General features: G+C 46.3%; 4 protein-coding genes across 11 annotated transcripts; 2 read left to right on the top strand and 2 right to left on the bottom strand.

Annotated features, from left to right (window-relative positions):
- Window positions 1-8,527: 8,527 nt before the first annotated feature.
- On the bottom strand, window positions 8,528-55,566 carry LOC110508263 (casein kinase I). 2 transcript variants are annotated; one of them, XM_036966118.2, is made up of 12 exons: window positions 55,357-55,566; window positions 50,518-51,368; window positions 39,081-39,150; window positions 31,810-31,958; window positions 28,136-28,370; window positions 19,551-19,636; window positions 18,247-18,331; window positions 17,928-18,073; window positions 17,453-17,536; window positions 16,422-16,523; window positions 12,306-12,412; window positions 8,528-10,816 (listed from the first exon to the last, which is right to left on the bottom strand). In XM_036966118.2, exons 2-12 carry the CDS (start codon window positions 50,752-50,754, stop codon window positions 10,765-10,767), a joined length of 1,353 nt encoding a protein of 450 aa, XP_036822013.2. In that variant the 5' UTR covers window positions 50,755-51,368; window positions 55,357-55,566; the 3' UTR covers window positions 8,528-10,764. The 2 variants fall into 2 exon arrangements, with proteins under 2 accessions (XP_036822013.2, XP_036822015.2); XM_036966120.2 differs by lacking the exon at window positions 16,422-16,523.
- A 7,094-nt stretch (window positions 55,567-62,660) lies between these two features.
- Window positions 62,661-70,562, top strand: LOC110509166 (uncharacterized). The gene is made up of 6 exons (XM_036966905.2): window positions 62,661-63,027; window positions 64,695-64,720; window positions 64,949-65,689; window positions 66,707-67,049; window positions 69,135-69,342; window positions 69,494-70,562. The coding sequence occupies exons 1-6, from the start codon at window positions 62,854-62,856 to the stop codon at window positions 70,474-70,476; spliced, it is 2,475 nt and encodes an 824-aa protein (XP_036822800.2). The 5' UTR covers window positions 62,661-62,853; the 3' UTR covers window positions 70,477-70,562.
- Window positions 70,563-74,067: 3,505 nt separating this feature from the next.
- Window positions 74,068-91,772, top strand: znf414 (zinc finger protein 414). Of its 6 annotated transcripts, none has more exons than XM_036967117.2 (8): window positions 74,068-74,804; window positions 75,047-75,170; window positions 79,705-79,818; window positions 85,299-85,404; window positions 85,512-86,086; window positions 88,235-88,311; window positions 91,350-91,490; window positions 91,589-91,772. In XM_036967117.2, the coding sequence occupies exons 1-7, from the start codon at window positions 74,604-74,606 to the stop codon at window positions 91,443-91,445; spliced, it is 1,293 nt and encodes a 430-aa protein (XP_036823012.2). In that variant the 5' UTR covers window positions 74,068-74,603; the 3' UTR covers window positions 91,446-91,490; window positions 91,589-91,772. The 6 variants fall into 6 exon arrangements, with proteins under 6 accessions (XP_036823012.2, XP_036823011.2, XP_090082166.1 ...); XM_090226040.1 differs by having other exon boundaries at window positions 74,488-74,804; window positions 75,043-75,170; XM_090226041.1 differs by having other exon boundaries at window positions 74,672-74,761; window positions 75,043-75,170.
- Window positions 91,712-103,766, bottom strand: LOC110509163 (uncharacterized). 2 transcript variants are annotated; one of them, XM_036967114.2, is made up of 9 exons: window positions 103,588-103,766; window positions 101,213-101,418; window positions 97,430-97,522; window positions 97,158-97,253; window positions 96,563-96,673; window positions 95,398-95,521; window positions 93,318-94,053; window positions 92,899-93,016; window positions 91,712-92,747 (listed from the first exon to the last, which is right to left on the bottom strand). In XM_036967114.2, the coding sequence occupies exons 1-9, from the start codon at window positions 103,589-103,591 to the stop codon at window positions 92,163-92,165; spliced, it is 2,073 nt and encodes a 690-aa protein (XP_036823009.2). In that variant the 5' UTR covers window positions 103,592-103,766; the 3' UTR covers window positions 91,712-92,162. The 2 variants fall into 2 exon arrangements, with proteins under 2 accessions (XP_036823009.2, XP_036823010.2); XM_036967115.2 differs by having other exon boundaries at window positions 101,213-101,415.
- Between the last annotated feature and the right edge of the window lie 8,927 nt (window positions 103,767-112,693).

The raw sequence follows: 112,693 nt of genomic DNA, 5'->3' as shown, positions 1-112,693 counted from the left end.
CCATTCAGACCCAGAGTCTGTTTTACAAGGGAGACCTGGCCAAGGCAGCAGCAATAATCAATACATTAAATCATTAAAACATGATCCACCTAGCAGACCGGGTATGGTAACTGCTGGTGGGGAAGGAGACCAGACTACAGTGGTAAAGAGGGAGTTTACCTGCTGGTGGTGAAGGAGACCAGACTACAGAGGTAAAGAGGGAGTTTACCTGCTGGTGGTGAAGGAGACCAGACTACAGAGGTAAAGAGGGAGTTTACCTGCTGGTGGTGAAGGAGACCAGACTACAGAGGTAAAGAGGGAGTTTACCTGCTGGTGGTGAAGGAGACCAGACTACAGAGGTAAAGAGGGAGTTTACCTGCTGGTGGGGAAGGAGACCAGACTACAGAGGTAAAGAGGGAGTTTACCTGCTGGTGGTGAAGGAGACCAGACTACAGAGGTAAAGAGGGAGTTTACCTGCTGGTGGTGAAGGAGACCAGACTACAGAGGGAGTTTACCTGCTGGTGGTGAAGGAGACCAGACTACAGAGGTAAAGAGGGAGTTTACCTGCTGGTGGTGAAGGAGACCAGACTACAGAGGGAGTTTACCTGCTGGTGGTGAAGGAGACCAGACTACAGAGGTAAAGAGGGAGTTTACCTGCTGGTGGTGAAGGAGACCAGACTACAGAGGGAGTTTACCTGCTGGTGGTGAAGGAGACCAGACTACAGAGGTAAAGAGGGAGTTTACCTGCTGGTGGTGAAGGAGACCAGACTACAGAGGTAAAGAGGGAGTTTACCTGCTGGTGGGGAAGGAGACCAGACTACAGAGGTAAAGAGGGAGTTTCCCTGCTGGTGGGGAAGGAGACCAGACTACAGAGGTAAAGAGGGAGTTTACCTAAAGGGCTTTGTAGTTGAACACATACAAATGCATCTTTCTGAGCATATAATGTGAGGTCCAACCTACCATTTGGTACAAGGTGCAATGGTGGGTGAGTGACATGGCATTTGTAATAAGGCGCAAGAATGCACTCGTTTGTTTACCGCCCAATAGGTCCACTGACGACGCAATCGCCATCACACTGCCCTATCCCATCTGGACAAGAGGAATACCTATGTAAGAATGCTGTTCATTGACTACAGCTCAGCATTTAACACCATAGTACCCTCCAAACTCGTCATTAAGCTTGAGAACCTGGGTCACGACCCCGCCCTGTGCCACTGGGTCCCGGACATTGACGGGCCGCCCCCAGGTGGTGAAGGTAGGAAACAACATCTCCACCCCTCTGATCCTCAACACTAGGGCCCCACAGGGTGCATTCTCAGCCCTCTCCTGTACTCCATGTTCACCTATGACTGCGTGGCCATGCACGCCTCCAACTCAATCGTCAAGTTTGCAGACGACACAACAGTAGTGGGCCTGATTACCAACAACGACGAGACGGCCTACAGGGAGGAGGTGAGGGCCCTCGGAGTGTGGTGTCAGGAAAATAACCTCTCACTCAACATCAACAAAACAAAGGAGATGATCGTGGACTTCAGGAAACAGCAGACAGAGGAGCCCCCTATCCACATCGACGGGACAGTCGTGGAGAAGGTGGAAAGTTAAGTTCCTCGGCGTACACATGGACAAACTGAAATGGTCCACCCACACAGACAGCGTGGTGAAGGAGAAATGGGGAGGCTTGGGCAAAATGCTTATTGAAATCCTCAATTATCGTGGATTTATCGGTGGTGACAGTGTTTCCTAGCCTCAGTGCAGTGGGAAGCTGTGAGGACAATTAGCATATTCTTATAAAATGTGTCAATTTAATATCACTCTTTTGAGTTGCTTTGCCTATGGGAGAAGTTGGGTGAAGTTTAGCTTTGCCAGGCCTCAGGAGTGGCACAGCGGTCTAAGGCACTGCGCAGTGCTAGCTGTGTTACTACAGACCCTGGTTCGAAACCAGGCGGTGTCGCAGCCGGCCGTGACCGGGAGACCCATGAGCCAACACACAATTGGCCCAGCGTCATCCGGGTTAGAGGAGGGTTTGGTCGGCTGGGATGTCCTTGTCTCATCGCCCTCTAGCACGGTCGCCAGGTATACGGCGTTTCCTCCGACATATTGGCTGGCTTCCGGGTTAAGTGGGCATTGTGTCAAGAAGCAGTGCGGCTTGGCGGCTTGGCGGGGTTGTGTTTCGGAGGACGCATGGCTCTCGACCTTTGCATATTTGCATCTGCATATAAATGGATGAGATAGCTTCCTACTGCCTGAGCTATGTTGTTGATGTAAATTGAGAAAAGCATGGGGCTTAGGATCGAGCCTTGGGGTACTCCCGTGGCGACAGGCAGTGTTTGAGGCAGCATATGTTCTGACTTTATACACTGCACTCTCTGAGGTAGTTAGCAAACCAGGCCAAAGACCCTTCAGAGACACCAATACTCCTTAGCCGGCCCACAGGAATGGAATGGTCTACCGTATCAAAAGCTTTGGCCAAGTCAATAAAAATAGCATCACAATATTGCTTAGAATCAAGGGCGATGGTGACATCATTGAGGACCTTTAACGTTGCAGTGACACATCCATAACCTGAGCGGAAAACCTGACTGCATATCAGAGAAAACGAGACATCAACAAAGCCAGTCAGTTGATTATTGACAAGTTTTTCCAACACTTTTGATAAACTGGGCAAAATAGAAATAGGCCTATAACAGTTAGGATCAGCTTGATCTGACCCTTTAAATAAAGGATGAACCGTGGCTGCCTTCCAAGCAATGGGAACCTCTCCAGAAAGGAGAGACTAAAAGGTCAGAAAGGAGAGGTTAAAAAGGTCAGAGATAGGCTTGGCGATGTTAGGGGCAACAACCTTAAAGAAGAAAGGGTCTAAACCATCTGACCCAGTTTAAGGAGCTCCTTTAGGACCTTAGACTCAGTGACCGCCTGCAGGGAGAAACTTTGTAGCAGGGCAGGGGAAAAAGAGAGAGAAGCATCAGGGACAGTCACATTAGAAGGGGTGGGAGATTAGGAAATGTTGGATGGGCAAGGAGGCATGGATGAGTCAAATAGGAATCCTGACTAAATGAAGTGGTGATTAAAGAGCTCAGCCATGTGCTCCTTGTCAGTAACAACCACATCACCAACATTAATGGACATGGGCAGCTGTGGAGGAGGGTTGATTCTCCAGGTCTTTAACCGTTTTCCAGAACTTCTTGTGATTAGACCCACAGAGAGAGAACTGCTCCTTAAAGTAACTAACTTTGGCCCTCCGGATAGCCCGAGTGCACTTATTTCTAATTTGCCTGAACGATAGCCAGTCAGCCTGAGTATGCGTTTGCCGAGCCTGTCGCCAAATGCAATTCTTGAGGTGGAGTAACTCTGCCAGATCACGGTCAAACCAGGGGCTGAACCTGTTTTGAATTCACATTTTCTTTATGGGAGCGTGTTTGTTAACAATACCACTGAAAACATTAAAAAAAGAAGGTCCAAGCGTCTTCGAAAGAGGTGATCAAGCTGATTCTATACCATTCTATAGAGGTTAGTTGATGAAGGAAGACTTGCTCATTAAGGTTTTTTTTTAGCAAGCGTCTATGACAAATCAGGACAGGTCGTTTGACTGAGCAGCACTTCCGTGCTGCGTCGACTACACCGGCTGTCCTAGCTTCACTGCTTATCGGTTGAGAGCCACGCTTTTCTTCGCCGCAAGACCAACATAGTGCTAGCTTCCTTTGGCTAACTTTGTGCTAACCAGCTAGGCTACTAGCCCAAGTGGCGAACGCTACCTACGTTTCACTTTTCTTTTTTTTTTAGGAGCAATGGCGCCTGCTAGCTCAGCCCATGGGGTACCGAGCAAGGCCCCAGCAAGGCCTCAGCAAGGCCCCAGAACCCAGCAAGGCCTCAACAAGGCCCCAGAACCCAGCAAGGCCTCAACAAGGCCCCAGCTCCAGCAAGGCCCCGCCCCAGCAAGGCCCCGGCTCAGCAAGGCCCCGGCTCAGCAAGGCTCCGGCTCCAGCCCCAGCGAGGCCCCGGCCCCAGCGAGGCCCCGGCCCCAGCGAGGCTCCGGCCCCAGCGAGGCCCCGGCCCCAGCGAGGCTCCGGCCCCAGCAAGGCCCCAGAACCCAGCAAGGCCCCAGCAAGGCCCCAGAACCCAGCAAGGCTTCAGCAAGGCCCCAGAACCCATTAAGGCCTCGCCCCAGCAAGGCCCCGGCTCCAGCAAGGCCCCGGCCCCAGCCCCAGCAAGGCCCCAGCCCCAGCAAGGCTGGTCCACCATAACCTACATCTCAGCATGTTTATGTTATAAACATTTTACATTATCATTATAATTACACACGCATTGATGTCAGACATGCACCTACCCCAATGCTCTGTTTCTGATGACTGGGAGGAATGCAGGAGTAGATTTCAGGAGCAGGACCAGACACCTTTTTGACAGATGACTGATTTAAGGGCATGTACGTGATAGGCCTATCTGGTTTATATGATTATGATGGTCATAATGCTTCTTGAAAGTGTCATGAAGTGCGTTTCCTTCGTCCAAGTGAAGTGACACAGGATGTTCTTACTGTTTCATGACAACTTCATAAAGTGTATTTAAAAGTTAAAAGATTTAAAAAAATGTTTAAAGAACTCAAAACAAAGGGTTAACTAACTTAACGTTCAAACGAAAAGAAACGTCTTGGTCCGGAATTTTGGTTGTTGTTGAATAAATGTGGGTTAACACATCATAGACAGCCATAAAATGCATGACAGTGTAATTGACCATATTAAAAGATCATCAAGGACAACAACCACCCGAGCCACTGCCCCATATCATCCAGAAGGAGAGGTCAGTACAGGTGCATCAAAGCTGGGACCGAGAGACTGAAGAACAGCTTCTATCTCAAGGCCATCAGACTGTTAAACAGCCACCAGTAACTCAGAGAGGCTGCTGCCAACATTGAGACCTGATCACTGGACACTTTAATAAATGGATCACTAGTCACTTTAAATAATGCCACTTTAATAATGTTTACATATCTTATATTACATGTATATACTGTATTTTATACCATCTATTGCACCTTTGCCATCGCTCATCCATATACTTATATGTATATATTCTCATTCACCCCTTTAGATGTGTGTACACGGTAGTTGTTGTGAATTTGTTAGATCACTTGTTAGATATTACTGCATTGTCGGAACCAGAAGCACAAAGCATTTCGCTACACTCGCACTAACATCTGCTAACCCATGTGTATGTGACCAATCAAATTTGATTTGACCACAGGTTATGACAGGTAATGTTAGCCGTTCTCATCATCACGATGATAGCCGTGGCACAAATGGCACCCTTACTGTGACAGTGGGTCTCAACTATACATTTAAAATAAATTTAAAAAATACACTTTTCATGTCTGTGAGTCCACCAGAGATTTTAACAGGTTGAGAATGCTCATCAATTAAGAACATTTACAAAAACATATGCAAGCCTAAAACATGTTTCACATTTCAAAATGAGACAATCGTTAAACATTTTTTTTTTTAAATGGCACAAATGATCACTTCCAAGTGACTGACTTGGACCAGCAACATTAAAACCCATTGACACTTGGGGCTTGTCCCAAAACAGCACCCATTTACCTTTTAGTGAACTACTTTTGACCAGGACCTGTGTGATTTAGGTCATTAGTGCAAAATATTGGCAGTAGGGTGCCATTTGGGTCACACAGGTTTTATAGAGGCTACCTGTAGTTATACAACCGTACTGGTTCACTACTTTCAGACATCGGCCGGGTGTAGAAATGATCCTACATCTGCCTTTATTTCTGTTTGTCGATGTTAAACTTTAATCCCAGAATTCCATGTACTTTTTTTCCCCTCTAAAGTGCAATTTTAAAGAGATTAAATATTTGTTTATCTTCATTCTGCTATCTCTCCCGCCCGCCACAGTACCTGAGAGCAGCCACTGTCCGTCACCAGCCATCCATCCATGTGCATCCATCCAGCCATGTCCATCCATCCATCCATCCATCCATCCCCATCCATGTCCATCCCCATCCATCCATCCATGTCCATCCATCCATCCATCCATGTCCATCCACCCCCATCCATCCATCCATGTCCATCCATCCATGTCCATCCATGTCCATCCAGCCATGTCCATCCATCCATGTCCATCCAGCCATGTCCATCTATCCATCCATGTCCATCCATCCATCCAGCCATGTCCATCCATCCAGCCATGTCCATCCATCCATGTCCATCCATCCATGTCCAAGTGCATCCATCCAGCCATCCCCATCCATCCCCATCCACCATCCAGCCATGTCCATCCATCTCCATCCATCCATCCATCCATCCATCCATGTCCATCCATCCATCCATGTCCATCCATCCATCCATCCATGTCCATCCATCCCCATCCATCCATCCATCCATCCATCCATCCATCCATCCATGTCCAGCCATCCATGTCCATCCATCCATGTCCGTCCATCCATCCAGCCATGTCCATCCATCCATGTCCATCCAGCCATGTCCATCCATCCATCCATGTCCATCCATCCATCCAGCCATGTCCATCCATCCAGCCATGTCCAGCCATCCATGTCCATCCATCCATGTCCATCCATCCATCCAGCCATGTGCATCCATCCAGCCATGTCCAGCCATCCATGTCCATCCATCCATGTCCATCCATCCATCCAGCCATGTGCATCCATCCAGCCATGTCCAGCCATCCATGTCCATCCATCCATGTCCAGCCATCCATCCAGCCATGTCCATCCATCCATCCATGTCCATCCATCCATCCAGCCATGTCCATCCATCCAGCCATGTCCAGCCATCCATGTCCATCCATCCATGTCCATGTGCATCCATCCAGCCATCCATCCATCCATCCCCATCCACCATCCAGCCATGTCCATCCATCCCCATCCATCCATCCATCCATCCATGTCCATCCATCCATCCATGTCCATCCATCCATCCATCCATGTCCATCCATCCCCATCCATCCATCCATCCATCCATCCATGTCCAGCCATCCATGTCCATCCATCCATGTCCATCCATCCATGTCCATCCATCCATCCAGCCATGTCCATCCATCCAGCCATGTCCAGCCATCCATGTCCATCCAGCCATGTCCATCCATCCATCCATGTCCATCCATCCATCCAGCCATGTCCATCCATCCAGCCATGTCCAGCCATCCATGTCCATCCATCCATGTCCATCCAGCCATGTGCATCCATCCAGCCATGTCCAGCCATCCATGTCCATCCATCCATCCAGCCATGTGCATCCATCCAGCCATGTCCAGCCATCCATGTCCATCCATCCATGTCCACCCATCCATCCAGCCATGTCCATCCATCCAGCCATGTCCATCCATCCAGCCATGTCCAGCCATCCATGTCCATCCGGCCATGTCCATCCATCCATCCATGTCCATCCATCCATCCAGCCACGTCCATCCATCCAGCCATGTCCATCCATCCAGCCATGTCCAGCCATCCATGTCCATTCGGCCATGTCCAGCCATCCATCCCCATCCGGCCATGTCCAGCCATCCATGTCCATCCATCCATCCATCCATGTCCATCCATCCATCCATCCATGTCCATCCATCCATCCATCCATGTCCATCCATCCATGTCCATCCATGTCCATCCATCCATGTCCATCCATCCATCCATGTCCATCCATCCATCCATGTCCATCCATCCATGTCCATGTCCATCCATGTCCATCCATCCATCCATGTCCATCCATCCATCCATGTCCATCCATCCATCCATCCATGTCCATCCATCCATCCATGTCCATCCATCCATCCATGTCCATCCATCCATCCATGTCCATCCATCCATCCATGTCCATCCATCCATCCATGTCCATCCATCCATCCATGTCCATGTCCATCCATGTCCATCCATCCATCCATGTCCATCCATCCATCCATGTCCATCCATCCATCCATCCATGTCCATCCATCCATCCATGTCCATCCATCCATCCATGTCCATCCATCCATCCATGTCCATCCATCCATCCATGTCCATCCATCCATCCATGTCCATCCATCCATCCATGTCCATCCATGTCCATCCATCCATCCATGTCCATCCATCCATCCATCCATGTCCATCCATCCATCCATGTCCATCCATCCATCCATGTCCATCCATCCATCCATGTCCATCCATCCATCCATGTCCATCCATCCATCCATGTCCATCCATCCATCCATGTCCATCCATCCATCCATGTCCATCCATCCATCCATCCATCCATCCATCCATAGGAAATAAGAGAAAACAGAATGAAATAAAGAAAAATATGTGTTTCCTGAAGACGCTCTAATGAAGTTCCAGTGTTCAACAACTGGGTGTGTTTCAAAACGTCATTTTAAAAAACAAAAAGGAAGCAGTATTCATGGTAATGTTTCTTCTGGTTCTGGTGTACACGCATTTCCCTATTTCTGTTATACTGGAGCTGTGATCAGAAACGACTTGGTGAATGGAGCATGTATCACTCACTCTTCATGTGTTACAGTCGTCTGTTTCTCTGTCCTACAGTTTCCAACAGTCTTTCTGTCCTCCAATAATATCGCAGGTCTTTTCTGGCTCTCTCTCTATCCATCCGTCCATTTTTTCATTCATCAGTCCGTTATGAGGGTTATCTTTCCGCCAAGCACACAGACAATCATGGTTCTGGCCCGTTGGGTCCTGCCTGCCTGTCTGTCTGCACAAGGCAGGTCATCACAGCAGGCGTTAGTCTGTGTTGTAGTACTGCAGGAGGGTCAACAGGGAGCGCTCTAACTGTACAAAGAGAGCGATAGCAGGGTGTAGAGCACACAGCTCAATTTGCTGTTCCCTTGTTCCTCTCCCCTTCACCAGTGTCTCTGGAGGCCTCTCCTCTTCACCAGTGTCGCCTGGAGGCCTCTCCCCTTCACTAGTGTCTCTGGAGGCCTCTCCCCTTCACTAGTGTCTCTGGAGGCCTCTCCCCTTCACCAGTGTCTCTGGAGGCCTCTCCCCTTCACCAGTGTCTCTGGAGGCCTCTCCCCTTCACTAGTGTCTCTGGAGGCCTCTCCCCTTCACTAGTGTCTCTGGAGGCCTCTCCCCTTCACCAGTGTCGCCTGGAGGCCTCTCCTCTTCACCAGTGTCGCCTGGAGGCCTCTCCTCTTCACTAGTGTCCCTGGAGGCCTCTCCCCTTCACTAGTGTCCCTGGAGGCCTCTCCCCTTCACTAGTGTCCCTGGAGGCCTCTCCTCTTCACTAGTGTCTCTGGAGGCCTCTCCCCTTCACCAGTGTCGCCTGGAGGCCTCTCCCCTTCACTAGTGTCTCTGGAGGCCTCTCCTCTTCACTAGTGTCTCTGGAGGCCTCTCCCCTTCACCAGTGTCGCCTGGAGGCCTCTCCCCTTCACCAGTGTCGCCTGGAGGCCTCTCCCCTTCACTAGTGTCTCTGGAGGCCTCTCCCCTTCACTAGTGTCTCTGGAGGCCTCTCCCCTTCACTAGTGTCTCTGGAGGCCTCTCCCCTTCACCAGTGTCGCCTGGAGGCCTCTCCCCTTCACTAGTGTCTCTGGAGGCCTCTCCCCTTCACTAGTGTCTCTGGAGGCCTCTCCCCTTCACCAGTGTCTCTGGAGGCCTCTCCTCTTCACCAGTGTCGCCTGGAGGCCTCTCCCCTTCACTAGTGTCTCTGGAGGCCTCTCCCCTTCACTAGTGTCTCTGGAGGCCTCTCCCCTTCACTAGTGTCTCTGGAGGCCTCTCCCCTTCACTAGTGTCTCTGGAGGCTTCTCCCCTTCACCAGTGTCTCTGGAGGCCTCTCCCCTTCACTAGTGTCTCTGGAGGCCTCTCCCCTTCACCAGTGTCTCTGGAGGCCTCTCCCCTTCACTAGTGTCTCTGGAGGCCTCTCCCCTTCACTAGTGTCTCTGGAGGCTTCTCCCCTTCACCAGTGTCTCTGGAGGCCTCTCCCCTTCACCAGTGTCTCTGGAGGCCTCTCCCCTTCACCAGTGTCGCCTGGAGGCCTCTCCCCTTCACCAGTGTCGCCTGGAGGCCTCTCCCCTTCACCAGTGTCGCCTGGAGGCCTCTCCCCTTCACCAGTGTCTCTGGAGGCCTCTCCCCTTCACTAGTGTCGCCTGGAGGCCTCTCCCCTTCACTAGTGTCTCTGGAGGCCTCTCCCCTTCACTAGTGTCTCTGGAGGCCTCTCCTCTTCACCAGTGTCGCCTGGAGGCCTCTCCCCTTCACTAGTGTCTCTGGAGGCCTCTCCCCTTCACTAGTGTCTCTGGAGGCCTCTCCTCTTCACCAGTGTCGCCTGGAGGCCTCTCCCCTTCACTAGTGTCTCTGGAGGCCTCTCCCCTTCACCAGTGTCGCCTGGAGGCCTCTCCCCTTCACTAGTGTCTCTGGAGGCCTCTCCCCTTCACTAGTGTCTCTGGAGGCCTCTCCTCTTCACCAGTGTCTCTGGAGGCCTCTCCCCTTCACCAGTGTCGCCTGGAGGCCTCTCCCCTTCACTAGTGTCTCTGGAGGCCTCTCCCCTTCACTAGTGTTTCTGGAGGCCTCTCCCCTTCACTAGTGTCGCCTGGAGGCCTCTCCTCTTCACTAGTGTCTCTGGAGGCCTCTCCCCTTCACCAGTGTCGCCTGGAGGCCTCTCCTCTTCACTAGTGTCTCTGGAGGCCTCTCCTCTTCACTAGTGTCTCTGGAGGCCTCTCCTCTTCACTAGTGTCTCTGGAGGCCTCTCCTCTTCACTAGTGTCTCTGGAGGCCTCTCCTCTTCACTAGTGTCTCTGGAGGCCTCTCCTCTTCACTAGTGTCTCTGGAGGCCTCTCCTCTTCACTAGTGTCTCTGGAGGCCTTGCCTCGTCCTCCTCTTAAAGAAACAGCAGCACCTGAAACAGAACACAAATGAACAATAGGATTAGATTCTTTATTGTTCTCAGACACTGACTATACAAAACATTAAGAACACCTGCTCTTTCCATGACCAGGTGAATACCGATGAAAGATGAGACCCCTTATCGATGTCACTTGTTCAATCCACTTCAATCAGTGAAGATGAGGGGGAGGAGACAGGTTAAAGGATGATTTTTAAGCCTTGAGACATGGATTGTGTATGTGTGCCATTCAGAGGGTGAATGGGCAGGACAAATCATTTGGGTGCCTTTGAACAGGGTATGGTAGTAGGTACCAGGCGCACCGGTTTGATTCAAGAACTGCAACGCTGCTGGGTTTTTCACGCTCAACAGTTTCCTGTGTGTGTCAAGAAAGGTCAACCACCCAAAAGGAAATCCAGCCAACTTGACAACTGTGGGAAGCATTGGAGTCAACATGGGCCAGCATCCCTGTGGAACGATTTCAACACCTTGTACAGGGAACATGGGCCAGCATCCCTGTGGAATGCTTTCAACACCTTGTAGAGGAAACATGGGCCAGCATCCCTGTGGAACGATTTCAACACCTTGTACAGGGAACATGGGCCAGCATCCCTGTGGAATGCTTTCAACACCTTGTAGAGGAAACATGGGCCAGCATCCCTGTGGAACGATTTCAACACCTTGTAGAGGGAACATGGGCCAGCATCCCTGTGGAACGATTTCAACACCTTGTAGAGGGAACATGGGCCAGCATCCCTGTGGAACGATTTCAACACCTTGTAGAGGGAACATGGGCCAGCATCCCTGTGGAACGATTTCAACACCTTGTAGAGTCAACGCCCCGACAAATTGAGGCTGTTCTGAGGGCAAAAACAGGTGCAACTCAATAATTATATACATTTACATGCCAAACAAGATAGCCAACCTGGCTCAGATCCTAGTATGTGTTTTTTGCAGTGTTTATTCATCGACATTCCAGACTAATACATGTCTCTTAGCCAGAGGATGGACATGTTGGCCAGCTGGCCTAGAAGACCCGGTAACATTCAGGTCAACAAGCTGTTCCATTGAGATGTTTGAAAAGTCTACCTCTCACTGGTCTTTCGGGCTAGCTGGACATATCAATTAGCACCGTCTGAAAAGTACTAGCCCTGGGCTTATTTTCATCTTCATTCTTAGAGCAGTGAGTGTTGGGGAAGAAGGCATGGGGGACGGAGGACGGTGGAAGGAGAGGGTGGGATGGAGGATAGGGATCGGAGGAGACGGAGGGCAGAGGAAGGGGGGGGGCGGGGGAAGTGGGGGCTGAGGAAGGACGAGGGACAGAGGAAGGACGAGGGACAGAGGAAGGACGAGGGACAGAGGAAGGACGAGGGACAGAGGAAGGACGAGGGACAGAGGAAGGACGAGGGACAGAGGAAGGACGAGGGGACGGAGGAAGGAGGGACAGAGGAAGAACGAGGGGACGGCGGAAGGAGGGACGGAGGGTGGGGGGCGTCCATCTTACTTTGTGTCGTCGGCCACCTCCACCTCGGCCGGGGCGGTGATGGGGGCGTTGGAGTGGCCCGCAGTCGGATCGTCTGTATTCAGCTCCCCATTGGTCGAACTCATCACCTGCAGGGGAGCATCATGGAAAGTTAGATGTTAGAAAATGGTGGCTTACTGTGGTCATAAATATATGTCATGTCACTAACACTAAACTACATGACCAAAAGTATGTAAATACCTGCTCCTCCAACATCTAATTAAAAAACCATGGGCATTAATATGGACTTGTTCTCTCGGTTGCTACTATAACAGCCTCCATTCTTCTGGGAAGGCTTTCCACTAGATGTTAGAATATTGCTGCAGGAACTTGCTTCCATTGAGGTACTGATGTTGGGCGACTAGGCCTGGCTCGCAGTCAGCATTCTAACTAATCCCAAAGGTGTTCAATGGGGTTGAAGTCAGGGCTCTGTGCAGGCCATTCAAGTTCTTCCACACTAATCTCGACAAACCATTTCTGTATGGACCTCGCTTAGTGCACGGGGGCATGGTCATGTGGAAACAGGAAAGGGCCTCCCCCCAAACTGTTGCCACAAAGTAGGAAGCACAGAACCGTCTAGAACGTCATTGTATGCTGTAGCGTTAAGATTTCCCTTCACTGGAACTAAGGGCCTATTCCGAACCATGAAACTACAGTTGGCATTGGGGCAGGTAGCGTTCTCCTGGCACCCGCCAAACCCAGATTTGTCCGTCGGACTGCCAGATGGTGAAGCGTGATTCATCACTCCAGAGAACGTGTTTCCACTGCTCCACAGTCCAATTGCGACGAGCTTTACGCCACTCCAGACGATACTTGGCGTTGAACATGGTGATCTGGGGCCATGGAAACCCATTTCACAAGAACAGTTCTTGTGCTGACGTTGCTTCCAGAAGCAGGTTGGAAGTCAGTAGTGAGTGTTGCAAACGAGGACAGACAATTTTTTTTTACACTGTTCAGAACTCAGCGGTCCCGATCTGTGAGGTTGTGTGGCCTCCCACTTTGTGGCTGAGTTGTTGTTTTGGCTCCTAGACGTTTCCACTTCACAATAACAGCACTTCGTTTTTTGAGGAAATTTGAGGAACCGACTTGTTGGAAAGGAGGCATCCTATGACGTTGCCCATTGAAAGTCACTGAGCTCTTCAGTAAAGCCCATTCTACTGCCAATGTTTGTCTGTAGAGATTGCCTGGCTGTGTGCTTGATTTGATACACCTGTCTATGATGGTGCCGTAACCCCGGACGGGGCGGGCCGTAACCCCGGACGGGGCGGGCCGTAACCCCGGACGGGGCGGGTGTTAAACTGGTCAGAGGCAGTAGGACCACTGGAACATTGGGAGCATTTTGTAACTGAACTAAATGACTACCGCCCCGTAGCACTCACTTCTGTCATGAAGTGCTTTGAGGCTAGTTAAGGATCATATCACCTCCACCTTACTGGCCACCCTAAACCCACTTCAGTTTCCATACCGCCCCAACAGGTCCACAGACCATCACACTGCCCTATCCCATCTGGACAAGAGAAATACCTATGTAAGAATGCACTTCATTGATTATAGCCTTCAACAAAATAGTACCCTTCAAGCTCATCATCAAGCTCGAGGCCCTGGGTCTCAACCCCGCACTGTGCAACTGGGTCCTGGACTTTCCACTTCGCTGACCCTCAACACTGGGGTCCCACAAGGGTGCGTTCTCAGCCCCTTCCTGTACTCCCTGTTCACCCATGACTGCGTGGCCATGCACGCCTCCAACTCAATCATCAAGTTTGCAGACGGCACAACAGTAGTGGGCTTGATTACCAACAACGACGAGACAGGAAGGAGGTGAGGGCCCTCGGAGTGTGGTGCCAGGAAAACAACCTCTCACTCAACGTCAAACAAAGGATATGATCGTGGACTTCAGGAAACAGCAGAGAGATCACCCACCCCCCCCCCCCCAATCCACATCGACGGGACAGTAGTGGAGAAGGTGGAAAGTTAAGTTCCTCGGCGTACACATCACAGACAAACTGAAATGGTCCACCCACACAGACAGTGTGGTGAAGAAGGAGCAGCAGCACCTCTTCAACCTCAGGAGGCTGAAGAAATGTGTCTTGTCACCCAAAACCCTCCAGGACACCTACACCACCCGATGTCACAGGAAGGCCAAAAAGATTGTCAAGGACAACAACCACCCGAGCCACTGCCTGTTCACCCCGCTATCATCCAGAAGGAGAGGTCAGTACAGGTGCATCAAAGCAGGGACCGAGAGACTGAAGAACAGCTTCTATCTCAAGGGCATTAGACTGTTAAACAGCCACCACTAACTCAGAGAGGCTGCTGCCTACATTGAGACCCAATCACTGGACACTTTAAACCATGCCACTTTAATAATGTTTACATATCTTTCATTACTCAATATATATATACTCATATCACACAATATATATATTTTTGTTGCTCTTTTGCACCCCAGTATCTCTACTTGCACATCTGCACATCTGTCACTCCAGTGTTTAATTGCTAAATTATAATTATTTTGCCACTATGGCCTATTTATTGCCTTTACCTCCCTAATCTCACCTCATTTGCACACACTGTATATATACTTTTCTATTGTGTTATTGACTTTACGTTATTCAAGATGCATGTAAACAACATTCTAAAGATTGATTCAGTTTGACATGTTTCTACTGACTGTTACGGAACTTTTGGACATTTCGTCATGTTATAGTGGACGCGCTTTGTGACTTTGGAATTGTTTACCAAACCCGCTAACCAAAGTAGCTAATTGGACATAAATAACAGACATTTTCGAACAAATCAAGCATTTAGTGTGGACCTGGGATTCCTAGGACTGCATTCTGATGAAGTACATCAAAGGTAAGGAAACATTTATCATGTATTTTCTGGTTTCTGTTGACTCCAACATGGAGGCTAATTTGGCTACTGTTCTGAGCGCCGTCTCAGATTATTGCATGGGTTGCTTTTTCCTGAAACTTTTTTTGAAATCTGACACAGCGGTTGCATTAAGGAGAGGTATATCTATAATTCCATGTGTATAACTTGTATTATCATCTACATTTATGATGAGTATTTCTGTTGAAACGATGTGGCTATGCAAAATCACTGGACGTTTTTGGAACTAGTGAATCTAACGCGCCAATGTAAACTCAGATTTTTTTTATATAAATATGAACTTTATCAAACAAAACATGCATGTATTGTGTAACATGAAGTCCTATGAGTGTCATCTGATGAAGATAATTTAAGGTTAGTGATTAATTTTATCTTTATTTATGCTTTTTGTGAATGCTATATTTTGCTGGAAAATGGCTGTGCTTATTGTGGTTTGGTGGAGACCTAACATAATCGTTTGTAGTGCTTTCGCTGAAAAGCCTATTTGAAATCGGACACTTTGGTGGGATTAACAACGAGAATAGCCTTAAAATGATATAAGACACATGTATGTTTTAGGAATTGTAATTATGAGATTTCTGTGGTTTAAATTCAGCGCCCTCTATTTTCACTGGTAGTTGTCATTTCAATCCCGGTATCGGAATTGCAGCCATAACAGGTGACACTTGGCCGTTCAGCTAACTCCAAACGGTGGGGACCGACGGCGAGCCAGACACCAGACACCAGGGTATTAGTGGGACAACAGCACTAATTGTGTGCAAACTAGACTACAGGAACTGTATAACGTTAGCTAGTTGATGACAAAAATAGCACTCTGTAAAGTGAAGCAGAAGTTAACAGAGTTCCTGTCAATAGAAGAGAAGCCACTTAATAACACCGTGTGATGGATTGGTAACAGTTAAACACTACGTTTTCTGAGGAGAGCTGCTAAAAATACTAGACACGTGAAGAAGAAACCAGAGCATTGTGGGTACTATACAGATACGTTGGGCTAACGGCCACAAAGATTTGATTGGCCGGTTAGGTGTGATTGAATAAGGTTTCAGCCTATAGTGAACCGACTGAAATAGAGACCTTGTGCAAAAGAAACAATAGCAAAAGGAGCGAGGAAAGAACAGAGCAAAGAGAAAATGGAAAAGAAAGACATACAGTAGAAAGAATGAAGACAGTGTTTATCATCGAGGGACTACAACCACTGCCCAGTACCTGGACGGAGCCCCCCAGCCTATCAGCTGTTAGATGAGACCCCAGCAGCTCCCTATTGGTCACTGGAGTGGGCTGGGACTCACTTCCTTTGGGTTCTGGCGACTGGTGCGACAGCAAGGGAAGAGAGTACAGGACAAAGAGGGAGAGATGGAGGGAGGACAGGACAAAGAGGGAGAGATGGAGGGAGGGCAGGACAAAGAGGGAGAGATGGAGGGAGGGCAGGACAAAGAGGGAGAGATGGAGGGAGGGCAGGACAAAGAGGGAGAGATGGAGGGAGGGCAGGACAAAGAGGGAGAGATGGAGGGAGGACAGGACAAAGAGGGAGAGATGGAGGGAGGGCAGGACGAAGAGGGAGAGATGGAGGGAGGACAGGACAAAGAGGGAGAGATGGAGGGAGGGCAGGACGAAGGGGGAGAAATAAAGGGAGGAAGAAGAGAGATGAAGGAGGAGATGGTAAAGGAGGAAGGAGATGGAGGAGTGTAAAAGGAAAGAAAAAAAACAATTAAGTTTAAAGAGGTTGTGTCTTTTCCCTCTTGTGCAGAAGCAGTTAGACAGCTACTTAGACAGTGCTCAACCAGAGGACACAGACAGACAGACCTGAGGGGCAGTGTGGTGACGTGGGGGGGGGGCATGCACGTGACATGCAGAAGCACAAACGTCTGAACAAGTTGACGGTCGGAGACTGAAACCAGTCTGTTTCTGGTCTCTTTAATATAGCCTGGGTACCAGTCTGTTTCTGGTCTCTTTAATATAGCCTGGGTACCAGTCTGTTTGGCTTGACAATGATGATTGAGTTGGCAGAAGTACCAGTGCATGTGGACCAGGCTACAGTTATGTTAGTAACACTAAAATGTCAAATTCAGCTAATGCAGAGAATGACGTGTGAAATTTGAATTAAAAAATGTTGAGCTTTTTCCTCAGAAAATTCTTCTGTCAGTTTTGCTGTAAGTCAGTCTATCAAGAGAAACTGAAGTTGCTGTTCTTCATCAAGGACTGGGTCTTCAGTGTGTGTGTGTGTGTGTGTGTCCTACCTGGTTTTTGGTCTGCTGCGTTGCCTTGTCTCTACTGCTGGACTGTAGGAGGGTCTCACTGGGGACTGGACCAATGGGAGTAGGCTGAGGAGAGGGGTTAAAGGTCATGATTAAAACTAAACAGCCAATAGGACTGTACTGAGGAGAGGGGTTAAAGGTCATGATTAAAACTAAACAGCCAATAGGAGTGTACTGAGGGGTTAAAGGTCATCAATAGGACTGTACTGAGGAGAGGGGTTAAAGGTCATGATTAAAACTAAACAGCTAATATGACTGTACTGAGGAGAGGGGTTAAAGGGCATGGTTAAAACTAAACAGTAATTGTTGTTACCTTTCTGATAAACTCATCCATCTAACTTAGTAAGAATCCAAACTATAGCGTGAATCCCATGTATATCAATGATATGCATGCTGATACATGAGGCCCGTTGTCCTGCAGAGAGACAGAGCATTAATAGTAGAGATATGGACTGACCAGTGGCTTGCCGACCCAGTCGTACTCGTAATCAAAGACGTAGCCGTTGCTATCGAAGAGGTCGGTGAAGAGTTTCCGTAAGTAGTCGTAGTCCGGCTTCTCCAAGAAGTCCAGAGAACCCACATAACGCAGGTAGGTGGCCATCTCTTCAACAAGGAGAAAAAAACACATTAAATACAGGTAGGAAAAACACAATGAAATACCTTTCCAATATTTCAGGTGTTACGTAGTTATTTACTCCTAACCAGCAGGATAACCTAAAGTACTGAAAGGAACTAGAAGTTGGACAGAAAGAAGGACAAAGAGAAGAGACCCGGACCTGGGAAGCTCTCACACAGCACCTCGATGGGCGTGGTTCTCTTGGTGTCACCTATCTTCTGATAGCGCTCCTTCAGAGTGTCTGCCTGGGAGGGAGAGTGGAAGGAGGGAGGGAGAGAGAGTGGAAGGAGGGAGGGAGAGAGAGTGGAAGGAGGGAGGGAGAGAGAGTGGAAGGAGGGAGGGAGAGAGAGTGGAAGGAGGGAGGGAGAGAGAGTGGAAGGAGGGAGGGAGGGAGAGAGAGTGGAAGGAGGGAGGGAGAGAGAGAGAGTGGAAGGAGGGAGGGAGAGAGTGGAAAGAGGGAGAGAGTGGAAAGAGGGAGAGAGTGGAAAGAGGGAGAGAGTGGGAGGGAGGGAGGGAGGGAGGGAGGGAGGGAGGGAGGGAGGGAGGGAGGGAGGGAGGGAGGGAGGGAGGGAGGGAGGGAGGGAGGGAGGGAGGGAGGGTGGAAGGAAGGAGGGAGGGAGGGAGGGAGGGAGAGTGGAAGGAGGGAGGGAGGGAGAGTGGAAGGAGGGAGGGAGGGAGAGTGGAAGGAGGGAGGGAGGGAGGGAGGGAGAGTGGAAAGAGGGAGGGAGGGTGGAAGGGAAAGAGGGAGGGAGGGTAGAAGGGAGGGAGGGAGGTGGTGTAAGAGATAATGAAGGTTCATTTGGATGATTAAGAGAGTCAGTACTTAGTCACGAGAAAGGTTCTGCTGCACACGGAAACAACGCCCTGGCACACGGAAACAACGCCCTGGCACACGGAAACAACGCCCTGGCACACGGAAACAACGCCCTGGCACACGGAAACAACGCCCTGGCACACGGAAACAACGATGTGAGATGGAGATCTGTGCCTGAAGGCTGTGTGTCTGTCTGGACTGATAAAGTAGTGAGGTCTAGTCGACAGACAGTCTGACAGTAGCGGTCCTAACATGGACCTTTGAGCAACATAGACCACATTATCAGAAGGCTGTGCCAATGCTCCGTGTGCTTTGTTTTTGCTTTGTCATTATGGGGAATTGTGTGTAGATTGATGAGGGAAAACAATATGTATTTAATTAATGCATTTTAGAATAACACTCCAACTGTAAAGGTCAAGGGGTCTGAATACTTTCCACATTTACTGGATATATAGTGTATAGACAGAGGGGACTCTGTTAGTGTGGTCTTGTTCCTGTATCCTCATGGGGGAACTGAAATTCCCCCAAAAAAGACGAGTAAAACAAAGAAAAATGTCCTTGGTGGGGACATTTCACATCTGCATGAGGCTTCCTTAACCTTAGCGGTTAGGTGTTAATAAGGTTAGTAAAACGGGTGTGTTTGTTCCTACCTTCAGGCCTTGCCAGGGCAGACTGCCTCGCAGGAAGTACATGAACATGTGACCTAGAGCTTCCAGGTCATCTCTCCTGCTTTGTTCTGCAGAGATACAGGAAACACACACACACAGACAGAAACATCTTCAAACACAGGAACAAATTGAGTTCCTGATAATACACACTGTTGACCCAGATAAACCGAACAAACATTATTAACCCTGATTGAAAGATGGTCATAGAAAATGTAATATGTAAGAGCTCGTTTCTCAGATCCAGGTTAAACCTACTCCTGGACTTTCAACTAGCCCTGTGAAACTAACCCTAAAATACCTCAAGTTGGACAACAGAGGCAGTGTAAAGTTTGAGAATTTTCAACAACAAAACATTTTTTGGGATCAGAATTGATTAAACATGAGATTCCTCAGGCTTAACGTAAACACACACACGGCTTGATGCAGTCCAACGCCTTGAACTGATACTAACCATAGAGACTTCCACTGCTAATAAGGGATAGGTTAGAATGTCCTAAAACTCAGGAAGTAGATGAAGGTATCAAGGCATTGGCCGTATCCAGACTGTCAGACCTTGGGCCATAGCGGGACATTCAGTAATGCCGGCAATGAACACAAGGGGTGCTGTTTTCAAACCCCACTGATAGTGTAATCTGTAGGTTAGCAATGCTAACAAGTTCATGTACTGCATTAGAGAACGCTAACGAGGCCATTTTAGATTTATTTTACCTTCATATAACTAGGCAAGTCAGTCCTTATTTTCAGTGACGGCCTGGGAACAGGGGGTTAACTGCCTTGTTCAGGGCCAGAACGACAGATTTGTACCTTGTCGGCTCAGGGATTCGATCTTGCAACCTCTCGGTTACTAGTCCAACGTTCTAACCACTAGGCTACCTGCAATTGCAACACAGTTTCACGCACACACACACACACACACACCCCAGTCAAAAGTTTGGACACACCTACTCATTCAAGGGATTATTTAGAAAATGTTACACATTGTAGAATAATAGTGAAGACATCAAATAACACATAAGGTATCATGTAGTAACCAAAAAAATACATTATAAATATATTTTATATTCGAAATTCTTCAAATAGCCACCCTTTGCCTTGACAGCTTTGCATACTTTTGGCATTCTCTCAACCAGCTTCATCAAGGCATTCTCTCAACCAGCTTCGTCAAGGCATTCTCTCAACCAGCTTCATCAAGGCATTCTCTCAACCAGCTTCATCAAGGCATTCTCTCAACCAGCTTCGTCAAGGCATTCTCTCAACCAGCTTCATCAAGGCATTCTCTCAACCAGCTTCGTCAAGGCATTCTCTCAACTAGCTTCGTCAAGGCATTCTCTCAACCAGCTTCGTCAAGGCATTCTCTCAACCAGCTTCGTCAAGGCATTCTCTCAACCAGCTTCGTCAAGGCATTCTCTCAACCAGCTTCGTCAAGGCATTCTCTCAACCAGCTTCGTCAAGGCATTCTCTCAACCAGCTTCATCAAGGCATTCTCTCAACCAGCTTCGTCAAGGCATTCTCTCAACCAGCTTCATCAAGGCATTCTCTCAACCAGCTTCGTCAAGGCATTCTCTCAACCAGCTTCATCAAGGCATTCTCTCAACCAGCTTCATCAAGGCATTCTCTCAACCAGCTTCATCAAGGCATTCTCTCAACCAGCTTCATCAAGGCATTCTCTCAACCAGCTTCATCAAGGCATTCTCTCAACCAGCTTCATCAAGGCATTCTCTCAACCAGCTTCGTCAAGGCATTCTCTCAACCAGCTTCGTCAAGGCATTCTCTCAACCAGCTGCATCAAGGCAAAGGGTGGCTATTTTGAAGAATCTCAAATATAAAATATATTTTTATTTGTTTAATACTTTTTTGGTTACAACATGATTCCATACGTGTTATTTCATAGTTTTGATGTCTTCACTACTTTTCTACAATGTAGAAAATAGTCAAAATAAAGAAAAACCCTTGAATGAGTAGGTCTGTCCAAACTTTTGACTGGTACTGTACGTATACTAGTAACTCAAAGACTAGTCACAGTTTGCTGCACCAAATGAATCATAACCAGGAGGATTCTCAGCTGTTACCAAGCGAATGCTTAATTTTGGAATAAGCAAACCACTTACGGGGCATTTCAAAAAGTATTCATACCCCTTGACTTTATCCACATTTTGTTCCGTTACAGCCTTATTCTACAAATGTATAAATAAAAACAGAAATATCACATTTACATAAGTATTCAGACCCTTTACTATAAGACTCGAAATTGAGCTCAGGTATATCCTGTTTCCATTGATCACCCTTGATGTTTCTACAACATGGAGTCCACCTGTGGTAAATTAGATTGATTGGACATGATTAGGAAAGGCTTCTATTCCAATATAATCCATCCACCTGTCAGGTGTGGCATATCAAGAAGCTGATTAAACAGCATTATCATTACACAGGTGCACCTTGTGCTGGGGACAATAAAAGTCCCCTATGTCCAGTTGTCAAACAACAATGCCACAGATGTCTCAAGTTGAGGGTGCGTGGCATGCCGACTGCAGGAAAGTCCACCAGAGCTTATTTTTTAAAGAATTTGGCAGAACATCCAACCAGCCTCACAACCGCAGACCCAAGGCGAGCGGTTTGCTGACGTCAACATTGTGAACAGAGGGCACCACGGTGGAGGTTGGCAGGAATAAGTTATGGACAACGAACACAATTTTTTTTTTTTTAAATCGATGGCAATTTGAATGCACAGAAATACTGTGACGAGATCCTGAGGCCCATTTTCTTTAGGGTATCTGTGACCAACAGATTTATATCTCTATTCCCAGTCATGTGAAGTCCATTCATTGAATTAAATTGACTGATTTCATTATATGAACTATAACACTCTGCCTGCTGCTGAAATGTCTCTCTAGGCTATGTAGGCCAGCCTGCTGCTGAAATGTCTCTCTAGGCTATGTAGGCCAGCCTGCTGCTGAAATGTCTCTCTAGGCTATGTAGGCCAGCCTGCTGCTGAAATGTCTCTCTAGGCTATGTAGGCCAGCCTGCTGCTGAAATGTCTCTCTAGGCTATGTAGGCCAGCCTGCTGCTGAAATGTCTCTCTAGGCTATGTAGGCCAGCCTGCTGCTGAAATGTCTCTCTAGGCTATGTAGGACAGCCTGCTGCTGAAATGTCTCTCTAGGCCAGCCTGCTGATGAAATGTCTCTCTAGGCTATGTAGGCCAGCCTGCTGGTGAAATGTCTCTCTAGGCTATGTAGGCCAGCCTGCTGCTGAAATGTCTCTCTAGGCTATGTAGGCCAGCCTGCTGCTGAAATGTCTCTCTAGGCTATGTAGGACAGCCTGCTGCTGAAATGTCTCTCTAGGCCAGCCTGCTGATGAAATGTCTCTCTAGGCTATGTAGGCCAGCCTGCTGGTGAAATGTCTCTCTAGGCTATGTAGGCCAGCCTGCTGCTGAAATGTCTCTCTAGGCTATGTAGGCCAGCCTGCTGCTGAAATGTCTCTCTAGGCTATGTAGGCCAGCCTGCTGCTGAAATGTCTCTCTAGGCCAGCCTGCTGCTGAAATGTCTCTAGGCTATGTAGGCCAGCCTGCTGCTGAAATGTCTCTAGGCTATGCAGGCCAGCCTGCTGCTGAAATGTCTCTCTAGGCTATGTAGGCCAGCCTGCTGATGAAATGTCTCTCTAGGCTATGTAGGCCAGCCTGCTGATGAAATGTCTCTCTAGGTCAGCCTGCTGATGAAATATCTCTCTAGGCTATGTAGGCCAGCCTGCTGCTGAAATGTCTCTAGGCTATGCAGGCCAGCCTGCTGCTGAAATGTCTCTCTAGGCTATGTAGGCCAGCCTGCTGATGAAATGTCTCTCTAGGCTATGTAGGCCAGCCTGCTGATGAAATGTCTCTCTAGGCAAGCCTGCTGATGAAATGTCTCTAGGCTATGCAGGCCAGCCTGCTGCTGAAATGTCTCTCTAGGCTATGTAGGCCAGCCTGCTGATGAAATGTCTCTAGGCTATGTAGGCCAGCCTGATGATGAAATGTCTATCTAGGCTATGTAGGCCAGCCTGCTGATGAAATGTCTCTCTAGGCACCCCTGCTGATGAAATGTCTCTAGGCTATGTAGGCCAGCCTGCTGATGAAATGTCTCTCTAGGCCAGCCTGCTGATGAAATGTCTCTCTAGGCTATGTAGGCCAGCCTGCTGCTGAAATGTCTCTCTAGGCTATGTAGGCCAGCCTGCTGCTGAAATGTCTCTCTAGGCTATGTAGGCCAGCCTGCTGCTGAAATGTCTCTCTAGGCCTGCCTGCTGCTGAAATGTCTCTGTAGGTTATGTAGGCCAGCCTGCGGCTGAAATGTCTCTCTAGGTTATGTAGGCCAGCCTGCTGATGAAATGTCTCTCTAGGCTATGTAGGCCAGCCTGCTGCTGAAATGTCTCTAGGCTATGTAGGCCAGCCTGCTGCTGAAATGTCTCTAGGCTATGCAGGCCAGCCTGCTGCTGAAATGTCTCTCTAGGCTATGTAGGCCAGCCTGCTGATGAAATGTCTCTCTAGGCTATGTAGGCCAGCCTGCTGATGAAATGTCTCTCTAGGCCAGCCTGCTGATGAAATGTCTCTCTAGGCTATGTAGGCCAGCCTGCTGATGAAATGTCTCTAGGCTATGTAGGCCAGCCTGATGATGAAATGTCTCTAGGCTATGTAGGCCAGCCTGCTGATGAAATGTCTCTCTAGGCCAGCCTGCTGATGAAATGTCTCTCTAGGCTATGTAGGCCAGCCTGCTGCTGAAATGTCTCTAGGCTATGCAGGCCAGCCTGCTGCTGAAATGTCTCTCTAGGCTATGTAGGCCAGCCTGCTGATGAAATGTCTCTCTAGGCTATGTAGGCCAGCCTGCTGCTGAAATGTCTCTCTAGGCTATGTAGGCCAGCCTGCTGCTGAAATGTCTCTCTAGGCCAGCCTGCTGCTGAAATGTCTCTGTAGGTTATGTAGGCCAGCCTGCAGCTGAAATGTCTCTCTAGGTTATGTAGACCAGCCTGCTGCTGAAATGTCTCTCTAGGCTATGTAGGCCAGCCTGCTGCTGAAATGTCTCTAGGCTATGTAGGCCAGCCTGCTGCTGAAATGTCTCTAGGCTATGCAGGCCAGCCTGCTGCTGAAATGTCTCTCTAGGCTATGTAGGCCAGCCTGCTGCTGAAATGTCTCTCTAGGCCAGCCTGCTGCTGAAATGTCTCTGTAGGTTATGTAGGCCAGCCTGCAGCTGAAATGTCTCTCTAGGTTATGTAGACCAGCCTGCTGCTGAAATGTCTCTCTAGGCTATGTAGGCCAGCCTGCTGCTGAAATGTCTCTAGGCTATGTAGGCCAGCCTGCTGCTGAAATGTCTCTAGGCTATGCAGGCCAGCCTGCTGCTGAAATGTCTCTCTAGGCTATGTAGGCCAGCCTGCTGATGAAATGTCTCTCTAGGCCAGCCTGCTGATGAAATGTCTCTCTAGGCTATGTAGGCCAGCCTGCTGATGAAATGTCTCTAGGCTATGTAGGCCAGCCTGATGATGAAATGTCTCTCTAGGCTATGTAGGCCAGCCTGCTGATGAAATGTCTCTCTAGGCCAGCCTGCTGATGAAATGTCTCTAGGCTATGTAGGCCAGCCTGCTGATGAAATGTCTCTCTAGGCCAGCCTGCTGATGAAATGTCTCTCTAGGCTATGTAGGCCAGCCTGCTGATGAAATGTCTCTCTAGGCCAGCCTGCTGCTGAAATGTCTCTCTAGGCTATGTAGGCCAGCCTGCTGATGAAATGTCTCTCTAGGCCAGCCTGCTGATGAAATGTCTCTCTAGGCTATGTAGGCCAGCCTGCTGATGAAATGTCTCTCTAGGCTATGTAGGCCAGCCTGCTGATGAAATGTCTCTCTAGGCTATGTAGGCCAGCCTGCTGATGAAATGTCTCTAGGCTATGCAGGCCAGCCTGCTGATGAAATGTCTCTAGGCTATGTAGGCCAGCCTGCTGATGAAATGTCTCTACCTGGCTGATGTAAATTGTTTGTTTTAGGTCGAGAGCCGTGCTGCTTCTTGACACAACGCCTACTTAACCCGGAAGCCAGCCGCACCAATGTGTCGGAGGGAAAGACCGTACACCTGACCCTTGTCAGCGGTCAGCCCGCCACAGGAGTCGCTAGTGCACAATGGGACAAGGACATCCCTGCCGGCCCTCCACTTTGACATTGTGGTATTGTGTGTAGGCAAATGACAAAAACAATCTAAATTTAATCAATTTTCAATTCAGGCTATAACACAACAAAATGTGGAAAAAGTCAAGGTGAGTATTGACGCTCATGTAGGGTGTGGTGCCCGTCAGGCTGTTTACCTTTGCCCAGGTGAGTATTGATGGTCATGTAGGGTGTGGTGCCCGTCAGGCTGTTTACCTTTGCCCAGGTGAGTATTGACACTCATGTAGGGTGTGGTGTCCGTCAGGCTGTTTACCTTTACCCAGGTGAGTATTGATGCTCATGTAGGGTGTGGTGCCCGTCAGGCTGTTTACCTTTACCCAGGTGAGTATTGATGCTCATGTAGGGTGTGGTGCCCGTCAGGCTGTTTACCTTTGCCCAGGTGAGTATTGATGGTCATGTAGGGTGTGGTGCCCGTCAGGCTGTTTACCTTTGCCCAGGTGAGTATTGACACTCATGTAGGGTGTGGTGTCCGTCAGGCTGTTTACCTTTGCCCAGGTGAGTATTGACACTCATGTAGTGTGTGGTGCCATCAGGCTGTTTACCTTTACCCAGGTGAGTATTGATGCTCATGTAGGGTGTGGTGCCCGTCAGGCTGTTTACCTTTGCCCAGGTGAGTATTGATGCTCATGTAGGGTGTGGTGCCCATCAGGCTGTTTACCTTTGCCCAGGTGAGTATTGACGCTCATGTAGGGTGTGGTGCCTGTCAGGCTGTTTACCTTTGCCCAGGTGAGTATTGACGCTCATGTAGGGTGTGGTGCCCATCAGGCTGTTTACCTTTGCCCAGGTGAGTATTGACACTCATGTAGGGTGTGGTGCCCATCAGGCTGTTTACCTTTGCCCAGGTGAGTATTGATGCTCATGTAGGGTGTGGTGCCTGTCAGGCTGTTTACCTTTGCCCAGGTGAGTATTGACGCTCATGTAGGGTGTGGTGCCCGTCAGGCTGTTTACCTTTACCCAGGTGAGTATTGATGCTCATGTAGGGTGTGGTGCCTGTCAGGCTGTTTACCTTTACCCAGGTGAGTATTGATGCTCATGTAGTGTGTGGTGCCCGTCAGGCTGTTTACCTTTGCCCAGGTGAGTATTGATGCTCATGTAACATGTGGTGCATGTCAGGCTGTTTACCTTTACCCAGGTGAGTATTGATGCTCATGTAGGGTGTGGTGCCGTCAGGCTGTTTACCTTTGCCCAGGTGAGTATTGACACTCATGTAGGGTGTGGTGCCTGTCAGGCTGTTTACCTTTGCCCAGGTGAGTATTGACACTCATGTAGGGTGTGGTGCCCGTCAGGCTGTTTACCTTTACCCAGGTGAGTATTGACGCTCATGTAGGGTGTGAAGCCCGTCAGGCTGTTTACCTTTGCCCAGGTGAGTATTGACACTCATGTAGGGTGTGGTGCCCGTCAGGCTGTTTACCTTTGCCCAGGTGAGTATTGACGCTCATGTAGGGTGTGGTGCCTGTCAGGCTGTTTACCTTTGCCCAGGTGAGTATTGACACTCATGTAGGGTGTGGTGCCTGTCAGGCTGTTTACCTTTGCCCAGGTGAGTATTGATGGTCATGTAGGGTGTGGTGCCTGTCAGGCTGTTTACCTTTGCCCAGGTGAGTATTGATGCTCATGTAACGTGTGGTGCCCGTCAGGCTGTTTACCTTTGCCCAGGTGAGTATTGATGCTCATGTAACGTGTGGTGCCCGTCAGGCTGTTTACCTTTGCCCAGGTGAGTATTGATGCTCATGTAGGGTGTGGTGCCCGTCAGGCTGTTTACCTTTGCCCAGGTGAGTATTGACACTCATGTAGGGTGTGGTGCCCATCAGGCTGTTTACCTTTGCCCAGGTGAGTATTGATGGTCATGTAGGGTGTGGTGCCCGTCAGGCTGTTTACCTTTGCCCAGGTGAGTATTGATGGTCATGTAGGGTGTGGTGCCCATCAGGCTGTTTACCTTTGCCCAGGTGAGTATTGATGCTCATGTAGGGTGTGGTGCCCGTCAGGCTGTTTACCTTTGCCCAGGTGAGTATTGATGCTCATGTAGTGTGTGGTGCCATCAGGCTGTTTACCTTTACCCAGGTGAGTATTGATGCTCATGTAGGGTGTGGTGCCTGTCAGGCTGTTTACCTTTACCCAGGTGAGTATTGACACTCATGTAGGGTGTGGTGCCCGTCAGGCTGTTTACCTTTGCCCAGGTGAGTATTGACACTCATGTAGGGTGTGGTGCCCATCAGGCTGTTTACCTTTGCCCAGGTGAGTATTGATGCTCATGTAGGGTGTGGTGCCTGTCAGGCTGTTTACCTTTACCCAGGTGAGTATTGACACTCATGTAGGGTGTGAAGCCCGTCAGGCTGTTTACCTTTGCCCAGGTGAGTATTGACGCTCATGTAGGGTGTGGTGCCTGTCAGGCTGTTTACCTTTGCCCAGGTGAGTATTGACGCTCATGTAACGTGCGGTGCCCGTCAGGCTCTTGTGCTCCCTGTAAGGGATGTGTTTCTTGGTCTCAGGGTCGATGTACTCTTTGGCCAGGCCGAAGTCGATGATGTGGATGGTGTGCTGCCGCTTGCTGCCGGGCCGGCCAACCAGGAAGTTCTCTGGCTTCACGTCCCGGTAGATCAGACTCCTGGTGTGGACGAACTCCATCCGCGTGATCTGGGGGAGGGAGGCAGGAGAGGGATGAGAGGAAGGAGGAAGACGAGACAGACCGGGTGATAGAGATCAAGTGAGAGAGAAGCTTTTTTAAAGCGAAGAAGAATAATTATATTACGACGATATGTTTTACTTTATAAAGGACTGAATGCTACGTTAAGGATTCCTAGAACAGATACATCTTCAATTAGCATGGAGGTGTGAAGTGAGTGGTGTCAAAGCCCTTGAGCCCAACAGCAGGAGAGACTCAAAGCCCCCTCCAGTAGTCCAGAGGTCATTACAACACAGTACCCTCTGGGTGTAAAAAATGATAAGGCACGAAGAGGACAAAAAGAAAGTGCTTATGGGAAAATTAACTGACACTTTTTGCTGACTGTTATAAAAATAAGAACAGAAGCAACTTAATCTTCCACACAGACCATCCCCTGGTACAGTGCTATATTAACCAGACCATCCCCTGGTACAGTGCTATATTAACCAGACCATTCCCTGGCACAGTGCTATATTAACCAGACCATCCCCTGGCACAGTGCTATATTAACCAGACCATCCCCTGGTACAGTGTTATATTAACCAGACCATCCCCTGGCACAGTGCTACATTAACCAGACCATCCCCTGGTACAGTGCTACATTAACCAGACCATCCCCTGGCACAGTGCTATATTAACCAGACCATCCCCTGGCACAGTGCTATATTAACCAGACCATCCCCTGGTACAGTGCTATATTAACCAGACCATCCCCTGGTACAGTGCTATATTAACCAGACCATCCCCTGGCATGGTGCTATATTAACCAGACCATCCCCTCTACTGGGGGGGGGGGGGGGGGGGGGGGGTAGCGATGGGGGATAACTCAGGATACAGTCAGCTAATATAAATCTGGAACAGTAATGGTACAGGGCAACCCCAAACAGTTTCAGCTGGACTTTCACCTAATCAAAGAATTAGCCCAGCAGGAGAAGCGCTCTCTTGAGAATGATACCCCCACCCCAAGCGGGTCAGACCAGACATCATTATATAACCCCACAGACAAGCAACCCAAAGCGGGAAAGTCAACCTCCCAGCACAGAGTACTCCTCCCTCATTGAAATGAAGGGTAAATTCACCCAGCTGGAGGTAAGGCAGGTGGAGCTGGAACACACTCCAGTCAGCACAAATAACAGTCCAGCTCAACATCACCCCCTCAACCAGACCCGGACAACACCACCCCCTCAACCAGACCCGGACAACACCACCCCCTCAACCAGACCCGGACAACACCACCCCCTCAACCAGACCCCCTCAACCAACATCAACAGGAGAAGGAGCAGAACAGAGCAGTAGAGGAGAGGATCAGACTGCTGGCGGAGAGGGTGAGGGGGATGGAGAGGGTGAGGGGGATGGAGAGGGTGAGGGGGATGGAGAGGGTGAGGGGGATGGAGAGGGTGAGGGGGATGGAGAGGGTGAGGGGGAAGGAGAGGTTGAGGGGGATGGAGAGGGTGAGGGGGATGGAGAGGGTGAGGGGGATGGAGAGGGTGTGGGGGATGGAGGAGAGGTTGAGGGGGATGGAGAGGGTGAGGGGGATGGAGAGGGTGTGGGGGATGGAGGAGAGGTTGAGGGGGATGGCGTGTGACAGAACAACCCACAAGACAGCCGGCCACAGCTGTACCCCCTCTAGCACCAGGGTCAGCGCACTCTCAAATGTTGTTTTTTGCCATGATTGTAAACCTGCCACACACACACTATACGATACATTTATTAAACATAAGAATGAGTGTGAGTTTGTCACAAAACCTTTGGATAGTGGGAAGTGACAGAGCTCTTATAGGACCAGACCACAAAATATAATAATCAATAATTTTGCTCTTTATTTAACCATCTTACATATAAAACCTTACTTGTTCATCAAAATTGTGAATAACTCACCACGGGTTAATTAGAAGGGTGGGCTTGAAAGGACGCACATAACTCTGCAATGTAACTTCTTATGGCTGGGGGCAGTATTGAGTAGCTTGGATGAATAAGGTGCCCAGAGTAAACTGCCTGCTCCTCAGTCCCAGTTGCTAATATATGCATATTATTAGTAGTATTGGATAGAAAACACTCTGAAGTTTCTAAAACTGTTTGAATGATGTCTGTGAGTATAACAGAACTCATATGGCAGGCAAAAACCTGAGAAAAAAATCCAACCAGGAAGTGGGAAATCTGAGGTTGGTCGATTTTCAACTCAGCCCCTATTGAAAATACAGTGGGAAATTGGTCATTTTGCACTTCCTAAGGCTTCCACTAGATGTCGACCGTCTTTAGAAACTTGTTTGAGACTTCTACTGTGAAGGGGGGCTGAATGAGAGGGGAATGAGTCAGAGGTCTGCCAGCAGCCATGAGCTGGTCACGTGCATTCACATGAGAGGTAGCTCCCATTCCATTTGCTTTTCTCAAGACAAAGGAATTCTCCGGTTGGAACATTGAAGATTTATGTTAAAAACATCCTAAAGATTGATTCTATACTTCGTTTGACATGTTTCTACGGACTGTAACGGAACTTTTTGACATTGTCTGCAACTAGTGAACGCGCTTCGTGAGTTTTGATTTATTTACCAAACGTGCTAACAAAAGTAGCTATTTGGACATAAATGATGGACATTATCGAACAAATCAAACATTTATTGTGGAACTGGGATTCCTGGGAGTGCATTCTGATGAAGATCAAAGGTAAGTGAATATTTATAATGTTATTTCTGACTTCTGTTGACTGCACAATATGGCGGATATCTTTTTGGCTTGTTGGGTCTCTGAGCGCCGTACTCAGATGATTGCATGGTTTGCTTTTTCCGTAAAGCTTTTTTGAAATCTGACACGGTGGTTGCATTAAGGAGAAGATTATCTATATTTCCATGTATAACACTTGTATTTTCATCAACATTTATGATGAGTATTAATGTAAATTAATGTGTGCTTTTTGTGACTCCACTCTTTGGCTGGAAAAATGGCTGTGTTTTTCTGTGACTTGGCTCTGACCTAACAATCGTTTGTGGTGCTTTCGCTGTAAAGCCTATTTGAAATCGGACACTTTGGTGGGTTGACCAACAAGATTACCTTTAAAATGGTATAAGATACTTGTATGTTTGAGGAATTTTAATTATGAGATTTCTGTTGTTTTGAATTTGGCGCCCTGCACTTTCACTGGCTGTTGTCATATTGATCCCGTTAACGGGATTTCAGCCGTAAGAAGAGAGAGAGAGAGCGAGTGAGCGAGAGAGAGAGAGAGCGAGAGAGCGAGCGAGCCAGAGGAAGTGAGAGAGAGGAAGTGAGAGAGAGGAAGTGAGAGAGAGAGAGAGGAAGTGAGAGAGAGAGAGAGAGGAAGTGAGAGAGAGAGAGAGGAAGTGAGAGAGAGAGAGAGGAAGTGAGAGAGAGAGAGGAAGTGAGAGAGAGAGAGAGGAAGTGAGAGAGTGTTCCTACCAGCTGAATGGCGATCATGAGGACGGTCTTGAGGGAGAAGGTTCTGTCACACAGATCAAACAGGTCTTCCAGACTGGGTCCCAGCAGCTCCAGAACCATGGCATTATACTTCCCACAGGGTCCGAAGTAGAATACCTGGGGGACGCCCTCTGGAGATGGAGAGAGACACAGACGGTGAGTAAAACTGAACTGATTTAAAGAAAACAAGATGGTAGGGTTTGGCTAGATAGGTTGTTAGGAAAAAATATTTTGGGGGCAAAATAATGACAATTTCTTCAGCAGGTGAAGAACCAGCTAAAATAAAAAAATGATCTTTTTCAGAACCCTGTCTTTCAAAGATAATTCGTAAAAATCCAAATAACTTCACAGATCTTCATTGTAAAGGGTTTAAACACTAGTTCCCATGCTTGGTCAATGGTCACCATAAACAATTAATGACAGAAGGCAATTAAGGTCACAGTTATGAAAACTTAGGACACTAAAGAGGCCTTTCTACTGACTCTGAAAAACGCCAAAAGAAAGATGCCCAGGGTCCCTGCTCATCTGCGTAAACGTGCCTTATGCATGCTGCTAGGAGGCATGAGGACTGCAGATGTGGCCAGGGCAATAAACTGCAATGATTGTACTGTGAGATGCCTAAGACAGCGCTACAGGGAGACAGGACCGACAGCTGATCGTCCTCGCAGTGGCAGACCACGTGTAACAACACCTGCACAGGATCGGTACATCCGAACATCACACCTGCGGGACAGGTACAGGATGGCAACAACAACTGCCCGAGTTCCACCAGGAACACACAATCCCTCCATCAGTGCTCAGACTGTCATGGTCTGGGGCGGTGTGTCACAGCATCATCGGACTGAGCTTGTTGTCATTGTAGGCAATCTCAACACTGTGCGTTACAGGGAAGACATCCTCCTCCCTCATGTGGTACCCTTCCTGCAGGCTCCTCCTGACATGACCCTCCAGCATGACAATGCCACCAGCCATACTGCTCGTTCTGTGCGTGATTTCCTGCAAGACAAGAATATCAGTGTTCTGCCAGCGAAGAGCCCGGATCTCAATCCCATTGAGCACGTTCGGGACCTGTTGCATCGGAGGGTGAGGGATAAGGCCATTACCCCCAGAAATGTCCGGGAACTAGCAGGTGCCTTGGTGGAAGAGTTGGGTAACATCTCACATCAAGAACTGGCAAATCTGGTGCAGTCCATGGGAAGGAGATGCACTGCAGTACTTAATGCAGCTGGTGGCCACACCAGATACTGACTGTTACTTTTGATTTTGACCCCCCTTTGTTCAGGGACACATTACTCCATTTCTGTTAGTCACATGTCTGTGGAACTTGTTCAGTTTATCTCTCAGTGGTTGAATCCTACGTTCATAAAAATATTTACACATGTTAAGTTTGCTGAAAATAAACGCAGTTGACAGTGAGAAGACGTTTCGTTTTTTTGCTGAGTTAAGAGTGCTAGGAGTCCATTCTTACACCAGGTGAAAAGACCTTGATCTGGGACAACATCAGTAACAAGACAAAGGGACACACACATAAATACACATTTACAAACACTGTTTAGTCACCAGAATGGGTAAGAACTGGACCAACAGTTTCAGTGGAAAGAATGAGGATCTACAACTGTAGCAGTGAAACGAAAATAACATCAGAAAAATCACCTTCAGTCTGCAGTTCTGACAGTCAGACCACCTTTAGACTGCAGCTCTGACAGTCAGACCACCTTTAGACTGCAGCTCTGACAGTCAGACCACCTTTAGACTGCAGCTCTGACAGTCAGACCACCTTTAGACTGCAGCTCTGACAGTCAGACCACCTTTAGACTGCAGCTCTGACAGTCAGACCACCTTTAGACTGCAGCTCTGACAGTCAGACCACCTTTAGACTGCAGCTCTGACAGTCAGACCACCTTTAGACTGCAGCTCTGACAGTCAGACCACCTTTAGACTGCAGCTCTGACAGTCAGACCACCTTTAGACTGCAGCTCTGACAGTCAGACCACCTTTAGACTGCAGCTCTGACAGTCAGACCACCTTTAGACTGCAGCTCTGACAGTCAGACCACCTTTAGACTGCAGCTCTGACAGTCAGTCAGACCACCTTTAGACTGCAGCTCTAACAGTCAGTCAGACCACCTTTAGACTGCAGCTCTAACAGTCATACCACCTTTAGACTGCAGCTCTGACAGTCAGACCACCTTTAGACTGCAGCTCTGACAGTCAGTCAGACCACCTTTAGACTGCAGCTCTAACAGTCAGTCAGACCACCTTTAGACTGCAGCTCTAACAGTCAGACCACCTTTAGACTGCAGCTCTAACAGTCAGACCACCTTTAGACTGCAGCTCTGACAGTCAGACCACCTTTAGACTGCAGCTCTGACAGTCAGACCACCTTTAGACTGCAGCTCTGACAGTCAGACCACCTTTAGACTGCAGCTCTGACAGTCAGACCACCTTTAGACTGCAGCTCTGACAGTCAGACCACCTTTAGACTGCAGCTCTGACAGTCAGACCACCTTTAGACTGCAGCTCTGACAGTCAGACCACCTTTAGACTGCAGCTCTGACAGTCAGACCACCTTTAGACTGCAGCTCTGACAGTCAGACCACCTTTAGACTGCAGCTCTGACAGTCAGTCAGACCACCTTTAGACTGCAGCTCTAACAGTCAGTCAGACCACCTTTAGACTGCAGCTCTAACAGTCATACCACCTTTAGACTGCAGCTCTGACAGTCAGACCACCTTTAGACTGCAGCTCTGACAGTCAGTCAGACCACCTTTAGACTGCAGCTCTAACAGTCAGTCAGACCACCTTTAGACTGCAGCTCTAACAGTCAGACCACCTTTAGACTGCAGCTCTAACAGTCAGACCACCTTTAGACTGCAGCTCTGACAGTCAGACCACCTTTAGACTGCAGCTCTGACAGTCAGACCACCTTTAGACTGCAGCTCTGACAGTCAGACCACCTTTAGACTGCAGCTCTGACAGTCAGACCACCTTTAGACTGCAGCTCTGACAGTCAGACCACCTTTAGACTGCAGCTCTGACAGTCAGACCACCTTTAGACTGCAGCTCTGACAGTCAGACCACCTTTAGACTGCAGCTCTGACAGTCAGACCACCTTTAGACTGCAGCTCTGACAGTCAGACCACCTTTAGACTGCAGCTCTGACAGTCAGTCAGACCACCTTTAGACTGCAGCTCTAACAGTCAGTCAGACCACCTTTAGACTGCAGCTCTAACAGTCATACCACCTTTAGACTGCAGCTCTGACAGTCAGACCACCTTTAGACTGCAGCTCTGACAGTCAGTCAGACCACCTTTAGACTGCAGCTCTAACAGTCAGTCAGACCACCTTTAGACTGCAGCTCTAACAGTCAGACCACCTTTAGACTGCAGCTCTGACAGTCAGACCACCTTTAGACTGCAGCTCTGACAGTCAGACCACCTTTAGACTGCAGCTCTGACAGTCAGACCACCTTTAGACTGCAGCTCTGACAGTCAGACCACCTTTAGACTGCAGCTCTGACAGTCAGACCACCTTTAGACTGCAGCTCTGACAGTCAGACCACCTTTAGACTGCAGCTCTGACAGTCAGACCACCTTTAGACTGCAGCTCTGACAGTCAGACCACCTTTAGACTGCAGCTCTGACAGTCAGACCACCTTTAGACTGCAGCTCTGACAGTCAGACCACCTTTAGACTGCAGCTCTGACAGTCAGACCACCTTTAGACTGCAGCTCTGACAGTCAGACCACCTTTAGACTGCAGCTCTGACAGTCAGACCACCTTTAGACTGCAGCTCTGACAGTCAGTCAGACCACCTTTAGACTGCAGCTCTAACAGTCAGTCAGACCACCTTTAGACTGCAGCTCTAACAGTCATACCACCTTTAGACTGCAGCTCTGACAGTCAGACCACCTTTAGACTGCAGCTCTGACAGTCAGTCAGACCACCTTTAGACTGCAGCTCTAACAGTCAGTCAGACCACCTTTAGACTGCAGCTCTAACAGTCAGACCACCTTTAGACTGCAGCTCTGACAGTCAGACCACCTTTAGACTGCAGCTCTGACAGTCAGACCACCTTTAGACTGCAGCTCTGACAGTCAGACCACCTTTAGACTGCAGCTCTGACAGTCAGACCACCTTTAGACTGCAGCTCTGACAGTCAGACCACCTTTAGACTGCAGCTCTGACAGTCAGACCACCTTTAGACTGCAACTCTGACAGTCAGACCACCTTTAGACTGCAGCTCTGACAGTCAGACCACCTTTAGACTGCAGCTCTGACAGTCAGACCACCTTTAGACTGCAGCTCTGACAGTCAGACCACCTTTAGACTGCAGCTCTGACAGTCAGACCACCTTTAGACTGCAGCTCTGACAGTCAGACCACCTTTAGACTGCAGCTCTGACAGTCAGACCACCTTTAGACTGCAGCTCTAACAGTCATACCACCTTTAGACTGCAGCTCTGACAGTCAGACCACCTTTAGACTGCAGCTCTGACAGTCAGTCCACCTTTAGACAGCAGCTCTAACAGTCAGTCAGACCACCTTTAGACTGCAGCTCTAACAGACAGTCAGACCACCTTTAGACTGCAGCTCTAACAGTCAGTCAGACCACCTTTAGACTGCAGCTCTAACAGTCAGACCACCTTTAGACTGCAGCTCTAACAGTCAGACCACCTTTAGACTGCAGCTCTAACAGTCAGTCAGACCACCTTTAGACTGCAGCTCTAACAGTCAGTCAGACCACCTTTAGACTGCAGCTCTAACAGACAGTCAGACCACCTTTAGACTGCAGCTCTAACAGTCAGTCAGACCACCTTTAGACTGCAGCTCTAACAGTCAGACCACCCATAGACTGCAGCTCTAACAGTCAGACCACCTTTAGACTGCAGCTCTAACAGTCAGTCAGACCACCTTTAGACTGCAGCTCTAACAGTCAGACCACCCATAGACTGCAGCTCTAACGACCACCCATAGACTGCAGCTCTAACAGTCAGACCACCTTTAGACTGCAGCTCTGACAGTCAGACCACCTTTAGACTGCAGCTCTGACAGTCAGACCACCTTTAGACTGCAGCTCTGACAGTCAGACCACCTTTAGACTGCAGCTCTGACAGTCAGACCACCTTTAGACTGCAGCTCTGACAGTCAGACCACCTTTAGACTGCAGCTCTGACAGTCAGACCACCTTTAGACTGCAGCTCTGACAGTCAGTCAGACCACCTTTAGACTGCAGCTCTAACAGTCAGTCAGACCACCTTTAGACTGCAGCTCTGACAGTCAGACCACCTTTAGACTGCAGCTCTGACAGTCAGTCAGACCACCTTTAGACTGCAGCTCTAACAGTCAGTCAGACCACCTTTAGACTGCAGCTCTAACAGTCAGACCACCTTTAGACTGCAGCTCTGACAGTCAGACCACCTTTAGACTGCAGCTCTGACAGTCAGACCACCTTTAGACTGCAGCTCTGACAGTCAGACCACCTTTAGACTGCAGCTCTGACAGTCAGACCACCTTTAGACTGCAGCTCTGACAGTCAGACCACCTTTAGACTGCAGCTCTGACAGTCAGACCACCTTTAGACTGCAGCTCTGACAGTCAGACCACCTTTAGACTGCAGCTCTGACAGTCAGACCACCTTTAGACTGCAGCTCTGACAGTCAGACCACCTTTAGACTGCAGCTCTGACAGTCAGACCACCTTTAGACTGCAGCTCTGACAGTCAGACCACCTTTAGACTGCAGCTCTGACAGTCAGACCACCTTTAGACTGCAGCTCTGACAGTCAGTCAGACCACCTTTAGACTGCAGCTCTGACAGTCAGACCACCTTTAGACTGCAGCTCTGACAGTCAGACCACCTTTAGACTGCAGCTCTGACAGTCATACCACCTTTAGACTGCAGCTCTAACAGACAGTCAGACCACCTTTAGACTGCAGCTCTAACAGTCAGTCAGACCACCTTTAGACTGCAGCTCTAACAGTCAGTCAGACCACCTTTAGACTGCAGCTCTAACAGTCAGACCACCCATAGACTGCAGCTCTAACAGTCAGACCACCTTTAGACTGCAGCTCTAACAGTCAGTCAGACCACCTTTAGACTGCAGCTCTAACAGTCAGACCACCCATAGACTGCAGCTCTAACGACCACCCATAGACTGCAGCTCTAACAGTCAGACCACCTTTAGACTGCAGCTCTGACAGTCAGACCACCTTTAGACTGCAGCTCTGACAGTCAGACCACCTATTCCTTTTACAGTACAGGACTAAAGGGCTGGTGTTCCTGGGCTGATCCAGCCAGCCTGGTTCATTATGATGATAGAAATACAGGCAATATGATGTCACTGCTGGTGATTCTCTGATCCACCTCTACACAGACGACACCATTCTGTATACATCTGGCCCTTCTTTGAACACTGTGTTAACTAACCCCCGGACGAGCTTCAATGCCATACAACACTCCTTCCTGCTTTTATATGCTAGTAAAACTAAGTGCTTGCTTTTCAACCGACTATCACAGTGCAGGTGCATTTATACGGAGACTTGATTACACACAGGTGGATTGTATTTATCATCATTAGTCATTTAGGTCAACATTGGATCATTCAGAGATCCTCACTGAAAGTAAAGGGGCTGAATAATTTTGTACACCCAATTTTTCAGTTTTTGATTTGTTAAAAAAGTTTGAAATATCCAATAAATGTCGTTCCACTTCATGATTGTGTCCCACTTGTTGTTGATTCTTCACAAAAAAATACAGTTTTATATCTTTATGTTTGAAGCCTGAAATGTGGCAAAAGGTCGCAAAGTTCAAGGGGGCCGAATACTTTCGCAAGGCACTGTAAGGAATAGGGCTCTGGTCTAAAGTAGTGCACTACATAAGGAATAACGCTCTGGTCTATAGTAGTGCACTACATAAGGAATAGGGCTCTGGTCTATAGTAGTGCACTACATAAGGAATAGGGCTATGGTCTATAGTAGTGCACTACATAAGGAATAGGGCTCTGGTCTATAGTAGTGCACTACATAAGGAATAGGGCTATGGTCTATAGTAGTGCACTACATAAGGAATAGGGCTCTGGTCTATAGTAGTACACTACATAAGGAATAGGGCTCTGGTCTATAGTAGTGCACTATATAGGGAATAGGGCCCTGGTCTATAGTAGTACCACTATATAGGGAATAGTGTGTCATTTTAGATGCATCCTAGGATTCAATACCATATTCTTACAACCTTCTATTGTCATAATTCACTGACCTGAACTCCCCAGCTGTTTATAGAACCTGTACTCCAGGTGGAGCTGTGGGGCCCGGGACTTGATGGGCTCCTGGAAATGAGAAAAACAACATGAGGGTTTAGGGGATAAGTTTAACCACACAGGATGTTGTGAACAGCTAGCAGAGAGTAGGCAGGGAGCATCTTTAGGTCTACGTACAGCTAGCAGAGAGTAGGCAGGGAGCATCTTTAGGTCTACGTACAGCTAGCAGAGAGGAGACAGGGAGCATCTTTAGGTCTACGTACAGCTAGCAGAGAGTCAACAGGGAGCATCTTTAGGTCTACGTACAGCTAGCAGAGAGTAAGCAGAGAGCATCTTTAGGTCTACGTACAGCTAGCAGAGAGTAAGCAGAGAGCACCTTTAGGTCTACGTACAGCTAGCAGAGAGTAAGCAGAGAGCACCTTTAGGTCTACGTACAGCTAGCAGAGAGTAAGCAGAGAACATCTTTAGGTCTACGTACAGCTAGCAGAGAGTCGACAGGGAGCATCTTTAGGTCTACATACAGCTAGCAGAGAGTCGATAGGGAGCATCTTTAGGTCTACGTACAGCTAGCAGAGTTGACAGGGAGCATCTTTAGGTCTACGTACAGCTAGCAGAGAGTAGGCAGAGAACATCTTTAGGTCTACGTACAGCTAGCAGAGAGTAGGCAGAGAGCATCTTTAGGTCTACGTACAGCTAGCAGAGAGTAAGCAGAGAGCATCTTTAGGTCTACGTACAGCTAGCAGAGAGTAAGCAGAGAGCACCTTTAGGTTTACGTACAGCTAGCAGAGAGTAAGCAGAGAACATCTTTAGGTCTACGTACAGCTAGCAGAGAGTCGACAGGGAGCATCTTTAGGTCTACGTACAGCTAGCAGAGAGTAGGCAGAGAGCATCTTTAAGTCTATGTACAGCTAGCAGAGAGTAAGCAGAGAACATCTTTAGGTCTACGTACAGCTAGCAGAGAGTAAGCAGAGAGCATCTTTAGGTCTACGTACAGCTAGCAGAGAGTAAGCAGAGAGCACCTTTAGGTCTACGTACAGCTAGCAGAGTTGACAGGGAGCATCTTTAGGTCTACGTACAGCTAGCAGAGTTGACAGGGAGCATCTTTAGGTCTACGTACAGCTAGCAGAGTTGACAGGGAGCATCTTTAGGTCTACGTACAGCTTGCAGAGAGCATCTTTAGGTCTACGTACAGCTAGCAGAGAGTCGACAGGGAGCATCTTTAGGTCTACGTACAGCTAGCAGAGAGTCGACAGGGAGCATCTTTAGGTCTACGTACAGCTAGCAGAGAGTAGGCAGAGAGCATCTTTAGGTCTACGTACAGCTAGCAGAGAGTCGACAGGGAGCATCTTTAGGTCTACGTACAGCTAGCAGAGTTGACAGGGAGCACCTTTAGGTCTACGTACAGCTAGCAGAGAGTAGGCAGAGAGCATCTTTAGGTCTACGTACAGCTAGCAGAGAGTCGACAGAGAGCACCTTTAGGTCTACGTACAGCTAGCAGAGAGTAGGCAGAGAGCATCTTTAGGTCTACGTACAGCTAGCAGAGAGTAGGCAGAGAGCATCTTTAGGTCTACGTACAGCTAGCAGAGAGCATCTTTAGGTCTACGTACAGCTAGCAGAGAGGAGACAGGGAGCATCTAGGTCTACGTACAGCTAGCAGAGAGTCGGCAGGGAGCATCTTTAGGTCTACGTACAGCTAGCAGAGAGTAGGCAGAGAGCATCTTTAGGTCTACGTACAGCTAGCAGAGAGGAGACAGGGAGCATCTTTAGGTCTACGTACAGCTAGCAGAGTCGACAGGGAGCATCTTTAGGTCTACGTACAGCTAGCAGAGTAGGCAGGGAGCATCTTTAGGTCTACGTACAGCTAGCAGAGTTGACAGGGAGCATCTTTAGGTCTACGTACAGCTAGCAGAGTCGACAGGGAGCATATTTAGGTCTACGTACAGCTAGCAGAGTAGGCGGGGAGCATCTTTAGGTCTACGTACAGCTAGCAGAGTTGACAGGGAGCATCTTTAGGTCTACGTACAGCTTGCAGAGAGCATCTTTAGGTCTACGTACAGCTAGCAGAGAGTCGACAGGGAGCATCTTTAGGTCTACGTACAGCTAGCAGAGAGTCGACAGGGAGCATCTTTAGGTCTACGTACAGCTAGCAGAGAGTAGGCAGAGAGCATCTTTAGGTCTACGTACAGCTAGCAGAGAGTCGACAGGGAGCATCTTTAGGTCTACGTACAGCTAGCAGAGTTGACAGGGAGCACCTTTAGGTCTACGTACAGCTAGCAGAGAGTAGGCAGAGAGCATCTTTAGGTCTACGTACAGCTAGCAGAGAGTCGACAGAGAGCACCTTTAGGTCTACGTACAGCTAGCAGAGAGTAGGCAGAGAGCATCTTTAGGTCTACGTACAGCTAGCAGAGAGTAGGCAGAGAGCATCTTTAGGTCTACGTACAGCTAGCAGAGAGCATCTTTAGGTCTACGTACAGCTAGCAGAGAGGAGACAGGGAGCATCTAGGTCTACGTACAGCTAGCAGAGAGTCGGCAGGGAGCATCTTTAGGTCTACGTACAGCTAGCAGAGAGTAGGCAGAGAGCATCTTTAGGTCTACGTACAGCTAGCAGAGAGGAGACAGGGAGCATCTTTAGGTCTACGTACAGCTAGCAGAGTCGACAGGGAGCATCTTTAGGTCTACGTACAGCTAGCAGAGTAGGCAGGGAGCATCTTTAGGTCTACGTACAGCTAGCAGAGTTGACAGGGAGCATCTTTAGGTCTACGTACAGCTAGCAGAGTCGACAGGGAGCATATTTAGGTCTACGTACAGCTAGCAGAGTAGGCGGGGAGCATCTTTAGGTCTACGTACAGCTAGCAGAGTTGACAGGGAGCATCTTTAGGTCTACGTACAGCTAGCAGAGTTGACAGGGAGCATCTTTAGGTCTACGTACAGCTAGCAGAGTAGGCAGGGAGCATCTTTAGGTCTACGTACAGCTAGCAGAGAGCATCTTTAGGTCTACGTACAGCTAGCAGAGAGCATCTTTAGGTCTACGTACAGCTAGCAGAGAGGAGACAGGGAGCACCTTTAGGTCTACATACAGCTAGCAGAGAGTAGGCAGAGAGCATCTTTAGGTCTACGTACAGCTAGCAGAGAGTCGACAGAGAGCACCTTTAGGTCTACGTACAGCTAGCAGAGAGTAGGCAGAGAGCATCTTTAGGTCTATGTACAGCTAGCAGAGAGTAGGCAGAGAGCATCTTTAGGTCTACGTACAGCTAGCAGAGAGCATCTTTAGGTCTACGTACAGCTAGCAGAGAGGAGACAGGGAGCATCTAGGTCTACGTACAGCTAGCAGAGAGTCGGCAGGGAGCATCTTTAGGTCTACGTACAGCTAGCAGAGAGTAAGAGAGTAGGCAGAGAGCATCTTTAGGTCTACGTACAGCTAGCAGAGAGCATCTTTAGGTCTACGTACAGCTAGCAGAGAGGAGACAGGGAGCATCTTTAGGTCTACGTACAGCTAGCAGAGTCGACAGGGAGCATCTTTAGGTCTACGTACAGCTAGCAGAGTAGGCAGGGAGCAACTTTAGGTCTACGTACAGCTAGCAGAGTTGACAGGGAGCATCTTTAGGTCTACGTACAGCTAGCAGAGTCGACAGGGAGCATCTTTAGGTCTACGTACAGCTAGCAGAGTAGGCAGGGAGCATCTTTAGGTCTACGTACAGCTAGCAGAGTTGACAGGGAGCATCTTTAGGTCTACGTACAGCTAGCAGAGTCGACAGGGAGCATCTTTAGGTCTACGTACAGCTAGCAGAGTAGGCAGGGAGCATCTTTAGGTCTACGTACAGCTAGCAGAGTAGGCAGGGAGCATCTTTAGGTCTACGTACAGCTAGCAGAGAGGAGACAGGGAGCATCTTTAGGTCTACGTACAGCTAGCAGAGTAGGCAGGGAGCATCTTTAGGTCTACGTACAGCTAGCAGAGAGGAGACAGGGAGCATATGTAGTAGTATCAGGGGATGGGCGATTTTACGATGGCATCATCTATCGTCGATGGTGAATCACGATGTCACAAAGGATGGTTCAGCATACCGTAAAACGTCAATTAAACACTGAGTCTCAAATAGCAGAATGTCCCTTTAAATAGCCGGGCAACGAGACACATTTCAGCAAACAAACGCCTGTTTTAACCAAATGCTGGGGTCTAAATGAATAGCTTACGAGGCTTGATGTTTGATTTGTTACATTACTCAGTAATGGCTTGAAATTTTTTTGGGGCAATCATCCATTTTTTGTTGCCAGAAAGAAAATTCTAGCCATCTGGCTGGATCTCTAAGCTGGAGCTGCCTGAGCTGACCTCTCTCTCGGTGTCTGTGTGCGTCATGCATGTCTATGGTGTACTATGTATGCGACCTGAGCCACTTTGGTTCTGAAATCACCGTCACACACTTATGAATCAAGATTTAACTTTACATTTTGTTTGCAGATTGTTTGAGCTCATAATGTATCAATGTTTATAGTTTACAAAATAGCTATGACATAAACAATGAATATATATATATATATATATATATATATATATATAGCACAACTGTGGATTTCACACCTTCACACCTCAAAGTCAAAAAGGTTTTGACCGCTTGGAAGTTAATGAGCTGCTTTTCTCCGTACGCCTCGTGACCATGCAGTACGCCTCGTGACCATGCAGTACGCCTCGTGACCATGCAGTACGCCTCGTGACCATGCAGTACGCCTCGTGACCATGCAGTACGCCTCGTGACCATGCAGTACGCCTCGTGACCATGCAGTACGCCTCGTGACCATGCAGTACGCCTCGTGAAAGTGCAATGATCAACCCAGTACATCTAAAGCAAAACAAATCACAATATACACTGATTGTTTAAAGCAAAACTATAAAAACTATTGCCAACGGTAAACCTGAACAAGTTACTAAATAAATAAAGCCTAAAGAAAATGAGAATGAAAATAACCTAAATTAGTGCAAATGTCAAGTTAGACAGAATCTTTTATATCCTACAAGTCCCTCAAACTCCACTCTTGACCTCTTAGTCAGTTCCAGTGTTGTCACTCTTCCCCTCTAATCTGGGACTGATTTAGACCTGGGAAACCAGGTGGGTGATTCCCCTCTAATCAGGGACTGATTTAAACCTGGGACAACAGATCAACCCCCCTCCTGTCTCTGCCAGCTCCTGTCTTGTACAACAGATCAACCTGTCTCTCCCAGGTCCTGTGTCATACAACAGATCAACCCCCCTCCTGTCTCTGCCAGTTCCTGTCTTGTACAACAGATCAACCTGTCTCTCCCAGGTCCTGTCTCGTACAACAGATCAACCCCCCTCCTGTCTCTGCCAGCTCCTGTCTTGTACAACAGATCAACCCCCCTCCTGTCTCTGCCAGCTCCTGTCTTGTACAACAGATCAACCCCCCTCCTGTCTCTGCCAGCTCCTGTCTCATACAACAGATCAACCCCCCTCCTGTCTCTGCCAGCTCCTGTCTCATACAACAGATCAACCACCCTCCTGTCTCTGCCAGCTCCTGTCTCGTACAACAGATCAACCTGTCTCTCCCAAGTCCTGTTTCGTACAACAGATCAACCCCCCTCCTGCCTCTCCCAGGTCCTGTCTCGTACAACAGATCAACCCGAATACCCGAGCAGACAAGGTGAAAGATCTGCCTGTGCGCCCTTGAGCAAGACACTGAACCCTAATTTGCTCCAGGGGTTCCATACTATAGCTGACCCTGTGAAACAACACACTTCACTGCACTTATCTGCAGTGTGACAGAACATTTTTTATAATCAGGTAGAACAGAAAACCAGCTGTACTCCAGACCTCATAGGGTATTAAGTCAGCTATCCTCCCAACCCCCGCCCCCTTGACCCCCCCTGGCCCCGCCCCCTTGACCCGCCCTGGCCCCGCCCCCTTGACCCACCCTGGCCCCGCCCCCTTGACCCACCCTGGCCCCGCCCCCTTGACCCACCCTGGCACCGACCTGTCCTGGCCCCGACCCCTTGACCCGCCCTGGCACCGACCTCTTGACCCGCCCTGGCCCCACTCTCTCATTCACAAACCCATGTTAAGTAATGGGTATTAAGGCACTGGAAGCTGTAATGCATGCATGTTCTTTTTCATAATGAATTATATAACTATAATCTGTTTGAGGTAAATCCAACCCTCAGATCACACTCATGAGAGAGAGAACAGATAGAGAGCTAGAGATGAGCCAGAACTATTCCTAAAAACAGTCCCTCAAAATCGGTTTTCCGATTAATCATTTCTTTATTTCATTATTAATTTATTAACAAAATCAATTTCAATCACGGTGTACCTCATTCTCAATATAGGCTAGGTGCAGTAGGTCAGATTGTCATCACCTGCCCTGGACCAATAGCTGACAGGCCCTGTCAATACTTCATTTAAACCAACAATATTTATCATTGTTGGTTTCCAGATACATGTAGTGACTTACGAGGTAGAATTTAAAAAGAAAATGTCATGCAGCTTGACGACATGAACAATGAAAGACGACACAACTCTACGAGGATCTAGCACAGACGACCCCGTCTGACCTGGCCCACGGGGCCACAGACGACCCCGTCTGACCTGGCCCACGGGGCCACAGACGAACCCGTCTGACCTGGCCCACGGGGCCACAGACGAACCCGTCTGACCTGGCCCACGGGGCCACAGACGAACCCGTCTGACCTGGCCCACGGGGCCACAGACGAACCCGTCTGACCTGGCCCACGGGGCCACAGACGAACCCGTCTGACCTAGCCCACGGGGCCACAGACGAACCCGTCTGACGTAGCCCACGGGGCCACAGACGAACCCGTCTGACCTAGCCCACGGGGCCACAGACGAACCCGTCTGACCTGGCCCACAGTCAGAATAATGGTGCATTATTTAAGGAGCAGGGTGATATTTGAGGCAGACATGCTCTGGGGCCATACTGAAGGAAGCTCTGGGGCCATACTGAAGGAAGCTCTGGGGCCATACTGAAGGAAGCTCTGGGGCCATACTGAAGAAAGCTCTGGGGCCATACTGAAGAAAGCTCTGGGGCCATACTGAAGAAAGCTCTGGGGCCATACTGAAGAAAGCTCTGGGGCCATACTGAAGAAAGCTCTGGGGCCATACTGAAGGAAGCACTGGGGCCATACTGAAGGAAGCTCTGGGGCCATACTGAAGGAAGCTCTGGGGCCATACTGAAGGAAGCTCTGGGGCCATACTGAAGGAAGCTCTGGGGCCATACTGAAGGAAGCTCTGGGGCCATACTGAAGGAAGCTCTGGGCCATACTGAAGGAAGCTCTGGGGCCATACTGAAGGAAGCTCTGGGGCCATACTGAAGAAAGCTCTGGGGCCATACTGAAGAAAGCTCTGGGGCCATACTGAAGGAAGCTCTGGGGCCATACTGAAGGAAGCTCTGGGGCCATACTGAAGGAAGCTCTGGGGCCATACTGAAGGAAGCTCTGGGGCCATACTGAAGGAAGCTCTGGGCCATACTGAAGGAAGCTCTGGGCCATACTGAAGGAAGCTCTGGGGCCATACTGAAGGAAGCTCTGGGGCCATACTGAAGGAAGCTCTGGGGCAGACATGCTCCTGGGCCATACTGAAGGAAGCTCTGGGGCCATACTGAAGGAAGCTCTGGGGCAGACACGCTCCGGGGCCATACTGAAGGAAGCTCTGGGGCCATACTGAAGGAAGCTCTGGGGCAGACACGCTCTGGGGCCATACTGAAGGAAGCTCCGGGGCCATACTGAAGGAAGCTCTGGGGCAGACACGCTCCTGGGCCATACTGAAGGAAGCTCTGGGGCCATACTAAAGGAAGCTCTGGGGCCATACTGAAGGAAGCTCTGGGGCCATACTGAAGGAAGCTCTGGGGCAGACACGCTCCGGGGCCATACTGAAGGAAGCTCTGGGGCCATACTGAAGGAAGCTCTGGGGCAGACACGCTCCGGGGCCATACTGAAGGAAGCTCTGGGGCCATACTGAAGGAAGCTCTGGGGCAGACACGCTCTGGGGCCATACTGAAGGAAGCTCCGGGGCCATACTGAAGGAAGCTCTGGGGCCATACTGAAGGAAGCTCTGGGGCAGACACGCTCCTGGGCCATACCGAAGGAAGCTCTGGGGCAGACACGCTCCTGGGCCATACTGAAGGAAGCTCTGGGGCCATACTAAAGGAAGCTCTGGGGCCATACTAAAGGAAGCTCTGGGGCCATACTGAAGGAAGCTCTGGGGCAGACACGCTCCGGGGCCATACTGAAGGAAGCTCCGGGGCCATACTGAAGGAAGCTCTGGGGCAGACACGCTCTGGGGCCATACTGAAGGAAGTGTTATATAATAACAAGCAGGGATTATTAGAGCTAGATGACATAATGGCAGATTAGATGATTAATCTAATGACATCAGTCAGTCAGTACATGCTGCTGGAATATGAACCAGAGCATTACTCATCTGGGAAGCATTACCAGTGAAACAAAACGTTGAATCACAGTCTAAGGTAGGACCTGTGTACCACTTTTAAAATGTAACTGGTAAGATTTAATGGAGGGGAACAATATGTTCTGACGTGCAATCGCAAAGGTTCCAACCTCACTATTCACTAAGTAATAAAACTGTGTGTGTGTGTGTGTGTATATACATATTTTCCTACATTATCAGGACCAGAATGTCCCGACAAGACACCAGAATGTCCCGACAAGACACCAGAATGTCCCGACAAGACACCAGAATGTCCCGACAAGACACCAAAATGTCCCGACAAGACACCAAAATGTCCCAGCAAGACACCAGAATGTCCTGACAAGACACCAGAATGTCCCGACAAGAGACTCAGTGGTCTAGCACACTGCATCGCAGCACTAGCTGTGCCACCAGAGACTCAGTGATCTAGGGCACTGCATCGCAGCGCTAGCTGTGCCACCAGAGACTCAGTGGTCTAGGGCACTGCATCGCAGCGCTAGCTGTGCCACCAGAGAGTCAGTGGTCTAGGGCACTGCATCGCAGCGCTAGCTGGGCCACCAGGCACTCTGGGTTCGCACCCAGGCTGTCGCAGCCAGCTGCGACCGGGAGGCTCTCGACCTTTGTCTCTCCCGAGCCCGTACAGGAGTTGTAGCGATGAGACAAGATAGTAACTACTAACAATTGGATACCACGAAATTGGGGAGAAAAAGGGGGTAAAATTCAACAAAAATAGGGCTTTCCTCACCATCTTAAATAAGCATGCCCCATTCAAAAAATGGAGAACCAGGAACAGATATAGCCCTTGGGTTCACTCCAGACCTGACAGCTCTTGACCAGCACAAAAACATCCTGTGGCGTTCTGCATTAGCATCGAATATCCCCGTGATATGTCTCTTTTCAGGGAATTTAGGAAAGCAAAGGCTGGCTTTCTCTTTCTCAAACAGAAATGTGCATCCTGTAGCAAACTTCAAAAGGTTCTGGGATACTGTAAAGTCCATGGAGAATAAGAGCACCTGCCACTGCACTGAGGCTAGGAAACACTGTCACCACCGATAAATCTACGATAAACGAGTATTTCAATAAGCATTTTTTCTACAGCTGGCCATGCTTTCCACCTGGCTACCCCGATCAACAGCTCTGCACCCCCCACAGCAACTTACCCAAGCCTCCCCACTTCTCCTTCACCCAAATCCAGATAGCTGATGTTCTGAAAGAGCTGCAAAATATGAACCACTACAAATCAGCTGGGCTAGATAATCTGGACCCTCTCTTTCTAAATTTATCTGCCGCAATTTTTGCAGCCCCTATTACCAGTCTGTTCCAACCTTTCGTATTGTATGAGATCCCTAAAGATTGGAAAGCTGCCGCGGTCATCCCCCTCTTCAAAGGGGGAGACACTCTAGACCCAAACTGTTACAGACCTATATCCATCCTACCCTGCCTTTCTAAAGTCTTCGAAAGCCAAGTGAACAAACAGATCACTGACCATTTTGAATCCCTCCGTACCTTCTCCGCTATTCAATCTGGTTTCCGAGCTGGTCATGGATGTACCTCAGCCACGCTCAAGGTCCTAAACGATATCATAACCGCCATCGATAAGAAACAATACTGTGCAGCTGTATTCATTGACCTGGCCAAGGCTTTCAACTCTGTCAATCACCGCATTCTTATCGGCAGACTCAACAGCCTTGGTATCTCAAATGACTGCCTCGCCTGGTTCACCAACTACTTCTCAGCCATAGTTCAGTGTGTCAAATCGGAGGGCCTGTTGTCCGGACCTCTGGCAGTCTCTATGGGGGTGCCACAGGGTTCAATTCTCAGGCCAACTCTTTTCTCTGTATACATCAATGATGTCGCTCTTGCTGCTGGTGATTCTCTGATCCACCTCTACGCAGACGACACCATTCTGTATACTTCTGGCCCTTCTTTGGATGCTGTGTTAACTAACCTCCAGACAAGCTTCAATGCAATACACCTCTCCTTCCATGGCCGCCAACTGCTCTTAAATGCAAGTAGAACTAAATGCATGCTCTTCAACCAATCGCTGCACGCACCCGTTCGCCCGTCACTATTCTGGACGGTTCTGACTTAGAATATGTGGACAATTACAAATTCCTAGGTGTCTGGTTAGACTGTAAACTCTCCTTCCAGACTCACATTAAGCATCTCCAATCCAGAATTAAATATAGAATAGGCTTCCTATTTCGCAACAAAGCATCCTTCACTCATGCTGCCAAATATACCCTCGTAAAACTGACCATCCTACCGATTCTTGACTTCGGCGATGTCATTTATAAAATAGCTTCCAACACTCTACTCAGCAAATTGGATGCAGTCTATCACAGTGCCATCCGTTTTGTCACCAAAGCCCCATATACTGCCCACCACTACGACCTGTATGCTCTCGTTGGCTGGCCCTTGCTACATATTTGTCGCCAGACCCACTGGCTCCAGGTCATCTATAAGTCTTTGCTTGGTAAAGCCCAGCCTTATCTCAGCTCACTGGTCACCATAGCAACACCCACACTCCAGCAGGTTTTTCTCTCTGGTCACTGATCTTCCCAATTTCGTTTGCAATTAGCATATTTCTAACAAATTCACTATTACTTGTTTAATTTTATTACCCAAATGGCTTTTTTTATTTTATTTTGGTGCCCACTTCTGTACGAAACTGTAATAGCTTAAATCCCGGAGTGAGAGAAGGACGGTATGAACATATGGATACCACCACACAGGCTTTTACTGTTCGTTACTCGTCTTGTTGGCTGAGGAAAAGTACGTGTGGACATTTATTCTAACATGGGCAAAGTGTGAGGTAAGGACACACGTCACCTAAATCAGGTTACGCAGTCATGCATATGGGTCCAGTAAATTTCTGAAATGTCCGGGAAATTAAAATGCTGCCGGTCAAATGTCCGACATCACATGGTCCTAATAGAAACCCTGGCGTGTGTGTGTGTGTATCTGTTAGTGTTAGTCTCACCAGTTTGATGGCCACATATTCATTAGTGTACAGGTTCTTCCCAAGGCGAAGCTCTCCAAAGTTCCCACAGCCGATCTTCTTCCCAACCCGGAAGTTAGGGCCCACCATGAGCACCCCAGAGTTGCTCCCCGAGCTGCGACTGCTATGCCCCGACCGGCTCCCTCCAGACTTTGACATCCTCTTCCCTTCCTCTGCCTCCCCCTTTCCTCCTCCTCCTCCTCTCTTGTCAAAGTCCATAAGTTTGTGGTACACTGGTCTCTCCACGATCACTCCACTGCCATGCAGTCCTCAGAGCCGCCAAAACATCCACCAGACCGGCAGGGGGCGTGGAGGGGAACAGAGCACCTCACACTGAGCAGGGGGAAGTCCTGAAAGTGTGTCTGCATATCATTTATATTTAGCCTATGGACCTCAACGGTTGAGCTGATAACTACTAATTAAGCCAGCAATAGTGAGAGTAAAGATCTGGTGAACTGATCCGGATCGGGCAGCCGTCTTCACGGTCTCTCCGCTCCTGGTGGTCTGGATTTGGGAATCTCACCCTCTCTTCTCCAACCACCAACAACAAAGCTGTATCTCAACCCAGGACTGGACTCACAGGCTCACACAAACAAAGTAGACTATCCTAGCTAAAAGGTAGGAAGAAAGGCTCTCCTAGCTAAAGGTAGAAAGATGCTCCTGGCTGTGTGGTTGATGTGGGCGTCGTCCTCCAGCGCCCACTCCTGGTGAGGTTGTGAATGTGCAGTCATTCCCAGTGGTCTGATTGTTCCCAGACCACTTCTCCACCAGGTCTCTGATTGGACCGAGACAGACAGGCTAACAAAGCAGCTCTACCTCTCACTGAAGAACACCTGGGGAAAGAGACAACGAGACAGAACGTTAACCAACCATTTCAAATCTGGGGATACTGAATTAATCTACGGGTTGGCATGCACACATAAAAGGCTAAGAATGCTATAGTAAAGGCCTAACAATGCTATAGTAATAGGCTAACAATGCTATAATTCTTCAACCATGTGACAACATAGTTCTAGTAAATAAATGCATTATTGGTTTAGTTTTGTTGGTGAATTAACTTTCAGAAGAAGGGTATTCGTTTGTTATCCTAAGTACCGTGTTGTCCTCAGGAATCATTCCAGGAAGGAACTTCTTGTGAAACTGAACGATAAACTAAATCTGCTGAGAACTACAATAACAAACAGTGCTGTATTAATCCAGGCTAACAAACCCACATTCATCTGAATCAGGCCTAACTTCTAACACATCCAGTCAACAGGCATGGCTACGTCCTCAATCGGCCCCTATTCCCTACGAGCCCTGGTCTAAAGTAGTGCACTATGTAGGGAATAGGGTGCCATAAGGCTCTGGTCTAAAGTAATGCTCTATGTAGGGGATAGGGTACCATAAGGCTCTGGTGTAAAGTAATGCTCTATGTAGGGGATAGGGTGCCGGAGGTCTCTGGTCTAAAGTAGTGCACTATGTAGGGGATAGGGTACCATAAGGCTCTGGTCTAAAGTAGTGCACTATGTAGGGAATAGGGTGCCATAAGGCTCTGGTCTAAAGTAATGCTCTATGTAGGTGATAGGGTGACATAGGTCTCTGGTCTAAAGTAGTGCACTATGTAGGGAATAGGGTGCCAGCCCTGATCTAAAGTAGTGCACTATATAGGGGAATAGGGTGCCACCCTGGTCTAAAGTAGTGCACTAGGGTGCGAGCCCTGGTCTAAAGTAGTGCACTATGTAGGGAATAGGATGCCATAAGGCTCAGGTCTAAAGTAGTGCACTATGTCGGGGATAGGGTGCCATGTGGGAAACCTCCCTCCCACGACAGATCTGTCTTCCAGATATAGGTCCTACACACAGACATGTGATTTCTACTAACTGTTGTTTGAGCACAAGCTTGAACTAAACCCAGCAACTAGAGAGTCTGAGTCAGGTGAACAAATGACCAAAGAACAGAAATCACTAGAATAGGTCTAGTTGTCTCTTAATAATACCAAGCACAGCAGTAAAATACCAATGCCAACACAAACCTTTCACTGGGAAGTTAAAACAAATTTAAAAAAACAACACAGCAAAACTTTAACCAAAATCTACATTTTCCTGATTGGTTAGCTAATTCTTTAAAAAAAATAGATAAGAACTCTTGCATGTCGAAAGACCCCAGAGCATCTAAAGTCTGATGTTTAGAAACGAGAGCCCATCCTGCAGTTACACCTGTATCAATTTAGCAGTGGTGGACAGAGAGGAACAAGGCCTCCATATAACCTCTTGACAGACAGACAGACAGAGACAGAGAGGAACAAGGCCTTCATTTAACCTCGACAGACAGACAGACAGAGACAGAGAGGAACAAAGCCGTCATATAACCTCTTGACAGACAGAGGAACAAGGCCTCCATATAACATCTTGACAGACAGAGAGGAACAAGGCCTTAATTTAACCTCGACAGACAGACAGAGACAGAGAGGAACAAGGCCTCCATATAACCTCTTGCTTCTGACATAATACATCTGATCGGTTGAGACAGATTGAGTAGCAGGGTAGGAGTCAATTCCATTTCAATTCCAGGCAATTAAGGAAGTACACTGAAATTCCTGTTCAGCAGGAACATTTGAAATTGGGTTAACTTTCTGAATTGACTGGAATTGAAATGGAATTGACCCCAACCCTGCAGAGTAGAATCATCACAACACCACAGTATGACTCAAATGCAGACCTTCCTCCATGTGCATCGGATTTCTGTGGCGTGCAGCAAAGCCACTAATTGTGCCATCCACATCCAGCCGAGTAGGCCTTACGCCAGAGAGAAGTATGGGGTTACTTCATATACCACATTTCAGACTGTTTAGGACCCCTAGGGCTGGGAAGACACCAGTATCGTGATACTCATTAGTATAGTGGCAAGGAAACAAAACAGAAAGTGGCATTACCTTCGTTGGGAAAACAGCCCTAATGTTGGAAACAAACATCATTATGTTGCCATCCAGAATCACATTTATTTCCCAAGCTATCACACCCAATATTTTACATACAGCGGTTTCCAAAAGGAACATAAAGTTAATTTTTGCCATGGGGGGGGGGAAATAGTGTTTCACTGGTATGTCACAGCCCTACATGACTCTGTTGGTTTCACATCAGCATAAACAAGAGCACTGCCAGGGGAATCCACAGTCTTCATTAAGCCTCTAAAATGTAATATCTATGTGGTTTAGGAATAAGACTGCTTAGTAATCAGACTTCAGTGCTACTGCCAGTGGGGTATCAGCCTAAATAAGGCTTTAGACAAGAGAGTGGCATGGGCAAAGACTGGGGAGCAGACCGGGGAGCAGACCGGGGAGCAGACTGGGGAGCAGACTCGGGAGCAGACTCTAGGAGAATATTACAGTTCTTGCTAAAATATTGTGATATGTTTACAAGCCTACCTACAGTCTAGCTACCTACAGATTTGAAACTACAGTAGCTAGCTAGTTTGAAAGTATGAATATACTAACACAGACAGCAACCAAACAAGTAACTATTAAGCTCAAGACTAACTAGATTAGCTTGATTATCAGTAGATTGCATCTAGGTAGCTGGAAAACACTCTTACTGTAAAGGTTTTGGTCATAATAGGCGAGTTAGCAATCGACTTATGTCCAAGATAACTAACTAGCACCTGGCTTGCCTAGTTAGTCAAAATTATTGTGTGATCTGTGCGTGTCTGTTTGGCATTACCGATACACCATTGTATTAAACAAGTTATTAAAACCTGACTTGATTCATTTTTTTTTTTAATTACCCAGGTAATGTATCGTTTAGGGCTGTGTTTACACAGCTTCAACAAGTTAACCACGGCTAGATAAGCTAGCTAGGCCTGAAAACACTTCACCTGCTCTCCTAGTTACATATTGTAATGTTACCTAACGACAGCCAGCTAAGTTAGCAAGCTGCCTTCCCGTCCTGGCATTGTTGTCGTAGTTGACAATGGATTATATAACAGCTATAACGTTACAATTATAAAAAGCAAAAATATAAGATTTAGCTAGGGGGTTTTGGCAAAGAATGTTCACGTTAGGGTTAGCAGTAACTGGTTGTCGCGGCTAAAGTTAGTTAGCCACCAAGCTAAAGTTAGCTATGAAAAGGCAGATTCATTTGCACTCACTCACTGTTTACTCGCTGTAAATAGACTTTTTGTTTTCTTTTGTTCTACTGTACGTTTTGTTTATTCCATGCGTAACTCTGTGTTGTTGTATGTGTCGAATTGCTATGCTTTATCTTGACCAGGTCGCAGTTGCAAATGAGAACTTGTTCTCAACTAGCCTACCTGGTTAAATAAAGGTAAAATAAATCACCTTTTGGTTAACTAAATGTTATCAAGCTGTTGCTACGTCCAAACCAATTAACGTTAACTTAGTTAGCAAGTAACCTGCAATGGGATGTCTAGTTAGTTAACCAACCTATCAAAAAATGCAATTACAGTAATATGTACATTTGTCTTTTGCTAACTAGCCTAGCCTGCGGTAGATAATCACAAGTCAGGAAGTTAGTTGGAAATAGCAGGTGATTTGTTGTCGCTGTGGCCCCAGAGAGGCAACTTTTATACGGTGAGTTTTTCGATGGTAAATAAAATATTTTAAAAAGGTGTAAAAAAAATAAAAATTAAAAACTTTTTATGTTTAAAAATGAGCAACAACATGAATATTTCCCCCAAGTACAAAAAAATAATAATTAATAATAATAACACGGCAACTCCTTAATCCGTAACTTTACCGTGGAGAACGATATGCACATTTCCTTCAACACATCAACATATTTTTTTGGGGGGGGACAAAACAAACGAAGAGACTAAATCGTTTACCTTCTCCTGTTCTGTTTTGTTTTAAGACACGGAAAATTCCAAATGTATAGTTTATGTGATTTTCTTCAATTTACTCCTCTCTCTCTCTCTCTCTCTCCCTCCTTGCCTGTCGTCTCTTTGGCTAAATCTCGCCACTGCCGGTAAAAAAGAAGGCAACAAACCGAGCAGGACATTTTGCTGCAGCGCCGCTGTTCATCACCGGTCCAATGTGGTGCCACAATAAGGATTAGCAACAAAAATAGTGGAATTTGCGGTTCGTCTTCAAAATAAAAGTCTCACATTGAAACTGATCTACACAGATACTGTACAAAAATGGTGGAATAATGTCCTGAATAAACCCCTAACCCCTCCTCCCCAGTATAGTTAGGCCCTGTCCAGAATAAACCCCTAACCCCTCCTCCCCAGTATAGTTAGGCCCTGTCCTGAATAAACCCCTAGTCCCTCCTCCCCAGTATAGTTAGGCCCTGTCCTGAATAAACCCCTAACCCCTCCTCCCCAGTATAGTTAGGCCCTGTCCAGAATAAACCCCTAACCCCTCCTCCCCAGTATATTTAGGCCCAGTCCTGAATAACCCCTAACCCCTCCTCCCCAGTATAGTTAGGTCCTGTCCAGAATAAACACCTAACCCCTCCTCCCCAGTATAGTTAGGCCCTGTCCTGAATAAACCCCTAACCCCTCCTCCCCAGTATATTTAGGCCCAGTCCTGAATAACCCCTAACCCCTCCTCCCCAGTATAGTTAGGTCCTGTCCAGAATAAACCCCTAGCCCCTCCTCCCCAGTATAGTTAGGCCCTGTCCTGAATAAACCCCTAGCCCCTCCTCCCCAGTATAGTTAGGCCCTGTCCTGAATAAACCCCTAACCCCTCCTCCCCAGTATAGTTAGGCCCAGTCCTGAATAACCCCTAACCCCTCCTCCCCAGTATAGTTAGGTCCTGTCCTGAATAAACCCCTAACCCCTCCTCCCCAGTATAGTTAGGCCCTGTCCTGAATAAACCCCTAACCCCTCCTCCCCAGTATAGTTAGGCCCTGTCCTGAATAAACCCCTAACCCCTCCTCGCTAGGCATTGTGTCGATCAGGAACAACGTGATAGGTGTGAGGAGCGTCATTAAAACAGGTTAATATGCCCCACGAACATTAGACAACTATACAGAAAACCCTTAAATTGCTGAAATAACTTAATAAAATCAATGATGAGAGAATAGTCAGATGAATTGATACCTGACACGGACACGGCAGCGTAGCAGGAAGATCGGACGTGCACAATAAAATCATGTATGTCAAATATTTAAATTGAAAGCACTATGTTAAAAAGCACTCTGTGTTTGTGTGTATCCCTAACTCTGCCAACAGACAAAGAACTACGAATGGATCAGTGGTTCACCAATCAGAACCTTGATTGTCTCAGCAACAGTAACAAGACGTGATGTGTCAATTATTCTTCAAGCAACGTTCCCATGAAAAAGATGTCTAAAAACATCAATATCGTATATATTCGGAGAACGTGGGTAGCGTTGGCATGGAGGAGGAGCGTGTGGGAGTCGAGCTGGAGCGCTGGATGATCAGTTCAAACGCCGACACCCTTGACGACACAGCGCCCCGCCGGGGAATGTTCCCCCCTGCCTCGTCCCCCTCCCCATCAGTTTCATTGATCATTGACCTTTTCAAACAGGTTCTGTGTATGTTTGGTGGGACGTTGATGGAATATTCTCTTATTTTGAGGGTGAAAGGGAACATTTCACTATTGTGGCTAATTCTATTGTGGCTTCTCACAGATTTAATAAACTAGCAATTTTTTAAATTTTATTTCTATTTTATTTTTCATATTTATTTCACCTTTATTTAAACCAGGTAGGCAAGTTGAGAACAAGTTCTCATTTACAATTGTGACCTGGCCAAGAATAAAGCAAACAGTTCAACACTTACAACAACACAGAGTTACACATGGGATAAACAAACATACAGTAGAAAAATAAGTCTATATACAATGTGAGCAAATGAGGTGAGATAAGGGAGGTAAAGGCAACAAAAAAAGGCCATGGTGGCGAAGTAAATACAGTATAGCAAGTAAAACACTGGAATGCTATCCTAACTTGGTTTGGGGAATAGTTAGTCATAAACTCACTGGGGAAAACCCTGTGCGGTAGCTCAGCAGCTGAGGAAGTGGATATTTCATGACTATCCACGTTTGAACCTGATATGCAGCCTACTGCATGATAGGCCTCTCTAGGCCACTATACACCAGCCCTATGTGCTTTATAAGTGAAGAATAGTATCAATTGTAAGAGGATGTGAACTGTTGGTCAGTGTTATCGAACCATCGGCTAGTATATCATGAGAGCTACTCAGAACCTGTTTTTCCTATAGAGGTGTGAAGTCTCAAACCCTGTAGGTAGTTTCCACACTGCCCTTCTGTGTCTGAAGGGACTCAGTGCACACATGAAACTGTGAACAGACAGCTGGACATCACAGGAGGCTACTGGGGAGAGAACGGCTCATAATAATGCCCGGCAACGGAGCAAATGGAATGGCATCAAACACATAGAAACCATGTGTTTGATGTATTTGATACGACTAATTCCGCTCCAGCCATTAACACAAGCCTGTCCTCCCCAATTAAGGTAACACCAACCTCCTGTGGTGGATAGACAGTATATTACCAGCAGGACTGAGTAGAGCTGTGATGATAAACCAGAAATGACCGACCAAACCAACCACCTATCATGGACATTTTGCTGATATTGTTCATTACGATAAATAACCCATAGGGCCCAACTAGAGATATGTGATGTTTGAAATAACATAGGTTTGTTAATATGGGTGATTGTTAATGTGACAATTGATGGCTACAACATTCAAAGTAGTAGTAGTAGTAGTTTAAATTGTAATAAAAATGTAATGAATTAATACTGTGATGTAAATTAATGTTATAAATGTATCTTTCTATTCATCGTTATCGTGATCATTCAGTACATTGATCGTGATTTGGATTGTGGTCCGTATCATCCAGCCGTACACTCTGACAACAACAAACGACGTATTCAAAGGGTTCTCCTATGGGGACAGCCAAATAACCTCTTTTTTGGTTCTAGAGAGCACCTTTTCTTCTAAGAATGTAGGACTGACTGACAGAACGTTCCCGATCTTGTGGAAAAGCCTTTGTTCTGGTCAAAGTCACGGGTACGTCTGAGCCAACTGTTTTCCTTTAGTTGAGTAAGGAGCGTCTTTCTCTGGGTAACTCTCTCAGTTTTTTTTCCTAATGGATTCATACAGAGCATTTAACTTTGTCCGTTTCATTTATAACGTGTTGTTGCTTTATAAGAAGTGTTTGTTTCTGTGGAATCATTTTTGGCTGTGTTACATATTCATTAAAAAAGGCCAGACATGCTGGGCAGTGGTGGAAAGATGGCCATGTATTCCTGAACGCTAGCTCCAGCCTACGCAACATCACCTTCTCTCTGTGAGCGGAGCTGGGGAGAAGGACAGTGGGAATTACACCTGTATATGATAATATGGGACGCCGTTTGGGTCTTTGCATGCGTCAAAAAAAAGATACACGTCAAATAACACTATTTGACTTGTCAAATAAGCTTGTTGACCAATCAGGACCTGAATATGACTGCACGTCACATAATAATTTAACGCGTTCGTGGTTTTTTTCCCCCGTAGTTATTACATATTGATTACACTATCACTCGTATTTCATGTCTCAACGATTCATCGATACGTATGCTATAATGCTGGTAAAGTTGTCTCTAGCACATACGGTGCTGGTCATAATAAAAAGCTAGCTAGCTCATGGATGTAAAACAATGTTCATCCCCAAAAACATAGCAAAACGACATCATCTGTTTCAGTATAACTAGCTAACTATATAACTAGGTGTCATCATCTAAAACAACCCTAATTTATAAGACAATTCGTATTTGATGAATGGTGGTCGGACCCATCTATGTGAAGCTAGCCACAATAAGGATTAGCCACAATATTGGACTAACGGTTAGCCTTCAAAATAAAAGTATGTCATTGACAGTGACGCAAATGAATACAAATAGTAGAATTATGCCATAATTGAATATATCATGCTAAACGGGGTTGGAATGTTATATAAAATCAACAAAACACAATCATTTGTTAATTTCACAAAAATCAGTTGAAATCGCACTGGATATATTATACTTTAGAATTGCATTGGGGGCATCCTTATTTCACTGTACAGCCTTACCAATGGATTGTTGATCAATGACATGGGGGTATCAGTCTACTCAGTGACACCCAGAGAACATTAGCATCGTAGCTCTTATTGCGAGACTCTGAAACAACTGTGAATTGCTCCACATTTATTGTCAATCTACGTGTACTGAACACTATTCCTGAGGAAAAACAATACTGCGTGGATGTTTTGGAGTCTGATAACCCTGAGGAGGACATTGGGGAAAAAAAATCTTAGGTATTGAGTAGACTGATACCCCATTTAATTGATCCCCAATCCTTAGGTAAAGCTGTACAGTGCAATATGAATGTCAATACACACATTAGGCTGACTGGAGAGGTGATTTGACACAGTCACAGTCCCGCGATAAGAGCTACAACGCTAATATTTGCATAAACACTTCACATTAGTGTTCTGTGGGTGTCACCGAGTAGACTGATACCCCATTTCATTGCTTCACATTCCAACCTTGTTTAACATGATCTAGTCTAAATATGGCATGATTCCACCAATTGTAACCTTCTGCATCACATTCAAATATGTACTTTTATTTTGAAGGCAACTCGCATCCTTATTGTGGCTAGCTTCACAACACAGGTTGCTTATAGCTTTGGGCAACAGGGTTTCGTCGCTGGCTAGCTATTTATTTTCATGAACTGAAGTTCAGTTTCAATAGGCGAACAACAAGTGTTTACCTAGCTAATACTTACTCACAAGGATTCCTAAATAATTGCTAAGTATAATGGAAATGACTGCAGTTTTTACTTTTCAGGCTGGTTGTATTGGTGCTAGCTAGGTAGCAGGATAAAGCTAGCTAGCTACCCCAGAAGTTCTGGTCCAACACAATATTCTACAATTAAACTGTGTTATTTGACGTATCAAATTAAAAGCTTATTTAACGTGTCAAATAGTGTTATTTCACCGTATATTTTTTTGACGCTCAAAAACCCAAAAGGCGTTCCATACCTATAGGACAGCCACCTCAGTGGTGGGAGGTAAGATATTCAACATGCAACAGGTGGTTCAGTGAACTTAGGCTACATGATGAGTAACATTGTCAGAGAGTATTGTGATAGCTCCCTGAGCTAATGCCCAGGCTTCAGCTCAGTGGGTTAATACAGCCTTTTAGCAGACACTTATCCAAAGGAAGTTACAGTCATACACTTCATTGGTGGTTGTGTGGTACCGGGAATCTAACCCACAAGCCTGACTGTGCAAGCGCCATGCTCTACCAACTGAGTCATACAGGACCCCAGGTTTAAACCCAGTCAGGCACAGTTCTACCCAAACAACTGAGTCATACAGGACCCCAGGTTTAAACCCAGTCAGGCACAGTTCTACCCAAACAACTAAGTCATACAGGACCACAGGTTTAAACCCAGTCAGGCACAGTTCTACCCAAACAACTGAGTCATACAGGACCACAGATTTAAACCCAGTCAGTCACACCTCTACCCAAACATACTTTCTTCTTTTTGTAAGATGTATCTTTAAAAAAAAAAACATTACAGAACCTACACATACAAACGACAGCTAACAGCCCACACAAACATCCACAACATCACCCCTACACAGACCCACCTGTCGTTACGCGCATCAGCGCTTCATTTGGACTCAGTAGATTCCAACACTTTATTGATTACCTCCCCTATATCTGTCTGTTCCTCAGTTTGATCCCTGTGTCATCATTATTGTTGTTATGTTTCCCCTGTCTAGATGCTGTCCTTGCTTGTTTCATGTTGGTTATTTATTAAATGTTCACTCCCTGTACTTGCTTCTCGTCTCCCAGCGTCTCTCCTCACAATCTATCATATGAATATCCTTCCAATAGTTCATATTATTTTCTAAGAGATTGTCAGTTGGATATGCTCTCTGCTAGATTTTATATATCTTACCTATCATATGAATGCAGATCCTTCAATAAGATTCCATCAACATTGTCTGATGTCCAAAAGATTTCAAATTGAAATTTCACAATATTAAACTGTTAAATAAACTTTCTAATCTTTCTAAATATAACGTTATTATTTTGTTTATTCCACCAGACCTCCTTACCTCTGTGCCCTCTGTCAATCCCCTTGAGCCCACGGTCAAGCCAAAGCCTGGCATGTGTGAGTGCGTGAGGTTGGGGTCCCGAGCCATGGTGAGACGTTCCTTCCCATCCACATGGTTCAACTCTTCTAGATATATTACAGCTCTGACTTAAAACATGATTCCAGGTGGCCTTGCTTCTAGATATATTACAGCTCTGACTTAAAACATGATTCCAGGTGGCCTTGCTTCTAGATATATTACAGCTCTGACTTAAAACATGATTCCAGGTGGCCTTGCTTCTAGATATATTACAGCTCTGACTTAAAACATGATTCCAGGTGGCCTTGCTTCTAGATATATAACAGCTCTGACTTAAAACATGATTCCAGGTGGCCTTGCTTCTAGATATATTACAGCTCTGACTTAAAACATGATTCCAGGTGGCCTTGCTTCTAGATATATTATTTCACTGGATGTTGTACAACATTGTTAGGCCTATTTTAAATACAAACTGTGAAAAGTATGGAAAGTATCAGTTATACTTTTTAGTTTAAAAATTGACAAAAGATGTGTGTATTTGATGTGTGTATTTGTGTATATTAATAACTTACTATTTATTACATGATTAACTATTGTGCCTGATTCATTCCTCAACATGTAGTCTACTGCTCAGCAACAGCCTAAACTTTCATTTGGTCATATCATTTAGTCAGAATCACATAATATTGTGGGCAGAAGCCCAATAAAGGGTCCATCAATAAAAGGTTGGTGATGATGTTTCTGGTTTTTATTTGTTGAATCTTCACCCTACAACAATAAAATATATGCCTAACGATTGCCATTTTCTCTTTGGGTAAAATACAGGTTGCATTACAGTAGAGTAGGCCGAGTTTATGACTACAGGTGCGCATGTTGGGGTTAAGGCGAAACCGCAGGATGGAAACGTAGGTTTTTGGTGTACCAGAGCTGTTTCCTTCCATTGCGTCACGCAGAACACCAATTATTGCATCACAATAGCTTGGCGCACACCTGCCATGACTGTGTTCCATTACATCCCGCTGTGGTCAGACTCACTGTATCCACCAGACAGCTCGGTAACAGTGTGACATTGCTTATTACTTCAACCCCAAGTTTCCCCTTGGTAAAGAACGCATTTATCTAAACAGCACTGGATAGAAGCTACATCTCCGTGCGCATTTTGCCCATCTTTCATCCTACAGTGGTCGTGGTGATGTGTGACTGAAGAAGTCATTATGTTTGCCAATTCAGTCGAGGACCTTGGCCTCCGTAAGCTAGTGCCACGGCTCCTCAAAACATCCGAGGAGGAGTTCGGCTCAGAGGGGGTCACCGGGTACTTCAAACTATTCGTGGTTCTCCTCTCCGTCCTTCTTTTCCTCTTCTGGGTTATCCATCTACGGAAAGATGATGTAAGTACTGTGCTGTTCGCCAAGCTCGTAGACGTAGCAGCAGGAAGACGTTTTTTGAGTTGGGGGTGCTGCAGGGGAGGGGTGGGGGTTGAAATAAATCACCTTAATAATATATTATTTGCAGGCTAACAATAAAATACAATTCCTAATGTGATGAGTAGGGGACACACTCTCCTGAAGGAAGGGGGTATTGTAACAACCTTAAGCCAACACCTAGTCTCCTCATCAAGGGGGTTGGATCTCTTGCCGTAACGGTTAAGGTGTTAGCTTGACAGTTGCTGGACTCAGGTTCGAGTCCCGTTCAGGGCTACCCCCTGAGTTTGCTACAATATCAGGAGCTCACCACTTATAAAACTGAACTGAGATGCAGAATGTGGTCTAAAACTAAGCTGAGATCTCTCCATACAGAATGGGGTCTAAAACTAAGCTGAGATCTCTCCATACAGAATGGGGCCTAAAACTAAGCTGAGATCTCTCCATACAGAATGGGGCCTAAAATTAAGCTGAGATCTCTCCATACAGAATGGGGCCTAAAACTAAGCTGAGATCTCTCCATACAGAATGGGGTCTAAAACTAAGCTGAGATCTCTCCATACAGAATGGGGCCTAAAACTAAGCTGAGATCTCTCCATACAGAATGGGGCCTAAAACTAAGCTGAGATCTCTCCATACAGAATGGGGCCTAAAACTAAGCTGACATCTCTCCATACAGTGTGTAGAGAAATGCTTGTGCTTCTAGTTCTGACAGTGCAGCAATATCTGAACAAGTAATCGAACAATTCCACGACAACTACCTTATACACACAAATCTAAGTAAAGGGATGGAATAAGCTTCCCAGCTGTATGTAATAACACTTAAGATTTTCTGGGCTAACAATGTAAGAAATAATATATATATATATTTTTAAAATACTGCAAAGTTTCCTAAGGACTAGAAGTGAGGCGAACCTCCCTTTCGGCGCCATCTTCAGATCTAGTAGTGGTGTCAGTAGGCTTACTATACATCAGTAGTGGTGTCAGTAGGCTTACTCTACGTTAGTAGTGGTGTCAGTAGGCTTACTCTACATCAGTAGTGGTGCCAGTAGGCTTACTCTACGTTAGTAGTGGTGTCAGTAGGCTTACTCTACATCAGTAGTGGTGCCAGAAGGCTTACTCTACGTTAGTAGTGGTGTCAGTAGGCTTACTATACATCAGTAGTGGTGTCAGTAGGCTTACTATACATTAGTAGTGGTGTCAGTAGGCTTACTCTACGTTAGTAGTGGTGTCAGTAGGCTTACTATACATCAGTAGTGGTATCAGTAGGCTTACTCTACGTTAGTAGTGGTGTCAGTAGGCTTACTCTACATCAGTAGTGGTGCCAGTAGGCTTACTCTACGTTAGTAGTGGTGTCAGTAGGCTTACTCTACATTAGTAGTGGTGTCAGTAGGCTTACTCTACATTAGTAGTGGTGCCAGTAGGCTTACTCTACGTTAGTAGTGGTGCCAGTAGGCTTACTCTACATCAGTAGTGGTGCCAGTAGGCTTACTCTACGTTAGTAGTGGTGCCAGTAGGCTTACTCTACATTTGTGTAACGTATAGGAAGCAGATAATCAGACAGGCTGAATTTAGGCCTTAAATGTGTATTTTATGATCCTTATACCAATTTTTGCTGTGGCTTTTTTCAACAGGATGAGGTCTACGACGAGATTGACTCGTAAGTCCTCTTTCATAATTTATTGTGAATTCAAAGGGATCTTTCATGTGGGTTAATAAAAATAAAAAAAAGATTACCATTGAATAATTCAGAATTTAAAAAACAAATGACACCCTATTCCCTATGTAGTGCACTACTTTTGACCAGGACCCATAGGGCTCTAGTCAAAAGTAGTGCACAGGGGATTAATTAGGGTGCCATTTGAGATTGATTGATTTTGTCCTGCAGAAACCTGGTCAACAGGTTCACAGAGGGAGTCACCCTCAACTACAAATACCTCCAGCGCTTGGAGGGGCGGCTGGACATGAAGACGCTACAGATAGACAGACTGAACGCTGAAGCGAACTTTGACCTCTTCTCCTGCTGCTGCTATGGTTCTGACTCCTGCTCTGGTGGACCCTCCTGCAGCTACACCTCTGACTCCTGGTCTGAGAGGTCCTCCTGCAGATACACCTCTGACTCCTGCTCTGGGAGGTCCTCCTGCAGCTACACCTCTGACTACTGCTCTGGGAGGTCCTCCTGCAGCTACACCTCTGACTCCTGGTCTGAGAGGTCCTCCTGCAGATACACCACTGACTCCTGCTCTGGGAGGTCCTCCTGCAGAAACACCTCTAGAACTAAAACACATTCTAGATCACATTGTAGATCTTCCGGATCTTCTAGGTCCTCCTCCAGATCTAGTGGTGGTGACTGCAGCACCTGCCGACACTGTAACAAATTGCCGGACAGGTTCCTGGGCGGTAGTCTGGATAGTCCCTACCCATTGGATAGCCTGGATTGCCCTCAACCATTGGATAGCCCCAGCCCAGTGGAAAGCCCCAGACAACCATTTAGTCTTAGCCCACTACCAGGAGATGATAAAGGGCACGTCAGATACTATGGCTCCACGCAAGCCTCCAACACCTCCTGCCGTTCGACTCGCCACTCCTCTGAAAATGCCTCCCAATGGTCCTCTCCCAGCCCCTCGAGGTATGTGAATCCTTCTAACTCATCCCCTAGCTCCTCTAAGTATCTGACTCCTCCCCTAGCTCCTCTAAGTATCTGACTCCTCTACCAGCCCCACGAAGTACGTGAATCCTTCTAACTCATCCCCTAGCTCCTCTAAGTATCTGACTCATCCCCTAGCTCCTCTAAGTATCTGATTCCTCCCCTAGCACCTCTAAGTATCTGACTCCTCCCCTAGCTCCTCTAAGTATCTGACTCCTCCCCTAGCTCCTCTAAGTATCTGACTCCTCCCTTAGCACCTCTAAGTATCTGACTCCTCCCCTAGCTCCTCTAAGTATCTGACTCCTCCCCTAGCTCCTCTAAGTATCTGACTCCTCTCCCAGCCTCTCGGGGTACTTGAATCCTTCTATCTCATCCCCTAGCTCCTCTAAGTATCTGACTCATCCCCTAGCTCCTCTAAGTATCTGACTCCTCCCCTAGCACCTCTAAGTATCCGACTCCTCCCCTAGCACCTCTAAGTATCTGACTCCTCCCCTAGCTCCTCTAAGTATCTGACTCCTCCCCTTGCTCCTCTAAGTATCTGACTCCTCCCCTAGCACCTCTAAGTATCCGACTCCTCCCCTAGCTCCTCTAAGTATCTGACTCCTCCCTTAGCACCTCTAAGTATCTGACTCCTCCCCTAGCTCCTCTAAGTATCTGACTCCTCCCCTAGCTCCTCTAAGTATCTGACTCCTCTCCCAGCCTCTCGAGGTACTTGAATCCTTCTATCTCATCCCCTAGCTCCTCTAAGTATCTGACTCATCCCCTAGCTCCTCTAAGTATCTGACTCCTCCCCTAGCACCTCTAAGTATCAGACTCCTCCCCTAGCTCCTCTAAGTATCTGACTCCTCCCTTAGCACCTCTAAGTATCTGACTCCTCCCCTAGCTCCTCTAAGTATCTGACTCCTCCCCTAGCTCCTCTAAGTATCTGACTCCTCCCCTAGCACCTCTAAGTATCCGACTCCTCCCCTAGCTCCTCTAATTATCTGACTCCTCCCCTAGCTCCTCTAAGTACGTGAATCCTTCTGACTCTCGGCTGCCTCTGGAGTATCATCAAAGCCCTCGGCAGCCTACTATTGGTTACTACGACACCACCAAGATGGAGGACAAAGGGGACTATGTTCCTGTGGTTGCTACTACTGTTAAGTCTTCACCTGGCTGCAAAGACCGCTCCAACCCCGCTGACTGCTCCGAGACTCAGAAGGCCAACTGTGTAGACCATTCCAAGACTCCGATGACAGTGAGACGGATTATTACAGTGTTTGAGATCGTTCCAGGGAAAAGTGACCCACCTGTCCTGCACAGCTGGAACCAACGATGCCTGGAGGTAAATGTGCAACAGAAGGTCTGTACAAATTACCCTTTAAAATGTCTTCTGCGTCCCAAATGGCAATTTATCCCCCATAGATCTCTGGTCTAAGGTAGTGCACTATATATATGTACGTAGGGAATAGGGTGCCTTTTTGGACGCACACCCTGTTGAGGAGTTGTTGGGTTTGGTGGTAATCTGATGTAATCTAATGTATTCTTATGTAATCTAATGTATTCTGATGTAATCTAATGTCATCTAATGTAATCTGATGTAATCTAATGTAATCTAATGTAATCTAATGTAATCTAATGTAATCTGATGTATTCTAATGTATTCTGATGTAATCTAATGTAATCTAATGTATTCTGATGTAATCTAATGTAATCTGATGTAATCTAATGTAATCTAATGTAATCTGATGTAATCTAATGTAATCTAATGTAATCTGATGTAATCTGATATGATCTAATGTATTCTGATGTAATCTAATGTAATCTAATGTATTCTGATGTAATCTAATGTAATCTGATGTAATCTAATGTATTCTTATGTAATCTAATGTATTCTGATGTAATCTAATGTCATCTAATGTAATCTAATGTAATCTAATGTAATCTGATGTATTCTAATGTATTCTGATGTAATCTAATGTAATCTAATGTAATCTAATGTATTCTGATGTAATCTAATGTAATCTGATGTAATCTAATGTAATCTAATGTAATCTGATGTAATCTAATGTAATCTGATGTAATCTGATATGATCTAATGTATTCTGATGTAATCTAATGTATTCTGATGTAATCTAATATAATCTGATGTAATCTAATGTAATCTAATGTAATCTGATGTAATCTAATGTAATCTAATGTAATCTGATGTAATCTGATATGATCTAATGTATTCTGATGTAATCTAATGTAATCTAATGTATTCTGATGTAATCTAATGTAATCTGATGTAATCTAATGTATTCTTATGTAATCTAATGTATTCTGATGTAATCTAATGTCATCTAATGTAATCTAATGTAATCTAATGTAATCTGATGTATTCTAATGTATTCTGATGTAATCTAATGTAATCTAATGTAATCTAATGTATTCTGATGTAATCTAATGTAATCTGATGTAATCTAATGTAATCTAATGTAATCTGATGTAATCTAATGTAATCTGATGTAATCTGATATGATCTAATGTATTCTGATGTAATCTAATGTAATCTAATGTATTCTGATGTAATCTAATGTAATCTGATGTAATCTAATGTAATCTGATGTAGTCTAATGTAATCTGATGTAATTTATGTAATCTGATGTAATCTAATGTAATCTGATGTAATTAATGTATTCTGATGTAATCTAATGTAATTGGATGTAATTTAATGTATTCTGATGTAATCTGATATGATCTAATGTATTCTGATGTAATCTAATGTAATCTGATGTACTCTAATGTAATGTAATCTAATGTAATCTGATGTACTCTAATGTAATCTAATGTAATCTGATGTAATCTGATGTAATCTAATGTATTCTAATGTATTCTTATGTAATCTAATGTAATCTAATGTATTCTGATGTAATCTAATGTATTCTGATGTATTCTGATGTAATCTAATGTAATCTGATGTAATCTAATGTATTCTGATGTAATCTAATGTAATCTAATGTATTCTGATGTAATCTAATGTAATCTAATGTATTCTGATGTAATCTAATGTATTCTGATGTAATCTAATGTAATCTAATGTATTCTGATGTAATCTAATGTAATCTAATGTAATCTGATGTAATCTAATGTATTCTGATATAATCTAATGTAATCTAATGTATTCTGATGTAATCGAATGTAATCTAATGTATTCTGATGTAATCTAATGTATTCTGATGTAATCTAATGTAATCTAATGTATTCTGATGTAATGTAATGTAATCTAATGTAATCTGATGTAATCTAATGTATTCTGATATAATCTAATGTAATCTAATGTATTCTGATGTAATATAATGTAATCTAATGTATTCTGATGTAATCTAATGTAATCTAATGTAATATAATGTAATCTGATGTAATCTAATGTATTCTGATGTAATCTGATGTAATCTAATCGAAGGTAGCCCATGATGAGAGACTGAAGGGAGGAGGGACCAACCCCACCTCTAACCTGACCTCTACCTCCACCCACCTCGATACCACCCAGTCCACCTCAACCTCATCTCAGGCTAAAACAAGAAGGATCGCCAGGAAAACCACCAGCCTTCCAGACTTCTCCCCGCAGCATGTCAACAACCCTCCTAGTCTCAGTGGGTCGGAGGGTAAAGGTAAACCCAAGTCTTATAAGAGTTAACACTACTACGTTTATCTCCTTTTTGATGCTTGAAGTCACTGCCTCAAATATTAACACTGTAAAAAAAAAGTACTCCTGCACCCACAATCTGTATTTTCTGGGGGGCGGTATTTTATTTTCTGAAGGTCAAGACAAGACGCCCATCCGGATGTACCTGCAGGGTGGTGCCCAGATCACCTTCATCACCCAGGATATCCAGGAGAAGCTGGAGTCCCATGTCCGTCGCAAGCAGAGCCAGCGCCTCTGGGGATTCCCCAAGCTGGTCACCAGGTACGTGGGAGACCACCTTGCCGACCTGGCTGCCCAGGCCCCCTCCGCTTCCGGCGACAGCAAGACGGTTAAGATCCCTGGCAAGATCATGGGCAACGTGAGCGACCATGTTGGCCGAGGGCAGCGAAACACAGAGTTGTGTTTCAGGCTGTGTAACAGGACAAGGCCAGGGGAGGAGAGAGAGGAGACCCAGGCTACTAGTCCTACAGCTACAGCCAAACTCAAGGACAATTTATACAGCTCACGTGCCAACAGCAGGCCTGTGGAGAAGACTCCCTTCACCAGCACCAACAGCACCACTACTCCCCAGCCAGCCGAGAGCCACACTACCAGACCCACCCAGAGCAGCCGATCTCTGGACGAGTCCTCCCTCCAGATGGCCCTGAACCCAGTGACCCTGACCCAGGAGAGACGCCAGCTGGAGATGCATGTGAAGAGGAACTGTCTGGAAGTCAAGCTCAAACCCCTCCCTGGCATGGTGGCCACCAGCCAGACAACCTTTTCCTCTGCAACCAGGCAGCCAACTAGGCAGCCCATCCAGGCAGCAGCCCTCGACCCTCTGAAATGCCCTGCGCCACTAAGGCGGAGGGATCCGTCGGCAGCGGAGGGATACGCGTCTTCTATGGACCCAGAGGCACCGAGGCGTCAGGAGGAGAATCTGGTGATGAACCCCACATCTTCGGCCACCCCTTCGACCTCCTCAGCCCACCCTCACAGCTCAGCTCTGGAGACTTGGACCGGCATAGACACTGTCTCAGGACCCCGCTCTGCCTACACCCCCATACGGCTGTTGTGTTATGACACGGACACTGACAGGCTTTTTGTGTTTACGACATAGTCGATCATGTAGATCTATTTGTTTTGGTACCAGACGATTCAGAACTGATACATTTTCTTTAACTAATAAAAAGGTTTTGCATTTCACATGGTTGACTTTGACTTGTTCTCTTAATCCATCAGATGTGTCTGTTAAAGGTATCATAATATTAAGTTATGGCCTTTATTGGCATCTTAAGACAATTCCATATTAAGCTAACATACGGAATTGTTTTAAGATGGATCATTTAGCTAATTTGAGGACTCCTGGGGGTATAAAAAAAAGACACACAGTTGAAGTCGTTAGTTTACATACACCTTAGTGTAACGACGTTCGTCTGTAGAAGGAGAAGCGGACCAAAAAGCAGCGTGGTGGTTACTCATGTTCTTTAATGGAAAATGAACGATACATGAAATAACTTAAATCTACAAAACAACAGACGGACCGTGAAAAACCTATACAGCCTATCCTGTGACAACAAACACAGTGACAGGAACAATCACCCACAAACACACAGTGAAACCCAGGCTACCTAAGTATGATTCTCAATCAGAGACAACTAATGACACCTGCCTCTGATTGAGAACCATACTAGGCCGAAAACATAGAAATGCCCCAAAACATAGAAAAACAAACATAGACTGCCCACCCAACTCACGCCCTGACCATACTAAATAAATACAAAACAACGGAAATAGAGGTCAGAACGTGACACTTAGAGCCAAATACATTTAAACTCCGTTTTTTTTCCACATTTACTGACATTTAATCATAGTACATATGTCCTGTTTTAGGTCAGTTAGGATCACCACTTTATTTTAAGAATGTGAAATGTCAGAATAATAGTAGAGACAATGATTTATTTCAGCTTTAATTTCTTTCATCACATTCCCAGTGGGTCAGAAGTTTACATACACTCAATTAGTATTTGGTAGCATTGCCTTTAAATGGTTTAACTTGGGTCAAACGTGTCGGGGAGCCTTCCACAAGCTTCCCACAATAAATTGGGTGAATTTTGGCCCATTCCTCCACATACTTTTGGTCATGTAGTGTACTTGTTTTGTCCAATTACTGTGAACTTTAAGGTAACATACAGTACCAGTCAAAAGTTAGGACACACCTACTCATTCAAGGGTTTATCTTTATTTTTACTATTGTCTACATTGTAGAATAATAGTGAAGACATCACAACTATGAAATAACACATAACACTACTCATGTAGTAACCCAAAAAAGTGTTCAACAAACAAATCAAAATATATTTTATATTTGAGGTTCTTGAGGGGAAAAGGAAACCGCACACTGTTATTGATAGTATCACTGATCTTTAATAAGCTTACTTATCGGCCTCACGGCTTTCATCAGAGATTTTGTGAATTAAAAAAAAAATGTGCACCCTTATGTAGACCTAGCCCCGCCCACATTCGTTCCACGCATCAAAAGGGGCTGGAGGCCGAAGAAAAACAACTAAGTGCTACCAAATATAACAATATGCATTTCATAAATATTAGAATAAAGTGTGTAATTAGGACGTATTAAACACGTCTGTAAAACCACACTGAGGACATGGCAAGTTTTCATTAATCATTGGGTACATCGTACGAAAAACATCAGAGTAATCTTAAATAGGCACATAATTCATGTTCAAATTTACAACATAAGAGAATAATGTCCAGTCTGATAACATCCCCTACAGATGTAGGATTTCTGGTTGTTTTTTTAGGCATTTCAATCATTAAGTCCTTTAGGAAATAATGTCTGGAGGGTGAAAATCCCTAAACATTCCCTTTAACTCAAGAGTATTATTTATATCACCTCCCCTGTCTGATATCTTAACTTTCTCTATTCCACAAAATCTAAAGGTGGAAATGTCATGTTTTAGGTCATTGAAATGTACTGCGTCTGGATAATCCCTGTCGTTTCTCCTGATCCACAAACAAATCCACCACTTATTGTGTATAGGAGAGGTCGCAATTTACGCGATAAATTGGTCCGTGCCAACTGCCAGCCACGAAAGAAAATCAGCCAGGCTCTTTTACGCCCTCTTCCAAATGGTAGCTATAAATGCAGAGGATGCGCACAGTGCAACAATATGTTGAAGTGTGAATGTTTCTGCCACCCACATACAGGAAAACGGTTCCAAATAAATGACATCATTACGTGTTCCACCACCCATGTTATTTACATTATTAAATGTCCATGTGGGCTCTGCTATGTCGGGAAAACCTCTCGATCTCTCAAACAGAGAATTAGTGAACACAAAAGTTCAATCAGGAGAAATGACAGGGATTATCCAGTCGCAATTTTTCCTTCCCCGCCAACCCCATTCGATGCGTGGAACGGATGTGGGTGGGGCTAGGTCTACTTAAAGGTGCTAATTTAACAAAACTCACAAACGCTCTGATGAAGGCCGTGAGGCCGATACGTAAAGCTTAGTAAAGATCAGTAAAGATCAGTGATACTATCAAGAGCAGTGTCCTTGTTCCTTTATCTTGTCCAACTGTTACCATGGCACCTGCTAAAAGTTTGCTCAGATGTGCGAGTGCCTTTTGAATTTAATATTTGAGATTGTTCAAAGTAGCCACCCTTTGCCTTGATGACAGCTTGGCACACTCTTGGCATTCTCTCAACCTTACATTACATAACTTTACAGTTCTACACTACAGACACCCTGGTTTCGATTCCAGGCTGTATCACAACCAGCCGTGACAACGCTTGCACACCCAATTCGTTCGGTTCGGGCTGCTCGTGTTGAAAAATGTACACATGCATGTTATTCAATCATTGCACCCACACTGCTCGCACGCGCCAACGAGTGTCTGCGTTGCCAGGCGCTAAAATATAAGTTGCTTCTATTTGTGACGTTGAACGCGATGCAAGTCCTAGTCTATGGTGTTGCCAGGGAACAGCACCCAAGGCAGCAGACTCCTCCTCTGGCACACGGCAGCGAGATGCAGATCCCCTCCTGGTCCTTGAGTCCGTCCACATGAAGTTATGCAGGACACAGGTAGCCTTCACACACCTGAATTCCTCCAGAAGGCAGTCCCAGATGACCCTGGTCACCAAACCTTGCAGTGCCCTACACGTTAACCGTAGGCAATCGTTTTGAAGGAATCTCCAGTTGCAAGGTATCTGTAGGAATATGGAATATAATGTAAGTATTAGACTTTTACATCACCAGGTCATTGTGGATTACTAAAGTATAATATCGCTGAAAACAAATCATGAGAACATTGGATTGATAGATGCATGGGAACACATATGTGTAGCATGTGACAATGAGAGGATCATATCAAGGACGGCATCACAAATTAGTACATAAATACCACTTGAAGCTTGATGATGAGTTGATCATTTGAATCAGCTGTGCAGTGCTGAGGAAAAAACAACAATGTGCCCCTCTTTGAGTCCCCAGGACTGAGAACCACTGCTCTTCATTGGGACCTCTTCATATGTAGACTGGCTTTCATAGAGCTCTTTATCTGAGGACAGAAAACCTCACAAGAAACAGACTTCATTATAGTGAAATTACACCACAACGAATATTATGTTACTTTTATCTTCATCCTCACTTATAAGAACAGGAACTAAACAAAATTACCTGCCCTATCCAGAAAAGCCTCCTCTCTCACTTTGACAGTTGGTGCTGCTATCCTTTCACCCTCCTCCATGGCTGTTAGCTCGCTACCTACAAATGCGTTTGGATTTTGTTTTTTTTACAGTGATAAATACATCAAGATAGCTAGTTAATATTAAGTTAGGTAGCTGGTGATATTTCATTCACTTGGCTAGCTATCTATACAGTATGTGCTACCTCATTTAGCAGCTAATTTGAGTTAGTTAGCTAACAATACATCTGTTGTTTTTAAAAAACATTTTCAACATGTATTTATTAACTTGAATAGGTTCTCCCAGCCATGTGGACAATTGGAAACAGGGCAGCAAAGTAAGTTTGCCACCAGAGGGGTTTAGAGGATATCACTATTGAACTGTGAACCCATTTAGTAACCAGACCTCTGTACAACCGCTTGTCGCCGTTATAGTGCAGTTCATGTATTGTTTAGTGTTGTGTAGTGTCTTTGCTGGCATGCATCGAACATGTTTGTTTTTATTATTTATTTTATTTAGTTTGCCCCAACAAGATTTACATGCTAAAATCGCCACTTAAAAAAAAAAAAACATATTACATATTTTCTTTTTCTTTTGAACATTTCCGAAATGCCGTAACCCGGAAGTACTTTTTTGATGTTGTCGACGAGACGCTGGTAAATGAACCATCAACGTTTTCCTTCTTGCTCACAAAATGGTCAACGATAAATATTGATAATCCTAATTGCAAATGGGCTATGGTAAGAGTTATTTGTCTGGTTACATACCTAGATAATCATTTCGGTATCTTATATATGTATATATATATATATATATATATATAGCTTATATGTTGTTATGTTTAGCTTAATAAACTAGCTACCGAAAAGTGTCTGTGACTGTTTTGACTGGCCAAGGAATGAATATAGTTAACCTAACATGCATAACTAGCTACATGTCCTTTATATTGATATAACAGCATGGATTAATTTGTTTTAGGTAGTCTGAACTAGTGAGACTGCTGTCGTCTTCTCCCATACCGCCAGTTGACCGCTCGTCCCCCACCACCATGTCTACGGGGATGGCCTCTGCACCTCTACTGCAGCCTACTAGCAACACAACCCAAGGTTTTATGCAACAATTACACATTTTTACTAACTATAATCAATAGGGACGATTGATAACGAGGCTTCAGGCTATTTTGACTGCTTCTGATCTTTTTTGAGTCGTCAAAAGAACGAATTGTTCGACTAATTTCTTTTTAATTTAATTTGGACAAAAGAACGAGTCAGAATTCATCCAAGGCTGAAAAATTACAAAAGAAAGTTGGCTGAGCTGGAACCGTAGCGCGATCCCATAGCAAATTAATGGTGTTTTTACGTTTGCAGAGCCTCTTCTCTGGCACAAAAATATATCCCTTTTTATTTTACAACTACCATCTGGGTTTTTGAAACGAAACTGAAAAATAACAACTTGTGTAGAAAGTAAACATCCGCACCTCGATGGTGCCAATAGTGCTGCACAACAAGGAAGTAGGAAACGAATGGCATTTTTTGACCGTTTCTGGTCTAGCGATCGATGACAGCAGATTACGCTGCCCAACTTTATGTTAATAGAAAGAGGAGATTATTCTGATTTAAAATGGTGCCCGATTTAAAAAAGTGTAAATATACACATTGTTTGATATTAGGCGAAATATACCAGCATGCCCCTCCATATGAAAACAATGGGGGGGGGGGGGGAATCTAAATATATATACATTGCGAGATATTTCTCGAAATAGACCGACATACCTATATTTCCCCTATAGGAAACAATGGGACGACCGGTCTCATTGTCAACAATAGAGAAGCAGGCATTGTGACACGAACTAATAGGAGCTGGTAGGGTGAAAAATGCCTGGTTTTTTTTTTTTGTGATTTCCTAAAAAACTACAACAAGCAGTTGGGACATGTGGTAATATTATGAAACTGGGCTCCACGTCATATGCACTGAACTAGAGTTTTTATCTGAAAAATGTGTCCAGCCTACCCAGTGTACAGCAGGTCAAATGAATTAGTCTCAAGTCAGTGAAGAGTTGTTAAAAAAATAATAATGACTCGTTCGAACTGCACATCACCACCTTGACGTTCCGATGCTGTTTTCAAATAACTACTGATTCGACACAACATAGCGACGCTTGTGTCAAAATAACAATAACACAATTTTTTTCATTTTTACCTTCATTAAACTAGGCAAGTCAGTTAAGATCAAATTCTTATTTTCAATGACGGCCCAGGAACAGTGGGTTAACTGCCTGTTCAGGGGCAGAACGACACCTTGTCAGATGATGATGCTTCGGAACTCACACTACCATCTGGGAGGTGTCAGAACTTGTATTTTACTTTTATCTAACTAGCTAAGTCCGATTAGAACAAATTCTGATTTACACTGACGGCCTACCAAAAGGCCTCCTGTGGGGATGGGGATTACAAAATAAATGAAATAAAAATGACAAAACACACATGACAAGAGAGACACTACATAAAGAGAGACCTAAGACACCAACACAACACAGCATGGCAGCAACACATGACTGGAGGAGACTGGTCCTGAGGGCATGGAGGAGACTGGTCCTCTTGGGGAGACTGGTCCTCTTGGGGAGACTGGGCATGGGGGAGACTGGTCCTGGGGGCATGGATGTAGAGTGCGTGGAGGTGGCGCAGTTTGGCAGGGCTTGAATGTAGGGTGCATGGAGGGTGAATGTAGGGTGCAGAGTAGGTCTGACAGGTAGGTGGGTCCGATGTCATTTAGGGCTTTGTAGACAAGGATAATTGTGTAGTACATTTTTTTGAGAAAAAGGTAGCCGAGGTAGATGAGCAAGGATGGGGGTGATGTGGACAGACTGGTTCTGAAGGCATGGAGGAGACTGGTCCTGGAGGAGACTGGGGGTGGGGGTGATGTGGACAGACTGGTCCTGGAGGCATGGAGGAGACTGGTCCTGGAGGAGACTGGGGGTGGAGGAGACTGGTCCTGGAGGAGACTGGTCCTGGAGGAGACTGGGGGTGGGGGTGATGTGGACAGACTGGTCCTGAAGGCATGGAGGAGACTGGTCCTGGAGGAGACTGGGGATGGGGGTGGGGGTGATGTGGACAGACTGGTCCTGGAGGAGACTGGTCCTGGAGGAGACTGGGGATGGGGGTGGGGGTGATGTGGACAGACTGGTTCTGGAGGCATGGAGGAGACTGGTCCTGGAGGAGACTGGGGATGGGGGTGGGGGTGATGTGGACAGACTGGTCCTGGAGGAGACTGGTCCTGGAGGAGACTGGGGGTGGGGGTGATGTGGACAGACTGGTCCTGGAGGAGACTGGTCCTGGAGGAGACTGGGGATGGGGGTGGGGGTGATGTGGACAGACTGGTTCTGGAGGGGGGTGGGGGTGATGTGGACAGACTGGTTCTGAAGGCATGGAGGAGACTGGTCCTGGAGGAGACTGGGGGTGGGGGTGATGTGGACAGACTGGTTCTAAAGGCATGGAGGAGACTGGTCCTGGAGGAGACTGGGGGTGGGGGTGATGTGGACAGACTGGTTCTGAAGGCATGGAGGAGACTGGTCCTGGAGGAGACTGGGGATGGGGGTGGGGGTGATGTGGACAGACTGGTTCTGGGGTTGGGGATGGGGGTGCTGTGGACAGACTGGTTCTGGGGATGGGGGTGCTGTGGACAGACTGGTTCTGGGGATGGGGGTGCTGTGGACAGACTGGTTCTGGGGATGGGGGTGATGTGGACAGACTGGTTCTGGGGATGGGGTGATGTGGACAGACTGGTTCTGGGGATGGGGGTGATGTGGACAGACTGGTTCTGGGGATGGGGGTGATGTGGACAGACTGGTTCTGGGGATGGGGGTGATGTGGACAGACTGGTTCTGGGGATGGGGATGGGGGTGCTGTGGACAGACTGGTTCTGGGGTTGGGGATGGGGGTGCTGTGGACAGACTGGTTCTGGGGATGGGGGTGCTGTGGACAGACTGGTTCTGGGGATGGGGGTGCGGTGGACAGACTGGTTCTGGGGATGGGGGTGATGTGGACAGACTGGTTCTGGGGATGGGGGTGATGTGGACAGACTGGTTCTGGGGGTGATGTGGACAGACTGGTTCTGGGGTTGGGGGTGATGTGGACAGACTGGTTCTGGGGTTGGGGATGATGTGGACAGACTGGTTCTGGGGTTGGGGATGATGTGGACAGACACTTTTTGGATAAGCTGTAGTTTATTAATTGATACTGTGTTCACATAATCAATTCTTGAAAAAAAATGAATGCATGGATGTTTTTCTGTCAGATGTAGTGAGCGAGGGTCCTAGGTGGGAGATATTTTACAATGTGGACATTGAAGGAGAGAGCAGGGTCGAAAACAAACCGCTAGCTATACTTTGTTGATGACAGGAGAGCAGGGTTGAAAACAAACCGCTAGCTATACTTTGTTGATGACAGGAGAACAGGGTTGAAAACAAACCGCTAGCTATACTTTGTTGATGACAGGAAAGTCACATTTCTTCAACTGATTTCAACGTTGACATTCAGAATGACGAGATTGATTAACTACTCAAAAAAACAAATCCACTTTAAAAAATACAACACTAAATTGCTAATAAAACAGAGCAATCAGCCCAGGGCACTGTCAAAACAATCAGTTTTTCACCTCGTCAAACTGATTCTATATTCTGATTCTAAAATTACAACTAGGCTACAGAAAGGAAAATGGGGGATACCTAGTCAGTTGTCCAACTAAATGGCGTTTCCCTGTACAGCTAGTGAACAGAAAAGTAGGTATTTATTTTTAAAAAAAGTGCTGTTTTTCATGGTTCGGGCCCCTTAGTTCTAGTGAAGGGAAATCTTTTTATTTTTAATTTTTTCTCCCCTACATCAGTCACTAATGCTCTTGGCTGAATGGAAGCAAGTCCCTGCAGCAATGTTCCTACATCTAGTGGAAAGCCTTCCCAGAAGAGTGGAGGCTGTTATAGCAGCAATGTTCCAACATCTAGTGGAAAGCCTTCCCAGAAGAGTGGAGGATGTTATAGCAGCAATGTTCCAACATCTAGTGGAAAGCCTTCCCAGAAGAGTGGAGGCTGTTATAGCAGCAATGTTCCTACATCTAGTGGAAAGCCTTCCCAGAAGAGTGGAGGCTGTTATAGCAGCAATGTTCCAACATCTAGTGGAAAGCCTTCCCAGAAGAGTGGAGGCTGTTATAGCAGCAATGTTCCAACATCTAGTGGGAAGCCTTCCCAGAAGAGTGCAGGCTGTTATAGCAGGACAGGGTGGGCCAACTCCATATTAATACCCATGGTGTTGGAATGAAATGTTTGACGAGCAGGTGTCCACATACATTTGTCACGTAGTGTATCTTTCATATTAGTGAGAAATAATTTTGTAAAAAACAAAAGGTTTAAATGACTTAAAACCCGTTTTATAGGGTTAGAGTTCTCACACAGCCATATTGACATGCTACAGCCTGTTTACGGAAAACAGACAGAAGACAGGGAGGACTACCTGTTCTAATTAGCCGTCTCCGAACCCCTGTGTGTAAACGATAGCCACAAACGTGTTGTCGCTGAACAATATTATCGACTGCAACTGTTAAAAAACATTTTAAAAGAAGAAAGCTGTTGTGTTTCCTCTCTCTCTATAGGTCAGAGAATGCCCTGCACGTTATACGGCTGCCATCGTGTCTACACGGACACAGACAGCCTGGCCAAACACATCAAGGACCATCAGAATCACATCCCCACTCAGTCCCTCCCAGGTAAGCTCATAGAATACAACTTCCTGGATCTTGGAGGAGACAAGGTTTCCTTATTGGATAAAGGTAGACTCAGAAGTACTTGAACTGCTGCGTGTGTGTGAGGATACAAAAAAAAACATCACTGAGGACAGTTACAATTATTATAGTCAGGTTAAAGTTGCACTATGCAGAAATCGCTCTGTCGTTTCCTGGTTGCTGAAATTCTATTAGTTCTCATAGTTAAAGTCTTTGTGACAAAACAAGCAAGTATAGTGTAGAGAATCATTGTACCATCTAAACTGCTGTGAAATACCTTTCTCCATAACCAAACATATTGTATTTTCAGCTGGTGTACCTTACTGAAGGTCAAAGATGCAAAAAACGAAACACTAGGGCCCACAATAAACCCAACCAAGGCAAAAACCTGGCCATCACTAGGAGCCACAATAAACCCAACCAAGGCAAAAACCTGGCCAGCACTAGGGCCCACAATAAACACAACCAAGGCAAAAACCTGGCCAGCACTAAGACCCACAATAAACACAACCAAGGCAAAAACCTGGCCAGCACTAGGGCCCACAATAAACACAACCAAGGCAAAAACCTGGCCAGCACTAGGGCCCACAATAAACACAACCAAGGCAAAAACCTGGCCAGCACTAAGACCCACAATAAACACAACCAAGGCAAAAACCTGGCCAGCACTAAGACCCACAATAAACACAACCAAGGCAAAAACCTGGCCAGCACTAAGACCCACAATAAACACAACCAAGGCAAAAACCTGGCCAGCACTAGGACCCACAATAAACACAACCAAGGCAAAAACCTGGCCAGCACTAGGACCCACAATAAACACAACCAAGGCAAAAACCTGGCCAGCACTAAGACCCACAATAAACCCAACCAAGGCAAAAACCTGGCCAGCACTAGGACCCACAATAAACACAACCAAGGCAAAAACCTGGCCAGCACTAAGACCCACAATAAACACAACCAAGGCAAAAACCTGGCCAGCAAGGAGAGAGCAGTGACTTACCAGGATGATAGCAGGCAGAGAATCACCAATGTGTTACCAGGATGGAGGGATGTAGTTTAGGATGTAGGATAGGGTGCCCAGGTATATCACAGTAGACAGCAGTCTGCTCAGATAATGCCTCAGAGCAGGATAGGGTGCCCAGGTATATCACAGTAGACAGGAGTCTGCTCAGATAATGCCTCAGAGCAGGATAGGGTGCCCAGGTATATCACAGTAGACAGGAGTCTGCTCAGATAATGCCTCAGAGCAGGATAGGGTGCCCAGGTATATCACAGTAGACAGGAGTCTGCTCAGATAATGCCTCAGAGCAGGATAGGGTGCCCAGGTATATCACAGTAGACAGCAGTCTGCTCTCTCCCTCTCTCCTGCCATAATCAGTTTAATATGGAAGGTACCCACTCTCTCTCCCTCTCTCTCCTGCCATAATCAGTTTAATATGGAAGGTACCCACTCTCTCTCTCTCTCCTGCCATAATCAGTTTAATATGGAAGGTACCCACTCTCTCTCTCTCTCTCTCTCCTGCCATAATCAGTTTAATATGGAAGGTACCCACTATCTCTCTCTCTCTCTCTCTCTCTCTCTCCTGCCATAATCAGTTTAATATGGAAGGTACCCACTCTCTCTCTCTCTCTCTCTCTCTCTCTCCTGCCATAATCAGTTTAATATGGAAGGTACCCACTCTCTCTCTCTCTCTCTCCTGCCATAATCAGTTTAATATGGAAGGTACCCACTATCTCTCTCTCTCTCTCTCTCTCTCTCTCTCTCTCTCTCTCTCCTGCCATAATCAGTTTAATATGGAAGGTACCCACTATCTCTCTCTCTCTCCTGCCATAATCAGTTTAATATGGAAGGTACCCACTCTCTCTCTCTCTCTCTCCTGCCATAATCAGTTTAATATGGAAGGTACCCACTATCTCTCTCTCTCTCCTGCCATAATCAGTTTAATATGGAAGGTACCCACTATCTCTCTCTCTCTCTCTCTCTCTCTCTCTCCTGCCATAATCAGTTTAATATGGAAGGTACCCACTATCTCTCTCTCTCTCTCTCTCTCCTGCCATAATCAGTTTAATATGGAAGGTACCCACTGTCTCTCTCTCTCTCCTGCCATAATCAGTTTAATATGGAAGGTACCCACTCTCTCTCTCTCTCTCTCCTGCCATAATCAGTTTAATATGGAAGGTACCCACTCTCTCTCTCTCTCTCTCCTGCCATAATCAGTTTAATATGGAAGGTACCCACTCTCTCTCTCTCTCTCTCCTGCCATAATCAGTTTAATATGGAAGGTACCCACTATCTCTCTCTCCCTCTCTCCTGCCATAATCAGTTTAATATGGAAGGTACCCACTATCTCTCTCTCTCTCTCCTGCCATAATCAGTTTAATATGGAAGGTACCCACTATCTCTCTCTCTCTCTCTCTCTCTCTCTCTCCTGCCATAATCAGTTTAATATGGAAGGTACCCACTATCTCTCTCTCTCTCTCTCCTGCCATAATCAGTTTAATATGGAAGGTACCCACTATCTCTCCCTCTCTCTCCTGCCATAATCAGTTTAATATGGAAGGTACCCACTATCTCTCTCTCTCTCCTGCCATAATCAGTTTAATATGGAAGGTACCCACTATCTCTCTCTCTCTCCTGCCATAATCAGTTTAATATGGAAGGTACCCACTCTCTCTCTCTCTCTCTCCTGCCATAATCAGTTTAATATGGAAGGTACCCACTATCTCTCTCTCTCTCTCTCTCTCTCTCTCCTGCCATAATCAGTTTAATATGGAAGGTACCCACTATCTCTCTCTCTCTCTCTCTCTCTCTCTCTCTCTCCTGCCATAATCAGTTTAATATGGAAGGTACCCACTATCTCTCTCTCTCTCTCTCTCTCTCTCTCTCTCTCTCTCCTGCCATAATCAGTTTAATATGGAAGGTACCCACTCTCTCTCTCTCTCTCTCCTGCCATAATCAGTTTAATATGGAAGGTACCCACTATCTCTCTCTCTCTCCCTCCTGCCATAATCAGTTTAATATGGAAGGTACCCACTATCTCTCTCTCTCTCTCTCTCTCTCTCTCTCCTGCCATAATCAGTTTAATATGGAAGGTACCCACTATCTCTCTCTCTCTCTCTCTCTCTCTCTCTCCTGCCATAATCAGTTTAATATGGAAGGTACCCACTATCTCTCTCTCTCTCTCTCCTGCCATAATCAGTTTAATATGGAAGGTACCCACTATCTCTCTCTCTCTCCCTCCTGCCATAATCAGTTTAATATGGAAGGTACCCACTATCTCTCTCTCTCTCCCTCCTGCCATAATCAGTTTAATATGGAAGGTACCCACTATCTCTCTCTCTCTCTCTCTCTCTCTCTCTCTCTCTCTCTCTCCTGCCATAATCAGTTTAATATGGAAGGTACCCACTATCTCTCTCTCTCTCCCTCCTGCCATAATCAGTTTAATATGGAAGGTACCCACTATCTCTCTCTCCCTCTCTCCTGCCATAATCAGTTTAATATGGAAGGTACCCACTATCTCTCCCTCTCTCTCCTGCCATAATCAGTTTAATATGGAAGGTACCCACTATCTCTCCCTCTCTCTCCTGCCATAATCAGTTTAATATGGAAGGTACCCACTATCTCTCCCTCTCTCTCCTGCCATAATCAGTTTAATATGGAAGGTACCCACTATCTCTCCCTCTCTCTCCTGCCATAATCAGTTTAATATGGAAGGTACCCACTATCTCTCCCTCTCTCTCCTGCCATAATCAGTTTAATATGGAAGGTACCCACTCTCTCTCTCTCTCTCTCCTGCCATAATCAGTTTAATATGGAAGGTACCCACTCTCTCTCTCTCTCTCTCTCCTGCCATAATCAGTTTAATATGGAAGGTACCCACTCTCTCTCTCTCTCTCTCCTGCCATAATCAGTTTAATATGGAAGGTACCCACTCTCTCTCTCTCCTGCCATAATCAGTTTAATATGGAAGGTACCCACTATCTCTCTCTCTCTCTCCTGCCATAATCAGTTTAATATGGAAGGTACCCACTCTCTCTCCCTCTCTCTCTCCTGCCATAATCAGTTTAATATGGAAGGTACCCACTCTCTCTCCCTCTCTCTCTCCTGCCATAATCAGTTTAATATGGAAGGTACCCACTCTCTCTCCCTCTCTCTCTCCTGCCATAATCAGTTTAATATGGAAGGTACCCACTATCTCTCTCCCTCTCTCCTGCCATAATCAGTTTAATATGGAAGGTACCCACTATCTCTCTCTCTCTCTCTCCTGCCATAATCAGTTTAATATGGAAGGTACCCACTATCTCTCTCTCTCTCCTGCCATAATCAGTTTAATATGGAAGGTACCCACTCTCTCTCTCTCTCTCTCCTGCCATAATCAGTTTAATATGGAAGGTACCCACTCTCTCTCTCTCCCTCTCTCCTGCCATAATCAGTTTAATATGGAAGGTACCCACTCTCTCTCCCTCTCTCTCTCCTGCCATAATCAGTTTAATATGGAAGGTACCCACTCTCTCTCTCTCTCTCTCCTGCCATAATCAGTTTAATATGGAAGGTACCCACTCTCTCTCTCTCTCCTGCCATAATCAGTTTAATATGGAAGGTACCCACTCTCTCTCTCTCTCTCTCCTGCCATAATCAGTTTAATATGGAAGGTACCCACTCTCTCTCTCTCCCTCTCTCCTGCCATAATCAGTTTAATATGGAAGGTACCCACTATCTCTCTCTCTCTCTCTCCTGCCATAATCAGTTTAATATGGAAGGTACCCACTCTCTCTCTCTCTCTCTCTCCTGCCATAATCAGTTTAATATGGAAGGTACCCACTCTCTCTCTCTCTCCTGCCATAATCAGTTTAATATGGAAGGTACCCACTATCTCTCTCTCTCTCTCCTGCCATAATCAGTTTAATATGGAAGGTACCCACTCTCTCTCCCTCTCTCTCTCCTGCCATAATCAGTTTAATATGGAAGGTACCCACTCTCTCTCCCTCTCTCTCTCCTGCCATAATCAGTTTAATATGGAAGGTACCCACTATCTCTCTCTCTCTCCTGCCATAATCAGTTTAATATGGAAGGTACCCACTCTCTCTCTCTCCCTCTCTCCTGCCATAATCAGTTTAATATGGAAGGTACCCACTATCTCTCTCTCTCTCTCTCCTGCCATAATCAGTTTAATATGGAAGGTACCCACTATCTCTCTCTCTCTCTCTCTCTCTCTCTCTCCTGCCATAATCAGTTTAATATGGAAGGTACCCACTATCTCTCTCTCTCTCTCTCTCTCTCTCTCTCTCCTGCCATAATCAGTTTAATATGGAAGGTACCCACTATCTCTCTCTCTCTCTCTCTCTCTCTCCTGCCATAATCAGTTTAATATGGAAGGTACCCACTATCTCTCTCTCTCTCTCCTGCCATAATCAGTTTAATATGGAAGGTACCCACTATCTCTCTCTCTCTCTCCTGCCAGGTAAAGTGTTCCTCTGCTCCTTCATCGGCTGCAACGGCTCCTTTCCCAGCATGCAGCATCTGATGGAACATATGAGACAGCACCACAAACCCAATACGTACTTCCTGTAGGTATTTGTGTGTGTGTGTGTGCACGAAGAGCTACTCATCATGCTCCAGATGTCCCTCTGACAAGTGTGATGATTGTCTTGATTCCCCTGTTTGTCTCTGCCAGGTGTCAGAGTTGTCGGTCCAAGCTGCGCTCCTACCGCGCCCTCCTCAAACACCTCCATACCTGCGCTAAGGTAGCCAAGAGTAAGGCCAAGGCTGACGAGCAGGCAGAGGTCAAGCCGGACCCTGACCCCGATGCTGCTGTTCCCATGGCTACAGACCAGGAGACCCCACAGCAGCAAGAGCCCATGGAGTCCGAGCCCTCCAACCCTGTCCATGAGTCTACCGGGTCTGACCATCTCTCTCCCCAGGCTCCCTCCCCCTACCAGCCCCCAGAGGATGGATCTCTCCTTGGCCTGGACCTCAACTCGGGCCTGCTCCCTGGGGCTTTCTCCCTCCAGGAGGGAGGTGGTGGGGGGTTGTCAGACACCCAGCCCCCAGGCCTCAAAGACCAGCTCCCTGAGGGATCCTATGGCTCCTTCTCACAGTACCTTCAATCTCCACTGGAAGTTTCTGGACCGGCACTGCAGCAACAACAGCAGAGGCCCCCCAGGCCCGTCCCTTCGGCTCTACCTTCCTCTCCGCCCCCCCAGACCTCCACCCCGCCCGGCTCGAACGCTCGCTGGAGGAAGAACCAAGGTGATCTAATAACAGCTTGTTTGGTTGAATCTCAGGGTTAGGAAATGTTGTAATTTCTATTTGATTTCAATTACTTTTAGCCCGCAGCCCGTTTGAGGAGCGAGAGGTGCTCAACGTTGACCTACCCTAACCTACCGTGAGACATTGTGTTGAGTCGAAATCACTTAAAAGCCTTAAAAACAGGGTTGCCAAACTAATTTATATTCAAATTTTTTTTACCTTTATATCATCATGAAGGGGGGGACGGACCCCTCCCTTCAGACCGCTGCGTTTTAGATAGAATGGGGGGGACCCCTCCCTTCAGACCGCTGCGTTTTAGATAGAATGGGGGGGACCCCTCCCTTTAGACCGCTGCGTTTTAGATAGAATGGGGGGGGGGGCCCCCCTCCCTTCAGACCGCTGCGTTTTAGATAGAATGGGGGGGGGGGGGGGCCCCTCCCTTCAAACCGCTGCGTTTTAGATAGAATGGGGGGGGGGGCCCCCCTCCCTTCAGACCGCTGCGTTTTAGATAGAATGGGGGGGGGGGGACCCCTCCCTTCAAACCGCTGCGTTTTAGATAGAATGGGGGGGGGGGGGGACCCCTCCCTTCAGACCGCTGCGTTTTAGATAGAATGGGGGGGGGGACCCCTCCCTGCGTTTTAGATGGGGGGGGGGGGGGCCCTCCCTGCATTTTTAGATGGGGGGGGGGGGGGGACCCCTCCCTTCAGACCTGGTACATCATTTACATCGGATTTTAATTTCCAATCACTGCTAATGATGGCCGCCGGTCAACCGACCATTGAATGTCCATTGTATTCTAGTTCTATGATTTCAGTAGGTTTCCTATGGAGGATTGACAGTATCAATTAAAACTAATTGATATTCCCATTCAAGTCAACATCTTTACGGTACCATTTTGAAGGTTGACATTTGATTTCCATTTTAGTACATGTATCAGCCAAAACATGACACCCACCCTGTGTTCAAAATAATGTGATAATGAAGAAGAGAAAAAACAAGTATGAAATGATATCAAACTCAACCGTTTTATTTTCCAGTGATGTCTGAGGCTGGGGTATGCAAAACGGGTCAAGTCGTCTACAGTCCCGGTCAAAAGGTTTACAACAACTACTCTTTCAAGGATTTTTCTTTATTTTTTAAAAACGATTTTCTACGTTGTAGAATAAAAATGAAGACATCACAACTATAAAATAACACATATGGAACATGTAGTGACAAGAGTGTGCAAAGCTGTCCATCAAGGTAAAGGCTATTTGAATCTCAAATTTATAAAATATATTTAAATTTGTTTAACACTTTTTTGGTTACTACATGATTCCATAATGTGTTATTTCATAGTTTTGATGTCTTCACTATTATTCTACAGTGTAGAAAATAAAGCAGAAACCTTTAAATGAGTCGTTGTGAACAAACTTCTGACATTAACCTCTAGTGACACCCCATCCCGTGAACGGGACCGTTGTCATCATCTGACACAAATTATTTATTTTTTTTCCCAAAAATGAAAATACTGCCCCCTAGTCACAACAGGTTTGAAGGTCGTAAGTAAAATACTGCCCCCTAGTCACAACAGGTTTGAAGGTCGTAAGTAAAATACTGCCCCCTAGTCACAACAGGTTTGAAGGTCGTAAGTAAAATACTGCCCCCTAGTCACAACAGGTTTGAAGGTCGTAAGTAAAATACTGCCCCCTAGTCACAACAGGTTTTAAGGTCGTAAGTAAAATACTGCCCCCTAGTCACAACAGGTTTGAAGGTCGTAAGTAAAATACTGCCCCCTAGTCACAACCGGTTTGAAGGTCGTAAGTAAAATACTGCCCCCTAGTCACAACAGGTTTGAAGGTCGTAAGGAGTCTCTTTCTGACCACTTCTACCATGGGTAAATATGTAAAGAACGTTTCGTTCAAAAGTTGCTTGGAATTCACATCCGTGTTAGTTCATGTTGACTTGTAGTCCTATTTTAGCCTGGTCCCAGATCTGTTTGTGCTATAGTCAACTGCAACGACCATAGGAGTTGGGGGCTACACGGATCTATAAACAGATCTGGGACCACCAGGCTAGTCCTGTTGGAGATCCCTGGATGAAACAGACAGACGTGCTGATTGCAGTGATGAGTGAATTGTGTTTTATCGTGTTGCACTGTCCTGCCAGACGCTCCGGGGTCTCTAAGACACAGATGGACCTCTCCTCCTCCAGCCAATCACAGGTTAACTAGAGATGGAGCGCAGGTGAGATGTGGAGAAACCACTAAACACACACAACTAGAGAGAGAGAGGGACCACTAAACACACACACAACTAGAGAGAGAGACCACTAAACACACACACAACTAGAGAGAGAGACCACTAAACACACACACAACTAGAGAGAGAGAGACCACTAAACACACACACAACTAGAGAGAGAGAGACCACTAAACACACACACAACTAGAGAGAGAGACCACTAAACACACACACAACTAGAGAGAGAGAGACCACTAAACACACACACACAACTAGAGAGAGAGAGACCACTAAACACACACACAACTAGAGAGAGAGACCACTAAACACACACACAACTAGAGAGAGAGACCACTAAACACACACACAACTAGAGAGAGAGAGACCACTAAACACACACACAACTAGAGAGAGAGAGACCACTAAACACACACACAACTAGAGAGAGAGAGACCACTAAACACACACACAACTAGAGAGAGAGAGACCACTAAACACACACACAACTAGAGAGAGAGAGACCACTAAACACACACACAACTAGAGAGAGAGAGACCACTAAACACACACACAACTAGAGACCACTAAACACACACACACAACTAGAGAGAGAGAGACCACTAAACACACACACACAACTAGAGAGAGAGAGAGACCACTAAACACACACACAACTAGAGACCACTAAACACACACACAACTAGAGAGAGAGAGACCACCAAACACACACACAACTAGAGAGAGAGAGAGAGACCACTAAACACACACACACAACTAGAGAGAGAGACCACCAAACACACACACAACTAGAGAGAGAGAGAGACCACTAAACACACACACAACTAGAGAGAGAGAGAGACCACTAAACACACACACAACTAGAGACCACTAAACACACACACAACTAGAGAGAGAGAGACCACCAAACACACACACAACTAGAGAGAGAGAGAGACCATTAAACACACACACACAACTAGAGAGAGAGACCACCAAACACACACACAACTAGAGAGAGAGAGACCACTATAAACACACACACAACTAGAGAGAGAGACCACTAAACACACACACAACTAGAGAGAGAGAGAGACCACTAAACACACACACAACTAGAGAGAGAGAGAGACCACTAAACACACACACAACTAGAGAGAGAGAGACCACTAAACACACACAACTAGAGAGAGAGAGAGAGACCACTAAACTGCCCTCTGGTCATATCCAATGGAATTCTCCTGCTTCTTCCTCCAATGCTAACTGCGTTATTGGCTTCCTCCCTCTCCCCTTCCTGCTAACTTGGCTTCCCTTTTCCTGCCCCGGCCTAACCAATCACCTAATAATCACCTAATCGATCCATCATGTGGCTGATTGCTCAACCTGTCCGACTCCCAGATTCTCTGACACAGCCCAGTGTGCATTCACCAGCAGAGTTATTAACCTCTAAAAGTCTAAGACGAAATATAACTATAGCCTATAGAATAACACATTCAGAAATGGCAAAAAAGCCTGGACTTGAACCCGATCAAACATCTCTGGAGAGACCTGAATATAGCTGTTCAGCGACGCTCCCCATCCAACCTGACAGAGCTGGAGAGGATCTGCAGAGAAGAATGGGAGAAACTCCCCAAATACAGGTGTGCCAAGCTTGTAGCGTCGAACCCAAGAAGACTCCAGGCTGTAATCGCTGCCAAAGGTGCTTCAACAAAGTACTGAGTTAAGGGTCTAAATACCTTTTATTTTTAATACTTTTGCAAAAAAATTCTATAAACCTATTTTTGCTTTGTCATTATGGGGTATTGTGTGTAGATTGATGAGGGGGAGAAAAAACAATTGAATCTGTTTTTTTAGAAGAAGTCTGTAACGTGGAAAAAGCCACGGTGTCTGAATACTTTCAGAATGCCCTGTGTAAGAAAGATCAGGAAATATGTTTTGGTTTTTAGATATATTTAACCGCTCATTTCTGTTTGGCACAAAACTACTTCCATTTAATTGGTCTGGGTTACCCTCAGACGAGTCCCGTGACACTTGTGGTTTTTTTTTTTGTTGTAGGTCAAACCTTTCAGATGTGTGAGAGAAGACGTGGTCTGACAAACACCACTCTTCCACCGTACACAGCCCGACATCAAGCAACCACTGATCTCTGTAGCTTAAACTGACAGATTTATTACCAGTCAGATGTTTGGGTTCCTTAAGACAAAACCTTTTCCTCCAGAACATGCAGATGAGCGTTCTGTATCATCAGACCACACCTCTCCTCCAAGCAGTTTCCTTCATCTGGTGCCGACTGTGCCCAAGCTCCGACTGCTTCCTTTAGTAGAGGTCTGTGGTGTGAAGAGCTGTAGGGTCATTGTGGTTTTCAGTCGTACAGGGATGAGGGCTTTCAGTACAGGGCTGAGGGCTTTCAGTACAGGGCTGAGGGCTTTCAGTCGTACAGGGCTGAGGGCTTTCAGTAGTACAGGGATGAGGGCTTTCAGTCGTACAGGGATGAGGGCTTTCAGTCGTACAGGGATGAGGGCTTTCAGTAGTACAGGGATGAGGGCTTTCAGTAGTACAGGGCTAAAGGCTTTCAGTAGTACAGGGCTCAGGGCTTTCAGTAGTACAGGGCTCAGGGCTTTCAGTAGTACAGGGCTGAAGGCTTTCAGTAGTACAGGGCTGAGGGCTTTCAGTAGTACAGGGCTCAGGGCTTTCAGTAGTACAGGGCTCAGGGCTTTCAGTAGTACAGGGATCAGGGCTGAGGGCTTGTGGCTTTGCTGTGTCTGGCTGCCTTCTATGTTGATTCATGTTCACCAGCTTCCACTTCCTTGTCAAAAACCTTGTGCTTTTTTTTGTGGCGTTTAAACCTGCTTTCGCCTCGTGTCAATCTGAAACGCCTTATGGAGACCTGAGAGGATTTGATTGGTACACCAATATGGTGAAACTTCTACCTAGCCTATCAGGGAGCTACTACCATGTTTACACACTCAGCTCTCCACTAGGGTCTAGGAGTCCATTTGGGATTGGACCATGGTTAATGTACCGTTTACCCCTCTTCCCTCCAGGTCAGTCCTTCAACGGCCGTATTCTATGGAAACACACCAGGGGGCGCTACAGCTGTGTCCAGTGTGGCCACGCCACCCCAAACAGGAAGGAGATGACCGCCCACATCAAGGGCCAACACAAGAGCCCTGCTGCCAAGCCTGGTAACGACACAGATACCACTGTCTATTATAGCCCTCTGGTTAATAAGGACTGATTTGGTGTGTTGTTGCCTCGTCTCACTGAATCCTCTTCATTTTAGATGACCGTGTGCCCTCTTCACAGACCAAAGGGTCTTCAGAGACAGAGGCTAGCACCTACACCTGTCTCTGACTCGCCGGCCACATGGGAGGAAACGGTTAAATAATATGGTGTTTAGTGGAACTAGTTTCATCTCTTTATTTTCCTGTGAAAGTGATTCATTTCAATAAACATAATTAACTTGATCAAATGATTTAAGGTGTTTTTAATGTGCAGAAAATTTATTCATAACTAGATGGTTGGGAGGGACCACAAATTATACTTCTGACTTTGATGGTTTACATACATGCTAATAAGTTTTCAACTTTATCAGCTGAAATTTCAACAAGCTGACAGCACGGTGATATTTAGATAGAGCCTCAACTGAAGACAAACACGACCTTGTTCCCAGACTCAACTCAACAAATAAACATTCCACTTCCTCTAAAAAAAAAAAAAAATATAAGCAGCGTTCTAGTCCCGATATTAACAAAGAAGTATATTGCACTCGGGTCGACTTCCAACTATCGCTCCTTTCGAGCAGTCATTAGAAAATAACATTTTATATTCACAATACGCATTTCCTCTGCGAGTGGTCATTCTACTACAGTCGATCCACTGCTCACGTCCAACGACTGGGAGGCAGAGTGAGTCTTCAAATGTCTCTTCAGGTGATTTAGACAGGTGTAGGTCTTGGAACAGAGATGGCAGGGGTACGGTCTCACCCCAGTGTGGTTCAGAACATGTTTCTTCAACTCAGCACCGCGAGAGAACGCCTTACCACACTCGTGGCAGACGTAGGGTCGTACTCCTGTGTGTACCCGCATGTGAAGCGTGACCTTACTGGCCATGGTGAAGCCTTTCTCGCAGACGGTGCATTTGTACGGTCTCTCCCCAGTGTGTGTTCTCCTGTGGATCTGCAGCTCTCCTGCGGAGCAGAAGGCCTTGCCGCAGTCAGAGCAGAGGAAAGGTTTCTCCCCCGTGTGAGTCCTGATGTGTATCGTCAGGTTTCCGTTCACAGAGAACCGCTTGGTGCAGTAGGTACACTGGTACGGCCTCTCGCCGGTGTGAGTCCGCATGTGGAGCTTCAGGTCTCCTTTGCACCGGAAGGCCTTTCCACAGCTGGGGCAGATCTTGGACCTCTCTTGGGAGTGACGTTGCTCGTGGTTATTTTGCCAGACCTAAACAAAATAATTTTATTAGACATTTAAAATATAATGATTTGTCTTAGCCATTTTAGGTTAACAATACACACAGCTTTTTCCTTGTCTTGGAAATGTGTCAACCTCTGGTGAGAATTAAATGCACAGAACAATCAATACAGAACAACACCTGGGAGCTGAAGCCCTTTCCACACTGTTTACACTTGTAGGGTTTGTCTTCTGCACCGTGGGCCTTCTGGTGGGCCCTCAGCTCCGCCACGCCCGGGAATGGTCCCTCCCCACAGTACCTGGCAATACATAGGTTAGCACACAGACAGTCTATTCCCTATAATTCATTTATAGCTAGATAGATATAGGGCTCTGGTCAAACCTAGTGCCCTGAGTAGGGTGTAGTTTGGGATGTAGTTATTGACTGTTCACCTTATAGGGCAGGGGGACTGTACAAGTGATTGAAAAACATTTAATGTTGTGTACTCAACAATCATGAATCACAGACAGGTATCCCAAATGGCACCCTAGTGAAAACTAGTGCACTATATAGGGTCCCATTTGGGACACATACAGCAACAGGGTATCAGTATAATATACCTGCAGTTGAAGACCTTGTCAGCGGAGTGGGTTACCAGGTGTTTCTTTAGCGAGTTGTGCCACTTGAAGATCTTCCCACACTGCGGACACTCGAACTGGCCCGCCTGACCCAAACCGCTGGCCCGTCTACAACACCGGTGCCTGACCCGCTCCCTGACCGACCCGAAACTGCTTCCACATTTAATACAGACATAGGCAGCGTTGGAGCACTGCGTTCGGCGGTGGGTGGACATCTCCGAGGACCTTCTGAAGGTCTTACCACACTGGGAACACTTGTAAGGGTTCTCCCCTGTGTGGAGTCTCTGGTGCTCCAGCATCTCATAGCGGTAGATGAAACAGCGGCCGCACTGGGGACACTTGTGGGCCACGCGCTGCCGCGGCTGCTCCGATGACACACCGGAGGAGGCTGATGGGGCGTGTTCAGCTGTACTGCTGCTCAGGGAGTATTGGTGTTCCGAGACGACTGCTTCTCTTCCTTCCTCAGACCTCGGTCTCTCCTTCAGGTGATCCTCTCCTTCAGATCCTTGGGTTTCTACTGAATCTGTTCCAGCATTTTTATCCACACTTGTTTTTAACTCGGCCCATTGGCCAGTCAAACTGTCAGTCATAACCCCCTGGTCGTCTCTGATCTCCAAGGGCGGGCTGTCGCGGGCGCTGTGGCACGAGGCATTGGCCAGTCTCAGTGATGGAGGGAAGGATAACGAGACGAGGAGACGGTCCTCTGTCCTCGAGGGAACTGAACAGTGACAAGCAGGACCAAAGGAAAGAAGATAGGAAAGGTGAGTCGTCTATAGGTTAGTGAAATATAATGCTATAGAACGTCATCTACAGTCAGACAGAATATGCATCCCAAATGGCACCTATTCACTAGATAGTGCACTGCTACGACCCTATATAGTGCACTGCTACGACCCTATATAGTGCACTGCTACGACCCTATATAGTGCACTGCCACGACCCTATATAGTGCACTGCCACGACCCTATATAGTGCACTACTACGGCCCTATATAGTGCACTGCTACGACCCTATATAGTGCACTGCCACGACCCTATATAGTGCACTGCCACGACCCTATATAGTGCACTGCCACGACCCTATATAGTGCACTGCTACGACCCTATATAGTGCACTGCTACGACCCTATATAGTGCACTGCCACGACCCTATATAGTGCACTGCCACGACCCTATATAGTGCACTACTACGGCCCTATATAGTGCACTGCTACGACCCTATATAGTGCACTGCCACGACCCTATATAGTGCACTGCCACGACCCTATATAGTGCACTACTACGGCCCTATATAGTGCACTGCTACGACCCTATATAGTGCACTGCCACGACCCTATATAGTGCACTGCCACGACCCTATATAGTGCACTGCTACGACCCTATATAGTGCACTGCTACGACCCTATATAGTGCACTGCTACGACCCTATATAGTGCACTGCTACGACCCCTATATAGTGCACTGCTACGACCCTATATAGTGCACTGCCACGACCCCTATATAGTGCACTGCCACGACCCTATATAGTGCACTGCTACGACCCCTATATAGTGCACTGCTACGACCCTATATAGTGCACTGCCACGACCCCTATATAGTGCACTGCCACGACCCTATATAGTGCACTGCTACGACCCTATATAGTGCACTGCCACGACCCCTATATAGTGCACTGCTACGACCCTATATAGTGCACTGCTACGACCCTATATAGTGCACTGCTACGACCCTATATAGTGCACTGCTACGACCCTATATAGTGCACTGCTACGACCCTATATAGTGCACTGCCACGACCCTATATAGTGCACTGCCACGACCCCTATATAGTGCACTGCTACGACCCTATATAGTGCACTACTACGGCCCTATATAGTGCACTGCTACGACCCTATATAGTGCACTGCTACGACCCTATATAGTGCACTGCTACGACCCTATATAGTGCACTGCTACGACCCTATATAGTGCACTACTTTTAACCGGAAGCCCCAGGAGCCTGGTCAACAGTAGAGCATTATAAAGGGAATAGGTTGCCATGGGAAACGCAGACAGAGGCTTACCGCTCTTGGGCAGCTTCCCGGGGCAGTGTTGGTTCTGTAGCAGAGACTTCAGGTCTTCTCCGTGAGAGACACAGCGCATGTAGTCCTCCAGAACAGAGGGGGCAGCACTGATCAACAACGCAGTCTGAACAAAGAAGATAAATCACATTGTATTGGTCACATACACGTTTAGCAGATGTTATTGCGGGTTTAGCGAAATGCTTGTAAATGAAACTAATATTACGATGAAATACAGCTGTACTAGTTTTACAGTTGTTATTCTATCTACACCAGTGAATTGCCATGTAAGCAGTAAGGCCCGAGGGGGCGTGGTATATGGCCAATATACCACGGCTAAGGACTGTTCTTATGCGCGACGCCAAGCTGAGTGTCTGGACACAGCCCTTAGCCGTGGTATATTGGCCATATACCAAACCCCCGAGGTGCCTTATTGCTTTTATAAACTGGTTACCAACGTAAAAATATGTGGCATAAGGTCTGATATACCACAGCTGTCAGCCAATCAGCATTCAGGGTGTGAACCACCCAGTTTATTCTAAATAACCATGTTTTGTCCCAACCCTGTATAATCCTTTCATCTCGACTCATCTGACACCAGACTAGTGTAAGATGGGCAACAATGGACCTGGGGTTACTCAGTGTCACCGGCCGTGTCCCAAATCTGCCTGGCCTACTACTTACTGTGTACTAATCATACTACTTAGAATAGACTGTTTAGTAAAAATAAATGCAGTAAGCAACAAATAACATTCTAGGCCCCGCCTCCTGAGAAGAGCCACATTCTAGGCCCCGCCTCCTGAGAAGAGCCACATTCTAGGCCCCGCCTCCTGAGAAGAGCCACATTCTAGGCCCCGCCTCCTGAGAAGAGCCACATTCTAGGCCCCGCCTCCTGAGAATATCATTATACTAGGCTCCTCCCCCTGAGAACTCGTGATCTAATGCATTGGTTCATTTTGGTACAGCACTTCCCCTTAGCCGTTGAAGACTGTTCCTCCGTAGTGAATTCTACTGGATGAAGAGCTGAAATGAGTATGCCGTTTAAACCATACTCTGTTTTAGAAAGTTTGATAGGATGTACATTTTCTCATACCTAAAATGCCTGCCATTTACAACACAAGTACGGACGGGTATTCAGACCCTGTAGCAGTGCTGTCCAACGGTGTACCTGTTTGAAGTCTGGGACCGGCAGCAGCTCCTCCAGCCTAGACAGGAAGTGGCACACCAGCGTTTGCAGCGATGAGTCAAAGTTAGGACCATACTCCACCGGGAACACCACCTGACAGACAGGGACTTAGTTAGAGATGAAACTTGAAAGATCCCAGAGGGGAAACCCAACAACCATAGTGAAGGGAGTCTGATCACTGTTCCAATACTTTAAAACGGCATCCTGCCTTGAGATTAAAACACCAACATGGAGCTTCATGATCTGAGAAGAGAAGTCCATCATGGAGGTTAGGAGCCCTGTGTTCCCTCCTATCTGGGTCTTCCACTAGGCTCTGTCTTACCTTGGAGAAGTGTTCCCTCCTATCTGGGTCTTCCACTAGGCTCTGTCTTACCTTGGAGAAGTGTTCCCTCCTATCTGGGTCTTCCACTAGGCTCTATCATACCTCAAAGAAGTGTTCCCTCCTATCTGGGTCTTCCACTAGGCTCTGTCTAACCTTGGAGAAGTGTTCCCTCCTATCTGGGTCTTCCACTAGGCTCTATCATACCTTGAAGAAGTGTTCCCTCCTATCTGGGTCTTCCACTAAGCTCTATCATACCTTGAAAAAGTGTTCCCTCCTATCTGGGTCTTCCACTAGGCTCTGGATCAGCTTCAGGAAGTTGGCTTCAGCAAATTCAATCGCTGCATCGTTTGACTGCAACACATAAAAGGATCCAGACAAACATCACCAGCCTAGTCCTGGACTAAAAAGCAAACAAATAGATAATGATCTTTGAAAGTGCTCTTTAGTCCAGGACTTGTTTCAACTGCCCCTTACTGTTCAAGAGAACGGGCTTGTCAGAATATCTCCCCAGTTGATTAGACACTCACCTGTTTCAGACCAGATGCTGTGATTCTATCCAGGTGTGTTTGAACAGCCTCGAGGTCATCAGGATGTCCAGATCGGATCAGTTCCAGAGTCACCTGAGAAGAGACCCAGCCAGTTACCACCCAAGACCCAGCCAGTTACCACCCGAGACCCAGCCAGTTACCACCCGAGACCCAGCCAGTTACCACCCGAGACCCAGCCAGTTACCACCTGCATTCAACCATCTGCAGCCTCCAATCACAGACACCAAGCCCCTCCCCTCCTGTGCTGTGTGCACCTTCCCACACAGACGCCAAGCCCCTCCCCTCCTGTGCTGTGTGCACCTTCCCACACAGACGCCAAGCCCCTCCCCCTGACACTCACAACAACAAAAGTCTAGATGAAAGATCACTTCTTCCTCTCTGACAACAAGCAGTTAACTCCCCATTAGCATTTGAGGTTTGGTCCGACATAGGGTCGGTCATATGAACGCCGAAACAGACATTTAATGTTGTCGTAGAAATTACCACTAAGGATCCCAAAGTCGAGCTTAAATTAATTAAAGCTTAACTGCCTGTAGCTCAGGCCCTGAAGCAAGGATATGCACATTCTTGGTACCACTTGAAAGGAAACGCTTTGAAGTTTGAAATGTCAATTGAATGTAGGACAATAGATCTGGGAGAAGAAAATACAGGGGAAAAAAAAACAAACAGTCTTTTTCTACCACCATCTTTGAAATGCAAGAGAAAGGTTCTAGCCATCACTCTGGTTGTAATTCCGTTGGTGTCCACAAGATGGCAGCAGTGTGCGCGCAAAGTTTCAGATGGATAATTTGAAGTATGAGTGAACCAGTTGACTTTCAGTGTGAAGTTCCCAGGTACATTTGGGCAAATCGTGAAGCATTCATATTACATTTTTGGGCAAGAATATCGTCAAATCTGTATACTTGGACTTTGATTTAGCTTTTCCAGTATTAGTAGCCATATTAGAAGTTCAACATTTACAAAACAACCAGTTTTCATAACTCTGAATATCCTTATAATTTCTGTCCAAAATGAAAAGGCATGCTGTCGTACAAGGTTAGTAGCTACATTTGACGACATATACATGGTTTCCGATACTCCGTAAAGCCCTGCTCATTGGCTATCTAGCTAGCTTAGTTTGACCCCGATTGGTGCTTCTTTGACAAAAGACAGTCTTTCAAGTGATCAGAGGGCCATGGTGTCGCTCTCTGACCAAATATGGTGTCCTATAGGACATACAACCCCCTTAATGATGTAGTGAAGTCTGGTTACCTTCTAGGTTCTCTGATATGGTGTCCTATAGGATACACTACACCCCTAATGATATAGTGAAGTCTGGTTACCTTCTAGGATCTCTGATATGGTGTCCTATAGGATATACTACCCCCCTAATGATATAGTGAAGTCTGGTTACGTTCTAGGTTCTCTGATATGGTGTCCTATAGGATATACTACACCCCTAATGATATAGTGAAGTCTGGTTACCTTCTAGGATCTCTGATATGGTGTCCTATAGGATACACTACACCCCTAATGATATAGTGAAGTCTGGTTACCTTCTAGGATCTCTGATATGGTGTCCTATAGGATACACTACACCCCTAATGATATAGTGAAGTCTGGTTACGTTCTAGGATCTCTGAAGAATAAATATGAACGTGATTTGACTGGTTGAAACAACGTTTAGGGTTAGATATTCAGATTCCTCTCTTTGCAAATTCAACAAGTGGAAAACAAAAATCGATTGTGCATGCTATTTGGACCTTTTTACGATATAAAATCATTTTTCATCTAACAAAATGACACTTCATGTTATCTCTGGGACCCTTTAGATGATAAATCAGAGCAAGATATCAGAATGTAAGTACACATTTCACCTTCAGAGGTGAATTTATCAAACCTATCTCGGTGAAAAAAAGTTGTTGCTAGGAGCTCTCCTCAAACAATAGCATGGCATTTTTTTCCGCAGTAATAGCTACTGTAAATTGGACAGTGCAGTTAAATTAACAAGAATTTAAGCTTTCAGCCGATATAAGATGCTTATATGTACCGACATTTAGTTTTTTCTCTAAAATCTGAATCTTGACATAACGGACTGAATGATTTACAACTGTCCTGTTGAAGGCACGCCTATCCTTAATTATTCATATCTGGGCTTTAGTCGTTTAAGTTAACACTGAAATAGTTTTTCCAACCCAACAATTAATTTTGAAATATATATTTAGGGCAATCGGAAAGTATTCAGACCCCTGGACTTTTCCCACTTTGTTATGTTACAGCCTTATTCACAATGGATTAAATTTATTTACAAAACAAAAAAAACACAATACACAATAATGACAAAGAAAAACAGGTTTTTAGGAATTTGGGCAAATGTATTAAACTGAAATTTCAAATTTTCACAAGTATTCAGACACTTTACTCAGTACTTTGTTGAAGCACCTTTGGCAGCGATTACAGCCTTGAGTCTTCTTGGGTATGACGCTACAAGCTTGGAACACCTGTATTTGGGGAGTTTCTCCCTCTGCAGATCCTCTCAAGCTCTGTCAGGTTGGATGGGGAGTGTCGCTGTACAGCTATTTTCAGGTTTTTCCAGAGATGTTTGATCGGGTTCAAGTCCGGGCTCTTGCTGGGCCACTCAGAGACTTGTTCCGAAGCCACTCCTGCGTTGTCTTGGCTGTGCGCTTAAGGTCGTTGTCCTGTTGGAAGGTGAACCTTCACCTCAGTCTGAGGTCCTGAGCGTTTTGGAGCAGGTTTTCATCAAGGATCTCTGTACTTTGCTCTGTTCATCTTTCCCTCCATCCTGACTAGTCTCCCAGTCCCTGCTGCTGAAATACATCCCCACAGCATGATGCTGCCACCACCATGCTTCACTGTAGGGATGGTGCCAGGTTTTCTCCAGACGTGATGCTTTGCATTCAGGCCAAAGAGTTCAATCTTGGTTTCATCAGACTAGAGAATCTTGTTTCTCATGGTCTAAGAGTCCTTTAGGTTCTTTCTGGCAAACTCCAACTGGGCTGTCATGTGCCTTTTACTGAGGAGTGGCTTCCGTTTGGTCACTCTACCATAAATGCCTGATTGGCGGAGTGTTGCAGAGATGGTCGACCTTCTGGAAGGTTCGCCCATCGCCACAGAGTGACCATCAAGTTCTTGGTCACCTCCCTGACCAAGGCCCTTCTTCCCCGATTTTATCAGTTTGGCAGGGCAGCCAGCTCTAGGAAGAGTCTTGGTGGTACCAAACTTCTTCCATTTAAGAACGATGAGGCCAATGTGTTCTTGAGGACCTTCAATGCTGCAGACATTTTGTTGGTATCCTTCCCCACAATCTTGTCTCGGAGCTCTACAGGCAATTCCTTCAACCTCATGACTTGGTTTTTGCTCTGACATACAGTGTAAACTGTGGGACCTTATATAGACAGGTGTGTGCCTTTCCAAATCATGCCAAATCAATTGAACTTACCACAGTTGGACTCCAAGTTGTAGAAACATCAAGGATGATCAATGGAAACAGGATGCACCTGAGCTCAACTTCAAGTCTCATAGCAAAGGGTCTGAATACTTATGTAAATAAGGTATCTGTATTTTTAATTATACATTTGCAGACATTTTACATTTGATCAATTTTAGAATAAGGATGTAACGTAACAAAATGTAGAAAAAGTCAAGGGGTCTGAATACTTTCTGAATGCATTGAATATATATACATTTATTTTTTTACACTGTTTGGACGCCTAAGGATTTCAACAGCAGAAAAATCCTTGAGATTGATTGGGAATCTCTTACCCGTCCTCTGAGAGCCAGGATGAGCAGCCACCTCTGTCTGTTGGACAGGAGTTCTGGAACCACCTCCGTTACCATGGACACAAACTCCTCCAGCTTCCCATAATGCTTTGTGTTGCCCTGGCGCACCACCTGCCACATAACTGCTGACATCATCCGGAGAGGAGGGACCAGCAGGCCCAGGGAGGGCAGAGGAAAGGGGGTTTCTGCTAGGAAGAGAGAGGAGAGGAGAGGGGAGGGGAGGAGGAGAGAGGGAGGAGGAGAGGGAGGAGGAGGAGAGGGAGGAGGAGGAGAGGGGAGGTTGAGTCACCATAGTGAGGCATAGTTAATTGTCTAAATAAGCGAAAGGCCTCACCCCCCTTTCTGCAAATCAGATCATGATGCTATGACTCCTGCTATTGTTGTGTACCCTGGCGCTATGACTCCTGCTATTGTTGTGTACCCTGGCGCTATGACTTCTGCTATTGTTGTGTACCCTGGCGCTATGACTCCTGCTATTGTTGTGTACCCTGGCGCTATGACTCCTGCTATTGTTGTGTACCCTGGCGCTATGACTCCTGCTTCATTTTTACAAGCAGAAGCTCACAAAAGGAAGTACCCCTTTACACCATAGAGAAATGTTCCTCCGAAGAGGCTACAGGACTGCTTTGATAGTGCTGACGAGTTAACCACCTCAGTCCCCAGTTAACCACCTCAGTCCCCAGTTAACCACCTCAGTCCCCAGTTAACCACCTCAGTCCCCAGTTAACCACCTCAGTCCCCAGTTAACCACCTCAGTCCCCAGTTAACCACCTCAGTCCCCAGTTAACCACCTCAGTCCCCAGTTAACTGCTTCCCCTGGATTAACACCCCCAGGTGTGCACTAAAGGGCTACCGCTCACAGGGCTATTGTAGTGTACCCTGGCGCTATGGCTGAGGACACGAACAAGTCCCGCTACGACCTTCTCAGGGCCATCAAACAGGCAAAATGACAATATAGGAACAAGGTGGAATCCTATTACGGCAGGGCTTGCAAACTATTACGGACTACAAAAGGGAAACCCATTGACGCGAGCCTACCAGACAAGCTAAATGTCTTCCATGCTCGCATGCAGGCTGGTCATGGCTCACATCAACATCCCGGAACCACTAGACCCACTCTAATTTGCATACCGCCCCAACAGAGCCACAGATGATGCAATCTCAATCCCACTCCACAATACCCTTTCCCACCTGGACAAAAGGAATACCTACGCAAGAATGCTGTTCATTGTTCCCTCCAAGCTCATCACTAAGCTTGGGGCCCTGAGTCCTGACAGGCCGTCTCCAGGTGGTGAAGGTAGGCAACAACACCTACACTACACTACACTGATCCTCAACACAGGGGCCCCACAAGGGTGCATCCTTAGTCCCCTCCTGTACTCCCTATTCACCCACGACTGCATGGCCACGAACGCCTCCAGAGGGTGGGGAGTCCGAAATCACCGGGAGCACAGGACCTCAGCCGCCCCCCCAATCATCATTCAATGATTGAGATATATCTACATCACTATCTTTATATCGCTCTATATCTATACACACTATAAAACATATACACTATTTTATCCATGTATTCTTCAGATATATTAGTCTAGCCACATACATCGCATCACAGACAGAGCTAATCCAAATATTGTTTTTATTCCATTATCTTAGGTGTGTGCATTGTTAGATATTACTGCACTGTTGGAGCCAGGAACACAAGCATTTCGCTACACCCACAATAACATTTGATAAATGTGTATTCAACCAATAAAATGTGATTTGAAAGAAAAGGGGAGAGGAGAATTAAGATAATTTATAAATGGCTTGCCAACTTTGGATTTTCTGCAGCAGAACATCTGGGAAACGGTATAAATAGCACCTTTGGGTCCATGAACAACACACGTTACGATGTTGGACGCATAAAGGACCTTCATCTTTCATATCAGCGAGAAATAGTTCAAACAAAACCATTTTTACTGAAGACAGAGTGGACTGCTAATTAACTACATGCCTCTCAGAACAACACCTTAGCGTAACCGGAAGATCAAAGCCACTAACAAACACGGTGTCACTTAAAAATACAGTTGTCTGCCACTGTTAATATAAAACTGGTTACTAGTGCATATAGATAGACAAGTTGTCATTATTCACTGTGTATGCATTACGTGTTACTTTCCTATTGTTCCGCTACTTTCATTCTCCCTGTATGGTCGGGAAGGGCCCGTATTAAACATGTGAAGAGGACCATTTGATGTGGGCTAAGCTACATCTAGATAAAACAGCAATGGAGGGCCGAAACAAGATAAAACTAACTAGATATAGAAGCATAACGGCTAAGCTACAAAACAAAATATACGACTTTAGCTAATACATACCCATGTTGCACCTCAAAGCAACTTAACGCTTCGGATTGTTATAAAGACTAAATTAAATTAGCGTTGTATTTATTTATGTTTTTAAAATGCTAGTTAGCACAAGAACATCGTTTTTGGCGTTTTCTTTGTTGGTTATAAAAGAGACGCAAATGTACTTCCGGAAACTGAACTTCCGGAATGGTTCGTGCATAAAGATAGATAGAGGTCTTATCTTTATATCTGTGACATTATAGAGTCTGTGACAGCATGGGTAGCCCCACTGAGGCTACAACCCAGAGGAATACCCACCCGGTTGACTACCTAAAAAATGGATGGCGGAAGCATGGTGAAAGCTCTCAACGGCGCTTCCTGTGCTAAAATAGGCTTTTCGGCCACTAGAGTCTCTATCCTTCTCTATGGGTCCGTTCTAGCTCAGCGTCTCGTCAGCAACACTAAAAAAGTACTTCCAGTTCACGGAATTTCTGATTTTAAAATAAAAGTCCCTCCCGTAATAGTAGAAACGTATAATTAACCTGTATTTATTCATAATGTATGAAAAATAATTGTCTAAACATTAACAATGATAACTATTTGTTCATTTTTTAAGTGACATTTGCGTTAAATGTGGGATTTAAAACATGTTCCAAGGTCAAATAAATTCCCCCAATGCAAATCATTGTATATGTATTACATGTTGGATTATAGAGAAAAAAAATATTATTTGTGCCAATGTAAAAGTGGAGTTTGTAGAATCTATATATGGTGTCATTTCATGGGGCTCTGAATAATACGGAGTGCTGCTGGCCTAGGTCCCAGAGGTCTGGTTTTGGTGGAGGGACTGGAGGGGGCAGGCAGCAGGGTTAGGTCAGGGAGTGGTCAGGGGGAGAAGGGGGCAGGTAGCAGGGTTAGGTCAGGGAGTGGTCAGGGGAAGAAGGGAGGAGGCAGTAGGGTTAGGTCAGGGAGTGGTCAGGGAGTGGTCAGGGAGTTGTCAGGGAGTTGTCAGGGAGTGGTCAGGCAGTGGTCAGGCAGTGGTCAGGGAGTTGTCAGGGAGTGGTCAGGGAGTTGTCAGGAAGTGGTCAGGGAGTTGTCAGGGAGTGGTCAGTGAGTTGTCAGGGAGTTGTCTGGGAGTTAACAGGGAGTGGTCAGGGAGTTGTCAGGGAGTTGTCAGGAAGTGGTCAGGGAGTTGTCAGGGAGTTGTCAGGGAGTGGTCAGGGAGTGGTTAGGGAGTGGTCAGGGAGTGGTCAGGGAGTGGTCAGGGAGTTGTCAGGGAGTTGTCAGGGAGTGGTCAGGGAGTTGTCAGGGAGTGGTCAGGGAGTTGTCAGGGAGTGGTAAGGGAGTTGTCAGGGAGTTGTCAGGGAGTGGTCAGGGAGTGGTCAGGCAGTGGTCAGGGAGTTGTCAGGGAGTGGTCAGGAAGTGGTCAGGGAGTTGTCAGGGAGTGGCAGGGAGTTGTCAGGGAGTGGTCAGGGAGTGGTCAGGGAGTGGTCAGGGAGTTGTCAGGGAGTGGTCAGGGAGTGGTCAGGGAGTTGTCAGGGAGTGGTCAGGGAGTGGTCAGGGAGTGGTCAGGGAGTTGTCAGGGAGTGGTCAGGCAGTGGTCAGGGAGTTGTCAGGGAGTGGCAGGGAGTTGTCAGGGAGTGGTCAGGGAGTTGTCAGGGAGTGGTCAGGGAGTTGTCAGGGAGTGGTCAGGCAGTGGTCAGGGAGTTGTCAGGGAGTGGTCAGGGAGTGGTCAGACACAGAGACCTCTATGATCATGCTGTTACTTCGAGTAATTCTGTTTTGCAGCTCAATGAAAAGACTGATCAGGCATTTTGGAAGGAAGTTGCCCATGTACTGTTGTCCTGCAGCTAGGGGAAGGAGTAGGCAGCGATAGGAAGGTGGTGAGGCAAGATGCCATGTACTGTTGTCCTGCAGCTAGGGGAAGGAGTAGGCAGCGATAGGAAGGTGGTGAGGCAAGATGCCATGTACGGTGCTGTTGTCTGTGGTAATTGAGTTATAAGAAGGAGTGGTTAAGGGTAGATCTAGTGCTTTAGTAGGAGATGACTGTACTGATGGTGATGCTGTTGTCTGTGGTAATTGAGTTATAAGAAGGAGTGGTTAAGGGTAGATCTAGTGCTTTAGTAGGAGATGACTGTACTGATGGTGATGCTGTTGTCTGTGGTAATTGAGTTAACTGTGGAGATGACTGTACTGATAAAGGCATAGATCATAAATGCTGTTGAACCACCAAATTTGAGACTTAAATTGTATGGTGGTTGTGATGTTGGGTAGCTCCAGAAAGTTAAGAATTGCCCCAAAAAAAGGGGGGGGGGGGGGGCAAATAAAATACATGTTTGGATTATCATGCTGTTTCCATGGCAATACATATTGTCATGCAGCATAAATAAACATGTCTGTTTCCATGGCAATCCACGCTGTCATGCAGTATAATGAAACATTGCTGTTCCCATTGCCAACACTTTGCAATGGCCAACCGGAACAACCATTGTCACTCATCATTGTGTCAAAACTCTTACGAGTATTTTGAACAAGAATAGAGGTAACATTCAAGGTCTTGTTAATGAGGCTGAGGAACAGGTTGAGATGACCAACCCTTTGAGGCCAAATGTAATGAGATAGGAGGTGAAGATGACAGTACAAAGTCATTGCTACACAGTCAAAGACAGTAAACTAATTTATATTTAATCACCAATCAATAACAGAGTGGGGAGGAGAAATACAGTGAAAGATACAGTTGAAGTCTGAAGTTTACATACACCTCAGCCAAATACATTTAAACTCAGTTTTTCACAATTCCTGACATTTAATCCTAGTATAAATTCCCTGTCTTAGGTCAGTTAAGATCACCACTTTATTTTAAGAATGTGAAATGTCAGAATAATAGAACAGAGAACGATTTATTTCAGCTTGTATTTCTTTCATCACATTTCCAGTGGGTCAGAAGTTTACATACACTCAATTAGTATTTGGTAGCATTGCCTTTAAATTGTTTAACTTGGGTCAAACGTTTCGGGTAGCCTTCCACAAGCTTCCCACAATAAGTTGGGTGAATTTTGGCCCATTCCTCCTGACAGAGCTGGTGTAACGGAGTCAGGTTTGTAGGCCTCCTTGCTCGCACTCGCTTTTTAAGTTCTGCTCACACATTTTCTATAGGATTTTCTATAGGGCTTTATGATGGCCACTCCAATACCTTGATTTTGTTGTCCTTAAGCCATTTTGCCACAACTTTGGAAGTATCTTGGGGACGTTGTACATTTGAAATACCCATTTGCGACCAAGCTTTAACTTCCTGACTGATGTCTTGAGATGTTGCTTCAATATATCTACATACTTTTTCTACCTCATAATGACATCTATTTTGTGAAGTGCACCAGTCTCTCCTGCAGCAAAGCACCCCCACAACATGATGCTGCCACCCCCGTGTTTCACAGTTGGGATGGCGTTCTTTGGCTTGCAAGCTTCCCCCCTTTTCCTCCAAACATAACGATGGTCATTATGGCCAAACAGTTCTATTTTTGTTTCATCGGACCAGAGGACATTTCTCCAAAAAGTACAATCTTCCTCCCCATGTGCAGTTGCAAACCGTAGTCTGGATTTTTTTATGGAAGTTTTGAAGCAGTGGCTTCTTCCTTGCTGAGCGACCTTTCAGGTTATGTTAATATAGGACTCGTTTTACTGTGGATATAGATACTTTTGTACCTGTTTCCTCCAGCATCTTCACAAGGTCCTTTGCTGTTGTTCTGGAATTGATTTGCACTTTCGCACCAAAGTACGTTCATCTCTAGGACACAGAACGTGTCTCCTTCCTGAGCGGTATGACGGCTGTGTGGTCCCATGGTGTTTATTCTTGCGTACTATTGTTTGTACAGATGAACGTGGTACCATCAGGCATTTGGAAATTGCTCCCAAGGATGAACCAGACTTGTGGAGGTATACAATTATTTTCTGAGGTCATGGCTGATTTCTTTTGATTTTCCCATGATGTCAAGCAAAGAGGCACTGAGTTTGAAGGTAGGCCTTGAAATACATCCACAGGTACACCTCCAATTGACTCAATGATGTCAATTAGCCTATCAGAAGCTTCTAAAGCTATGACATCATTTTCTGGAATTTTCCAAACTGTTTAAAGGCACAGTCAACTTAGTGTAGTAAAATTCTGACTCACTGGAATTGTGATACAGTGAATTATAAGTTAAATAATCTGTCTGTCAACAATTGTTGGAAAAATGACTTGTGTCATGCACAAAGTAGATGTCCTAACCAACTCGCCAAAACTATAGTTTGTTAACAAGACATTTGTAGAGTGGTTGAAAAACTATTTTTAATGACTCCAACCTACAATGCCTTGCGAAAGTATTCGGCCCCCTTGAACTTTGCGACCTTTTGCCAAATTTCAGGCTTCAAACATAAATATATAAAACTGTATTTTTTTGTGAAGAATCAACAACAAGTGGGACACAATCATGAAGTGGAACAACATTTATTGGATATTTCAAACTTTTTTAACAAATCAAAAACTGAAAAATTGGGCGTGCAAAATTATTCAGCCCCTTTACTTTCAGTGCAGCAAACTCTCTCCAGAAGTTCAGTGAGGATCTCTGAATGATCCAATGTTGACCTAATGATGATAAATACAATCCACCTGTGTGTAATCAAGTCTCCGTATAAATGCACCTGCACTGTGATAGTCTCAGAGGTCCGTTAAAAGCGCAGAGAGCATGAAGAACAAGGAACACACCAGGCAGGTCCGAGATACTGTTGTGAAGAAGTTTAAAGCCGGATTTGGATACAAAAAGATTTCCCAAGTTTAAACATCCCAAGGAGCACTGTGCAAGCGATAATATTGAAATGGAAGGAGTATCAGACCACTGCAAATCTACCAAGACCTGGCTGTCCCTCTAAACTTTCAGCTCATACAAGGAGAAGACTGATCAGAGATGCAGCCAAGAGGCCCATGATCACTCTGGATGAACTGCAGAAATCTACAGCTGAGGTGGGAGACTCTGTCCATAGGACAACAATCAGTCGTATATTGCACAAATCTGGCCTATGGAAGAGTGGCAAGAAGAAAGCCATTTCTTAAAGATATCCATAAAAAAGTGTTGTTTAAAGTTTGCCACAAGCCACCTGGGAGACACACCAAACATGTGGAAGAAGGTGCTCTGGTCAGATGAAACCAAAATTGAACTTTTTGGCAACAATGCAAAATGTTATGTTTGGAGTAAAAGCAACACAGCTCATCACCCTGAACACACCATACCCACTGTCAAACATGGTGGTGGCAGCATCATGGTTTGGGCCTGCTTTTCTTCAGCAGGGACAGGGAAGATAGTTAAAATTGATGGGAAGATGGATGGAGCCAAATACAGGACCATTCTGGAAGAAAACCTGATGGAGTCTGCAAAAGACCTGAGACTGGGACGGAGATTTGTCTTCCAACAAGACAATGATCCAAAACATAAAGCAAAATCTACAATGGAATGGTTCAAAAATAAACATATCCAGGTGTTAGAATGGCCAAGTCAAAGTCCAGACCTGAATCCAATCGAGAATCTGTGGAAAGAACTGAAAACTGCTGTTCACAAATGCAACCTCACTGAGCTCGAGCTGTTTTGCAAGGAGGAATGGGAAAAAATGTCAGTCTCTCGATGTGCAAAACTGATAGAGACATACCCGAAGCGACTTACAGCTGTAATCGCAGCAAAAGGTGGCGCTACAAAGTATTAACTTAAGGGGGGCTGAATAATTTTGCACGCCCAATTTTTCAGTTTTTGATTTGTTAAAAAAGTTTGAAATATCCAATAAATGTCGTTCCACTTCATGATTGTGTCCCACTTGTTGTTGATTCTTCACAAAAAAATACAGTTTTATATCTTTATGTTTGAAGCCTGAAATGTGGCAAAAGGTTGCAAAGTTCAAGGGGGCCGAATACTTTCGCAAGGCACTGTAAGTGTATGTAAACTTCCGACTTCAACTGTATATAAGATGGTGAGGAATGGGTTATACAGCAAAATAAACCCAAAACACTGTTTTGTTTCTGTAAATCACCAAATAACAGTAAACGATTCATGATACATTTGACATTTGTGCCAATTTGGTATCACTTCAATTCGGCCTATCTCCAGATAGTGTTTTACTTGCTATATTGTATTTACTTTGCCACCATGGCATTTTTTTTGCCTTTTACCTCCCTTATCTCACCTAATTTTCTCACATCATATTTAGACTTGCTTCTACTGTATTATTGACTGTATGTTTGTTTTACTCCATGTGTAACTCTGTGTCGTTGTTGTGTGTCGAACTGCTTTGCTTTATTCTTGGCCAGGGCGCAATTGTAAATGAGAACTTGTTCTCAACTAGGCCCACCTGGTTTAAATAAAGGTAAAATAAAATAAATAAACAGTCAAATCCATGTGGAATCTGCTACTTTTCTTTTCTGTGCCACTCAGAATCATTTCCAGTTCATGTACAGCCATTGCAAATATGAATTTAGTCTTAAAAGGGGCTTTGACACATTGATACATTATATCGCTAAGTGACAACAAAGTGACATTAAACAGAATGGTACAGAGAATTTAAAGGAGCCTCAGGTTTTAAACCTGGTCATCTCTGAATCAGATGAACGGTATGTAACAGGAGAGGTTGACGTGGTCATCTCTGAATCAGATGAACTCTATGTAACAGGAGAGGTTGACGTGGTCATCTCTGAATCAGATGAACGGTATGTAACAGGAGAGGTTGACGTCTAAGTAAGGATAAACTGAAGTGTGTTTTGTCAGATGAGGCTAAATTCAGGTTTAACACTCCAACACTCCAAATAACAGTGTGTTTACTTAGACTCGTGAGGAATGGGAGAGGGACCATTTGGAGAGAAGTGGGAGGTTATTCAAAAAGTTATCATAGATAGGCCTACAGTTACCATGGGTAGGCCTACAGTTACCATGGGTAGGCTTACAGTTACCATGGGTAGGCCTACAGGTACCATGGGTAGGCATACAGTTACCATGGGTAGGTCTATAGTTACCATGGGTAGGTCTATAGTTACCATGGGTAGATCTATAGTTACCATGGGTAGGTCTATAGTTACCATGGGTAGGTCTATAGTTACCATGGGTAGGTCTATAGTTACCATGGGTAGGTCTATAGTTACCATGGGTAGGTTTATAGTTACCATGGGTAGGTCTATAGTTACCATGGGTAGGTCTATAGTTACCATGGGTAGGTCTATAGTTACCATAGGTAGGTTTATAGTTACCATGGGTAGGTCTATAGTTACCATGGGTAGGTATATAGTTACCATGGGTAGGTTTATAGTTACCATGGGTAGGTCTATAGTTACCATGGGTAGGTCTATAGTTACCATGGGTAGGTATATAGTTACCATGGGTAGGTCTATAGTTACCATGGGTAGGTATATACTCCGAGGGCCCTCACCTCCTCCCTGTAGGCCGTCTCGTCGTTGCTGGTAATCAAGCCTACCACTGTAGTGTCGTCCGCAAACTTGATGATTGAGTTGGAGGCGTGCATGGCCACGCAGTCGTGGGTGAACAGGGAGTACAGGAGAGGGCTCAGAACGCACCCTTGTGGGGCCCCAGTGTTAAGGATCAGCGGGGTGGAGATGTTGTGACCTACCCACATCACCTGGGGGCGGCCCGTCAGGAAGTCCAGTACCCAGTTGCACAGGGCGGGGTCGAGACCCAGGGTCTCGAGCTTGATGACGAGTTTGGAGGGTACTATGGTGTTAAATGCTGAGCTGTAGTCGATGAACAGCATTCTCACATAGGTATTCTTCTTGTCCAGATGGGTTAGGGCAGTGTGCAGTGTGGTTGCGATTGCGTCGTCTGTGGACCTATTTGGGCAGTAAGCAAATTGGAGTGGGTCTAGGGTGTCAGGTAGGGTGGAGGTGATATGGTCCTTGACAGGGTCAGGGTTCCATAGCCGCAGGCAGAACAGTTGAAACTGGAGCAGCAGCACGGCCAGGTGGACTGGGGACAGCAAGGAGTCATCATGCCAGGTAGTCCTGAGGCATGGTCCTAGGGCTCAGGTCCTCCGAGAGAGAGAAAGAAAGAGAGAAAGAGAGAATTAGAGCATACTTAAATTCACACAGGACACCGGATAGGACAGGAGAAGTACTCCAGATATAACAGACTGACCCTAGCCCCCCCGACACAAACTACTGCAGCATAAATACTGGAGGCTGAGACAGGAGGGGTCAGGAGACACTGTGGCCCCATCCGATGATACCCCCGGACAGGCCCAAACAGGAAGGATATAACCCCACACCACTAGAGGGATATCTTCAACCACCAACTTACCATCCTGAGACAAGGCCGAGTATAGCCCACAAAGATCTCTGCCACGGCACAACCAAAGGGGGGGGCGCCAACCCAGACAGGAAGATCACATCAGTAACTCAACCCACTCAGGTGACACACCCCTCCTTGGGACGTCATGAAAGAGCACCAGTAAGCCAGTGTCTCAGCCCCTGTAATAGGGTTAGAGGCAGAGAATCCCAGTGTCTTCCCTCTGAATCAGAGAGGTGTAGGGGGGCTGCCTTAATCGACATCCACATCATCGGCGCCCGGAGAACAGTGGGTTAACTGCCTCGCTCAGAGAACTGCCTCGCTCAGAGAACTGCCTCGCTCAGAGAACTGCCTCGCTCAGTGAACTGCCTCGCTCAGGGAACTGCCTCGCTCAGGGAACTGCCTCGCTCAGGGAACTGCCATGCTCAGAGAGCTGCCTCGCTCAGTGAGCTGCCTCGCTCAGAGAGCTGCCTCGCTCAGAGAACTGCCTCGCTCAGGGGCAGAACGTTAGATGTTTTGCCTTTTGGTTAAGGGCTCAACTCTCCTACCCACCAGGCTACCTGCCGCCCTAGTTAAACTGTACATACAACTTTGAACAGTTATTATTTTCCTAAATAAACAATATATTGCTTGTATGTTCTGGCAACTCAGTGATTGGGATCATTGTGATGATACATTTAAACGTCTTTGCCACATTGGTTTTTGGATGTGAACTGAATTGTCCCTAGTGGTATCCTCCAACCATCCCATCTAGCGGTGAAAGGAGGAAAAACACGTACTTCAACAGAGGATTTGGAACTTGACGTTTAAGACGTATCCGTCGACGACCA

This window comes from Oncorhynchus mykiss, chromosome 28 (genome assembly GCF_057628025.1).
Source record: "Oncorhynchus mykiss isolate SJ-2025 chromosome 28, ASM5762802v1, whole genome shotgun sequence".
Taxonomy (NCBI): domain Eukaryota; kingdom Metazoa; phylum Chordata; class Actinopteri; order Salmoniformes; family Salmonidae; genus Oncorhynchus; species Oncorhynchus mykiss.
This window is presented reverse-complemented; position numbering and strand designations above follow the sequence as displayed.

Excerpts from the sequence above, each read along its gene's own strand:
- LOC110508263 (XM_036966118.2), bottom strand. The coding sequence starts at position 50,754 with ATGGACTTTGACAAGAGAGGAGGAGGAGGAGGAAAGGGGGAGGCAGAG. Across the intron at positions 19,637-28,135 it reads CAATACTCACCTGGGCAAAG|AACAAAGCAGGAGAGATGAC; the intron begins GTAAACAGCCTG and ends GTATCTCTGCAG. Across the intron at positions 16,524-17,452 it reads CGCAGCAGACCAAAAACCAG|TCGCCAGAACCCAAAGGAAG; the intron begins GTAGGACACACA and ends CTGTCGCACCAG.
- LOC110509166 (XM_036966905.2), top strand. The coding sequence starts at position 62,854 with ATGTTTGCCAATTCAGTCGAGGACCTTGGCCTCCGTAAGCTAGTGCCA. Across the intron at positions 63,028-64,694 it reads TCCATCTACGGAAAGATGAT|GATGAGGTCTACGACGAGAT; the intron begins GTAAGTACTGTG and ends TTTTTTCAACAG. Across the intron at positions 69,343-69,493 it reads CAGTGGGTCGGAGGGTAAAG|GTCAAGACAAGACGCCCATC; the intron begins GTAAACCCAAGT and ends TATTTTCTGAAG.
- znf414 (XM_036967116.2), top strand. The coding sequence starts at position 74,604 with ATGCTAAAATCGCCACTTAAAAAAAAAAAAACATATTACATATTTTCT. Across the intron at positions 74,805-75,046 it reads CTAATTGCAAATGGGCTATG|TCTGAACTAGTGAGACTGCT; the intron begins GTAAGAGTTATT and ends TGTTTTAGGTAG. Across the intron at positions 91,491-91,588 it reads GAGCCCTGCTGCCAAGCCTG|ATGACCGTGTGCCCTCTTCA; the intron begins GTAACGACACAG and ends TCTTCATTTTAG.
- LOC110509163 (XM_036967114.2), bottom strand. Across the intron at positions 96,674-97,157 it reads GGAGGGAACACTTTTTCAAG|GTGGTGTTCCCGGTGGAGTA; the intron begins GTATGATAGAGC and ends CCTGTCTGTCAG. Across the intron at positions 93,017-93,317 it reads GACAAGGTCTTCAACTGCAG|GTACTGTGGGGAGGGACCAT; the intron begins GTATATTATACT and ends ATGTATTGCCAG.